The 142,609-nt window shown below is 46.9% G+C and overlaps 5 protein-coding genes across 8 annotated transcripts in view; 2 read left to right on the top strand and 3 right to left on the bottom strand.

The window, feature by feature from the left end:
* The window catches only part of LXN (latexin), a 5,376-nt gene extending 801 nt beyond the window's left edge, over window positions 1-4,575 (top strand). Inside the window, exons 2-6 of one of the 3 annotated variants that reach the window (XM_039713664.1) lie at window positions 897-959; window positions 1,413-1,587; window positions 2,122-2,258; window positions 3,345-3,407; window positions 4,037-4,575. In XM_039713664.1, coding sequence (XP_039569598.1) covers window positions 897-959; window positions 1,413-1,587; window positions 2,122-2,258; window positions 3,345-3,407; window positions 4,037-4,129 — 531 coding nt within the window. In that variant the 3' untranslated portion in view covers window positions 4,130-4,575. The other 2 variants (XM_039713665.1, XM_039713663.1) reach the window with 2 other exon arrangements.
* GFM1 (G elongation factor mitochondrial 1) overlaps window positions 1-13,159 on the bottom strand; it is a 17,325-nt gene extending 4,166 nt beyond the window's left edge. The window contains exons 1-13 of the mRNA XM_039713662.1: window positions 13,003-13,159; window positions 12,190-12,342; window positions 11,777-11,909; window positions 11,147-11,351; window positions 10,356-10,472; window positions 9,693-9,843; window positions 9,117-9,271; window positions 8,271-8,355; window positions 7,055-7,192; window positions 6,294-6,395; window positions 6,148-6,204; window positions 5,689-5,826; window positions 4,947-5,029 (exon numbers count right to left, since the gene is read on the bottom strand). Of these exons, the coding sequence (XP_039569596.1) occupies window positions 4,947-5,029; window positions 5,689-5,826; window positions 6,148-6,204; window positions 6,294-6,395; window positions 7,055-7,192; window positions 8,271-8,355; window positions 9,117-9,271; window positions 9,693-9,843; window positions 10,356-10,472; window positions 11,147-11,351; window positions 11,777-11,909; window positions 12,190-12,342; window positions 13,003-13,056 (1,571 nt within the window). The 5' untranslated portion in view covers window positions 13,057-13,159. The remainder of the gene's footprint in view (window positions 1-4,946; window positions 5,030-5,688; window positions 5,827-6,147; window positions 6,205-6,293; window positions 6,396-7,054; window positions 7,193-8,270; window positions 8,356-9,116; window positions 9,272-9,692; window positions 9,844-10,355; window positions 10,473-11,146; window positions 11,352-11,776; window positions 11,910-12,189; window positions 12,343-13,002) is intronic.
* A 2,735-nt stretch (window positions 13,160-15,894) lies between these two features.
* MLF1 (myeloid leukemia factor 1) lies at window positions 15,895-23,046 on the bottom strand. Of its 2 annotated transcripts, XM_039713419.1 has the most exons (7): window positions 22,838-23,046; window positions 19,913-19,957; window positions 18,985-19,074; window positions 18,556-18,684; window positions 16,905-17,064; window positions 16,516-16,648; window positions 15,895-16,368 (listed from the first exon to the last, which is right to left on the bottom strand). In XM_039713419.1, the coding sequence occupies exons 1-7, from the start codon at window positions 22,982-22,984 to the stop codon at window positions 16,266-16,268; spliced, it is 807 nt and encodes a 268-aa protein (XP_039569353.1). In that variant the 5' UTR covers window positions 22,985-23,046; the 3' UTR covers window positions 15,895-16,265. The 2 variants fall into 2 exon arrangements, with proteins under 2 accessions (XP_039569353.1, XP_039569352.1); XM_039713418.1 differs by lacking the exon at window positions 19,913-19,957 and having other exon boundaries at window positions 22,838-23,012.
* An 11,934-nt stretch (window positions 23,047-34,980) lies between these two features.
* Window positions 34,981-131,886, bottom strand: RSRC1 (arginine and serine rich coiled-coil 1). The gene is made up of 10 exons (XM_039713618.1): window positions 131,516-131,886; window positions 130,909-131,103; window positions 128,284-128,403; window positions 107,633-107,785; window positions 86,229-86,265; window positions 73,847-73,898; window positions 51,483-51,551; window positions 38,447-38,553; window positions 37,476-37,622; window positions 34,981-36,760 (listed from the first exon to the last, which is right to left on the bottom strand). Exons 2-10 carry the CDS (start codon window positions 131,094-131,096, stop codon window positions 36,668-36,670), a joined length of 966 nt encoding a protein of 321 aa, XP_039569552.1. The 5' UTR covers window positions 131,097-131,103; window positions 131,516-131,886; the 3' UTR covers window positions 34,981-36,667.
* A 1,322-nt stretch (window positions 131,887-133,208) lies between these two features.
* On the top strand, window positions 133,209-138,628 carry SHOX2 (short stature homeobox 2). Its single transcript, XM_039713955.1, is given in 6 exon segments — window positions 133,209-133,561; window positions 133,564-133,647; window positions 134,445-134,653; window positions 136,889-136,946; window positions 137,032-137,120; window positions 137,213-138,628. Coding segments are annotated over 6 exon segments (831 nt in total). The 5' UTR covers window positions 133,209-133,422; the 3' UTR covers window positions 137,465-138,628.
* Window positions 138,629-142,609: the final 3,981 nt, after the last annotated feature.

The raw sequence follows: 142,609 nt of genomic DNA, 5'->3' as shown, positions 1-142,609 counted from the left end.
GCGGCATGGGAACCGGCACTGGGAGCCGGCACCGGGCTTTTGCCATGGCGCGGGCAGGACACGGGGACAGCTGCACGGGACGTGTGGAGGGTCCCGCTCTGGGGACACCCCAAAGCCCCCGGGCGCGTCCCGGTGACCCCGCCTGGGCTGGCGATGTGCAAGGTCCTTCCCAGCCGCAGCTGCTCTGGGGCTGTGGCACTGCCACCGCCTGGGTCCGTCTGGGGGTCCTGGCAGAGCTCGGGGTCACCACGGGCGGGTCAGCGCTGTGGGACACACCCGTGTGTCACCTGCGGTGACAGCACCGCCGAGAGAGCCCTGCCCAGGGCACGGCACCGGCACCGCGCCAGGAGGAACCTCCCCGGGAGGAGGAGGAGGGAGCTGGGTGCTCTGTGCCTGCCAGGACACAGCTCAGCCCTGCCCGGGCTCTGCAGGGACAGCTGGCACTGTGGGGACACAGCAAACCCAGTGCTAAAACAAGGGCACAACAAACCCTGCCTGCTCCCTTCTTTACAGCCAGAAAAATACAGGGCACGATCCAATTAATAATAATGGAATTAATGCACTGAAGGCTTTTAGGGGAGTGTTTAAACAAGCAGCAAATTCTTGGATACAACACACAGGAGCCCAAAATTGACAATTCAGGGGTGTTCAAGGATAGAAATGAGTGTGGAGAGGCCCTGGCACAGAGTGCCCATCCCTGGAAGTGCCAAGACCAGGCTGGATAGGATTTGGAGCAACCTGGGATAGTGGGAGGTGTCCCTGCCCCATCCCTGGATGGGATTTAAGGTCCCTTCCAACCCAAACCATCCTGGGATTCTCTGATTTTGTCCAAGATGCAGCCATTCAACATTTGCCAAAACAAATGTTATTAATAATTAATATTTTCCCTTTTTTAGGACATTGATGATGTGGGGCACAAGTACTACCTGGACCTGGAGCTGGAAGATGTCCTGGACAAAGTGAGTCAGACTGCTTTAATTACACACTCTGTGCACACAGCACTTAGTATTTTGAATCATGCTCCTGATTTTTCTGTATTGCCAATCAGGCCCCAAAAAGGCTGAATTTTAACCAAAAGGAACCCCCTGCCCACGTGGTACCTTGCACCACACCACCAGACAATGCTGCAGGGGGACAAGGACATTCCAGCATCACCCAGCTCCAACTAAACAGCACAGGGACATTCTGCACCCAACCACTGCCCCTTCCATCACTGCAGAAAGCAAATCCTACCCTTAAACAGCCACAGAAATGCCAGGAATTTAACCTTGTCTTAAATAATCACAAACCTCTCCGGACCAGACTCAGAGAAAACAGCAACTACATTAAAATGACATTTTCAGAGGTGCAAATGACCCTGGTTATACACATCTTCTATCAGATAATAATGCACATCATTAACTCTGCCACAGGACACGACTGTCCACTGCACTGCTGAGGTTCTGTACCACCTGGGCAGCAAAAGCTCTGCTCCAGATGTGCAGGTCACAGTGCAGGGAGAGCTCAGGAGCACCGAGGGAGCAGACAAGGAATTCTACAGTCGGATCAGGAGCCTGGAAAAGGAGCTGGTGGCTGAGAACATCCCAGGTACAAGCCAGGGCTGGGAGAGGGCTCAGGCCTTCACCTTTCCCTTTTTGGGAGGTCTGCAAGCACAGCCACTGCATTTATTCCTGATTGTGAGTGTTCTGGAAGAGCAGCTGGCACTGTCACTGTCACCTGTCCCTGCCCCCTCTGAGGGTGTCCTGGCACAGCACATCCAACACCCCAAGTGGACAGTGAGGAGCTGCTCTCAGAGCACTGCCCTCAAAACTTGGGATTTCTGTTAAGAGAAAAAGATGGAGGAGAACACCCTGGAAGTGTGCCAGGCCAGGCTGGATGGGGCTTGGAGCAGCCTGGGGCAGAGGGGGGGGTCTCTGCCATGGCAGGGGTGGCACTGGGTGGGATTTAAGGGCCCTTCCAACCCAAAGCACTGCAGGATTGTGTGGAGTGGGAGGAAAACTCTGTGGTGAGGGAGCAGCTCTTGCAAGGCTGTGTGACAGGGAGTTGGGCAGCAAGCCCTGTGTGAGGTGATAATGCTCTGTTGAGGCTCTCTTTAACATGCAGTGTTTATTTTGGTTCCAGACAGCCATGGGAACGTTCCCCCAGAGCTGGAGCCCATCCACCTGCTGGCCTGGGTGGCCTCTGGCTACGTGATCTGGCAGAATTCCACGGAAAACACCAAGTTCCACCTTGCCCAAGTGAAACACGTGAAGCAAGTGGTGAGTTCCCAGCAGGAACAGAATCCCAGCCTGGGCTGGGATGGAGGGACACTAAAGCTCATCCCATTCCCCTTCTCATCCATTCCCATCTCATTCCCATTCCCTGCATGGGCAGGGACACCTTCCACAGCCCAGGGTGCTCCAAGCCCATCAGCCTGGTCTTGGCTTTCCCTGCAAAGTATTCATGAGCTAAGCAGTTGTGGCAAGGACAATAAACTAAATTAACAGAATTCCATAGATCCTCCCAGTTTTGCTGTGTTCTATTAGAGAAAATCGATTCTGAGTTAAAAATAACCCTAAAGTGATCATCAGCTTTAAATTCAATTTTCCACAGGAGCCAGGGAAAAGCAGCAGGATTTAGTGTTTAGAAAATGGAAAACTCCAGAAGTTTTACCCCTCTGAACAGACAGTGAATTCCCAGGAAGTTCTGGGTCTGAAGGAAAGACAGGAATTCCTTGTGGGAGTAGGATTTGTGAATGTTTTGCTCCCTCTGATGGCATTTTAGAGAATTCACAACTGCTGCAGAGCTGTGCACCAGCAAGAGCTTAAAGATTTTTTCTAACCAACTTAAGGATAAAGGAGACAAATAACAATTAACTAACCCAGCTGCCATCTCTCCAGTTGTGTCCCTTTTTCCCTGAAAACACAGGAAAATACATTTCAAGGGCCAGGGTTTATTTTGTCACTCAGAATCCCAGGCTGTCACTCACAGAAAGGCCTCTGGAGTGTCCTTATCCTCTTGCCAATTTTATTTGGGATTGTTTGGGTTAAACTGGCACCTGCTAGAATGAGGTGCTCCCATCCCAAAGAATTCCTGACAGATCTGGTCTCTGTAAGGCAGGAATTAGCAGCTTAAAGCTTTACATTCAGTGTCTCCAGTGCAGTTTTGGAGTGCACAGAAATGCAAACCAGGAGCTTTTAATTTTGTTACAGTGCCTGAGCTCCACCTGCTTCATTTGTGATCAGGAGCTGCCTGTTTTACCTGAAATCCATCAGGGAATTTTTGTGATGACCACAGAGAACTGAACCACATTTTCTGAGCTGGGAGAATCCCCAAATTCAACCCTTTTCATCCTGTCTTTCCAGAAAAGAAGTGATGAAGATCTTCAATTTGACTTTATGGTTCTACTCCATGAAATGGTGTCCCAGGTAAATAATTTTATTCCTAGAAAGCCTTTTTTGGGTGTTTTGAGACTGCAGCTGGGTGAGCTCCAGCTCAGACACAGATCTGATCCTGCAGGGTGAGCTCAGGGTCCCCATCCCTGCCTGTCTCAGCATTCCAGAACAACAGCAGCAACTTCCAGCTTGGGGCTTTGGTGGGAATGGCTGAGGTTCAAAACTGGTCCCTCACAGCTCTCCCTTGGGAGATGCCAGTGCCAGAGTGGGCAGGGATAAAGGGAAGGGGCAGCTGGAGCATCCTGGATGCTCAGCTGAATTCCAGCTGGGCTGTGGATGCCTCCATGGGCCAGGACAGAGACCTCAGCAAGCCCAGTAACCCCAGCAGAAACTGGCTGCCAGAACAGCATTTACATCCTGTGCTACTCTCCAGCAACATTCTGGGATCTGAGCAGGTGTTTTCATAGGAAAACCACAGAAATTGGGAAGGGAAGCTCTTGCCTGTAATAATCCAGGGATCTCCCTCCCAGCTCCAGCTCTGCTGCTCCTGACCCCCTGCACTCCCATTCCCTCGGGTTTAATCCCCAAGTTTCCATTAGGAAGCTCCTGGCTGGCTAGAGGGGGCAGCAGGGGCTGCTGACTGTGCTGTGTGTGCCCCACAGGAGGTGCTGCCCTGGGAGGTGACCCTGCTGTGGCACCCCCAGCGTGGGGCCCGGGTGTCCCAGAGCCGCGCCGCGGGACAGGGGAGCTCCTGAGAACACCTGGGGACACCTGGGAGCTCCTGAGAATGCCTGGGGACACCTGGGAGCTCCTGAGAACGCCTGGGAATACCTGAGCACCTCTGGAAACTCCTGAGAACACCTGAGCACCTCTGGAAACTCCTGAGAACACCTGAGCACCTCTGGAAACACCTGGGAGCTCCTGAGCACCCCTGGGAGCTCCTGAGCACCCCTGGGGACACCTGGGAGCTCCTGAGAACATCTGGGAATACCTGAGCACCTCTGGAAACTCCTGAGAACACCTGGGAACAACCCCAGGGACACCTGAGCACCCCTGGAAACTCCTGAGGAACACCCCTGAGAACACCCGAGCACCCCTGGGAACACCCCTGGGAACTCCTGAGCACCCCTGGGAACACCCCTGGGAACTCTTGAGCACCCCTGGGAACACATGGGAGCTCCTGAGCACCCCTGGGAACTCCTGAGCATGCCTGGGAACACTCCCAGGAACACCCCTGGCAACTCCTGAGCACCCCTCAGAACACCTGGGAGCTCCTGAGCACCCCTGGGAACTCCTGAGCATGCCTGGGAACACTCCCAGGAACACCCCTGGCAACTCCTGAGCACCCCTCAGAACACCTGGGAGCTCCTGAGCACCCCTGGGAACACCTGAGCACCCCTGGGAACACTTCAGAGCTCCCACACCTGGGAGGAGCAGCTGATGGAGTGGGGACCAACCACAGTACAAGACATGAAATGAAACCTTCCTGGGCACTTCTGATCCCAGCATTCCAAAGGGACTTCCCCTGCCTCCAAGGGGATCAATGCAGCAATTCCCAGCAGGAGTACTCACGGCACAGGGGCACAGATGTTCTCCCTGAAGGCAACTTTGGGCTTCCCCATGGTGCAAGGACAGCCATATTCTCTCTCCATTCTCTGCAGGAAAAAACCCACAGTGATTAGGGTTATTCCATTGGGAATTATTTAGTAACTCGATCAGGATTAATCACTTCTTTGGTTGGGGGTTGGGTTGATTTTTGGGACTTTCTGTAATTTTTAAAAAATTAACAAATTATTCCCCATCAACTTCTTTAAGAGTTGCAGCTTCATATGCAGGAAAAGGAAACAGCATTAATTATGTTATTAAAATTCAAGTTTTTTCAAGGCAAAAATAACTTTTTCTTCATTCTGCCAATATTTAAGATACATTTTTTTGTGTTAAGATTAAAATATAGACATCAGCTGGAAAGCAACAAATCCCAACTACTCCTTTTTCCCTGCACCAGCTATTATTAGGGAATGATACATTTAAAACCACAGAATTACAATTAGGCATTATTAATTGTTATAAGCAAAGGCTACTAAAGCAAAGTTAGTGTTTAATAAATTTTATGGGTTGTACCAAATTCTAAAAATATTCCAGGCAAAATTTCCTTTTAGAAGCCTTCAGAATGGAACCACTGGAGAGAAAGAACCTTCAATAGTTGACTTTAAAGTTCACTTTTTCCCTAAGCAGCTGGAAGGAGTAGGGAGGAGGAAGATGAGATGGGAAAAGCGGGCAGAAGTGAATCCATAGGATGTGCTTCCCAAATTACCTGGGCATAGATTTCCAGGTGCAGCTCCCCCATCCCAGAGACAATGGTCTCCTTGCTCTCCTCATCAAAGTGGATCCTGAAGGTGGGATCTTCCCTGGTGAAGCGGCCCAGGCCTTTGGAAAATTTATCCAGGTCATTCTGAAACACAAGCCAAGATTCACTCAACATCCATGAGTCATTCCAAGAAAAAAGCCTCAAGTTTTCCCACCACTTTCCCATTTCTGCTCTTTGGGTTATTTTATGAAGACTTATAACTCTTGATTAAAGTGTTAATTATTTATTTCAAGTTCATGTTTCTGGCTGAGTGACAGCATCCAGCACAGCCCTGGGTTATCCAAGGGATAAAATCTTGGATATTGGGATAAAACACTTCCAAACAGTGCTTAGACTGTTCCATGAAATCACAAAGCAGCAAAGGGAGGGAACCCAGGGAGAAGAGGCTGATCCAACTGCTCCTACCTTGTTGGAAGGCTTCATAGCCACGGAAATGACGGGATCAGGGATGTGGATGGATTCCTGTGTGGCCAAGGAAAAGGGGGTTACAAATTCCAGCAAAATCCTGGTGACTGGCAGTGCCTGAGGCAGCCAGGGCAAGGGGGGCTCACCATGGAGATGTCAGTGCTGGTTTTATCTGTGAACGTGTCCCCGCTGGCACAGTCGATCCCAAACAGGGCACAGATGTCCCCAGCATAAACTTCATTTACATCCTGAGGGAAGGGAAATTCCTCTGCAGACAACACTGGCATAAGAGCAGCTGTGGCTGCCCCTGGATCCCTGCAGGTGCCCAAGGCCAGGCTGGACAGGGCTTGGATCACCCTGGGATAGTGGAAGGTGTCCCGGCCCTTGTGGCTGGATGAGCCTAAAGGACCCTTCCATCCCAAACCACCAATTCCCAGATTGATTCTGTTTCACTCACATCCAAACATTTGTCTTTTAAAGCTTGACACTGAGCGCCTTAAAAACTTCCAGCCTGGATAAAAAGCCCTGCAAATCTCCCTCTTTATTCAAAGGACAAAAGGGAGGGCTCAGCTTGGATTAATTCATGATCAAACAAGAAGCAAAGTTAAGAAGCAAAGACCATCCTGTGCTTCAGGATCATCATCCAGGGTGATCCAGGGCCTCAGGCAGAGCTGATCCACCCAGGGTGATCCATCCAGGGTGATCCAGGGGCTCAGGCAGAGCTGATCCACCCAGGGTGATCCATCCAGGGTGATCCACCCAGGGTGATCCAGGGGCTCAGGCAGAGCTGATCCATCCAGGGTGATCCATCCAGGGTGATCCAGGGGCTCAGGCAGAGCTGATCCACCCAGAGTGACCCACCCAGGGTGATCCAGGGCTGGCAGCCCATCCCCAGGGACCCACTCACCTCCATGTTGTCCGAGTGCATCCGCACCAGTCTCTGCACCCTGACCCTCTTCCCCGTGCGGGTGTTGTAGATGTAATCTGACTTCTTCAGCATCCCCTGGTACACCCTGACGTAGGTTAACTGCCCAAACTTGCCAGCCTGCAAGCACAACCCACCAAAATCTGATCATTCTGGGATCATTCTTCAGTAATACCTCAGATTTGAGCTCTTCTATGTTTCAGATTCTCTGCTGCTTTAGTGTGCAGTTCTGAGCTTCACATCAGGGCATGGGGAGCTCTGTGCACAGCGCAGGGACACAAAACAATTCCTGCTCCAGCTGGGCACCAAGGACAAATGATCCCAATCTCAGGCCAGGAGCACAAAGCCCGTGGGCTGCAGAGAGAAAAACAAGCAGGGTGGGACTGCAGGGGCTGCAGCTGGAACTGGACACTGAACTGCAATGTGCACATGGAGCAGAGCTGAGCCCAGGGAGAGACCCCGGCAGCGCTCGTGCATTTTGGGGCCATTTGGGTTCATCCTGGGGGCAGCCCTGGCTGGGCTCTGGTGCTGCCCAAGGTGGATCCATGGAGGAGATCCTTGAATCAATCCCTGCTTTATTCTTTATCTCTGTCTAGCCACCAGCACCAATTCCAAGCACCAGCTGCACTGACTACATGTGGTGTGAGTTTCCACACTACAAATGTTAATGAAAGATCCTTAACAGCTTTCATTTGGCTCTGCAATGGAATTTGGCAATTTTCTGAACCAATTTTTCACTCCCAAACCTTCCCAAGAGACACATGTTACCATGGAATGTGGCCAGCCATTTTCCATATTCCATAGGAATCCTCAAGTGCTGCTCTCTAAGTAGCAAATAACTTATTTGCTTAAATCTCTGCACTTTTTCCTGACTCTCTCATGTCCCATTGTTTCCAAGTGAAGGATTTTCCCCTGGAAATATTTCAGTTAAGACAACAACCCCCCAGATGTTTAAGTTTTAGCTAAGAAAACCAGGAAATACTTGAGGTCCACAACCCACCCTGAAGTTCCAAATTGGCAGCACTTGTGGCTTTTATGGTTGAAGTCTTTTTTTTTTAAAAATAAGTTAAATATCAATTGAAGTTAAATATAAACTGCTTTTCAGCATAAAGTGATCTAAAAGCCTGCTGTAGGTGAGTTTTGGTAGCACCACCTGGGCTCTCTCCATGGTTGTGGGAAGGAGCAGAGTGAGACTCACCTCCAGCTTGAAGGCAAGGCCGATAAAAGGCTGGGAATCGTCACGAGCAGAGTTCAACAGGAACTTGGTTTGGTCCTGAGAATCCCTGAGAAACAGGGATGAGAGGGAGGAGAGGTTAGGAACCAACACAGGAGTCTCCTCTAAACATTTACAGGCTCTGCTGTTGGGGTTCACACATCTGGGTGGGCTCTGCTCCCAGGGAACAGGGACAGGAGGAGAGGGAACGGCCTCAGGCTGGGCCAGGGCAGGCTCAGAGTGGAATCAGCAGGAATTTCCTCATGGAAAGGGTGGTGAGGCCTTGGAATGGGCTGCCCAGGGAGGTCTGGAGTGCCCATCCCTGAGGGTGTCCCAGGAAGGGCTGGACATGGCACTCAGTGCTCTGGGTTGGTTGACAAAGGGAGAACTGGGCACAGTTGGACTCAAAGATCCTGGAGCTCTTTTCCAGCCCCAGGCATTCTGGGATTCATGTCCATAAGAACAAAACACTATTTACACACTTGGGATGTGCTCCCTCCTCTAGGCAGGCCTGGCTTTAAGGGCTGCCATCAATTGTAAAGAGTTATCTGCCAGTCACTGTCCAAATGCAACACTGAATGTGGTAAAATCCCAGCACAGAGTAACCCTTGAATGAGAGAGGAGCTGTGGGACTTTGTGCCAAATGCTGGTGGCACTGTTTGATACCAATGGTAAAGGATTGTGGATCTTGTTAGGAATGTTTCCTCCTTTGAAACTATTCCATGGAATCCTCGACTGGTTTGGGTGGGAAGGGTTCTCAAAGGCCATCCAGTGCCATGGGCAGGGACACTCTCCACAGCCCTGCCTCCTGCTGCTGCTGCATGCACTCACCCCTGGTTGAGGAGAGCGTAGTTCTCCACCTCAGAAGGATTGGGAAGGTATTCCAGGACAGCATCCAGCAGTGGCTGCACCCCTTTGTTCTTCAGAGCACTTCCCACGAGGACAGGGGTGAAGGATTTCTGCAGCGTTGCCCTTCGGATTGCCAGCTGAAAAACATCCCTGTGAACTCCTCCTGCAGCACAGCCCAATCCCCTGGCTTTCCTGGGCTTCTCCACTCCTGGAGCAAAGAGCTGCTCCCACAGTCCCCTGGACACCCCCCAACACAAGGCTTCCCTTAAAAACTGCTCTCCAGGATTCTTCAACAGATTGGGAACGGGCCCTCCCTGGGGGGAACTTGAGTTCAGCTGAGGTGACACAACTCCAGCGAACAGAACTCCTGATACATTTAGTGAGGAATGAGGGGACAGGGACACAGCTGAGGGGACAGGCAGCACAAGGAAGGTACCTTTAACAGGAACTGGAGTTCAGCTGAGGTGACAACTCCAGCGAACAGAACTCCTGATACATTTAGTGAGGAATGAGGGGACAGGGACACAGCTGAGGGGACAGGCAGCACAAGGAAGGTACCTTTAACTGCGCAGCTGTGGGGATCTTCTCCTCCAGGAACAGCTCCCCCAGGAGCTCGTCGGCGTTGGCCACGCACTCGATGAGCTCCCGGCGCCGCTCCGCAGCCTCCGCGCGCAGCTCGGCCGGGATCTCCTCCACCCTCAGGGTCTCCCTGCACACACAGGGAGCACACTGAGCCCCGGGAATTCCACAGGGAGCAACCAGCCTGCCCACCTGGCGTGACCACCCTGACTGAGAACGATCCACCCTTCACGTGGATCCTGGGAAAAAAATCCCCTGTGAACATCAGATTGTTATCTCTGTGTGGGACACATCCCACTCCTGGCAGGGATCAGGAAAAGCTCCCAACAGCTCAGCCACAGCTGATCTTCATCCCAGAGAGCCACACACGCTGCAGGATTCCGTCATGGAGCAGTCTCCTGCTCCTCCACGTGGGAAGTGTGGCCACCACCCCTTCACAGGGACCAAGTCCTGCTGCAGCCACCCCCACCCAGAGCTCCCTGCAGCCCCAGGCACTGGGAGAGCTGCAGGGGGACCCTCAGCCCCAGCACAAGCCCTTCCCAAACTCCCAGAGAGCTGGGTTTCATCTCTGAAGAGAAACTGCAGGAATTCCTCCTGCAAAGAGCAGCTCCAGCTATAAAAGAAGCAATTTCCAGGACTTACCCAAGTGCCCCATCAAAATAGATTGCTTTTTCTTCAATGAGATCTATAATTCCTTTAAAGTTTCCCTCCAGCCCAATTGGAATCTGAACAAAAGCTGCATTGTGTTTCAGCTTGGATCTAAAAAAGGAAAAATAGGAATTATTGAATAAAAAAGTGATTCCCATGTGTGTGCTCCAGATGGTCTTTGAGCAACATCCCCCTCCCACAAAATCCCTGTGTCTTGTCCTTTGGACAGTGCCCAAATGTGCCAATATGGATAAAAACCACCCAGTTGTGGTTTAGGGCTTTCTATCCCACCTCCTGTATCCCAACAGGCCCAGGGAGCAATTCCCTTGGGAAAGGCAGCAGGGGAAACCAGTTTGAGATTGATTGCTTGATTAAGGGAGTTGCTTTCCCTTAATGAGTATTAATGAATTTATCTTGTGGATCAAATTAGGCAGGGAAAGGTTGGGAGTAAGCAGAACTTCCAGGAATCCAAAGCACCCGTGTCACCTCCCTGCTGGAATTTCAGCAGGATCCAGGGAAAACTAAGAGGCTGCTTTCAGAGTGGGTCCTGATACAGTTCCATCAACAAAATAAACATCAAACCCCAGCCCTTGGGCACTGCAGGTTGTGGCTGACACCAATATTTGGGGGTTTGGGACAACTGAGATTTGTCCTGGGTCAGATCAGGATTTAACCTCGTGTCAGGAATTCTCCAAACTGCAGCTCCCAAGAGAAGCCTTTCCAACATTGTTCCTAATGACCTGCCATGGGGATGGAATTTCAGGAATCACTGTAAATGCCCAAACCTGAGCTGCTGCACTGCTCTGGTCGGGTTGGAGCCCATCCTGTCCAGTTTGTTGATGAAGGTGAGGAAGGGCACGTTGTAACGCTTCATCTGCCTGTTGACAGTGATGGTCTGGCACTGGACACCTCCCACAGCACAGAGAACCAGGATGGCTCCATCCAGCACCCTCAGAGACCTCTCCACTTCAATGGTGAAGTCCACATGGCCTGGATAACAAATACAAATGAAAATTATAAAGGCACTGGAAAGGAGCAACAGCCAAGGGAATCACACCGAGTGACATCAGCTGAAGCCATGGAGCACAGAGTCAGGGAATGGTTTGGGTGGGAAGGGACCTTAAACCCCATTCCACCCCTACCATGGCAGGGACACCTCCCACTGTCCCAGGGGGCTCCAAGCCCCAATGTCCAGCCTGGCCTTGGGCACGGCCAGGGATCCAGGGGCAGCCACAGCTGTGCCAGGGCCTGCCCACCCTCCCAGGGAACAATTCCTTCCCAATACCCCATCCATCCATCCCTCTGCCAGTCTGAACCCATCACTCCATGTTCTATCACAACCAGGACACAAAGGGCACCACATCCCCTGTATCCATGGGGAACAGCAATGCCCAGGTGCTGCCAGCTGCCCTTACCCGGCGTGTCAATGATGTTGATGTTGGTGTCCTTCCACATGGTGTAAGTGGCTGCAGACTGGATGGTGATGCCCCGCTGTCGCTCCAGCTCCATGGAGTCCATGACAGCTCCAACTCCATCCTTACCTTTCACCTTAGGAGAAATAAAAAAATTAATTCACAGTTTGCTAAGAATTCATATCCCAGCCCTGGAAGTGTCCAAGGCCAAGGAGAGGGCTTGGAGCAACCTGATCTGTGGAAGGTGCCCCTGCCCATGGGTGGGATGGGTGAGCTTTAAGCTCTTTTCCCACCCAAACCTTTCCACGATACTGTGAATCCATGTGCAGGAGTGATGCTGCACGGAATGAGCAATGCAGAAAAACACAGTGTGGAAGTGAGTAAGTCCCAGGAAGACCCTGGGAGCTCAGCCCAACCTCGTGCATCTGCGCGATCCTGCCCGTGTAGAACAGGATCCGCTCCGTCAGCGTCGTCTTGCCCGAGTCGATGTGAGCCGAGATCCCGATGTTCCTGATCCTCTCGTTGGGAAGGACCCCCGAGGAGCAGTGCCTGCAGGAGGTCAGCAGGAGCTGCAAGGCAAGAGAAGGGCACTGCCTCAGCCAGGAGTGGATCCAACTGGCTCACGGGACACCAGGAGTGGGACGAGGGGAAAATGCCTCAAGCTGTGCCGGGGAGGCTCAGGTTGGACACCAGGAGGAATTGCGCCATGGAAAGGGTGGTCAGGCTTTGGAAGGGCCTGCCCAGGGAGGTCTGGAGTGCCCATTCCTGGGGTGTCCAAGGAATTCCTGGAGGTGGCACTCAGAGCTCTGGGCTGGGGACAAGGTGGGCATCGGGCACAGCTGGGACTCGATGGTGTGGGAGGGCTTTTCCAATGTCATTTATCCCGGGACTCACTGTGCTCATGGCTAAACTGCCAAACCGCTTCCCCGCGGCTTCCTGTCCCTGTGTGGTCCCCGGTCACCTGGAGCCGAGTGGCCTTTCCAGGGTCACCTCGGAGCTGTCACCGCACCGCGCACCCCGCGCGGCCCCTCCGCGCCCGCCCCGCTGCCCATTCCCGGTTTTCCTGTCCCGATCCATGTGACCGGTGCCTGCTCGTTCCCTGCAGCTGCTGCGGCCCGTCCGGGGCTGTCCCTCCGCCCTCCATCCCTTCTGCTCCCGGCTCCCGGCTCCCTCCCCTCCCTGGGCGGCCGTCCCCTCATGCGGGCGCGGGCCGGTCCCGCCACCGCTACCTGGATGTGCCGCGGGCGGCCGGGGGCCAGCCCGGCCCGTAACACCCTGAGCATGGCCCGGCTGCGGCTGTGACTGCAGCCCCAATCCCGGCTCCGGCCCCGGCTCCAATCCCGGCTAAAGGCCTGGGTCGCTCCCGCCTCTTCCGGGGCCCCGCGCAGGCGCCGCGGTCCCGCCCGGCCCCTCACGGGCACCGCTGGGAGCGGCGGGAGCCGTGAGGGGAGAGTGGAGAGGGGAGGCTCTCACTGCCCTCACGGCCCCCCAGGGGCGGAATGGAGAGGGGAGGCTCTCACAGTGCCCACCCCGGCCCCTCACGGGCCCCTCAGGGAGTGGCGGGAGCCGTGAGGTGAGAGTGGAGGGGGAGGCTCTCACTGCCCTCACGGCCCCTCACGGCCCCTCACGGGATCTGCAGGGAATGGCGGGAGCCGTGAGGGGGGAACGGAGAGGGGAGGCTCGCACGGCCCTCACGGCCCCTCACGGGCCCCTCAGGGAGTGGCGGGAGCCGTGAGGTGAGAGTGGAGGGGGAGGCTCTCACTGCCCTCACGGCCCCCCAGGGGCGGAATGGAGAGGGGAGGCTCTCACAGTGCCCACCCCGGCCCCTCACGGGCCCCTCAGGGAGTGGCGGGAGCCGTGAGGGGAGAGTGGAGAGGGGAGGCTCGCACTGCCCTCACGGCCCCTCACGGGATCTGCAGGGAATGGCGGGAGCCGTGAGGGGAGAGTGGAGAGGAGAGGCTCGCACCGCCCCTCGGCCCCTCACGGGCCCGGCAGGGAGCGGCGGGAGCCGTGAGGGGGGAACGCAGAGGGGAGGCTCGCACCGAGCCCAGCCCGGAGCGGTGAGCGGGAGGGGCTGGTGCCCTCCCGGGGGAGATCCTGAACCAGCCGTGGGGGTACCCAGTGTGTACACGCGGAATTCTCCGACTGCGGCCCGAAAGGAGCGGATTTCAGCCAAAGCATGGAGGCGGACGGAGCCCGGCATCGGCGTCACAGCCCCGGGAGTGGAATTGGGACGAATTGGAAACAACTGGAGAGCGGCGCTCCCTGGCCCGGGGGCTGAAGTGCCGGGAAGGGGAACAGAAGGCTGGGATTGGCAGGAGGGCTGGTGGGGCACAAGGGCCCCTTTAAGAACACGCTGTTAAAATTATTCTCGATACAAAATGACTCCCTGGGAGCTGCCTTTCGTACCTGCAAAGGCCCCAGGAGCTGTTCTGAAACAGAAAGAGGCCCTGTCCGTACTCTGTTTGGTTCCATCGAACTTTATTTTTTGTGCAAAATGCATGGTCACCTCTGGAAACTGAGGGATTTCCAGAGTGGTTCTGCTAAATCCCATCCCATTCCACCCCTCCAGGGGCAGGGATATGGCCCAGAGCCCGGGTTTCCTTCACTGAACTGTTTCAAAGCAGCCCAAACTAATGACACATCCCTGTGCAGTGCAGAATAAACCAACAAACCCCATAAATAATAAATAACTTTATTAAAGAATTGCAGTTTCAGATGCTTTGACAGAGCACAACTTGTGCCTTACATTGAAGAACAGTCTTGGTGTAGCAAAGGGATCAGGAGGGAATATTCACCTCTTCCCACTGTCACTTCAAACCCAGGATGAGCTTGTTTTATTTCACACAAAAATACGAGTTATCAGGTGAATTTTCAATTTAAGAGCAGCAGCTCTCCAAGATTCCTGCTCAAATTCCAACACAGAACACACTGCTGCTGTTAATTACTGAGACTATCTGATAAATTAATTGCAGAATCCACGCTGTCTCCAGTGGATGGAAAACGAGCCCCTGGGTTGAGCCCTGACTTTAAGGGGTGTCCAAGCCCCCCCGACCCCCACTGATCATTAAATAGTTCAATTATTGCCATTAATATTGATCACATCAACTGATTGCTACTGATACTGCTCTAATTCAGGAAGAGACCACAAGCAAACAATTGTCCTTCCCTTTTCAGAGCTCAGCTGAAGTGCTGCTGATTGGGTTTGCACATTAATAAACATTAATTAATTAAAATTAAATAATCTGGGGAAACGGTAGGAATATTAAATATGATTTAGAGGCTTTTTGGCCAAACAAATATTACTCTTAACTTACTAAACCCTATTTTATCATCCAAACAGTACTTTTAAAGGCTACATTATAATGGAGCCTTGAATTTATGTAATGTTTTAATAATTATTAGTATTAAGTATAATATATTACTTAATATAAATTAAATAATATAAATAAATATATTTATTTATATTATTTAATATATTATTATAATATGTAATAGTTTAGTGTTATTTATTTTATTAATTTATTTATATTATTTAATTTACAGAAATTCTGCTACACCACAGGAGTAATTCTGCATGGCACAACAGTACAGGGACTGAATAGCTGGAATCTCAGGTTCTTCCTGCTCTCAGACACTGCTGGCTCTTCTAAACTCCTATCAAACGTAGATTTAGGGTCATTCTCCCCTCAGTAAAACACAAAGAACACAGACAGGAGAGGGGCTCCTGTATCCAGGGCTCTCTGGAACACAAGAAATGGTGAAATCATTCCAGTTAAACTCATTTCTCCCATCTGTTTTTCCTATGAGTAACTCCTAGTTGCAGCTCATCTCAGGACACTGTAACTACTACAGGATAATTAAAGTAATTAAATACTACAGACAATCCTCAAAATGGAAAATGATGGGCTAACTCCACAGGAAACAAAGGGTCAGGAAAACAAAGTTGACAGTTCAGGCACAGGAAATGAGGTGCAAGCACAGCTTATTAACATAAAAACTCTGATAAATTTAAAGTATTGCCATATTTCAGTATTTCCTCTCATTTTATGTTACACCAAGGTGAGTCTGGGGGTTCTGTAATAATTTATAATATGATTTTAAAGTAGTGCTTTACAGTGTATTCAAGTTCTATTAATTAACCTAGAAAATCAGTAATTATTTCAGCAACCCAAAATCAAGGAAATTTGCTTTCTGTACAAGTCAGAGTGGCAAGGAGGAGCTGCTGCAGTACCAGGCTTAGTAAAGCCTGAGATTGGTGCAGCTGGAGCACAACAGCTCTGCAAATCCAAGCTGGTTTTACCAGGCTTGGAGATGTTCCATAAAGTGCTTTTAGGCAGAAAGTTGTTGGGTTGGAATTCATGGAGGAGCAGGAGGAGCAAAGGCACAAAACACAGAGCAGATTGGTCACAAATCCAGGTGTATTTTATGGACTCGAGCACTGAGCACCATCATCTGCTCCAGGGAACCTCCATCCCCGGGGAATGGGGAGTTACTTCCTGGAGCCCTTCAGGGGGACAGGGGTTCCTTTCACACTGAGAGCCTCCAAGGAATCCCTGGGCATTCTGGATCCTGGAGCTCCAAGCGGCTTCTCTCTGCAAAGACAACAACAATGGTCACAACCTCCACGAAAACAGGAGGAATAAAAGCTGCAGTTCCCCTCGGAGCATTGCTCCAAACTGCATTTTCCTTCTGCTGCTGGAATGTCCTTATCCTGCAGAACAGCAGGGAGGTGTTCTTACCTTCTTGATGCACCTTGCCTGGGGCTGTAACGGACACTTCTGGGTCTTGAAGCCTCCACAGCTTCTCTGCTTCGGCAAGGCCTGAACTTCATCACCTCCTTCTGCCACTCCTCATCGAAGGTGCCAGCCTCAGCTGGAAAACAGATACGTTTATTTGAGATGTTAGTAAAGAGAGGAAAAAACATTTAATGAGAATTAGGGGGTTTGGGTAGTGATTTTAAACTTCATAGTCCACAATTCTGCACATGGCCTGCACTTGGGATCTATAAAAGAGAATTTGGATTTGGAGACTTTCAGTCAAAAAGTGCCTTTTAAGATATCTCAAGCTGGAACTTCCAAATCAGAGTGTGAAACAGTGTAAAGCCCATTAGCTGCCTAAAAAGACCTACATTCATCCATGTTGATGAATTCTTGGTTCATCTCCTCATCCCCAGTCCTGGAGTTCCTGGATTTTCTGATGACATGAGCCCGATCCTGGAGGTGGTGACCAACAGCTATTTTCTCCACGCCACTTTCAGAATCCTTCAGTGCTTTTCTTGTTTCTTTAACCTGTTTTTCAAAAAGGGAACTGAGTGTCCTTCCAACTAAAAATGAGACAGAGTTTACAGAATCCCAGGATGGTTTGTGCTGGAAGATTTAAAGCCCATCCAGTGCCACCCCTGCCATGGCAGGGACACCTCCCCCTGTCCCAGGTGCTCCAAACCCCGATGTCCAACCTGGCCTTGGGCACTGCCAGGGATCCAGGGGCAGCCACAGCTTCCCTGGAAGAATTCCCTTCCAATATCTCATCCAACCCTGCTCTCTGCAGTGGGAAGTCATTCCCACTTGTCCTGGCACTCCAGGCTCATGCAAAACGTTAAATCCTCCCCCAACAGTTTTATATCTTTCCTTTACAGAAGTCAGGTTTTCCAGGCTTTTCCAATTCTCTCATTTCCTGTGCTGGCTGCAAACACACCAACAAAACCCAAATCAAGCCTATTTTCCTTCGGCCACCAGAGAGGAAGATGTAACAACACCTCAAGTTTTTTAACTGGGTATTAATTACGGGGGCAAAACCCCTCAGTTTAAAAATGCTACAGAGGCAAGTTTCCAACATTCTCCTTGGCAACAGAAAGAGCAACACTGGATGCCAAATTCCCAGCGTGAGGAACAACCAGTTACTGGGCTGTGGTGTTGGCTGGCTGGGAAGGCAGGCTGGCCCTTATCAGTGTCCTGGGCTATAATTAGCAGCCTTGTGATAACGGGTGTGCTGGAGCTGGGACACATTCCCAGCCAATCCTGCCCACGGCCTTTAGGGATCCTGTCTAGGCTTTCATGGCCCAGGCCAGGTTCACATTCCCACTCCCAGTTCCCAGCAGGATTAGACACAACAGCTGCAAGGGAGCTGCAGCTCAGGGTTATGTAAGTGTCTGGGCCATGGGGTGCTTTGAAGGCAGGGTTACATAAATCAATGTCTCTCCTGGAGTTTAAGTGGACAAGGAAAAGGATTCGTTACAGCAAGGAGAAGGGCATTGGAAAATTGCTGCTCTGTGCTTGGTTTTCCCAGCCTTGGATGGGTCTGTAATTTATTGTGGGGTGTACTTAAAGCACAGAATTACAGGGAGGGAATCAGACCTTGAATACAGAGCAGGCTTTGAGAGCCCTGTGTTTTCCTCAATCCCTGCATTTTATTTGTGCAGTTGGGGGGGTCGTGCTTTGCTCCCAGGAACAGGGACAGGAGGAGAGGGAATGGCCTCAGGCTGAGCCACGGGAGGCTCAGGGTGGAATCAGCAGGAATTTCCTCATGGAAAGGGTGAATAAACATTGGCAGGGGCTGCCCAGGGAGGTTTGGGGTGCCCATCCCTGGAGGTGTCCAAGGAATGCCTGGATGTGGCACACAGTGACAAGGTGGGGACTGGGCACAGACTGGACTCAATCCAAGGGCAGGGATGCCAGGATTCTGTAAATTCCAGGAGTAACTGCAGGAAAAGCAGCTGCAGAGACTGCTTTGGTGTGCCTGCACCTGAGTCCTGGGCAGTGCTGGATCCCAGCATCACTCACCCCTCCTGGAGCCGTGCGGGTCTGGGCTGTGGCTTGGAAAACTTTGGGAGGTTCATCCCCCACTTTGGAATAGGTCATCATGGAGGAGGAGCTGAAGCTGTGTCCCTCAGGCTGGATGGACAGATCATCCTACAAAGCAAGGCACGCTCATTACTGGAACTTAAAACTTGTGGGTAACAGTTATTCCTTATTATTTTTTATGGAAAATATCCCTTCACAAAATTAACCCTCCTGGCACCACATAAAACTTCAGTTTTATCTTCAAAGAAAAATTATAAACACAATATAATCTGGGCAAAACCCCCTTTAATTCTTACTGTCTAATTGAGATTAGTTCCATTTTTCTTGGCATTATTTTCTGAGGAATATTTGAAATAACTGGCACTCTCCAGTGCAATACATTTCAGAATGATTTTTAAAAGAACTCACAAATTTCCTGTGCATTTCCAGCATGCTGTTTCTCATGTCTGACATCATCCTGTCCATTGCAGAAAATGGATCCACAAACTGTGCATCCCACTAAAAAAGGGAAACAAGACTTCAGCTCAAACAGTCTCATCTCTCCCAAACCTGAAGCTGGATTTCACATGCATTTTTAACTCAAGAAGCTTTTCAGACTGCACTTCACACACAGACAAGCCAAAATGCATCTTTTCAAAAGGAACTCGAGGGAGCTGAATTAAGATGGAAATATTGGGAAGATGAAAGTGGAAGATTGTCATTCAGCTGTCAAACTGGCCACAAAATGAGTTTATTTAACAAAACTGTTCCTTGGATATTCAAATATCCAATTCTTTCACAAATGTGAAAGAACCTCACCAGCTTCTGCTCTGAAAGTCCTGTATGACCCTTCAGGGTTTAAATTTCAATAAATTCATTTCCAGACCAACACAGAGTTATGTATTTCAGTGTTGCAAAATTAAAGCTGCATTTGAGCTCAAATGAAGTAAAATTAAAGGACAGAAAATCTTCAAGTTATTTTTTGAGTACAAGAAATTGGAATCCTCAGGGCAAAAGCTATGGATAGATGGTGGATATTGAAGAGGATATTCCAGACCCCCAAAGCAGAGCTGGAAACCACTCCCAGCCCATCTCCAGGGGAGTTCTGCCCTGCTGGGAGCAGTGGGTTTGTGCCACCCCCACAAAAGCATTCTCCAGCTGCACTCAAAGTCTGCAGCTTCCCCAGGGATTATCCCATCCACATCCAGAGGTTACTGCCCCAGGAAGGATTTTTCCCTGGATTTTCTTATTCCCAAACTGCAAACAGCACCAAAAGCAGGATGCAAGCACAGAGCTCAGCTTCTGCCATGCTTTGGTTACACACAGCTTACACAGGAGCCACTCCAGGGATACTAACCCCTCTCCCAAAACCTGCAAAGGGCATGAGGGAGAAGCTGGTGGCCTGGAAAAAAACAGGAGCAACATCTGGAATTATTATCAGGAACAGCAGAAATTACTTTTCTATGAAGCAGATTACATGAAACATTTCCCATCTAATCAAAATCACTCAGGAGGGCCTTGGTAATTAATGAATTAATCCCTGGGTATGTGGAAATAATATATTTATACTGATGACATGAGAAAATGATAAGTGCCACCACATCTAATAAATATTGATAAGAGTGTGTGAAAAGCACTTAGAGGTTGGCAAACATCTGAACCCCACAAGAACCTTTGTGCTGATTTCACACTTCAGGCCCCACCCTGCAGTGCTCCATTCCAGTCAGGCAGCACTGAAAACTGATTAAAATCAACAAATCAACCAATTATCCCATGAATATTGAGGATTCCTGCCTGGCAGGGCAGTGAGATCCTGGGAAGCACAGGGCTGTTTCCAGGAAAGCCAGACTGGAGAGTCAGATAACACGGGGTGCCAGAAGGACCCAACCCCTGGCAGGAACTTTAAAGGAAAAAGAAGGAATTCTCCAGTTCTGGAATGGCTTTAGGAACTCTTCAGTTTTCTGGCAGGACAGATTAGGCAGAGCTACTGTAAATAATAAGTTTTTTTTCTCTCAATATGAAGTCCTCACCAGTAAGAGTTATTAGGCATACAAAGCTTATAAACTCTGTTTTGTAACACTAAAAAGCCACTAAAAGCTGTTAAACATTTGCTTGGTATACAGGAAGATTACTGGATAGGCCAAAACCCAATTAACAGCACCTCTTAATATGTTGTAGCTCACTCCTCCTTCCCTAAAAACTGAACTACAAACCTGCTGGAGAAAGGAAAAGGAGTTTTAAATTTGAATCCTACAGTGGCACTCCTCAAGTTGTCCCAACTACTTTGGTTCCTTTTAAAGCAGTTTTAGGCCTGCTGCAATTTAATTAAACACAGAATTACACCACTACTAATCAGTGTCAGTAATTTGAATGCGGTGTATTTTGACATGGCAGCAAAGCTCCACCTCTTCCGACATAAAAATGTCATTTTAAGGGTTTCAGTCCTTGGTGGAGCAGCAGTTTGAGATGACAAGCAACCAGTGCTGAGTCTGGTGTGACACCTGACAGCTCTTCAGTGAGCAGGAGGAACATCAGAACAGCCTGGGAAGGGTTTGGCTGCTGTGCAGTTCTTTTAACAAGAGCTCCTGTACCTTAACTTTGCTGCAGCCACAGATAAAGGCTTTGGGCCTCACCTCTGTCCCTCACTGCAGAACAGGGACACAACCCCTGAGCTTTGACAGGTTCTTTCTCTGAAGGAAAAGCTCTGATCTGCTTTAGGCACCACTGAGCCAAGGCCTAAGGATCAGCAGAGGGAAGCTGATGCCCTGTTTAGAGGCAGTTTCTATATTTGCCAGGAACTGGATGAGCAGGGCAGGAATGTGCCAGCTGCCCTCTGGAGCTGCAGGTGACAGGCTGTGTGCCAGCTCTGGCCTGGCCACCAGCCCCTGTCACCTGCCTTTTCTCCAACGGCCTCTGAAATCCCCTGGGAAGCACGAAAGGAGCAGGGAGGCAGCTGCTGAGTATCTGCAGGGACAGGAACCAGCTCCCAACGTTCATCCTCTATAAATACAGCTCTAGATAAGGGTTAGATATGATGGTCCTGCATGCCCTGAGCTGCAAAAACACTTCAATTAAACACAGACCATCAGTTTCACTTGGCAACACACAGAAATACTGAATTCCACACCAATTTCCCTGAGCTTTAATTCTTACAGGTTTGTACCTGAGAGAATATTAACAATCAGCCCAAATTCAGAGCATGAAGTGTTTATTCCCAGCTGCAAAGCTGAAACAGGGTTTAAAATCCATGGACGGATATTCCTGAGGTGGTGAAACCCAGGTTTGTGGAAATCAAACTGAAACAGCTGCACACAAGGGACTGAAATGCACAAATATATCATGGAATTATGGAATGGGTTGGGTTGGAAGGGACCTGGAAAGAACCTGGCCTTGAACACGTCCAGGGATAGTGCAGCCACATCCAGGCACCTTTTAAAGTCAAGTTAAACATGAAAAGGAAATACATGTGCAGAGGATATGGGACACTTTTCTCTAACAGAAAAGTGCTTTTCTCTAACAGAAACATTTAGTGTATTATATTTATGAAAGCAAGCACTGGATAAGTGATCAGTTTGTTCATTAAATGCCTGTTCAGTGATCAGTACAACCAGATAAGTGATCAGTTTTTTCATTAAATGAGTGGATAAGTGATCAGTTTGTTCACTACATGTCTGTCCAGTGATCAGTACAACGCAGACAGATGTTCAGCAGAGATAAGGGATGTGCTGTGAGGGAAGCAGCCGAGGAACCCTTCCCGTTCCCAGGCGATGAGCAGCTGAGGAGGCTCCAGGAGCAGAGGCAGCCGTTCCCCAGGAGCTGCCCCTTTCCCAGGGGCTGCCCCCGTTCCCAGGGAGCTGCCCCCATTCCCAGGGACTGCCCCCTTCCCCAGGAGCTGCCCCTTTCCCCAGGGAGCTGCCCCATTCCCCAGGAGCTGCCCCCGTTCCCAGGGAGCTGCCCCCATTCCCAGGGACTGCCCCCTTCCCCAGGAGCTGCCCCTTTCCCCAGGGAGCTGCCCCATTCCCCAGGAGCTGCCCCCGTTCCCAGGGAGCTGCCCCCATTCCCAGGAGCTGCCCCTTTCCCGGGGACTGCCCCCTTGCCCAGGGGCTGCCCCTTTCCCAGGAGCTGCCCCTTCCCCAGGAGCTGCCCCCTTCCCCAGGAGCTGCCCCCGTTCCCCAGGAGCTGCCCCCTTCCCCAGGAGCTGCCCCCCTTCCCCAGGAGCTGCCCCCTTCCCCAGGGAGCTGCCCCCTTCCCCAGGAGCTGCCCCTTCCCCAGGGACACTTACCCTGCGGGTGCCCCTCGTGGCCACCTGCGAGTCCTGCTGGGCTCTGCCGCCCGCTCTCCTCTCCGCCGGTCTCTCCCCTCCCTCCGGGAGGCTCAGGAACGGATCCCGGCCGAAAGGGTCGGGGAAGTTCCTCAGCAGCTGCCTCATGTGCTCATGGTGGGCAGCAAAGGGATCCCTGCACGCCAGAGGCACTGCGTTATTCCAGCCGATGGACAATGGCTCCAGGACACTTCAAACTCGGATTTTTAATATTCCAGAGGGGTTTTTATCCAATTTTTTTACTTTAATAGGACCCAACTGGGCGATCTCCCATTCCAAATAAACTCTGGTTTCCTCTTCCACTCCCATCTCTCAGGTTGGGTGTTTGAGATCTGTTTTCTCTCAGCTGCCCTCACTGCTCTCCTGCACTCCTGGCTGTCCCTATTCCTTTTCCTCTTTCTTCATCTTTAGAGATATCCATCCTTGGCTGCACCTTTCACTCCAGCCTGTGTTCAATACCTGCCAGAACCATAAACTGGCCCATATTTTATTTATCACTATATCCACCTCCAACACCTGACATTAAAATAATTTATTTTACATTTTCCCCCTTCATCTTCCAAAGCTTAGCACAGTCCGGTTCACTGAACTCCTCATGTCCCACTGGATCCCCCCCTCATCCCTCAAATTTCTCCTGCTGGCAGTCCCCATCCTAATTTTCCTTCTCCCTTTTCCTTTTGTCCCACATGCTTAAAAATACCCATTATCCTCTAAATTCAGGCCAGTTCCACCTCCTGTAGTCACCCACTGCAGCACCTGTGCCTTCCCTCTCCACAAATCCCATTCCCACATCCCTCCCCTGTGCTTAGGAAGGAGATTCTCACTGGCTTTTTGTTTTCCTCTTATTTTCCCTCTCCTCTGCCAAAAACCTACAGAACTCCACTGGCATTCCCAAAGCTTGGCTTGCAAGGAAAACCTTGCTCAACTTCCCTAATTCTCTGAACTGGACAAGCACTGATATTCCTAATTAAGGCCAAAAGAGGAGCAAAGCAGGAATTTTTCAGGAGTGCAGGGTATGAGCAGTGCTGCTGCCTGAGGGCCAGGCTGCAAATGAACACGTCCCACACGCATGAACACGTCCCACACGCATGACCCTGCTCCCTTTCCTCCTTCCATCCCATCTCCCCTTTGCTATCCCACTGCAAACACTTCACTACCGTGCACAGTCACTTCCCAGGTACGTTTATTTGGGTTTAATGCACCTCATGCTGCTTCCCTCAATTGCTGGCACTCCCCACACCCTCCAGGACAGCAGAGCCTTTCCTGGGACATCTCAGGAGGAAAGGCTCCAGGCTGCTCCTGACTTTTCCCTGCCCAGTTATCTCCTGCCCAGCTTTGCTGCTCCTCACCCCTTATCTCCAGCCCCACAAAAAGCAGCTCCCACATCACGTGGCTGCTTTGGTCTTGTGCCAAAGTCACACTTAATGTTTATTTTCTCCCCTTTCAAGTGAAAAAGACAAACGTTAGGTTGGATTCATTTTGAAATAAGATTTTTTTTAACACAAAAATATCCCTTTATGCTGTACCCAGACTTAAACTCAGCCCAGAAGAGACTTTGGAAGTGTTTTAGTGATGCCATGGGGGAGCCCCTGCTCTGCTCCTTGGCTCCAGCCCTGGCTGATAAGGAGCTCACCCAAGCCAGGATGAAGAACAGATGGAAAAAGCGCTGGCATGAGCCAAGGGCAGGGAACCACACAGCACCACTCGGGATGTGCACAGCTCCAGCAGATCCCAAACCCCAGAGAGGTTTGGGTATCAACACAAAGAGCTCCTTGGAACCAGGGACAGGGAAATCAGACACAAACTGAGCAATGGCAGGCTCAGGAACAGGAGGGAAGGCCCCAATTCCCAACTTCAGGGAGTCATTAATAAAAAGAATTCATGTCAAGCCTCAAAGGAAACACCCCAATTTTGGTATGATCTGGAGTAGGGTGAAATCAACAGAAAGGGAACAGAAAATCCATGTGGAAGACAAGGTTTCCAAGGAATTAAACCCTGGTGGTTCCAATGACTGAAACTCAAGCCACAATTCCAAGAGGAGGAGCTCACCCTGACAAACAGGGATGTACTGAGCAAGGCAGTCTCTGCAGGGGACCTGCAGGATTTGAAGCTCCTTGCTCCAAGCACAGATTTTATGGGATGGCAGCAGCTGTAGGACACTCCAACTTAACAATTACTGACTTAAATATGACCTTTTTTGGGTGGGAGATACTTTTGATGAGAAGGCTGTGATTTTTGTTATAGCATAGAAGTGATGAAGAGAAATTGAGGGGTGCACAGGGCTTTGCCCACCAAATCTGTCCTTCACATGCTGAACACTAAATTACTTTTAAAATTAAATTCTGGATGGAGACAAACAATTAATACATTTATTCTTCCAGCACTCTGCAGTAACAGAATTTTGTCTGATATAATTAACCTGACCCTCACCTGACATGAAACATGCAAGTATAACATTACTGCTTACTTCAGGGCATGAAAAATCAGTCCTAGAACAATAAATCCCACTTATTTCTTTTGTAAGCTGTACTTGGTAGTAGATGTGTTTCTTTTTATTAGATATTAGATGGAAATATTCTATTTTTTCCCCCACTCAGGAAGTTACGTAAGGCTGCAGCTGCAGATTCCCTCTGGAGAGAGCACCTGGCACAACAAAGCACAGAGAATGAAACGCAGAGTGCAGCTGGCAGGGCACACACAGCTCCTGCACCTGGGCAGGGTTTCAGGGATGGAGCCAGCACCTTTGTGAGTGACTGCTGCTGCCCGGGGACAGCTGCTCCCCCAGGGGCTCCAACCCAGGCACTATTTCCAGTTCAGCACCAAGTCTGTCCTTTTGGGGCAGCTGGAGCCCATTATGACTCTGTTCTGGAGGCTAATCTTATCTGAGGTAATCAGCTCATTTCCTCCACTGTATGCAAAGCAGCCTGACAGGACAGTGCTGAGAAAACCAGTCTCAGTTTCCAGCTCATCTTTCACACACACTCCCTGCCTCCACCTCCTGCAAGCCTCGTGGCTACAATAACAAGCAACAAATTAATAAATAAGCAAATGTTATTTCAAACAAGACATAATTTCTATTATTACTTTAATTTCATGCAGAGGATTTGCATAGGGAAGTTTCCTGCACAGAACTCACAAGCTGTTATAACAGCAGGAATATTCCTAGAAACCAAGAGTGCTAATCTGTGTGGCACAGCTTTGGGAATTCTCCTGGAATGTGCTGTAGCTCAGCAGGAGATTTTCCTTTAAGCAGCCCCAGCCAGAGCTCCCAGTAACCAGGAGATGCAGACAACAAACCACATCACAGGCCTGCTGCTCCCTTCCTCACCCACCCTTATCTTGGCTGCTGATGACATTCCTCAGAGTTTTTTTCAAAAAGATTTAAAATAATTATTGGGGCTTCTCACCGTGCTCTGGTCCCATTTTCATCCACTACAAATCACAGATCTGACCAAAGACATGAAATGGGGCCAGAGCAGGCAATTCAGCAGCTCTGGCTGAGGGGAGAAGCATCTGCATCACTTATATTTATATTCCTGTGGTAAAAGAAGATTCCCACAGGGAATAAACTGGGCTCAGACTTGAAATCACAGGAGCCACCACAGTGCCTATGGTGTGGAACAGAATCACAGAACGGTTTGGGCTGGAAAGGACCTTACAGATGGTCCTGTTCCACCCCTGCCATGGGCAGGGACACCTCCCACCACCCCAGGCTGCTCCAAACCCCGTCCAGGCTTGGAACAATTCCAGGGATGTGGCAGCCACAGCTTCTCTGGACAACCTGTGCCTCACAGGGGACAAAACCCCAATCTGCCAAGGTAAATAAAGCAGCACCGTCCCCTCGGGAAACGAGCACAAGGAGACAATCTGCCACCAGTGCCTCACACACGCGAAGGCAGAGCTTTAACTGCAGGACAGCCGGAGCTCTGAGCAGCGCTGGCACTGAGAGGAGCTCAGGCAGCCTGTGGCTAGGGGATTAATAAAACACAAACCCGGGCGAGTGCACTGCCCAGGACACTGAGCAGCAAACACACTCCAGCACCTCCAGCCACGGGGCTGAACATCTCGGTGTGAAATGCGGATTGAACCCTGCCCTGCTGAGAGGGAGACAAACCCAGCTCTCCGCTACTGAACCGCGCTGGGGGCGTTTAACCCCGCACGGCCTCCGGGGCTGGGGCGGCACCGGGCGGCACCGGGCGGCCCAACGGCCCCGTCACCCTCCCTCACAGCGACACCTGCCCCGGCCCTTTAACGTGCTCCGATCCCGCTCCTTCCACCGGCACCGACCCCCTGAACCCGCACCGATCCTCACACCTGCCCCGATCCCCTCACTGTGCCCGATCCCGGCCCTTCCACCTGCCCCGCTCCCTTTAACCAGCACCGACCCCCGGCTGCCTCAGCCAACGGTCGGTCCCACACACCCACCGCGGGGCCGCCGCGCCGGGAGAGCCCCGGGAATCGGGAAATGCGGGGAAAAATCCCGGGAATCGCGGGAAAGAATCCCGGGAAATGCGGGAAAGAATCCCGGGAAATGCGGGAGTCGCGGCCCCGCTCTGCCGCGGGCTGCGCGCCGCTCCCGGGAGCGCGAGGCGGGGACAGGCCCGGCCTGGCGGGGCTGCGGCGCGTCCCGCTCCTCGCGATTTGAGGGAAAATCCCGTTTTTCCAGTAGATGGCAGTAAAATAAAGCTGCGGCCTCGTGCCGGCGGCTGGAAACTGCGGAACGAGGGAGAGCAGCGAGAGGCTGCGGTGAGGCACCCAGAGCAGCTGCTCCAGGGACCCGGCGTGGGCAGGGACTGGGATGGACTGGGACGGACTGGGAATGGGATGGACTGGGATTTGGGAGATCTCTCCCAGCCTTATCCACAGGACATTTTAAGATGAAGTTCCAGGAGTGGGAGAATTTGCAGAATTTTGTATTTGTGTTAAAGGAAATCCACCTGGCTGGTTTGTGATAAATGAACATTCCAGCCCGGAATGGCTGCCCTAAAACCAACCACAGCATCTCTGTTAATCACAATATTGACAAGTAATTAATAAATGACCACTGTAAATTGTTTCATCACTATGCTAAAAACGCTGCTTGTGGCATTTTTAGTGTGAATAGACTTTACCTTCAGAGCAGGTTTAAATAATTCCAGAATCTTTGAGTAACTGCAGTGCAGAGGTGGAGATCACTAAAATATTTGTAATATTCTGTGTGTGAGCAATAAAACCCATCCCCCTGGCAGGAGATTTGGTGATAAGAAGCCCAGCAGAGGCAGAGCTGCCTCACTGAGCTGCTTTATTTGCTGCTCTCTCATCCCAGAGGTCACCTGGGCTTGGTGCCTTCAGAGGGCACCTGGAGCAGAGGCTGGGAATGACAAAGGAATACAGCAGGGATTTATTCAAAGGCCTTTACAGGACAGTGTAGTGCAAGAGCCTGGCTGAGGCTCTGCCCAAGATGGGCTCTGAGTCACAAGTTCTCACCCTTTTACAAGTTTTGGTCCATTTCCCTGTTGGGTTCACTGTCCAATTCCAGCCCCAGGTTCTGCACTCCCACCCTCCCAGTTTGCTCTCCTCCATCCCCTGCTGTTTGCACTTTTGGGTGTCCTTGGTTCTGGGCTGGAAAAGGATTGTTCTGTGTGCCTGAGCTGAGAGGAGAGCTGCTGGCACTGCGTGTGGAGTTCAGAGTTATACATGTACTGTTATAATGCAGCACAGAACCTGGAAAATACAAAAGTTAAATCCTAAGGCATCAGGGTGACTCTTCCCCTGCAGCATTCCCTGCCACCAGTCACTCCCCAGAAACATTCCAGCCTGGAGTGAATCCCAACCCTGGGATCTGAGGAATTCCAGCAGCTGAGAGCAGAATCACCTGGCTGCAGTGATCTGTGACCTGCAGCCTCAGCTCATTCTCCTCTGATGGCTCCTCTCCCCTTGGGGCCAGATCCCTGCAGCCTGATGGCTCCTGATGGATCCTGGTGGATCCTGATGGAACAAGGATCTCCTCTCCTGGCTGCCATGGAGATACTCCAGGCTCCTCTAATCCCACCTAATTATCTCAGGCATGCTTCCTGTAGGGAATGTGAGGAGGGACGGGACACAGGGAATGAATTCCCAGTGCCAGGGGCAGGGCTGGATGGGGTTTTGGGAAGGAATTGTTCCCTGGGAGGGTGGGCAGGGGCTGGGATGGATTCCCAGACTGGGACTGGGATGGACTGGGATGAGAGGGACTGGGATGAGCAGGGACTGGGATTGGGATGGACTGGGATTGAGATGGACAGGGACTGGGATGGACTGGGACTGGGATGGACTAAGACTAGGACTGGGATGGACTGGGACTGCTTTGCAGTGTTGGAAGGAGCTCATTATGGGCTGCTGGGTGCCAGGGATGCAGGGCTGTGTTTGCACAGGGATCTCTTTAATTGCTCAGCCCTTCTCCAGGTCTGGGGCTGCTGCAGCTGCAGCTCCTTTGTGCAGATTAAAGAGTTCTGCAAGGAACTCCTCGTGCTGCAGCTCTGTCAGGCTGGAGGGCATCTCCAATGAGATTAATGATGTCTGCCTTAATAGAAGAAAACTTTGCATAAATGAGATTATGGCTTCTGCTGAAACCTGCCAACTCTTATTCATTTGCAGTAAATATTATCTTTAATTAAAAGTTTTAAGGTATCTTGTTCCTGAGCTAATGAGATCTACAGTGATTTCCCTTAGGAATTAATTTACCTTCTTAATTCTTACTCATTTGGGTGATAGGACTATTTAAATCTGCTCCAGACTTCAGAGCTTTCTTGAGCACTTTCAGCCAGAACAAAAGGTCATTTTGCCATATTGATGTTCGTTGGTATTTGTAATTCCCTTGTTCTCTCTCCATTCCAAAGATCCCTGTTTAGGTTCCTGCCCCAAACATTTCCTTCCATCCCCTGAGTTCCTCTTCACTCCTCATGCTCAGAGGTTTTCTTCCCACCAATTTGGGTTTGTGTCCTCCAGAGTAAAAATCAGTTCTGGTGATGCTGAAGAAAACTCTGATTGTGATCAACTTTTTATATAATATATATATTATAAATTATAGAAAATATTATATATTTCATATAGAAAATATAAATATAATATGTTAAAAAATATATTATATATAAAATATATAAAATCTGTGGGAAACACTTGGTGCAACTGCTGAAAACCACAGGAATATTTCTGCCTTTCTGGGAAATCATCCACTCCAATTCCTCTAATAATCCAAAGGATTATTTTGAAGCAGCAGGGATGCTTTAACACTTGGAGACTGGGACGAGCAGGCCCCGGGATGCTCCAGTGGCTGCACAGGGCTCCAGGGCACGTCCCCTTCCCCAGGCTCCGTGGCAGCTCCTTGTCCCCTCCCTGCCCTGGGTTACAGTAAAAGGAGTTTGGTTTCAGCAGAAGCAGAGAAAGGAACCCCCAGCAAACCTCCCTCAGAGGGAGGCTGCAGTATCTGTGGGAAACACTTGGTGCAACTGCTGAAAACCACAGGAATATTTCTGCCTTTCTGGGAAATCATCCACTCCAATTCCTCTAATAATCCAAAGGATTATTTTGAAGCAGCAGGGATGCTTTAACACTTGGAGGTGAAAACTGCATTCCTGCACGTGTTTGAATGGGAAAAGTGCCAGACTGGGCTGGGAGAACTGGAGCCAGAGCTGGACACAACTCTGCTGGCCAGACTGAAATTCATTAATTATTCGAACTAAATGACGAGGTTCCCTTCTTTAAAACAGAAATACAGGTGGAAATGAAACAGCAAATTTCAAAGGAAATACCTGGTCAAGAAAGAAAAGAAAAGAAAAGAAAAGAAAAGAAAAGAAAAGAAAAGAAAAGAAAAGAAAAGAAAAGAAAAGAAAAGAAAAGAAAAGAAAAGGAGAAAAGAATGCTCCTTGGTTCATTATCAGCAGATTTTTCTGTTGAAATCCAGTCTGAATCCTGTGAGTCTCCTCTGAAGATGCTACATCTGACAAGGTTTAAAAGTTGGGTAATTAATTATGCTAACGAGGGAAATGGAGCAATCAGAGCCAAGTGTTGACCAGAAGTGGTTTTGTTCTGATGAAATATAAAATACCTGTTCAGGACTGTGCTGTCAGCCTTACCTGGACAAGCTGAACCCTCTATAATATCAGATGCAAACCAGGGAAAGATAATTCCTCCTTTCTATAGAAAAAAATGGAATTTCTTTTACTATTATTCCAATTTTTTTCATTTCCCACCCAACAGAAAACCTCCCCATGTCCTCTCTTTGTGTATAATTAGGAAATATCCCTAAAAAGCTGCCCTTGTGTGTCTGCAGCTGATAAAAGGAGTCACTTAGAGGCTGCAGGAGGAACTCCCAACCCTGAACTTGCAGCACCAAAAAAGGGGAAGAAACACATTTTGGGTGCTGGGCTGGGCTATGAATAGAGCTGTCAGCAGCTCGTGCAGGCTGCTGATGACCTTCCTTTTATAGCTCCCTGCAGCCCAGCTCCCTCCGCACACAAATTAGGGACTGGCAATTAAGGCTGCGCTAATAAACACTGCAGATGCCCTGGGGGAGCAGGGGGGACCCTCGGGGTGTGCCGCGGCTGTCCTGAGCCTTCAGTGCCCATAAAGCCTCAGCAAAGTGGCAAAAAAATGGCATTTTGGGTGAGTTTCCTTGAGGAAGCTGGGAATTGGTACAAAGACCAAGGTAAGACACCAGCGTGAGCACAAAGCACCAATTCCTGCAGGGATTGCAGGCTGGAGTAGCTGGGATGGATCCCTGGAGGCCTCTTCAGGATTTCCCGGGGCTGGCACCAGGTCCAGCCCCTGTTTAAAGCTGTTCAGGCCACGCTGTTTGTTCCAAAGGGCTCTCCTGCCTCAGGCTGCTTGTGGCTGCAGCTAAAAATTCCTCCTGCTACCTCAGCAGATCCCATTAATTCCATGTTCCAATTAGTCCTGGACAAACTGAGCGTATAAGTTATCACAACATCGAGTTCCCAGCTCAGGTTCTGGCTGATTTCTCAGGGAGGGCAAGGATAAATTGTCAGCTCTCATCAGCCAGGAGAGCTTTCACTGCTCACTCGAGAAGAACCCAGCTTTCATTTAAAACACAATGACTTCTAAATTACACTTCTTGCAGCCCCAAACTTCCAAACATTCAGCTCTGCTTACCCAGCTAGTGAGAAACAGCAGAATCAGTAAAAATAGGGGGGGTTCCAACAATTTTGGGAGCACCTGGGGGCCCTGCTGCCTTCTGTGCCCAGCAATGTCAGCAGCAAGGTTGAAGGAAACCCGAGAGGGCTCAGACCAGCAGGGCTCCATCCCCAGCAGCTCCTGTTTCCATTTCCCACGGACTGGCAGAAATGAGGGGTCCTCACTCCTCCAGCTGCTCCTTTCCAGGTGGGCTCAGAGCTGCTCTGCACTTTCCAGAGGTTTAGATGTATTTTTAGTGGGAAAGGCTCTGGACTGTGCTGTTCCACAGCTGATTTCAGTCCATAGGTGACATCAGCTTCTGCCAAGGCAGCTGGTGATTAATTGTTGGTAAATGTCAGATAAAAGCAAGGACTGGAGGGAGATGTGTAAGAACATGGAAATTAATATTTGATTTAACTATCTCTTCAGCTCCCAGTTGCCCAGTTCAGGAATTTGTACAAGTTCTGAAATAAGACAACAAGAATTTATAACAAAATACTGTTAAATTCACTGGGACAGAATCAGAGAATCATGGAATGCTTTGGGTGGGAAGGAACTCAAAGATCATTTAATTCCCATCCCATCCATGGCAGGGACACCTCCCCCTGCCCCAGGTGCTCCAGCCCCAGTGTCCAGCCTGGCCTTGGGCACTGCCAGGGATCCAGGGGCAGCCCCAGCTGCTCTGGCAATCCCAGCCCAGCCAGGAATTCCCAGTTCCCAATCTCCCACCCATCCCTGCCCTCTGGCAGTGGAGCCATTCCCTGGGTCCTGTCCCTCCATCCTTGTCCCCAGTCCCTCTGAGCTCTCCTGGAGCCCCTCCAGGCCCTGGCAGTGCTGCCCTGAGTCCAAACTGGGAGAAACAAACCAGGCAATGCTGCCCCGAGTCCAGACTACAAGAGGGGAGTGTTTTCAATCCTGGCTAGTTGTGGTTTTAGGGTTTTGTGTCATGTTCAAGCTGAGGAGCCTCCCCAGCCCCCTCCAGCCCCAGGTCCCAGCTGATCCCTCCTCACAAAGGTTTCTGGAGTTCAAGGATCCCCACTAAAAATAGCTCCCTCCTTGTAACCTGACAAATGGAAAACTGTCATCATGCAGAGGGCTGGTTTTGGGTTACGGCTGGGACAAGGCCCTGGCATCACCCAGGGCTGCCCTCCTGGAGTGACTGGAGCAGCAGGGGCAACACTTGATCTCCTGGCCAGGAGGGTTTTCTTTGACAGCATCATTTGAGCAGCAAAATCCTCCTAAAATAATGCACCAACAACAATGACAACCACTTAAAACCCACCCCAGGCCCTTCCGGGCAGTTTTCCCTCACCTGCAGTGCTGGAGCTGCTGAGGATGAGGAGCAGGGACCATTCCTGATGGGAATGGAGGGTGGCTGCTCTGCAGGCTCTGGGAACGAGTTTGCTGCTGGAATTCCTGGGGGAGAGGGCTCTGCTGACTCCCAGGGGCCAGAGAAGCTCCAGTTCCAGCTTCATCTTCCACAGCTCAGGCAGTTTGGCATTAACAGGAACTGTGAGCATCACAGAGTCCTGGGTGACAAAGCCATGTCCCTGCAGGCTGCCAAACACAGCCAAAATCCTGAGTTCTACAGGGAAAACTGACACAGCTGCTTCTGTCCCTTCCTCTGCAGGAATCTGCTCCCTTTCACCAGCAGCAAACTGGGAAATACCAGGAAAAATGAACTTTCTATAGGAAAATCCTAAATGTGAGAACATCAGAACTGAAAATGACAGGAACTAAAAACCAGGATTTTTGTCACAGGTTAACATTTAGGAGATTAAGAACAGTGGCATTACTGGATCAGGAGAAGCTGGAGCCAGCAGTGCATTCATCCAGGCTGCTGGAGATGATCTGCCCACATTTAAGGGGTTTTTGGCCAGGTGCTGACATGAATTCATTTGGTTGAGGTCACACATCCTCCCTCTTCCTCAGGGAAAAAGGCCCCACCCATGGAATGTGGAGAGCACATTTCCTTGGACATTTCCTTGGACATTTCCTTGGACATTTCCCTCCTAACGTGCCCCAGGATAAAACAATTCCAGCAGTAACTTCCAGCCCCAGCAGAGCTGACTCCTGCTGCTGCTGCTGTTCCAAGGCAGGGAAATGAGGAGCTGATCCCAAAGCGTGTGCCCAGGGTAAAACAATTCCAGCAGTAACTTCCAACCCCAGCAGAGCCGATTCCTGCTGCTGTTCCAAGGCAGGGAAATGAGGAGCTGATCCCAAAGCGTGTCCCAGCGGGATCTGCTGCAGCTCTGTGTCCCTCCAGGGGCAGAGCAGGAGCCGTGGGAAGAGTCAAACCCACCTGGAGTGCTGGGGCTCTGGAATGCCCCTGCAGGCTGGCACGACCCTGGCACCGCTGCCATCCAGGCACCAGCTCCACACCAGGGATGTGCCAGGGTAGGAAACCAGGAAAATCCCCTTCAGTGAACCCCCTGAGGCAACACCCAAGTTGTTATTCCATGAAAAGTGCACGATCCTGAGGAGTTCATGGATATTCTGATCACTGAGCTGCTACTGGAATGATAAAAATCAACTTTCTCCTGATTTGCTCCATGTTTCCAGTGGTGTTCGGAATATTTCAGTACATTTTCCATTCAGCTAAATTTTCCAAATGTTATTTGAATTACCTAAATGTTATCTAAACATTTTAAAATGTATTAACTTAATTTACTTAATTCAATTTATTGATTTTGATTTATTTAAATTATCTAAATGATCTAAATGTTATTTCCATTTTCTTTCCAGCTCTTGCTCCCAACTCTCCTCCAGCAGATTTAGATGTTGATTAATAAACAACAATAAATAAACGAGCTCTACTTTAAATCTATTTACAGCCTATTGTGAAGTTTTCTAATATTCTACAGGGCTGCAAATAAAAAGGATCATTTTACATCCAAGAAAAGCACCAAACTTATCCAACACAATGCGTGAAAAGAGGAATTTACACCTGGACCTTCCATGGACATCAAACAGTTTTTATTTTCTATGAAAGAAACATAAAAGTTACGATAAAATGCAGCAATGACAAATATTACCATTTAAAATGCTGAAATGAAACAAGGGAAACAAAATTTTTCCCACTTTCTCCTGCAGACAAGGTCTTGGAATATCTTGATGCAGGACAAAGTCAAACTAACACTTCATCAAGGAAGTAAAAATGTGTCAGAATGCAAATTCAATACATTTTCCTTTTCCACCCAGGATCTAAAATAAAAAATAAAACAACCCAAGTCCATTTGCAGAGTCAGCCTCCACTTTTTATCACCACAGATCTGAGAAGCAGGAGAACAACCCCAAGAAGCAGCTTCCCAGGGGAATGCTGATGCAGGGCAGCTCCAGGGAGCACAGCCAGGGGTGGGCTCAGTTTTCCCCTCTCCTGATGTGACATTTCCCCCCAGCTTTGCTGAAGAAACACTTTTGTGTTTTATTGATTTGACTTGGTTGATTTCCTGCACTTAGATGGATGATGGGCAGATTTTTGTGGAAGCTCATCCAGGCTAAATTCAGATGTTCAGACTAAACTTTGATTATTTGAGAGTCCCAGCTGGGCCAAGGGAGCTCCACGGGCTGGGAACAGGCACTGCCCAGAAGCAGGTGTGTGGTCATTCCATCATTTGGCAATTACAGAGGTGATGAGGCTGATACAATTCCCCACTTGGAGGTGCAGTAGTGGCAGATGCTCAAGGAAACGTGGAGCATTTTCCACCAGAGTGGGGCAGTGGGAGCAGAGGGATGAGCACATCCAGGGAGAGGATTCCCTGCCCAGATGTTCAGGGTTGCACAGCAGGAAGGAATAAAGGGATGGATCCTGGATCCTCTCCAGCTGCAGGACATGGGGTGGCCTGGGATGGCTCCTCACTGTCCCAGCCCCCAGGCTCAGTTCCCACTCACCTCCCAGCTCCTACCTGGCTCTACACAATTTTCTGGATTGGGAGAGATAAAATGATATTTCATGTGTTTCCAGGTGCTCTTCACCTGAGGAATTCCCTCCAAAAAAAGGAAATGCCTCTGGCTGTGCTGCCCTGCCCATCTCCAGCACTGAGCCTGGGGAGAACCAGGCCAGCACATCCCTGGTTATCCAGGGGAACCAGGAGAGAACATTCGTGGTTATCCAGGGGGAGCAAGAGAGAACATTCCTGGTTAGCCAGGGGGAGCAGGGCAGCACATCCCTGGTTAGCCAGGGGAACCAGGACAGAACATTCCTGGTTATCCAGGGGAACCAGGAGACAACATTTCTGGTTATTCAGAGGAACCAGGACAGAACGTTCCCAGTTATCCAGGCAGAGCAAGGCAGGACATTCCTGGTTATTCAGAGGAATCAAAGCAGAACACTCCTGGTTATCCAGGGGAACCAGGACAGAACACTCCTGGTTATTCAGAGGAACCAGGACAGAACACTCCTGGTTATTCAGAGGAACCAGAACAGAACACTCCTGGTTATTCAGGGGAACCAGGAGAGAACATTCCCAGTTATCCAGGCAGAGCAGGGCAGGCCATTCTTGATTCTCCAGGTGGAGCAGGACAGAAGATTCCTGGTTATCCAGGTGAAACCCTCCCTGCCTGCCCAGCTCACTCCAATCTCTGAGAGACAAGCAGAGCTGGCAGTGGGAGCTGCAGGGGCAGGGCTGGCCCTGGGAGCTGTCAGGCCACGGGGCTCCCCATCAGCCGCTCCTGGCGCAGAGCAACCAGCCTCTGGAACCACCTGTGCTCAGCCTCTGCCTTCTCCATGAACAGCTGCCACGGGAGGAAGGTTGGCACAGTCAGCAGCCCGGCTCTGTGAGCATCTCAGCAGCACCCACCACTGCCCACAGGAGAAGCTCAGGGGGTCAAAGACAAAGGTGGGCCAAGAACATCAATAAAAGCAGAGACTGCTCAGGGAATCCTAAAATAGTTTGGCTTGGGAGGGGTCTTAAAGATCATAGTCACTGGAGAGGCAAGGCTCCAGTGCAATTCATGTCCTGATCTCTGCTCTCTGTGTCCATTCTACAGAACCCACCCTGATTTCTTCACTGCAAGTCATTTTTAACTTGCTAGTTCTTTAAAAATCTTTTATTTCCCTCTAAAGCTCTTCCAAAGGGATTTGCTCAAGTTTAGCCACAATGATTTAAAATTATCTGAAGTCTGTCCTGTGTTTAAAACTTTGCAAGTTGGCAAAACGGCCAAGTTCTGAGTTTTCAACCAGGTTTCCTACTACAGAAACCAATTTGTCCTGAATTTTTATTTATCTTAACTTCCCCGTGCTACATTAATTATATTTTCTTATGAAATTCATTTATACTCTAAAATTCCTGCTGAACCTCCTGTGGGTTTGCTCTGCTGGGTGGTGGGAGGAGTGGGATCCTCTTTATCCCAGAGCAGGGATTTTGTGAGGAGCTGTGGGGTCACACAACCCTGCTCTAAAGCTAAAGGTGGGATCAATTCTGGCTAAAAAGATGGGACAAACACTCACATTTGGATGTGCTAAGGAATTGTCATCCTGGTACTTGATGGCAGTGGGAATGCTGGCAGCTGGAGGCTCCTTCTCAGCAGCAGCTGCCTCAGGGGCTCCTGCTCCCACATTCACAGGCTCCTGCTGGGGCTCAGCAGGTTCTGCTGACTGAAAAAGAAACAAACACACACAATTTGAGTGTTTTGTCCCAATATTCCCAGCTGTGGCAGTAATTTAACCCAGCACTTGGCTGTTTTCCCTGAAAGGATCCTCATGGATCCTCAGTGGGACACGCTGGATAAAGGACATGAAGTGATAAAAGCAAGGTATAGGGAGAGAGCTGGAAAAACTGCACCACTGGGATTTTGGATCACCTCTTGAGGAAGCTGCACCAGATTCCTGGAGATGTCTAGAAAGGCAAATTGCACATTCCTGGGGAAACAAGCAGGGATAATTCCAAACACTCACTGCCAGGTGGGAAAATGAACACATCCCACACCAGCTCCCTGCAACCTGCTGGCCAAAATTCAGGTAAATTCTGGGATCTGGATGTCTCCTGTTGGTTTCTGGAAAGCTGATTGAAAAGCAAGCTGCTTCTTTTCAGGGAATAAACACAGACCTCAGGTCTGGCTTTAGTTAAGCAGCATTAAAATCATCTCCACTTTAATTACAAAGTAAATGTCTGATTACTTTGGGATTTCAATTCTTCTGCTTCTCCTAACAAAAGTCTTCAAACCAGGTGATTTTTTAAATTCTGCCACATTTAAATTCCCTGAAGCCACCCTGAGACCACCAAGGAGTCTTTGGTGGGATTTCAGGTGGATTTAAAGTTTTCAACATTGACGCTTCTTCATAGAGGGAAAATCTTTAATGGCACAGCTTCCTCCTGGCTCTGAGAGGATAATGCAGCTAAAAAGGAACTGAAAATGCCCCTTGTGGAAGGAAAATGTCCCTTTTGGAAGGAAAATGCCCCTTGTGGAAGGACAATGTACCTTTTTGACTTCTTTGCTGGACCTGAAGGTCTGTGGGACGAAGGCGTCGCTCTCGATGGCCTCGATCTCCTTCACTCGCTTCACCTGGTCCAGGAGGGTGGCTTGGTCTGCACAGCAAGGTGAGATTTGTGGCATTTATGGCATTTGTGGCATTCTGAAGGGGCTCCAGGATGGTGAAATGCTGGCAGCCAGGCCCTGTCCCAGCCATGCCTGAAGGGGATTTTGGGACACAGCAGGAGAAGCTGCTCGTGCAATGCAGCCCCAAATCTTCTGTTACAAGGGAAAGCTCTGAGTAAAAACAGCAGCAGTGAGGGTGGCAACATTCCAAATGCTGACCTAAGGATTTGTGGGATAACTGGGGAGGAGAAGGATCCAGGAGAGCTCAGAGCCTGAAGGGGCTCCAGGAGAGCTGCAGAGGGACTGGGGACAAGGATGGAGGGACAGGACCCAGGGAATGGCTCCACTGCCAGAGGGCAGGGATGGGTGGGAGATTGGGAACTGGGAATTCCTGGCTGGGCTGGGATTGCCAGAGCAGCTGGGGCTGCCCCTGCATCCCTGGCAGTGCCCAAGGCCAGGCTGGACACTGGGGCTGGAGCACCTGGGACAGTGGGAGGTGTCCCTGCTCCTTCCCTGAGAAGGATTTAAGGTCCTTCCAACCCAAACCATCCCTTAATTCTAAGGTGACAGGAGCTGCACTACAGCAAAATCCATAAATACAACTTCAAACCTGATTTTTTGAGGGATTTGGAAGGAAAAAAAGAATTTTCTACATTTAAACTTGTGTTTACAAGTTCTGCCACCTTGGTGCTGAAACCTTCTCCTTTAGAATACATTCCCAAGGATTTTTGGAATAAATCAAAGGAGGGGGAATCAGAATTCACTGAGGTTTTGGATACACCTGGTCTGAGGGTAAATAAAGAATCCTGATTAAAGCCAGGCATAGAAAGGCAGGAAAAGGAGATTTCAAATCCACAGCTCAGCTCCAGTTTCACCAAATCCCAGGCAGCTCCAGATCCCACCCAGATCCTGCACAAAGTGATGGGAATGACAAATTAGGGAAGGGGCAAAAATCACTAAAAGCTGCCAATGACATCAGTGACATTAACGGGGGAAAATGGACTGGAGGAAGCAGAGCCCATTAGTGCAGGGCAGTTTTGACAAACACATTATGGGGAGATAAAACGACTTCCAGCTGTTGTTTGTCAGCTGTCAGGGGCAGGGATATGTATTTCATAGGAAAATCAAAAATAATGGAGTCAGAAAGCTCCGAGGCTTCAGACAAAAAAAAAATCAATACTAACTCAGTGCACCGTGAGTCTTTTCAGCCTGTTAGGGTGGAAATAAAGGAACTAAATCTTGGATTAGGGCTGGTTTTTAATAAAAAGGTGATTCCAGCAGCAGGCACAATTTCCAGCCCTGTCACCTTGGCAGGGGGGAGCTTTCCCAGTTGAACTGGGAATATCATCATGCTTCAGGGATAATTCAGTATTTCACAATTCTCTATTTACACCTACTGCTCTCCTCCCATGTATAAATACACACACCCAGCTTGGTAGCTGTAAATTCCTGTAGAATTAGGCTGGAATGTCACTGGACAATGTGAATTAATTAAATGTGCTGGAATTCTCTCGATGCCACCCCAAAACACCACACACTCAATAATCAGAAACAGCAGAGAATCAGGTAAAAGTAAAAGAAACGGAATTCTATGATTCTACACAGCAGGTGAAAGGAAAACTTCCCTGTGAGCTCTGTCTAAAATATTCCCATTTTTTCCTTAAAGACAAAATTTATTCTACTAAGAGTTTTAAAATCGCTGAAATAGAAGCATTAAATGACCAATAATATCTTGTGAAAGATCCATTAAACAAAAACATGTTTTAAATATTTTTTGGATAATCTCTGAGTGTAAATTTTTATGGATTCATTGCTTATCCATAATCCTGACCATGAACATGAACTTAAAGAGATTTTTTCAAGCAGGTCTAACTCCAGAATCAAAGCAATGACAAAAAAACCTCAAATATTCCTCAGAATCTGTTTCTTCCTATTTTACTAATTAGATTTAAGGGGTTAATTTAATTTAAAAATATAACACATTTTACATAAAAAAGCTTTGAAATACAGAAAAGCTGCTATTTTTTCTTGCTCTTTTGAGTTGAGGATTAAAAGAAGGAAACACCCCCAGATCCCACACTAAACAAACAACTACAGCAGAAAATATTTCCCCTTTGATCCCATTTAATTTGGGGTTATTGGAAGTGATATTTTTATCCAGCTGCCTTACAGAGCTGTGTGTTTTCCACCAGAACTGGCTTTTCACACGTCCCATGGTTTTTAATTGATCCCAGTTTTACCCAAGCTGCACAAGCTGACAAATTAAAGAAAAATGAAGTTTTGCCTGGGTAATTTGCAGTGGATGACACAAAAACTCCCTGGCTGTGGGAGATCCTGGATGCTGCTCTAAGCACCGGGAAAAGGAAAGAAAAGGGGGAAAATCCAGCAGGACAGCTGGGACTCACTGTGCTCTGTCACCTCTGGCCTGCACCAGCACCAGCTCTGCTTCTCAGGAATTCCCCTGCCTCAGATCCTGTCTGTTCGGATCAGGAGGAGCAGCTGTCCCAGGCCTGATCCTGGGGTGTCCCAGAGCCCTGACCCCTTCCCAGCCCGAGTGCTGCAACTCCAGCCAGTGGGAGCTGCCTGGAGACCCTCCCTGGAGACCCTCCCTGGAGAGCTTCCCTGGAGAGACTCCATGGAGATCCTCCCTGGAGAGCTTCCCTGGAGAGACTCCCTGGAGACCCTCCCTGGAGAGCTTCCCTGGAGACCCTCCCTGGAGAACCTCCGTGGAGAGATTCCCTGGAGACCTTCCATGGAGATCCTCCCTGGAGAGATTCCATGGAGACCCTCCCTGGAGAGATTCCATGGAGACCTTCCCTGGAGAGATTCTCTGAAGAACTTTCATGGAGAACCTCCCTGGAGAGATTCCCTGGAGATCACCCCTGGAGAACCTTCTTGGAAAGATTCCCTGGAGAAGATTCCATGGAGACCCTCCCTGGAGAGATTCCCTGGAGAGACTCCATGGAGACCCTCCCTGGAGAGCTTCCCTGGAGAACTTCCATGGAGATCCTCCCTGGAGAGATTCCATGGAGACCCTCCCTGGAGAGCTTCCCTGGAGAGATTCCATGGAGACCCTCCCTGGAGAGCTTCCCTGGAGAACCTCTGTGGAGAGATTCCCTGGAGACCTTCTATGGAGACCCTCCCTGGAGAGATTCCCGCAAGAACTTCCATGGAGACCCTCCCTGGAGAGATTCCATGGAGACCTTCCCTGGAGAGATTCTCTGAAGAACTTTCATGGAGAACCTCCCTGGAGAGATTCCCTGGAGATCACCCCTGGAGACCCTTCTTGGAAAGATTCCCTGGAGAGATTCCTTGGAGAACCTCCTTAGGGATCCCCCCTAGAGAGCTTCCCTGGAGATCCCCACTGGAGAACCTCCTTAGGGATCCCCCCTAGAGAGCTTCCCTGGAGATCCCCACTGGAGAACCTCCTTAGGGATCCCCCCTAGAGAGCTTCCCTGGAGATCCCCACTGGAGAACCTCCTTAGGGATCCCCCCTAGAGAGCTTCCCTGGAGATCCCCACTGGAGAACCTCCCTGCAGATCCCCCGGATGCCCTCCAGCGGTGAGCGCTCCCAGGAGCCGGAGCAGAACCCAGCGGGGATCAGCCCAGAGCTGTCCCAGGGCCACCAGCGCTGCCCGCAGCATTCCCGAGTCCCTCTGGCTCCTGCCCGGCCCGGAGCGGGGTTAGCCCGGGATGTTTCCCGGGATCTCCTGCAGCCGGTGCCGTTTCCCGGCCGGGCTCCGCTGCCGTTAGAGGGAGGCACCGCCCCGCTCAACAGCGCCGGAGCCGCGGGGCGAGCCCGGGGTGCTCCGAGCGGAGAATCCCTGCGGGATCCATCCATCCATCCCTGACCCATCCCTGCGGGATCCATCCATCCCTGCAGGACCCATCCATCCCTGCGGGATCCATCCCTGACCCATCCCCGCGGGATCCATCCATCCCTCCCCGCCCCATCCCCACGGGATCCATCCATCCCTGGGGGACCCATCCATCCCTGTGGGATCCATCCCTCCCTGACCCACCCCTGCGGGATCCATCCCTCCCTGCAGGACCCATCCCCGCGGGATCCATCCATCCATCTCTGACCCATCCCTGCGGGATCCATCCATCCCTCCCTGACCCACCCCTGCGGGATCCATCCCTCCCTGCAGGACCCATCCCCGCGGGATCCATCCATCCATCTCTGACCCATCCCTGCGGGATCCATCCATCCCTCCCTGACCCATCCCTGGGGGATCCATCCATCCCTGCGGGATCCATCCATCCATCCCTGACCCATCCCAACGGGATCCATCCATCCCTGGGGGACCCATCCATCCATCCATCCCTGCAGGATCCATCCATCCATCCCTGACCCATCCCAACGGGATCCATCCATCCCTGCGGGACCCATCCCAGATTTTGGGATCAGCTTCCATCCCCCTCATCCCTCCCACAGCTCATCCCGGATAATTCCCATTCCCACTTCCTGATCCCTGCTCCTCTCTCTTTCCCAGCTGTTGGGATTTCCAGGGAAGGATTTCCCAGCCAGAGTCACATGAACAATAAATACACCCCAAAAAGAGAAACTGGGCATCCTCTCTGCTCCCAACTTCACTGCAAGCACTTGAAAAAATACAGTTAAACTTATTAAAGTAGCAAGTTGGGAGTACTCCAGCATCTATTGATTACAGGGAGCACACAGGATTTGCAAATTTAGCTGGAAAAATGCAAATTAACAAGAAAAACTTTGTCTAGGCTTGTTTTAACATCCTGTGAAAATGAGGTTATCATTAAAATATATTGAAAATAGCATTTTGTGAGCACTGTGGTACTTACTACAGAAAATACTACAGAGAGTACTACAAAGAGTGCCAGACTACTCTAAGTTTGCTAATTTGATACATTATAGTGATAATAATCTTGTTTTTATAGGATTTTCAACCAAGTCTGGACACTAGCAGCTTTTCTTTTAAAAACCTGGGAGCATTAGGTATAAAATGCAGCAGGAGGGGAAAGTTCAGCAAGTGAACTCTGAATTTAGGAACCTCAAATTTAAGAAAACATTTATGAATTGAAGAACTTTGAACTGAAGAAGGTGAAATTTCTGCTGGAGCCCCACTGCCCTCCTCACAGCCCTGCTCCCCCATTTTGGGGCTTTTTGGGGTATTTTTGAGACCATCCTGGGCGAGGGCCCCGCTCTCAGCAGAGGAGGGGTGGGCACAGCCCTGGCACAGGGAATTCTGCTGGTTTGTGGCACCCCGTGTTTGTCACCGAGCCCGCGTGCTCCTTCCTGGGCACACAAAGCCAGGCCTGTAATTCAATGCTCAATTTACCCTTGTCTCAGTGGAGATTTCTCCCCGCTAATTGATAGAAATTAAGCCATTAATCAAGGCACCAGCCATCATTCAACCCGGGGAAGATGAATCCAAACTTTCATCATAACCACCTTCCCCATTTTAGTGTTCATTAGCATTAATTTTTAATGCAATTATGCTCTTCTTTTACGCTGAGCTCATAAATTACTGCTCTTTTGTTGCTCGCTGGCCTTGTAAAATCCAAGGTAATGCTTTGTGCTCTGATCTTAAAGGCAATTACTGCCTGCTTCTATCTTTTCCATACCTCCATCCCAAATAACCTCTGTGCTGGAGGTACACACTCACCAGTGGGGATCCCACACGGATGTTTCCTACAGAGCCATTTGTCCACATTCAAACACACACTGACACAGGCAGGGCCACAATTCCTGCTTCTGCTGCTGGATCCCAGGATCCAACAGCAGAGAAATGACAGGAAAATGGGATTCTGCAATGGATACAGGGAAAAAATTGGTGCAGTGGAAACGAGCTGTGGGAGAGCGTGCAGGACAGCAGGGCTGCAGCTTGGAGGCTCTCCAGCTTTTCCAGGGATCACTTTGCGGATACAGGGAAAAAAATTGGTGCAGTGTCGTGGAAACGAGCTGTGGGAGAGCGTGCAGGACAGCAGGGCTGCAGCTTGGAGGCTCTCCAGCTTTTCCAGGGATCACTTTGTGTTGTCACTTCAAAAAGTGCTGCTGGCACGTGCCCAGGGCTCCTTTCTTTCCCCCTGGCCCGTGCCAGTGTGTGGTAACCCCACAGAGCCCTCCCAAGGGATCCTGTGTCCCGTGGGATCTGTGCTGGCACACAGGGCCCTGAGGCAGGAACTGCCAGCTCCTTATTCCCACTCTGATCCTGAGAACCCCACCGGGGAAAGGCACGGCAGCTCCAGCCCCTCTGGCTGCCCCAGACATCCTGGGCTGGCTGCAAGGGAAAGGAAATGCTCATCGGGAAATGCTCGTGGGGAAATGCTCCTGAGGAAATGCTTGTGAGAAAATGCTCGTTAGGAAATGCACGTGAGGAAATGCTCGTGGGGAAATGCTCATTCATGAGGAAATGCACACGAGGAAATGCTCATGAGGAAATGCTGCTTGGTTTAAATTATTTTTCTGTTTCTTGCCCAGCATTTAGCTGGGACATGGAATAAAGTCACTCACTCCAGTTCAAGGTCTGCCCAGCACCAATAAAATATCATCCACCTCTAATCATGGGGAAATGCTCGTTAGGAAATGCACACGAGGAAATGGTAATTAGGAAATGCACACGAGGAAATGCACATGAGGAAATGCTGCTTGGTTTAAATTATTTTTCTGTTTCTTGCCCAGCCTTTAGCTGGGACATGGAATAAAGTCACTCACTCCAGTTCAAGGTCTGCCCAGCACCAATAAAATATCATCCACCTCTAAATTCCCAACTTGCCTAGGCCTTAGCCAGCCTAAATAAGACAATTCCCATGAAGTCCCATGCTTATCCCACAGATTCCCACTAAAAAACCCCTCTGGAAGTACCTGTGTGATTGGCCCAGATCCACAAAGCCTTAATTTTTATCAAAATAAAATTCCCCACACCAGGGATTGTGGTCTGGAATTTTGTTCCATACACCCCTATTTATTTCCCCATACACCCCTACTTATTTTCCCCATAACCCCCTGTTTATTTCCCATACAACCCTGTTTATTTGCCCTTTAGAAACAGCTTTTCAATATGTAGCCATAAATTTGTGTTTCAACTGACTGAAGTCCAATAAGCAATTCCATGATGGCTTTTACAGCCCCATTCCCTTAAGTGACTTCTCCTTTAGCACAAACAAATGCCATGGAGATGACAGGGAAACACACAACATTAATGAGGTACAGAAATCAGATTTGTTTCTCATCTTGAAACTTGAAGACGATTTCAGGACTTTTAATTTGTAAAAATAAATCATAAATTTTCCTGTTAGGGAGGTCATAAATTTCTGTTTCACTTGTAGAACAGTAAAACTTTAATGACACCAGCTGTGATTGCTAAAATAAAATCACTCAAACATCAGCTTCAAACATACTCTGATATTTTTAAAGATTCATGGAATGCTTTGGGTGGGAAGAACTTACAGATTATTTAATTGCCATCCCATTCCCATGGCAGGGACACTGCCACTGTCCCAGGGACACCTCCCACTGTCCCAGGTGCTCCAGCCCCAGTGTCCAGCCTGGCCTTGGGCACTGCCAGGGATCCAGGGGCAGCTTTACAGATTATTTAATTCCCATCCCATTCCCATGGCAGGGACGCCTCCCACTGCCCCAGGTGCTCCAGCCCCAGTGTCCAGCCTGGCCTTGGGCACTGCCAGGGATCCAGGGGCAGCCCCAGCTGCTCTGGCAGTCCCAGCCCAGGCAGGAATTCCCAATTCCCAATCTCCCACCCATCCCTGCCCTCTGGCAGTGGAGCCATTCCCTGGGTCCTGTCCCTCCATCCTTGTCCCCAGTCCCTCTGCAGCTCTCCTGGAGCCCCTGCAGGCCCTGGAAGGCCACAAGGAGCTCTCCTGGATCCTTCTCCTCTCCAGGGAACATTCCCAGCTCTGCCAGCCTGGCTCCAGCCCTGCAGCAGCTCCAGGACATTGGGATCACACTGGGATCCTCTCCAGGGAAAGCAGGGAAGCCAAAGAGGGAACTTTGCTATACAAAGGGCCAGGAGAGGATGGGCAGGCACAAAGCAGGGCAAAATTTAAGGAACTCATTTAGAAGTGATTATTAATTACAGCAGCTTTAATAAAAAGCCAGGAATTGATTCCTCCAGCAGCCGTTATCCTTGGGGGCCATCGATCCCCTCTCCAATGCCCCTTCCTCAGCTCTGGACACACACAGTGGCCAAGACCCCAAACTCCCCTTCCCTTCTCTCATTTCCTCACGTGGCTGCTCTTCCCAACCAGCCCCACTGCCACTGCACCAAAACTTGGCATTTTTTGTTCTCCCCTTGATTTGTTGCTGCCCCCTTTCAATCCCAGCCCAGCAATGTGAAGATTGAACAGAGATGAAAGCAGATCCCAGCGTGTGCCAGCTGCTGGAACAGCCCCGTGGGAGCAGCAGCACAACACCAGGTGTTGGTGTCAGCCTAATGAGTGACACTGGCACACCAGGGACACCCAGGGCGGGCTCCAGACCTGCCTCTACTGAGGCAAAAACGAGCAATATTGGAAATTCCAGCTTTGGGGAGGCAGGGAAAAACAATCCATGTCTTCATCTAAATGTATTATCTGTATTAAATAATTTGGGGGTTAAACAGATTGAGTTTGGTCTTTGCCACCACAATAAACTCCAGGAAAATTTACTGAAGATAAATGAGGAGCTCGGGCAGTAACTGATGAACTTCAGGGCATCCCAATCTGGGGCTGAGTGAAGCACTTTAACTTATTACAGACTGACCTCACCCCAGCAAATCTTCTCCTGGCACGTCCAACCTGTGGTTTAATATCCATTACACCCAGGGAAGGGCTTTTAACTCCCTCTAAAGGAAGTGGGAAGGGAAATCAGTGGGTTGGGGTGTCCTGGGCACACGATCCCTGTGGGCCTCGTCCAGCTCAGGGTATTCTGTGGTGGCCATGGGTGAGATTCTTCATGTGAGAACTCCTGGCCAGCAGGTTAAAGATGAGTATTTAAAAAAATTAAAACTTTTAATTTGGGTTCATAGAGTTTATAATTCACGGATTTTCTAAAAGTGGAGTCCTACAGGTATTTTGTACATTCTAACTTTGCTTCCGTGACCCCTCCATCACTCAAAATCACAGAACCATGGAGTGGTTTGGGTTGCAGGGACCTGAAGACTTGCAGAATTTCACTTTTGCTGAAGGGAAGTCACGCCAGCAGCACAGAGAGCTCAGCAAAAGCCAGGAATGACCCTCGGGGATGGGGTTTATTCCCTGCTGAAGGGCCAGCTGTCTCCCAGCCACATTCCCGCTCTCGTTTGCATCCCTCCCTCCCTCCCCCTGCCCACGTGGGCCTCATTTCCAAGCCTATTCAAAATGATATTTTCCAAGCATGTGCCACACGACTTGTTCATATAAATGGAACAAATTAAACTGTCTCCACAGATATCCCCTCACATTTGTAGCCCTGATTCGTCTCCCTCACACGTGGCCAAGACACCGAATTATCTCCCTGCAGAGGTTGACCTCAGGATATTGGATTCTGCCACGGAGCTCTCCGGGACTAAACCAACGGGAAACACTTAATCACCCCTGCCTTTGCAGGGAAAAAAATCAACTTTAAATTTGCCCTGATGAAAAATCAATAAACCAGTAATTGCTTGGCTTATCACGGCGTGGAGGGACAAATTGGGCAGCGGAGCTGGGCGCGGATCCCGGGGAAGGCGCGGAGTTTCGGGATCACTAAGCCAGAAAAGGGAAAGGTCTCGGAGCGATAATTAAATCTACTCCTGCTGATTTTCTGCCAAATTTATTTCCCCGGAGTTTATCAAAATGTTGCAGAGCTTACCAGGGGTGGGGGGGAAGAATGAATCAATTCAGCACCGGGCCGGCACGGGAAGGCAAAGCCTGGGATGAAGGGAGCAGGAAATGCAAATCCTGGGATAAAGGGACTGGGAAATGAAAATTCTGGGATAAAGAGTCTGGGAAATGCAAATTCTGGGATAAAGGCACTAGGAAATGCAAATTCTCGGATAAAGAGACTGGGAAATGCAAATTCTGGGATAAAGACAACAGGAAATGCAAATCCCGGGATAAAGGCACCAGGAAATGCAAATCCTGGGATAAAAGGACTGGGAAATGCAAATCCTGAGTTCAAGGCATTTAACTTGGGAAATACAAATCCAAATCCTGGGATAAAGGCACCAGGAAATGCAAATCCTGGGATAAAAGGACTGGGAAATGCAAATCCTGAGTTAAAGGCATTTAACTTGGGAAATACAAATCCAAATCCTGGGATAAAGGCACTGGGAAATGCAAATTCAGGGAAAAAGGCACCAGGATAAAGGCACCAGGAAATGCAAGCTCTGGGATAAAGGCACTGAGAAATGCAATTCTGGAATAAAAGCACCAGGAAATGCAAATGCTAGGATAAAGGCACCAGGAAATGCAAATCCCGAGTTAAAGGCATTTAACTCGAGAAATGCAAATCCAAATTCTGGGATAAAGGCACCAGGATAACACCCACCCCACCCAGCACCACCCTCCTAGCCATCCACCTATGGAATGACTGGTTGCCAAAAATTCATGTTTTCTATTCTGCTGCATTCCAGAACAACTTCTTTTCCTGGTTTTCTGCTCCTCCTCCCCACACGTGGCCCTGCTGTGGTGCTTTTTAAATTCAGTATTTAAAACTACTATTATTTGTGGTAGATTAAGAGAAATGAGCCCATAACCTCTCTCTAATATCATCCAACGTGCTCCAATTTTTCCTTTGCATTTTGTTATTTTGCAATTTTCCTCCTGTCCACTTCACCTATTTGGAAGTTGTCTGGAGTAAAACCCAGCTGGGTGGCAAAATCCCCTTTGGATTTTGTCACTTTTCAGGCAGCCCCAAGGCAAGTAAACAAAAACCAAACGAGGAAAACCCAACCACTGAAAATACTCCTGGAAAAGTAGTGGTTTTGCTAATAGACCTAATTTCATGCAGCAAATTAGCATAGCTCCAATGGAAGTGCAAATGTAATCAAACTGAAAAATTCAAATGAGGCGGGGGGAGCCTTTTTCTTTCTTTCTTTGCTTTTTAGTCACTTTAAAAAAAAAAAATCAGCATTTTGCTGTGTGTCCTTCACCGGGCTGGAGGGACTGTGGTAATTAAAACATTTAAACCAGCACAAGCCCCCAGTCTCTAATCTGGAGCTGGGGTCAGCTGTCTGTAGATTCTAATTTGTCCTCAATTTTTTATTCATGCTGGGGAAATGCTGCATATTTAACAGGAAACCAGCGGGAAGGGGCAGCGCTGGGCTTGGAGGTCAAATAATTTGATTTCTGAGCAGATTACATGGAACACCCAACGTCTAATCTCACACCTGATTTGGCAATAAAATGACAATAAAAGGAATGTTAAGACACCCTCGCTATGGGGTGGGCAATAACCAGGTTTTATGAGTTGGGAAAGGATTGGTTTGTTTGTAGAATTATTTTTATTGCAGCTCCTGAGTAAAAGGGTCACAGGCTGTCTACACAGGATGGAATTTCCTTTTGGAGGGTTCTAGTTAGGGAAATAAAATATGGAATACTAGAGAAATAAAAATTCTTAAAAAAAAAATTCTAAATTACTATTTTTAAGGATCAATTCAATATAATTTTGCTTTATCTTATTTGATTCAATGACTGGATGCAGCACTCAGTGCTCAGTCACAGTTTGGAATCAATGGTGTGGGAAGTTTTTTCCAACCTCAGGGGTCCCATGAGAGATCAAAGAGGGTCAAAAACCACCCAGAGATGTTGTGTGAGGAAGGAAGAACTAAGAAAAAATACAAAATGCTCTTTTTCCAAACTAAAGATGCCACTGGAGCCTGGGACAGGGAAGGGAACACACTCAAAGCACTGGATAAATGCTCCTCAGCAAATGGATGAATTTGAGTTATTCAGAAAAAAATCTTCTCTTCATTTTCCAACACTGTGACATCCTCAGAACCCTCCAAAGCCACCCCAGGACAGTTTTCATGGCTTATGAATAAATTGTAGAGAAGTTTTCCTCCCCATTTCCCTGGAAATTCCATTGTTCCCAAGTCATGAACTGCCCCTTTTTTCTTCCCTCCGCCTTTCCACACTCACCCTTCCCAGTCCCTGCTGGCACAGCCACTGCCAGCACATCTGCCACTCACAATGGGATCTAAGCACAAAAAAATACTGTATTTTTCCAAGCATTCCCTGCAAATTGGTGCTGGTGGGACCCAAGCAGCTCATCCCAAAAGCCCAGTGCCCGTGGGAGCCTGCCTGGGTGACTCCTCCAGGTGGAAAGGCTCCCCCTGGGCCACTGGTTCCAAAACCCAGGAATCACCAAGGGGAGGGGCACAGCTCCTTGGTTTGGTCCCTTTGCCAGTCAGATCTGGAAGTACCCCTTCCCCCTCCTGCCATGTCTGGGCCATCCCAGTTTTCCACCTGAATTCCCTCCTTTGGTATCACAAGAACCTTCTCCAAGCAGGATTAACTGGGAGCACCAATTAATTCCTCTCAGCATCCCCCAGTCCCAAGGAAAAACAAACTAAAGATTAGAACATTTTGATTTTGAGTGAAATCCTCAGCAGCTGCTGTTTCAAAAATGGGGAATTTTCCTGAGCTGCCTCTTGGAAGTAAATCATGGAATCCCAGAATGGTTTGGGTTGGAAGGGACCTTAAAGGCCACCCAGCTCCACAGAGCTCCAGTGAGGATTTGAGGCTCCTGGTTTGATTGGATTGGCTCCCTCATGATGTTGAAATGTCTCTTCCCTGACATTTCAATCCCTGTGGTTTCAATATTCCACCTGCTGGACTGCAAGGAAGCAGCTCAGGGCACCAGATTCCATCAGCAGCAGCCCAGGGAGGAACATCCCACAGCCCCACTGGAGTCTGGACACTTAAAAATATTAATTTCTGACTTCCTGGGCTTTAGTTTGTTGTGAAATAAAATAAAATTCCTCACCTTCTTCCTTCTTCCTCTTGGCTTCTTCTTCACTTCTCTCCTTGGCCTTCAACGCTTCGTCAGCTTTGGCTAAAAAGAAGAAAACAAGAGTTGGAATTAGTTAAATTTATCTTATCCAATCATGGAATCATGGAATGGTTTGGGTTGGAAGGACCTTAAATCCCACCCAGTGCCACCCCTGCCATGGCAGGGACACCTTCCCCTGTCCCAGGCTGCTCCAGCCCCAGTGTCCAGCCTGGCCTGGGCACTGCCAGGGATGGGCTGTCAACAACCACTTCCCAAACAATATTTCCTGGGCTTTAAACCCAGTTTCATGTTCCTTCCTGCAGGCCCCACAATGATATCCATGCACCTGACAGAGCAGAATTTGGTTCTTCATTAATTTTATTTAAAGTCAATCCCACAGTAAAGGAATGGCATAAATGGGATTATGGAGGGTAATATCAGGCCAATAGCAGAGGCAATATGAATTCAATACAAATCCCCACATTCATTTTGGGGTAAGCAAAGCCCTTAAGACACTTTTAAGAGGTTTTCTCTCTTTAAACCCCAACCAGCCCAGCCCAGCTGCCCCCAGACCAAGCTGCACCAGACGTGGTGCCCCCATGAAGGGGCAGATTTGGTGCCACAGTGAGAAATCCAGCAGACCTACTTTGAGGATAAAACAGAAACAAAACAACATTTCCAGGGCTGCAGACTCTGCTCAGAGTGGGAGTCACACAGCTCTTCCTCAGGACTTTATTAGGTAGTACACAATTTTCTCTTCACTCCAAATCACAGCAGCAGTACTTAATCCATGTTACAACAATCTTCTTGAAAAAGAATCTTTTTCCCTCTAGAAACCTCTTCCCTTATTACTTAATTATCTACCAGTTGCTCAACTGCAGGGGTTTTCAAACACTTTCCTACAGATGTTAAAGAAGATTAAAAATATACAGCACAGTAACAAGGGACTATCAATATACTCTGTAAATTAATTAAATTTCTGTTCTAGCACATCATTTATTCCAAAGCATTAATGTCTCAAAGGAGCCATTCTCTTTTATTGCCATCTCACTGCCTGATGAGTGAACTAAGTGAGAATAAGTCTCTAATAACATTATACTTGATGAAATATTAAGTTTTCAAAAGTATCACCAGGCCAGAAAGAGAAGAACCAACAAGGACCAGGAATGCAGCATTTACACCAGGCCTTCTCGGGGAGGAAAATCACTGTAAACTGTGGTCTGAATGGTAAGATCTGAGTCAGATTTACAAATATTTAATCCCAGCACTCCTGAATTAAGCAATAATTTATGAAAACCAAATTCAGCTCAGGAGGGGGGTGAAGGGCTCGTTCCTTCTTGGAGCCACCAGCTCCACCTTAAAGTGCACAACCTGCCCAGGGTGTTACAAAGTGATCCACTCACTGCACTGACAGCTGCTTCCATCTCCACAATTTTATACATATTTACACAACATTTAAAGCCATGAAATATTAAAACTTTTTCTGCCACTGAAGATCATTACAAGAATCTATTAAATCCCATAATAAAACCAAACCACGAGTAACTCTAAAGACTTTTACTTCATTTACACTTTATTCTCCTTGGTAAAAGGACAGGGATAATAGAAATTCCATTTAAATTCAATTTTGGTGATATGTGTAATTGTAGATATACCCCTTGAGTCATGTAAAATGCTCAGCTTATGTTTCTTTCAAATTATCCCGCTCCCATTCCCATTCTGCTCCTTACAACTGTCTTCAATATGTATTAGCAGAGCTCATTAGGCTGGAATTTAATAATGCAAACATCAGGTGGATTTCAAGACCCTCCATTATCAGCACAAGATGGATTGCTCATATAGCTCGTGGGCCAACTGGGCACAATTTAGATTCAATAAACTACCAGGCCTAAATTTGATTTATCTATTCCACTGAGCTACTTTGTTCTTCCTGCCCGATTTGTTGCTGCACAGGAACAATTCATTGGGTACCTCAGTGGCAAAAAGATATTAAAACACACAGGAAAGATGCTGCTGGTCAATGAATAAATTTCTAGCTTGTCTTTGTTAACTTTAAATCACTGATTTCCAGCCTGAGTTAAAACTGCTGCCCAGGCAGAGCTTGGCTTTTCAAGTCCTGGTTAATTAGAGGGACAATGGGGCAATTTAGGAAGTATCACGAGGACAATTCTCCACACAAAATTGCTCATTAACAACAATTTAACTTAGCCCATAAATCTCCAGAGCAGTGCTGGAGCTCACAGGGCTCTGTGCACCACCACCACCAACAGGCACTGAACTCTGAGTTACTTTCAGCATTTACCATCGAAGGTTCTCTTCAAACATTCCCCATTTTCTGTTATTTTTGCACAGAACCCCAGAATGGGCCAGGCTGCGAGGAACCACAGTGGGTCACCCCTGCTCCACCAGGGCCATCCTGGAGAACATGGCACAGGATTGTGTCCACTCTTCTTCTTCCTCTCCTTCTCCTCCTTTTCTTCTCCTTCCTCTTCTTCTTCCTCTCCTCCTTTTCTTCTTCCTCTTCCTCTCCTCCCCCTTTTCTTCTCCTTCTTCTTTTCTTCTCCTTCCTCTTGTTCTTCTTCTCCTCCTTCTCCTTTCTCTTCTTTCCTTCCTCTTCTCCTCCTCCTCAATGCTGGTATTATTATTATTACTGTTATTATTATTATTTAGTGGATATATTATTGTTCACTGCCCAAGTGCCACCAAAAGCTCTAAAAGAAATTCACTTTTCTCAAACCAAGCTGCAATCAAACAACGTTAAAAGCTCTTGACAACGTGAGGGTTGGAACTGACGGTCTGGGAGGGCTTTTCCAACCTAAACAATTCCATGGAACCCCTGGAAGTGCTGAAGTTTGCGAAGCAGTCACTCCCTGATGGATGGGTGATGCTTTCATCCTGACCAGCCTCACAGAACCCCTGGAAGTGCTGAAGTTTGGGAAGCAGTCACTCCCTGATGGATGGGTGATGCCATCATCCTGACCAGCCTCACACCGTGCCAAGGTGAAACCATTCCCAGCAAAGCTGCTAATTAAGAGAAACCAGGAAAACTGAATTATTCCGAGGCAGAAACAGGGCAGGAGATGCTTTGGGGCTGGAAAGGGCATTTTGGAAAGTGTGGCCATGGAGGAGCCCCTGCAGCAGAGCCCTCTCCCAGGGCAGGGGAGACGCAGGGAAGGTGCATGGAAAAGAATCAGCCCCTTGCTAAGGAGATTTCATTTTCCTGTCAAAATTAAGAAGAGAGGAGTGTCAGAACACCCACAACTGCAAACCACAAGAGGCCTGGAAAAATAAATTAATTCAACATAATTGTGGACTTTCCAACTGCTCAAAGTTGAAAATACAAGATGTGTCTGAGGAAAAGAAAGCCCAGAAACTGTAAAAACACATGGACATCGCATTTAAAATGCAGCCAACCATCCACAGTGCTCATCAGGAAGACTTCACCTTTTTTTTTTTTTAACACAAACATTTTTGCACTTATAAAATATTCAGTCAGCTCACATATAAAAATACAAGTGGAATCCATTATTAATTTACAAGGCCCTGTTTAATTTACATGCTATTTTTCTCTGGTATATTAAATGTATCAAGGCTTGTGGAAATCCTCTCTGCTGAATATTCATAGGCTGACGTGTAAAATTACCTGTTATCCATCTGACAAATTGCAGCACAAACTCCAAACAACCACTTGCTCAGAGAATTCCTCTGACAGGAACACCAGCAGCAGCACCCGGGAATTCTCAGTTCCAGAGGAGAAGTGACACCACCACACACATTCTCATCACCCCAGATTTAAGCTGGCTCTCTGTATTTTTGCCTTTGGTAACATTTCACCCAAAATGTAAACACCACCAACATTCTGGGATGCCTCAGAGGGCTTTTCCAGCCTAAATGAGTGCATGATTAATAAATCCACGAGCCCATAAATCCACGGGGTTCTGTGATTCCATAAATCCATGTTTTGGGTGGTCACTGGCCCAGTCCATCGTGTCCATGGCCATGGCCATGGATCTCTCCCTGATTACACCTGAAACACCCAATTCCCAACATGGGAAGTTCTGCCCTTGCTGCCCTGTAATTTAATTACACCAGACTCTAATGATGGATATTGGAGCCCTGAGCATGAGAGCTCAGTGCCCCCTCCCCTCCCCTGCCCTGCCAGCCACACTTCAAAACTCCCCACAAGCCCAAATCTGGTTATTTTGAGCTTCTCTGAGCTCCCAGGGAACACACCCAGGGTTTGGGAGGAGATGTTATCCCACTGATTCCTCCTGCTGTGGGAATGCTGTTCCTTACCTCTTCAGCATCAGCTCCCTTCCCTCAGGCATTTCAGAAAATATTCCTTCTTTTGGGATAAATGTCCTGTTATGGCACAGCTAACCAGCATCTGACACACAGCCATGAGGGTTTTCCCAAATATTAAATGGATTCTTGGTAGAAGATAAATCCAGTCACGTGCAACCCAACTGAAAAAACACAGGCAAAACCCAAACGTTCTCTTATTCCAAAGGATAGCTGAGATATTTGTGGTCATTTGGTGTAACCAAGGTAATAATCAAGATAAACCCTTCCCCTCCAACCAGGCAATTTCCCCCCAGTCTCTTTCATTGTTACCATTTCCAGGAAGCAGTTTGTGGCACCTGGAAACAGCACAGGGCTGGGAGAGAGCCCAGCAGGAAAGGGAGAACATCCAAAACCCCGAGTCCAAAGGGGCTAAACATGAAACCACCTTCTCTGCAGAGAGGGAGGCACCTCATCCCTGCCTGGAACACCAAGGTGCTGGGCAGGAATTCGGGAGGGGAAGGGAAGGGAAGGGCCAGGGGTGTGGGAAGGGAAGGGAAGGGAAGGGAAGGGAAGGGAAGGGAAGGAATCCCATTGTGGTGAGCGGGGCCGAGCTCCCCGCAGACCTCCCGGATCCCGGTGACTGCCTACTGTATTAAGACTGCCTTTCTCATCACTTAATGCTTATTTTCATCACTTTGCTTAAAATATTGATAATCAATTAGGGCTACGTCTGTTTTGCCACAGAATCTGTGTCACAGTCTATCAGCCTGTCAGGGCCAATTCAATCCTCATTCAAAGTTAATTTTTTCTCCATAAATCCGCCTTTGGAGGAGTCATTAGGCGCAGAACATAGCCCGAGGTGCAATCACCTATTCTCTTTCATTAGAGGCAGGCAGGGAAGGTGAGGGAGATTATTAGAACTTTGGAATGATCACAAAGCAGCGTGCTGCCTGTCAGATCCCCCCAACATTTCATTCATCTCGCCAGCTCGCTGCCAAGGCTTCTAAATGGACATTATTCATGAACATCTGTGACACGCTGAATATTCCGAGGCTGGCAGGGATGAAAAAGCCGTGCCCCCCCTCTGGCTGCGAAATTAATTCTGTGGTCAGAACAATTAGGAATATAACAAACTTGCTCCGTGATGTTATTTTTAGGCTTTCTGAGATATTCCCCTTAAAAAGGTGGGTTTTTTGGTTTTTAAGCATAAATGTGGCCGCTCCAAATGGTCAAACACTGGATTTTATGGGAGTGGAGAATGATGAAAATGCTGTGCCCCCCTCTGACTGAGAAATTAATTCCATGGTCGGAACAATTAGGAATATAGAAAGCTTGTTTTGTCTTGTTATTTTTAGTCCTTCCAAGATATTCCACATTTAAAAGTGTTATTTCAGAACTGGGTATTTTTGGAGTCCACTCTAGAGGGTCAAACACTGCATTTTAAGGGATTGTTGAACAACGTGCATTTCCTTTGCTGTGGAAATAGATTGTTGGTTGGGTGTTTTTACAAGCAATTACCAAATCAGCAGCTTTGCAATCTGATTTGTTGATACCTTTCTAAAACAAAGCCAAATGAGACCTCACGTTGGATTTGAAATCACTGCCATCTGAAATTCCAGCCCACTTCTCTCCTGGTGGAAAAGCAGAGTGGGAAACAGATTTCCACAATCATCTCTATTTATTCCTATTTCCTTCCAAGGAACATGTGATGGCCATCCAGGCATTTTTTAGGGAGGAATGGCAGAAAGGCTGGTGCAAGAGACAATCACCCACAAAATTAAATAACCCACCACATTTTCCATGCATATTCCATTTTTAGATGCGGGGGGTTAAGATGTAGCTACCTGGGGAAAAAGTCATTTATAACTAATGAAATCACATCAAGTAGTTCTTGAATCTCATTACAAAATTCAAAAGAACGGTAATTTACATTTTTTTCCTGATATTACCAGGAAAACAGTGTTCTCATCACCAAACTTCCCACAGCCCCCATCATCCTCCTCCCCAAATATCCTCCTTTTCCAGAATTAAGGGCCAGATCCTCATGAGTTCAAGCTGGCACAATTCCACTGACATGGGCTGAGCCAAGCCCATTTACTCCAGCTGAGGATCTGGCACTCCCTATTTATAATAATAATCCTAAAGAAGACTTAATCAGCAGCTCTTGGCTAGGTACATTCATCCCTTATTTAGTGCATCCCTAATTTCTTTCTCCCACAGTTTCCCCCCCAAACACACGTTGGAGGAAAAATCCAACCTAAATAGGGTTTAACACTAAGGATTAATTGGCTTCTGAGTCATTGCAAGGGCTGCTGTTAAATATTCCAAGGATTTGTTTCCACCCCAGAAAAGGCTGTACATTATCCACCTGGACATCTCCTAAGCAAGCAACGTTTCACCTCGGATCTGCAGCCCAGCTCAGGAAATCAGCAGAACTGGATGTGACCCCTGTCACCTCGGCTGTTCAGCCGTGGGGAGGACATCAGCCCTCAGAAGAACTCAGTGATTTCCAGGGAATGGTTCAAATGGCACCTTCCAGGTGAGTTTCGTTAGGGGAGAGGGGTGGGACTCATGGAATCAGGAGATCAGTAAGGTTGGAAAAGCCCTCCAAGATCACCAAGTCCAACTGTTGATCCAGCACTGCCAGGTCCATCACTAACCCTGCCCCCAGGTGCCACATCCACACATTTCCTGAACACTTCCAGGGATGGAGACTCCACCACTTCCCTGGGCAGCTCATTCCAAAGCCAGACCACCTCTTCCAGGAAGAAATTGTTCCTCAAATCTAATCCAGACTTCCCCCAGTGCAGCTTGAGGCCACTTCCTCCAGCTGATGAGAAAGGAAGAGCTTCCTCTTCCTTGCAGAACGAAGAGCTAGGGAAAGTAAAAGGATGGCCTGGAGTTAAACCTGCCCCTAAACTAGAGACAAAAGAAGCAGCAACATTTAGGAGCAAAAAATTAAATTCCATGTATAAAAGTTGATGGAGTAAAGCATGCTCTTATTGCTATATCCTTCAGGAGTAATTCCCAGCTCAACCAGAAAAGCAAGAAACGATCCCTATGAGAAACTCCAATTTGATTCCATTTATTTCAATTGCTCTTCAGCCAGTATTTGCTCCAGAGCTGTTTCTTTCCCCGTGGCACACCACGGGTGGAGAAAGGAGAGGACAATGGACAGGCTGCCATGGATCTGGTGAGCAGGTGAGAGGAGGAAGCCAGGCTGGATGGGGCTTGGAGCCACCTGGGCTAGTGGGAGGTGTCCCTGCCCAGGCACTGCAGGCCAATGGAAATGCTTTCAAAGCCATCACACAAATTCTGAAGGACAAATCCAGGCTGCTTTCTTCCTCCTCAGTGACCTCAGTGCTCCCTTTCCTGCGAGGATCTCAGCCCAAACCACCACCAGGTTCTGCACCCTGCTGGAAGCAGAGCTCAACCAAGCCCTGCAGCTCCACAGACTGTGTCCCACCCCACATCCCACCTCCCAAACTCCCAGGAACCACTCAGTCCTCAGGGGATCTGCCAGCCACCCACTCCATCTGCATGAGAAATCACCTTCACCTTGTACTGCCCACCTGCCTTCACATGAAAACGTACCAGCTCCTCCATTTAATTCTACAAATAAATCATTTTAATTCAAAAAACACTTCCTTGCTTAAAATACAACCACAAAGACAAATTACTTAAATGATTTCTGGGGGAAAAAAATGGCACTGTGCCTCAAATACAATTGTCATTACAGGCTGTAGATTGGCAGTGACAGTCAGCTTTTCTTTCTGGGGTAAGGGCAGAATTCAGCCTGACAGCTTGTCAGCAAACTTGAAAAATTCACTCCCAAAACTTCGATTCCAAACGAGCCCTTCTTTCATCTGCCAATTTCCCAACGTCAGGAATGGCCACGTTAAGTGAAAATCAAGTAGATGACAACTCCTGTGGCTGTGGAAAGGAAGCAATAAAGCACGGAGCACGCAGAGCTGAGTGCACAACAGTCTGAGAGGAGCCCAGGCAGCCCCAGCACCTCGGGAGGGCTCCGGGAATTCCAGCTCCTGTTTCCAACCCAATAAAAACACCAGCAGTGGAAGCATAAGGAATGAAGCTGTGTAAGTGGAGCACACTTAATCAAGAATGGAGCACAATTAATATTCCAACAGTGGTGCAAGGAAGCATTTTTGAGAAGGAAAAAGAAGGAAATTGTCATACATCATACATCACCCTATGTATGATCCTTTCCCACTTTGACCATGACGTTAATAAAAAACCTTCGTGAAGCAACAAGATACAGAAAAGATCAAAAAGCACTTTTTAAAGATTTTTTTTAAAACCCTGTAAGTGCATAAACACCAAGACACAGTTAAAGAAAAATAATATTAGCAGCAAGGAGTGTTAGCTCACAAAGATACTGAACGGGGCACTGGAAAATCAGGAAAGGACGAGGTGGAAAACTCGGAGTTGGAAAACTTCGGGGTGGGGGCGCAGCAAAGCCCCAGGATTTCCCGAGCTGGAACTGCAGAATCATGAGACAGGCAGCCAGAAGAACCTGACATCTGGCACCAAAAGGGGGAGCGTGTGTCAAGGCAAGATTTGTGGGGAGGACTGAGGGGCGATGGCAGCACGCACTCGGTGACAGCCCGGCAGCCTTGGGAACGCCGAGCCCATCCCGGCGGAGGAGAGGATGGGAAGGAAACTGCACGCTCCCAGCTGCACCCTCAACTCCTATAACCATTTACTGTACTCAGCCTCATTAAATACTCCCCCAGGATAAAAGAGGTAAATATATTGCTTAAATATTCAGTGGCTGGCTGTAAAATTTCATTGCAGATTAAGTGATGAAGATGAAGAAATGCTGCTGAAAACAAACAATTTATCTTCACTCGGCGCAGCAGAGCGCTCCTGGAACCCCGCCAGAGGCTCTGTGGGTTGGAATTCAATAACTGCATTAAAAGAAAACTACACCCCTACTACACAGCAGCCTGAACATCCCTGAGTAAACAGCTTGCTGCAGCGGCGCTTAAATAATTCAGGAAGGAATTTGGGGTATCAAACGTTTTTTCTGAAGTATTGTGTCGCTTAATGTATTTCAAAGAAATGCTTGTTTTTAAAAGTTCAAGCAGAGCCCATTAGAGCAAGTGGGAAAACAGACAAATCCAAGAGAGAAAACCACCAAAGCACTGATTTCCAGGAGAGGAGTGCAGGAAGATTTGTCATCAGGGAGGAAGGCACTGCCAAGGGCACGGAGCTGATAATATACACATGCATTTCCACTGCTCATCTGCAACCTTGAGAGATTCCAACTGGCCCTCGTAAGTCTGGACAGCATCATTTTCCCTCAGACACATGTGCATCCATATATTTGTATAAAGCTGTAGCAAAGTAATAAATAAGCAGCCTTATTCAACACCAGAACTTCCATAAACTTCCTCCAATTAGGTCTCATCTCCAGCCAGCTTTAACTTTGGATGGGAGAGCTCTGCCAGGTACTTCTTAGAGAACAGAAATAATTTGAAATATAAAAAGGTGTTTAAGGGTTTTAACCATGAGGAAAGGGAATGCGCACAGCTGTGTGGGGCTGGCAGCAGAGCACCATCCTTCATCCACAGAAGGAACCTGGCTCTGAACTTGCACCCACAGGATGTCTGGGTCCTCTCTATATGGAATTTCTGCTTTTTAATGAAGAGGATTGTTAATCACACTTTTAATCGCACTGCTCAGTCGCCCAAGCACAGAACCATGGATGGTTTGGGTTGGGAGGGACCTTAAATCCCACCCAGTGCCACCCCCTGGAACAGGCCACTGTCCCAGGCTGCTCAGGCTCCAGCCAGCCTGCCCTTGGACGCTTCCAGGGATGGGGTGTCCACCAGAAGGTGGCAGAGGGTGGAACTGCATGGTCCCTAAGGTTCCATCCAACCCAAACCATTCCATAAAAAATTCTCTTTAAAAAAGTCATCCCTTTTTTCAGATAACTTCCATCATAACATTTTTGTTAAGAACATTAACAGATTATTTTTACAATTTGCACAAATGTTGCAAGCAGGGTAATAACTATCTCCAAAAGCCCATCCATTATTTTCACCAAGACTAACAAAAACATTAAGTTAAAATGAATAATGAAGCTGAGCTTTGATTTTAAACTTAATTTAGTAAAAATAAACTAATACAATCATTAAGGTTGGAAAAGACCTTCAAGGCCATCCAGTCCAACTTCCAAGAATTATTTATGTTGTTGTTAAAAGTTTCTTTCCATGGCAGGTGACTAAAACATTTAAATATGAATAATTGCAAACAGAATATGCTGTCAAACAACATTTCATGTCCAGGAGAAAGAAAAATGAGATGCTGCTCCTGAAATTACAACACAAATGACAAATATTTTAAATTTTGGAATTTTTTTCCCTTAGTTTACAGTACAACAGGGATGTTCCTTATTACCAGGCCCAATTCCACATGGATCAAACCATAAAGGACCCTTTAATCCCCCAGCTTTGTCCTTTAAAACTCATTTAGCCCCATCCCAGCCCGTGGCAGGAGCAGGCCCCCAGCTCCCCCCATTCATCCCCTATTCCCCAGGTGCTCTCCCTGCTCGTGCCCAAATGGCACCAACCTGTTGTGCAGCACGTCCCTGAAAAGCCCAGCCTGGACCAGCCCCCAGGGATGAAAACCCTGCAACACTCCAAGCTGTTCCTCTGCCTGTGAGGAAAAGCCCTCCCTGCCAGCCAGGCCAAAGAGGAAACCAAATCAAGCTGATTTGAAGGCAGAAAAAGTCAAAGTGGGGTCCTTTAAAGCAACTCCTCACACGCCACATACATCAGGTGCTGCTGCCTAAAATTTGGGGAAAAAACTGGGAAATACTGGTGATGTTCTAAGGGAACTGGTGTTGAAACACACTGATATTGGTAACAAAACCTGACACTTTCAATAAAAACCACCTTACAGTGGCTGTTCTGCACAGCTCTGGTTCTGGCCCTTGGTATTTTGCCAATATTTGGTGTTTCTGAGGGAACACCTTGGTTCAATCCCATGCTCAGAGGGGAAGGAGCAGGGCTGCTCTGCTGTTCCTGCAGCCACAGCCATGCCCTGATCCCCAGGGATGGGAGGATACAAACCCCACCCAGGACACCCCGGGAAGTTAAAGGCACAAAATCAATGGCATTTGTCACCCTGGGCAGCAGCAGAGCCCAGGGAGGGAAGGGCACATCCCAAATCAGCTCCAGGGCTGCTCCTGAAGGAACACCCGAGCTGGGATCCAGCCCACACAACTCCAAACCTTCTCCATTTTCTTCCTCCACGCTCCCAAGTTTAATAAACAACAAACCCATCATTTTTTAACACTTTAACCAGCGAGAGCAGTGATTCATAACTCTGTCATAATTAAAATTTTATGGCAAATACACACAGCCATCAGTCATCCAGGCAGGAACGTCCGAAAAAAGTGGGATTTCAATTTATAAGCCTGTGCAGGATTGTATGAGTTACACTGTATAAAAGCACATTTCTAGGGAGTTATTGAACTGGGGAAAGCAAAAGTTGGTTGGGTTTATTTTTTTAAAATCAAATACAGAGGAGGTTATGAATTTGTTGGCGCAGTGGCTCCGTACAGTGACTGATGGTTAAAAAAAGGAAGGAAATATTATCCTGTGTCTTCTTCCAGAGCTGCACTAACCAAGTTTGGTGCTGTCCCTGGTGCTCCCTCATGCCACAAACACAGATTTCCTGAAATTATTAAAAATTCCCAAAAAAGAAAGAAAAATCCACATTGCTGCCAGGGGATAAAAGGGGTAAAGCAGTGAAATTGGTAAATTGTGAGATACACACGTACAGAAACATTTGAACATAAGATAATATTAATCCGTTCAATTTCAATTAATTTTATCCCAGCAACAATAGGGAATTCTCCGAATGAATGAAAATAATGGAAGTGGAGGTCTGTTATGGACACACACTCAGGCATTTCCAAAATTTGTATCTGGCTCTCTAAGATCCTTCCTGGATCCAGACATGAAATGAAATACTCTTTAAACAGGGATCAGGGTGATTTTACTTATTTAATATACAGCTGGATTTGAGCTGTAGTAGAGAACAAATAAATGTTTGCAGATCAGTTTCACAAGCTCCTTTTTTGCTCAGAAATACAAGAAACCCAAAAACTTTCAGTAGCTGTTTCTCATACCTGTCCTTAAAAGCAGTTTTTCCTAAATCCCATAAATGTCCCACATCACCTGGGAAATCCCTTCTGCTGGCACACACCCAGCTGTTAAAGCAGCTGTGTTCTACAATGCTTTGAGAGGGAGTCCATGCTCCATGGCCTCACAAGAAATATCCATTTTTAAGACACAACTGACATCCCCATTCCATCTAAAGCCAGATGACAGGAATTCTCTGTAAGAATATTTAGGGATTCCCAACACTTTTTGCCACTAAAACACTGTCAGTACTTGAGATTTTTATCCACTTTTAAGACGAGAAAAATATCATGGGACATGCAGGGAGAAGTTGGATTAAGTTTTCCAGTGAAAATGGAGAATGTGGCAATGCTGGGTTAAGGGCTGGGCTTCATAATCTCAGAGGTTTTTTTAGGTATTTTCCAGCCTTAACGAGTCCAGGAAATAATTTCTACTTGGAAAAATAATTAGTTTGTATTTTCACACACACAAATAAATAAACAAATAAATAAAGAGGAAAGAAAAAAGCTAAACACAAGACTTGGAGCTTCCACAAACTGTTATTACAGGTCTCCCCAGTCCATTAAAGGAAGTAATTGAATCAGTTTGCGTTTTCTCCGTAAAATCTCATTCAGAGAAATTTTATTGCCAGCCATCTAAATAGTAAATACTTATTATCCTCTCCAAATGAGGTTTTGCTTGCCAAGGGCAAAGCCACGGCTGTGATTGTGGCGCTCTGTCAGAGGCAGCAGAAGTGGAAAAGGTTATAAAGACACCATTAATGTCACGGGAGGGCCTCGGCAGGGCCGCGAGTGCTCCCTAATTGGGGCCTTTATTCCCAGGCTCAGGCCCTGCTAATAGGATGCTTTAGGGTTTCTTTGGTGGCAGCCCCACATAATCACCTCCACCAGCTGAATGTGGACGTTTATCTGCTGAGGCTGGGAATGAAATGTCAACAATGGCCAGCTGAAAGGCCCAGAGAGGCACGGCCAGCACCTGCGGGGGACGGCCACGCTGAGGAAGGGCACCAAAATATTGGGAATACGGCTGGAAAATGAACTTTTGGAACTCAGTCCCTCTGTAGAGAAATCTGGGAAAACAGGCCAAAAGGTAATATTGAGATTGATTTGAAATGATGTATTTCTAACTGGACTGGCAGAGAGTGCCCCAGCCCTGGAGGAGGCCAAGGAGCAGCCTGGCCCGTGGAAGGGGCCCTGAACCATGGAAGGGCTGGAATGAGATGGGCTTTAAGGTCCCTTCCAACCCAAACCAGTCTGCAATTCCATTCACTCTTCCACAACTTATTTCCTTTCCCCCTTGGCTCTGCCCACGCTTCAGACCAGAAAATGCAGCCACAAACGCAGTGCTGCTGCAAGGCAGGAATGGACAGGAGCAAAGCAGAGCTGCAGAGAGGAGAACCCCAGGATGGTTTGGGACAGAAGGGACCTCAAAGCCCATCCAGTGCCATCCCCTTCCAGGGGCAGGGACACCTCCCACTGTCCCAGGCTGCTCCAAGCCCTGTCCAATGGAACCACAATTTCCTCTTACTCAAAGAGACTCATCACTATAAAATCATTCACATTTCTCAGAGAAAACCCTCCAAGGGCTTCAGATCAGGAGCACAAAATGCTCAAAACCTTTAAGAAACTACTGATTAAATAGATTGAGTGGGTATTTTAAGAACATAAGGGGATAACGATGGCTTAAAGCAGCTGAGAAATCTTCAATAATAAATCACAGTGCAGCCACAGAGAAGAGCAACAGAACTGGAATTCAAGGGAGGATCTGCAATAAAGGCACCTAATTTGATTTTTCACACAAGCTGTGTTTTGAAACACTTCTTTTTTCCTTGCTGGAGTGATCAATATGAGAGATTGGCAAAGGACACGAGTTTCCATTACTGCTGCCTTGTACTGATGAAGCTGTTCTGCCCTTTCCAATGGATTCTTTCATGGGCTTGTGGCAACAGGGCTCACATCACCTGATGCAGATTTAACTCAGAGTGAACTTGCCTTGCTTCCCCTTTGGAGGAGTGGTAAAACCTACTATTACAGCAGTTTGACATCTGCTTTCCAAGGGCATTATTTCAGCAGAAAATGTATAAAGTCCTGTCCAAGTCACTAAAGTTACCAAACACCCCCAAGAAAATACTTTAGAAAACACAGATATTAAGTATTCATAGAATAAAGGTGCATAAACAACAAAAAGAAAAGAATTTTCTTATCAGCTTCTTAGGTATGAGGAGATATGTTTCACATATATAAATATGTTGGGGATCTTGTTTTTATCAACCTCTATGACCCCTCACATTTGCAAAAGCCTAAGTCTGAGAACCCCCCTTAAAGCACCCAAAAATCCTGCTAGTGACAGGCAGCAGCCTCACAAAAAGCCCAGCACAACTGAAGAGCCCTTGCCAAGCACCCTCTGCTCCACGCTAAGATTTATTCGGCCGACACCTCATAATCATCTCTAAATCTAATGGGACACAAATGCATTTCATCACAGATGAAAATCTTCAGCGGCCCCTCAAATGGAAATCAAGGAATTATTACAATCCCGTGGTCTGGCTTGCAGCAGGCATTAATCAGAAATCATAATAAATCCACACAGCACATTCAGGCAGCACATTAGTCAGGCGCTTTTGCATGATAACGACGTTGACTAATGGGCTCCGAGTTGGAAGGGTCAATCATAAACTCATCAAATGCTTCATTTAATTTCTTAATTTGGACAAACACGATTTGTTTATGGGAAAGATATCAGGTGTTCTTGAATGAATAATGGCTGTGAAACCAAAGTCCATTAATCAGTGCTTGATTACAAATGACTCGGAGATTGTTTGTTCTAATTTCATTCATTTGGGGCAACAAAGAGAACACGAGCGAGCGAAAGCACTTGGCCAAAATGGCACACTTAGTTCTCCATGTTTAATAAAGTTGTGATAAATGGGCTTTCAATAACTAAAACAAGGGGGTTATTACCCATATTAAATACTGTCCCTGAGAAAATTAATACCTAGGAGTTCCAAGGAGATGGAGCAGGCACACAACAAGGTGCTGGAGGAGTGCTGAACTCCTGTGCTGGCATTCCAGCTTTTCCTGAAAGGATGGAGGGGGAAAGCACAAAACCAGCAGGGATTTATTTCTACTTCCTGTGAAATACTTTAAGAAAGTGATGAAATTATTTGGGTTGGGACTCTAAAGCTCAGCCAGTGCCACCCCTGCCATGGCAGGGACACCTTCCACTGTCCCAGGTGCTCCAAGCCCCAGTGTCCCACCTGGCTCTGGGCACTTGCAGGGATCCAAGGGCAGCCCCAGCTTCTCTGGGCAGCCTGGGCCTGCCCACCCTCACTGGGATTTGTAATTAATTTAATTTAATCTAACCCATAGGTTCCTTTCAGCAAGATGATTCCAGCACACTTCCCACGTGGAAGCGAGGGAGGCCCCCAACAGCAGAACAGCACCAGCCAGAGCAGATGGGGCAATTTCAAACCTTTTTCTGGGCATTCAGGCTATAAAATCCACCCCTGGAATTTGGATTGGAGTGGATAAAAACTCTGCACTTCAACTTGTAGAAAATCTGAACATGCAAAGATGTCACAAGGGGAACTGTCAGCACACAGCTCCTGACAGCCATTCCTGGGAATGCCTGGATGGGCAGAGCCCACAGAGGGCAGCTGGACAGAGAGGAGGCTGTGGCAGGCCATGTAAAACACCAGAACTAAATACCTCCCCATCAATGCTAAGAAATAACATTTCCCAAAAGACTTGCTAAAAACAAACCAGCCTCACGACCACATATGGTTTGCACAGCCAAACCAGGGGATAATTAAATTACAGCAAAGTTGCTAAATATGAATTGATATAAAACTTCAGCTAACTGAAAAATTGTCTTTGACTGCAGATCAATAGCAGGCCTGCAAGATTCATCTGCACATAATTAGCACAGAGATTTGCATCAAAATCCTGGATCCCATATGCTGCAATATTACAGAAACCCATTAGGCACCATGTAAGCCTGAGATACTTTTGGTGCCACAAAAAAAAAAAGACCTTGGATAAAAATCTATCAAAAAATAAAAAACCTAAAAGCTTTAGAATGATTTCTGAAGGCAATAAATGTTCATTAACTAATAAAGTTCCTCTAAATTCTACTTACAGGCTCTGGTTTATATTATGGCATCCCTACAACTCCTCATTGGCTTCTTACTCTAAAAACAAATTGATATTCTACAAAAATGGTTCAAAGCAATTTTTTTTTGTAAGAACCTAAAATAGGTCCCTGAAGAGAACAGCTTTTAGAAACCAACAGAATTTTATACATTGCAAAAGTGAATTATTTAATTTCAAACACATTTATTCTCTACCTACACTCAATTAAAATCCTGTATTTTTACAGCAATCCTACAAATTAATTTAAATTATTTAATTATTATCCAAGTGTTTATTTTGCTCACCACAAACCAGCTGCACTTCAGAAATCACAAATTCTGTAAAGACAACACCCTTAATATGTTTAAAAGGCAATTAATTGGAGAAAGACTTTTTTTCTACAGTTGTCATTTGTGTGCAGAAACTCTCTTTTTTTTAGAACTCTAATGAGATTATGAAGCTCTGCCAAGAGCTCAGGGGCAAGGATTGGCTGAAGAAATGTCTCTGTCCAGCTTGGCTGTGAAGCTCATTGGTGAGCTCAAAAACTTCCTGAATTTTCTGAAATTCAGTCTTAAAACATCCGAATTCCCATCAAACACATAATAAAAAAAGTAGCTACTTCTTCTAATGCACCTTCTTGATTTTTAAATTATTGTTTAACTCTTCTACCACTCAGAGCTCTTACAAGTGCTCCTTCTCCTGCTGCTGTCACTGAAATGGGTTTTGACACCAAAATCTGCTGAGTAGGAATCAGCAGTTGACCTAAACACTGGGTTCATTAACTCCATAATTGGACGGATTTCCTAAATTAGCTGGTGTCCAAGAACAGGACAAACGTCCTCCCTGGAGCCAGGAGAGAAAGATCCAGGAGAGCTCAGAGCCTGGAGGGGCTCCAGGAGAGCTCAGAGGGACTGGGGACAAGGATGGAGGGACAGGACCCAGGGAATGGCTCCACTGCCAGAGGGCAGGGATGGATGGGAGATTGGGAATTGGGAATTCCTGGCTGGGCTGGGATTGCCAGAGCAGCTGGGGCTGCCCCTGGATCCCTGGCAGTGCCCAAGGCCAGGCTGGACACTGGGGCTGGAGCACCTGGGACAGTGGGAGGTGTCCCTGCCATGGATGGGATGGGAATGGGATGGGATTTAAGGTCCCTTCCAACCCAAATAATTCCCTAATTCTGGAATCTCAGGTGGCCCTAGAGCAGGACATGAAGAGAAGATGTTTGGGCCATCACTGCTGAGGCTCTTCCCAAGGAAATCCCAGTTTTTTTTGACACAGGGAACAGAACAAACTTCCCAAAGTGGTGAAGACTCACAAAGGATGAAAATTCCTCTCGTTGCTGGGGTTCAGAAAATGCTCCACAAAACACCCTCAAAACCCTTTGTAGCACCTCCACCCACATTTGTGACAAAGGAAAAACATGATTCAAGGAAGAATTTGATGAGTCAAAAAAGAAAACATGATTCAAGATTCCTTTACTCTCCAAATAGGGGTTTTTATATAAATAGAAGCAAAATTCAATTATCTAAAGTGTCAACTGCCACTACTCAAAACAAATATTTGAAATTGATAAAAATTAGTATTTTATATTAAATCAAACCTACACAGCAACTGAATATTTTTTTTCAATATTCAGAACTTTTAAGCTTGTTAGAAGTTCAAATTCTTGCAATTTCGGGGGCAAGAATTATTTTTAAAGTCTGCTTTAAATTTCCACAGAACAAGTAAAATATTTTAAGTATTATTTCATCCTTTGTGCGTATATAGCAGCACATGTTATCCACCCTCCTAAAATTCACTGCATAATTAGAAATTTAAATTAAAGCCAGCGAGTTCTCAGTGGAAAGAACACAAATAAGAAAACTGAAAGAAAGCCATCATCAAAACGAGAAATCCATAAACATTTGATAAATTTGGCAGTTGAAAAGAAGCCCCAATAAAAGGAAATTTCTCATACTTGTTGCCACCTGCCCGCCTCACTGCTTTGCATAGCTAGAAAAGAGCAAAACAGAGGCCAACCTATTTAACTAAACAGTTTTTATTAAAGTAAAAGAAAAGCAAGAATCTATAAAGTAGCAAGTGATCCTATTAGTTCCACCAGACTAAAATCATACAGTCTACGTATGTGGTCCTTTCAGCCACATCTGTTATGAGCCATTTTGATACCCAAAAGCAGAGAATATTTGCCCATATTTATCAGGCACTGAGTGCAAATCAGGCTTTTTCTCCTCAATAACTCCTGGTAGAATGGGTAGATTAATTAAAAAAAAATCAGAATGATAAAACATTTGTATTTGCCACAGTTAAGGCCAAGGTACTCATCGTATTCCATTATTTTCTCTTTGAGGAATATGGAAAATATAATAAAGATGCAGGGTACAAAATTAAAGGCAGCAAACTGATAGCATTGTAATTCAAAGATGAGTTAAATATCCAACATCCAGAACTGGATCTGATAAATGGTAAATGTTGGGGATTTGTACTCCCCATTTTCATCACCTCACATTTAGCGCCTCGGTCCCGAAGTTTCCTTTAAACAAACTCGCCGAATTCTTTGCACAAAACGCCCCATTCTTGACTGCTCTTTCAGCCAGAGATTGAAATGCAGATCCCAAAAATACATCAGTCACTTATTTCAACTCTAGACCTTTGAAAATCCAGATCAATTGCCTTTTGTCATCGTCTTTATATGGAGAGTAAGAAATTTCTGCTTAGCACCATGGAAAAGCTCCCGGAGCCCTTTGGAAGGGGCGGCAGCGTCGATAGTTTGAAACATCCCTGTGCTGTTTCACGGGAATTTATTGACATTTTGGGAATATTCATCCATCCTTTAGCCTTTATGAGAAAGCACAGGTGCCATATCATTTACAGCACGCACTAAGCAGCTTTCAGGTTCTGAGGTTTGCCCTGAGCTCGGGATTTCGGATTTGAAACTTCTCCCTAAAACCAGCGCCGGGAGCCACGCTCAGCTCAAACCCCCGGCTCGCATCCTCTCCGTCCCTCGGTAACGAAGGCTGGGAAAGAAATCACAGACACCCAAGTGGTTTGGCAACTGTAAGTGACAGAAGCCGAGCTAAATCCTCTGTTTACACTGGGGATTATCCGGGTGGATTGCGCGGCGCTCCCGGAGCCGGCGCTGGTCAGGACGCTGCTCCCCGTCCGCCCGCGGGGCAGGGCACAAAGCCCCGGCCTGGTAGGAAGTGACCCAGAAGGAGATGGCGAGCAAGGATTTACACAAAGCCAGTCTGCCTCAGAAAAACTCCATATGACCATTAACTGGCCGGCAGGGCCTGCCAGGAGGCCTAATTACAGCCCTACAGAGCCCGCTAACAAAAGCTGGAGAGCTTTAGCCCAGGGATGATCTGCTTTATACTGACTTGAGAGAGTCCATATAGAGCGGGCAAAAGAAAGAGGTTTAGCTTGGAAATTCTCCCAAGAGACAAAGCATTGTCGCTCAGTCTGGAAGGCCCACATGGAACATACTTCAGATGGGCTTAAACATCCCACCCTCTCCAAATTAACATTCAACTACTGCCTGCTTAACATCTGCTCGGGCACGGCGACTTGGGGGAGGCTGTCAGAGGAGCCTAAAAAGCTCCCTGGCACCTCAATATTAAGAAATCTAATTCAATAAATCGTGAAAATATGAAGTTATAGCTGGTTAGTAATATATATAACTATATATATAGTTATATATAACTATGTACCTATATATATAGTTTTTTATATATATAACTATATAACCATATTAATATAGTTATAACAGCTTCTGAGGAATGAAGGGTTTTATAAAGCAAAACTCAGTTGTCTCAAGAATTAAAGTGTTTGACTACCTCCCAATATTTCCCTGCTTAATGAGAACAAAACACTGACACTAATCTACACTTAAAAAAATAATTAATGGAGTCAGCACAAATGCAGGACTTGGAGAAAAAGTTCCTCGGCACTGTATAACCTAAATATAAAAATGGCCATCTTACCCTCCTCCCCCACAGACAGGTGAATATTTTTTATTTTACCTGCTCTCCTAATGAGAGACCAGAGTCACAATTCCTATCCCCAAATACACCAGGGGAAAAAATATCTCAATAGTAAGAGCCTGTTTTAGTACTTGCTGATTTCTACCTTTCAGAGACGGCAGCTGCTATTCCCTAAAAAAAAATATCTAGGTTAAATTCTAAAAAGAAGGTTTTCTCAAGATCCTAAATATGTCCACAAGGGAAATGTAGACAGAAATACAAACAGGGAATTGAAGAGCATCTGTGCTGCCCCTGGATCCCTGGCAGTGTCCCAGGCCAGGCTGGACACTGGGGCTGGGACAGTGGGAGGTGGCCCTGCATGGCAGGGTGGGATGGATGGGATTTAAAGCCCAAACCATTCCATGATTCCACGATGTCAGCAGGGATGTCCCCAGTGTCCCCACAACCCCGGCAGGTGATTTGGAGCCCCTGCTTTGTCTGTCCAAAGCAGGGAGGAGCAGCATCTCTTCAACTCCAGATCCAGGACAGGCCACTGGGAGCACAGCACAGCCTCCCAGTCCCACCCAGAGGGGCTGGGGCAATCCCTGTAACAAGCACAGATATTCCATGAGCTCATTGCCAAGCTCGGGATGGAGCCCTGTGCACACCAGCAACAGCTCCACTCCCCATTACTGAAGTACAGAATTCATTTCAATTATATTGAAATAGAACATCACCACAGCAGCAACAGCAATGAACCTGCTGAGCCTCAGCTCCTCAAAAAGCTGCTGGGTAATGGCTCAGCAGAAATTTATTTTTAAGTTTGAAGACTAAAAGGTGCTGATTTTGCAAGGAGTAAACACACAAAAATATATTGAAAGAACGTTTATCAACATTTCCAACATCTTCTCACAGCAATTAAATAAAAATTAAATTTAATTGACTGAATGCAGGACTTGGGGAAGAAGGTGGGGGATGATCCCATAAACGCCTGGGATGACCAAGACTTGAATAAGCCAGGAAGGAACTTAATTCTGTATTTTGGATTGTAAGAGACAAAGATATTAAGTCTTTTCTGTTCTTTATGAACAACCTGCAGCTTCAATCTAAGATCCAGCCCTCAGTGGTGGATATTTAAATTTAATAATGTCACAAACCTTTGATAAGCTTTGGAAAATTTTGGAGCCCAGGTCACGATGATATACAACCCCCAGTTATCTTTTGTACATCTCCCAGGTGTGAAATTAAAAAATGAGATGTGATCGATGGCAGCAGAATACACAAATTGTGCTTTTGAGGTCAGGGCTGTCACATCCATTTCATAATTACATGCTTCAAAGATTTATTAAAAGTTCTGGAGAACAAGGAATGTATTGGAAGAAAGACAATGCAAAAGGCTGGGTGGATTTTGGAAAAAGAAGTACATCAGCAATGTGAGGAGATTCTTCTAAACAGAGGGTTTTCAAAAGGGGGGGAAAATATACATGTATATACTTGTACTGATTTAAAACAATGCTAAAAAATAAAGAAAATTGCAAAAAAAAAAAAAAACCAAAATTTTGAGAGCACAGAATAATGTCTCAGTAGCAGCAAGAGCCTGAGGACAAACATGAGGTTTTAGTGTAAAAAAAAGGCTTATTTTTATTTCCTTCAATGGCTTTACTAAGTACCAACAGTAATGCAAACCAATTTAACCTTAACCTGCAATTTAAGAGAGCTACAGAGAACAGGATCAGCCAAGCACAAAGGGATAAAATCCCACCTGAGAGCCCAAAAATGAAGCAAAGTGTTGAAGATGGTCATTTACTCACCAGCTGCCTCCAGCACCAGCTGCAGCCTGGCTTTGGCCTGTTCAGCAGGAGTCTGCAAGAGAGGATGGATCAGCTCACACCTGGTGGGACACGGGACACTCCATGGGACACGGGACACCCCAGAGAGCTCCTGCCTCCTCCAGCCACCCCACACCCCACCAGCCACAGAACGTCCAGACTGGGAACTCTGAGGCAGGAGTTACCAAGGAAATCTTCAGAACTGACCCAAAGCACCATCCCCACGAGGTGGCTGTGGCACCACGACCAGCTCCTCTCCCAGCCCTCCAACCCCAAATCCTGCCTGGCTCCTGGGTGACCCCATTCCACACAAACACACAGCTCCACAAAAAGCCCCAAAACTGGCTTTAACGTGATTAATGCGGCGAGTTTTTCACACTTTGCTCTTATCTGGGGTGATTTTCCCCCTCCTGAAGGTATTGCTGCACATCTGCTGGCTTGAGGAGCACAATGTTGGCTGTGGCCCCACTATGCTAATCACCCCAGTGCTGCTGCACTGTGTCCAATGTCTTTGCCATCCCTCTCAACATGAAGCCACTCAAACGTTGCCACAGTTAAATTGATGCACAAACCCTATTTGTCACGGAGTTCAGAAGTTGATTATTTCTGGGAGTGTCAGAGAAGTTTGGGAGGTTTCTACTCCACACTAAAAACAAAACCTGACAGGAATTTTTGGTGGCGTTTTGCAGATTAAGAAACTCTTCTCAAGAGCCTAAATGGCTGCAAAAGGGAAAATTAAATAGGAAAACACAGATAAGAGAAGCTGTGGCTGCCCCTGGATCCCTGGCAGTGCCCAAGGGCAGGTTAGATTGGCCTTGGAGCACCTGGGACAGTGGAAGGTGTCCCTGCCCACAGCAGGGGATGGGATGGGATTTAAGATCCCTTCCAACCCAAACCATGCCATAATTCCATGATTTTAATTAGGCAGAGCTCTTTGCCATGAATGTCCCAACTGGTGATGCTCTGCAGGGCCTCACCACCCTCATCTACACCCATGAGAGGAGGCTGACATAATTAGGCAGAGCTCCTTGCCATGAATGTCCCAACTGGTGATGCTCTGCACGGCCTCACCACCCTCATCTACACCCATGAGAGGAGGCTGACAATGACAGAACAATTCCATTTCTACTCCAAGAATGTACAGACTGCTCCTTCCAATAGGAGAGATGCTGCATTAAACATAATTTAAATGAAGATCCAGATTTTGGTTGTATAGAGATGAATTATTTTTAGTTCAGATTTTTGCTGTTTTCATAAATCCAGAATTACTGGGCAGAATTTATTATTATAGCTGCAATATGGATCTAGACCTGACCACTAACCCTGGTGGCAGCAAGAAACATTTTGAATTTTATCATAAATTATCTTCCCATTTCTTCTTGTTGCCATGAACTAAACTGTTCTGGCATCTTCAGTATGTCATGGGAGGAGAGGAAGGAGAGCAAGAGAAAGATCTGCTTTTTATCCAGAACCAACTTGCCCAGCTTCAGTTTCAGAGAAGCTTTACTTGGGTTTGTGGTTCCTCCATTCCATGACCACTGTAAATTTAAAAAATCCCACCAGCGTTAGTTGCATTTGGCAAAATTTTGCTGGACAAGCAGAGAAGGAAAAGCATTTGGTGTGAAACACCACCTGTGCTCACGTCTGCACGTGAACAGCCCAGGTCTTTGTGCACCTCGTGCATCAGGTGGGCCCTGGCATCCCAAAACACAATTTCCTACTCCGACAGCAGTTCAGGTATTTAACCAAAAACCTCAAATCCCTGGATCCCTTCTTGCTGGCCACACAACTGTTCAGCACCACTGCTGAGAAGGATGTTCCACTGGCAGTTTAGGATATCTGTGCCCAGCACCACCAGGCCCACAAGAACTCCATGAAAGAGCAAACGCCAAGCAGGCTCCAGAGGAGGAGGAGGAGGAGGAGGAGGAGGAGGGAAGCAACAGCAGCTGCACACATGTCACTCCCAGCCCTAAACACGGAGTTCCACAACTGATCCTGCTGCTCCAAACACTTTTCCCACTCCTCCCATGGAGTTATGGATGTGCCTTCTTGATGTAAGGGAGGGAAGACTCAAAATTCTGATTTTCCTCAGCAGTCTCCCACTGGGAGCAGCCCAGGCAGTTGCTCTGGAGGCATCTTCCCCTTTGCCCTCGCCCCAGGTGTTAATTACTCCATGGGAGAGCTCGCACAGACACCTTCTCATCAATCAATAAGCCCCAGCCAAGGAGTGAAAGGAGGATCCTGAAATAAAGGTGACTGCCTTGGCCCCAGAAAACATCTCTCCAACTGGTGGACGAGGCCAGCACTCGGAGAAAAAAGGACAGAGGGGATTTCAGCTGAAAACCACAATTAGAGCCTCAAACAAGCCGGGAGCAATGTGTGAGAACAAGCAGCTACCCGAGGTCAGTATTGATTTAGGGGACCATTAAGTGAAAAAATTCAGCAAGAGCCTCAGGAAACTTCAAAATGGTGAAATGACTGGTGGAGGAAGCATCACCAAGAGTGATGTCGAGCAAAATAAACCCTTGTACTTTCCTTAGGGTCTTAAGCATAACACAGAAGGAAGAGAATTCAAAGAGAGTAAAAGGAAAAATAAAAGTATTTCTAGTGGGCTCCTTCACCAGCTGCCACAACTGTAAAAGCAGGAGAGGAATTCCCTAAAATTCCTTAGCAAGCACACTGTAAAATGACCCGAGGTCATCCCCAGCAATGAATTTTACACGTGTCCAAAAGTGTCTGGTGAGACACTGGAATCCCAGCTCAGAAGAGGTTGGGATTCCATAGGACACCATCACCCAGGAACACCCCTGTGATTAATAACTGCTTTTAATATTTCAAGCAAAAATTGGATTAGATCTTTCAATTTTTAATGGCAGCTGATTTATGAAGACGCAGCACAACCCTTAACTTGTATTTCTTTGCAGTTCATCCACTGCATTCCATCACTACTCTCCTTTAATAAATAGTTATTTTAATAAAACTACACTAAAAAAGACTCACAACTTTAAATTTGGTAGGTTTTGTGTAAAAATCCCCACAAAAGCTGCTTGTCACTCACAGCTCCAGGAAACAAGTGCCGAGTGTGATGGGCAGGAGAGCCATGGTTGGCTTCCCAAATATTCCACTTGAAGAGAGATTCACCTTCTCAATTAATTAATATATTAAAACACTCTAATTCAGCTTTAGAATGTTTTTTTTTTAATTATTCCTGCTATTTGGGATGAATGGTAAATGTTCTTGACAGAGGAAACAATATTAAAACGAAAACTTGAGAACACTGAGGAAAAAAATTTGAGAAACATGAAGTTTGTGGAGCAGAGCACGTGGCTCTTGGCAGCCCTGGATAAAAGGAAAACTTTTATCCCAGGATTCCAGCAGGTGATGAGGCTGCAGCATTTTGAGTTGCAATGCTGCCTTTCTGAATTTTTACCATTATGGAATTTCCTAAGGAAAATGGCTGAGATGTGCTAAAACTGGACAGGTTCCACTCCTCCTGCTCATCCCTGACACTGCTGGGGAAAAATTTACCTGCAGGACTTTTCTGTCTCAAAACATCTGGATAAAAGCCCAACAAACTTCTGGTGATGGTGATCAATTTGGGGGTTTTTACACAATTATCTTCTCTTTGTATTTGAAAAAGACAAATCCAGCCCTCCCCATTCCCAGGAAAACCTGAAACCATAATTCCACGTTTGGCTTGCAGAGAAATCCCCAGGCTGGGGCTGTGGGCAGCAGAAAGAGACCTCAAGTGTCAGTGAGGGGAAGAAATCAAACAGAGGGGATACACCTAAAATTATATTTGAATTTATCCTGTAAGTCACGGGCCTGCCTCCACCTGCAATGTTATCCATCCCACTTCCAGCAAATCCCAACAGGAGAGAGCAACAAAGGAGCCTAAGCCCAGCCAGCTTTTAAACAGATTTTGATCAAATTATGGAAAAGATTGTGGGACAGGTTTGCCATAGGAATGCTGGAATCCTTTCCTGCCATTTATTCCTCTTTGGGTGATTAAAAAAAATAATTATCAAAGAAACTGAAAATACTTATATAAGAAGACACTTCATAAGAGAATAAAATACTAAAATAAAAATAAAACCAAAGGAGACTGAGAATTTGCAGTTGTCATCTTTTCCTTATATAAGTCTTTGAGGGTGGCAAATTCCAGATTGACAGAGGAACGGTTTTCACATTAAAAACATAAAAATAAAATCCCACAGAAGAATCCCTAATCTGAATTAATAGCACAGAAATATAATAAGCACATCTGGCACTATTTGAATTAAACCCCTGCATTTTCAGACATAAATCTGTTGAAAAGATTGGATGGTAAATTTATATTTCTGTCCGAGTTTTTCCTCTGATACAATTAATCAACAACACTACTCAGGACTAGGCTATGGGAGGAGTGTCCTGACTGGATACAGATTCACCTGCTCCCAAAAAATCATCTTAAGTTTATCAAAATGAACTATAAATGGAGAAAAATCATGTAAAACATGGAATAATGGCAAATTTTGTCCATGGAATTCACAGATGCTCTTGGTATTTCAACAGAAATAAAGAATCCAGCACCAGGGATGGACTAATTAGGAAAGGGAAATCATTAACCAAAACAACGGGCAGAAAACCTGAAATTTTAATTTATGTAAAGGCCACTGAAAATATGACCAAGGATGAAGGGGAAGAGTCCATCTTAATTAGACACCAACACCACAGTGAAGGGAAAGCCTGGGGATGGAATGTGGCTCCTTCAGCCAGAGGCAGGAAAAAACACTGGGACATTGACAGAAAGGACAGAAAACTTGCCCGAGTTCTCCTCCTCCAGGATTGCCAAAACTGGGACGGAGAGAGCCAACAGTGACAAGGCCCAGGCCTGAAATTCAGAGCCCAGTGAGGAACCAAATGAGGCAGAGCTGTAAAATCCCAGCTCTGAGTGGAATGCCCAAATTTCCTGCTAAAACACCACAGGGTATTCGGGCTCTGAGCTTTCCATCCCAGGGAATTTTCCTGCTAAAACACCACAGGGTATTCTGAGTTTTCCATCCCAGGGAATTTTCCTGCTAAAACACCACAGGGTATTCTGAGTTTTCCATCCCAGGGAATTTTCCTGCTAAAACACCACAGGGTATTCTGAGTTTTCCATCCCAGGGAATTTTCCTGCTAAAACACCACAGGATATTCTGAGCTTTCCATCCAAGGGAATTTTCCTGCTAAAACACCACAGGATATTCTGAGTTTTCCATCCCAGAGAATTTTCCTGCTAAAACACCACAGGATATTCTGAGCTTTCCATCCAAGGGAATTTTCACTCACATTTGGGATCAGAGGGCCAACACCTGAAAGTGACCCCAAACAGCAGCAGCACTTCAGCCTGAGAGCTGAGGATTCCCCAAATCCTCTCCTCCCATCCAGGACACACATGGCCACTAAAACATTTGGATTTGTTCACTTTAATTGTGGATTTTTCATTTCACTCCAGCAGGAGTCACTTGGCAAGGTGAGGTGGGTTTAACCCAGGATCTCCAGAGAACCCTGCAACACCAGGTGGGTGGAAAAATCCCATCTTGCTTCCCCTAAAACCAACCCAAAAATGGGAATAAACAACAATGGATTGCTGGAAGCAAATCAAAGGCAGGAGGGAATGGCCGTGGCAAATAGCCCAGGCACAAGGACGGGATTTTTGGGGTTTAAAGCAGTTTTTGCAGCAAGAGCTCCCTTAAAAGGACCAGAAAACAACAATATACTCATTTTAGTGAATATTCCTGAGAAAAAGCAAGGAAAAAGGCCTTCCTACTGGGAGTGGATACAGCAAAATGGATTAAACACTCAGCAGAAAGAGGGAGAGTTGTAAATAAGATTTTAAAAAATTAATCGGTAAATGCAGGTCTGCTTAAAAGGAAAAGTTCCTGAAAGTGTTAAACTTACACAGCCACAAAACTCTGTGTGGGTTCTTCAATAAGAGAGGAAATATGGATACTATTGCACTAAAGGCTAAAAAATTATCTCCCTCTATTTATTTCCTTGCAGTCTGGAATATCATCCCTTTGATTTACATTTGCATGGAAATACAGCACAATCACCAAAAAATTCAACATTCTGATAAAGAGCTGACAGAACAGAGATTTTTGCATCAACATCGTCCAGTCATTATTCCATAAATTATTTCCTACTTGAACCTTTAAAAATTAAAGGTAGAATGATCCCCACAGCTTACAAAAAATATAAAATCATTAATATTTAACTAATAAATATAGATTTTTATATTTTATCACTGTTCCAAATTTTTGCTGCATTATGTTATAACAAAGACATGGGAGAACATTAAAAATTTTCATTTCAGAACCTGCATTTATCTGCTGCTATTTTTATTAACACATCATAAACTGCTTAGGAAACAGCTCCAGCCAAGGCTGGACTGGCTGGAAAAGCAGGAGCACAACCAACAGGTAAAAGGGATTAATTAACAAAAGGAGCAGTTAATACTCGAATTACTGCTTTACTTATTCCACTAAGAGAGGCATTTTCTCTAAATAAATTAGAATTTCTCAGAAAAAGGGAATCCCATCCCCTTTGGAACCTTTGCATTGAAATGCAGCAATTGAAAAATAATAGGAAAAAGCATTTTGAAAATGAAAAGCATTTCAAATTTCACAAGGATCCAGTGGATTCTAAATCAGCACTCAGTTTCAAAATCATCTGATAATCTACCCTAAATTATGCCTAATTACACAGGAATGAACCTGAACGTAATCAAGATTATATACTTTGAAAAAAGTGCATTTTCTCTTTGCTCTCAGGTTCAGTGATCAACTCACCCCCACTGCACCGTTTTTGGGCTGGCACAGATCTGCAGGTTTAACTTTTCCAAAAATGACTTGTGTTTCACACCTTTGGCTCCTTCTTCTGACAAATAAGTACAATATAAAATGTGCAGGGCAAAACATAATTACTCTGAGGAGCACCTGCATAAAACCAAGGTGCAGAGATTTGTACTTTAGGTGCAGACCACAGATAGTTGGGCAAATTTATGCTTCATCTCAGTATTGTGCCAAGATCCCTCTTCAGTACCTGCAATAAAATACATTCAGAGCAAAGATCTCCACGCAAAATCCCCAAAAGAAGAGGAGCAAGAACCCCCCAAAAAGATGAATTTGCTGGTGGCCTCAATAATCAGATTAAAAATCAATTACGCTTCTGCCAAAGTGTTTGTTTGCTGGAGAAAACCCTTAGGAAATGCACTTAAACTTGGGGATAGCAAAGCAGCCACTGCCCTCCATAAAGTTCCTTTATATATTTTTCCACAATATGCACAAAACCAGAATATGAAATCAGAAACACTTTACACATTCTCATACTTCAGAGAGCACTAACAGCATTTTACTCGTCGAAAGCACTTTATCTTCATGTCTCTATAAGGCAGAGTTGGTGCATAATAATGTAATTTATATTGCCTAAATGTTATTTTGGGAGCATTGCATCATTTCTCAAACTTCATGACCTTTACAATTTTCTAAACTTTTATTTCCCTCATTATTCTGAACAGATTTCATTACATATTTTGAATGTAAACAACCCTGAATAATGATGGGCCCCATTACGTATGTACAGCTCTGACAATCGCGCGCGGGGCCGAGATGGAAACCCAGAGCATTAATTTACCTCTCATCCGCCGTAACTGCACTCCCATAAAAAGTTTTATACTCAACTCACATAAATCACGGGGAAGAAAAATGAGAAAATCTGGTGGCTAACTCATCTTCCACCATTCTGCGAAAATGAAATTCACTGAAATACCTATCAAAACTGCAATCATCAAGAGATAATGTCTTCTTAGGTCTATCTGCACTTTCCGATTTAATTTCCTCCATGCCCTTGACATCCACAGATACCATTAAGATTAAGAGCAGCGAGTAACTGAGCAGTTCTCAGATTTTGATATATGGGGCCCAGGCACTAAATGTAATATCATCATTTGAAAATTAATGCAATATTTCTTTTGTTAGTTTTTCCACTCGGAAAGCGGGATGAATACTCGGGGTTCTCGCCAGTAATTTCCCCATCAGAATGCCGTGCAATTATGAGGAGATGTGCACCTGGGCAGAGGTCACCCAAATTACTCCATCATTTAATGAGCACCGAGATCAAACCCCAGCACACTGTTGCTGCCGAGAGACGCCTCGCAGCCTGCTACATCAAATCTGATGGAATCATTAGAGTAATAAGCAGGAAAATCTGTTTGCAGATTAACCTCTGGTTTCATGCTGCTTTCATCTAATGGGGCGCTGTGGAAATCTTGTCAGCTTTTCATCAGCCACGATCAAATTACGGGAATTGCGAACAAACCGCCGGCGCGATTGGAAACAACACCCGCACGTGCCGGGGGTTTTATGCAGATGCCAGGGAAAATCACACTCTTTATATTTTACAGCCTTATTTACTTCAGCTGATCACTGCTCTCCTCCGCCGGCAGAGCGGGAATCGGGGACGCTCCCGCCGGCCTTCCCGAATTTACGGCGGAGAACGGCAGTCAGACGAATTTATGGGGTAAATATGAGCGGGGTGACAAAGGGAAAGCAAAATAAAGGCACAAAGGTCACGGGGATGGAAGGTCACGGGGTCCCCACCGCAGCCAGGGGTGGGGGAGGCACCTCAGCCTCGGCGGTAAACGAGAGTGATCAAAGTTTACTTTTTAATAAAGACACGGAGACATTAAAGTGCTGGTTTATGTGGAGCGCCTCTGGTTTCAGAGCCTGCTGGTAATGGGAAGTGACAGGGTAAAACTCGCTTCTCTTACAAAGTTTCCACAAAATTTGTGGCTGTTGGAACAACAAACCGCTGCAAGCCTTTGAATATTCAGCCACGAAAACGCCCTGCCTCTGATGGTTTGATGGCACTGCTGTTTGATTCACATCTGCAACTAACAGCACAAAACCTAGGAACAGATCAAGTGGTGAGTGCACACGAACTGAACACACTCTGCAGTGAGCTCTCCCAAATCCTGGCACCCACGGAGCCCCTCCGAGGAGCAGCCTGGGCTTCACCCCCGCAGGCACACAGAGCCAGGCAAGCTGCTCTTCCCATGGATATTCATGAGCCATTGATCTTCTGCAGTGTGATTACCTGGTATGAACCTGATCCAGAGCTCCTGAAGGAGCTGGAAGGATTTCCAAGGGCCAGGCTGCTGCTGAGCCAGGGGAATGGTTGGGATGCCCACCCTGGCACAGCCAAAGGCTCCATCAGCCCCACACCTGATGGGCTGGGGACACCGGGGTCCCCTCAGTGGGGGACACAGCCACAGCCAGCACTGCTCCTCAAAAAGCACCTCCCAAGCTGGTGCATCCAGCTGGACACTCAGGGGCTCTCCAGCCTATCCAAAGGGAAATTTGGGATGTCCCTGGACACAAATGTCACTTTGGCCACAGGAGGAAAACCTCTCCACTCCCACCTTCACTCCCTTCCTCCCAGAATGGAACAACAGACACAACTCAAGAGAAACAGAAAAGACAATTCAAGCCTGCAGAGCATAATTGACCAGCATGGAATTTTGCCAGGACAGCAAGATAAACATAATTACTCATATTAAGAGCGTTAATTAATTGTTTGTGAACACAAATAATTGGCTGCTTGGTTTACAGCTCGTTAGGAAGCCAAGGACTCTGCCAGACATCCCTGTATGGTGGCCACCCCAGGGCCAGGGAGCTGGGACAGCACAGGTGAGAAACTCAGAGAGCCACGAGCAGTGAGGGGCCAGCACTGCAACCAAAGTGCCTGGAAAACCCAGGGCCAGCCAGGAAACAAATACTGACACTTCATTAAAATAAATGCTTGATCAAATATTAACACGGAATAAAGGAGAAGGGCTCTTGGTTGGGGTTTGGGGGTTTTTTGGTTGATCAGATCAAAGAAAGATGTGGACCTTAAAGCCCATCCCATCCCACACCTCCCACTGTCCCAGGTGCTCCAGCCCCAGTGCCCAGCCTGGCCTTGGGCACTGCCAGGGATCCAGGGCAGCCCCAGCTGCTCTGGGCACCTGTGCCAGGGCCTGCTCACCCTCCCAGCCAGGAATTCCTTCCCAATATCCAATCCACATCCCTCTTCTTTTAATTTAAAACTATTCCTTCATGTCCTATGTCAACAATTTAGATTATTTTATTTCAGTTTGTCACATTATTTTGTAATTTCAAACAGCATCTAACCCTACTCCTTCCAGTCTGAAGCCATTCCCTGTGCCCTGCCAGTCCAGACTCTTGTAAAGCCCAAATTGTAAAACACCTTTTTTTTTTTTTCACAGAAGGGATCCAATAACAGATTATCAAATCAAGATAAAGACTCTTAAGGTGGGAAAATCCAAGCATTTGGAGCTGCAGGAATTGAAGCAGTAGAGCGGGAATCACATGGCTTAAATCTTTAGAGGAATAACCCTATAATTTACTGGAGTCCAAAAAGTATTTATAAACAAAATATTGAGGTATGGAACAGTTTCCAGCACAAATATTCCTACCTGTGGGTGCCTTGGGAAACAGTTTGTTTCCTTGAGCACCCATTCCCAGGACAGATTTTCTAAGATCAAAGGGAAAACAGAAAAAAAAAAAATCTCAATTCCAGAGGTTTTTGACAAATCTTTCAGGGAAATGTTCCCTGCCCATGGTAGGGGGTGGAATGAGATCTTTAAGATCCCTTCCAAAAGGGAAAGGATCCAATCCCTTCCTGCCCAGTTCTGGGATTTTAAATACAAAGCAGCCAATTAATTTAACAAAGATAATTTTATTCCAAATTATTGTGAGTTAACCCGTAAAGCACTTCAGGCACCATCATTCCACAGGGAATATTTCCAGTACCTTTTGCCCCAGCCCAGAGAAACCCTGAGCACCACTGAACTCTTCCTGCTTCCCACCTCCCCAGGCTACTCCAAGCCCACAGAGCCTCTTTCTTCCCACTTTTTGGGAATATTTGTTGTTATAAATCAGCCCTGCAGCTCCTGCTGTGGCAGAAACCCCAATCAGAACAAGCCCCAGCCATGGTCACTCTGTGAGGAGGGGAGCAGCTTTATAATGCACGAGAAAAATCAGGAATGTGCTGGATTACAGCTCCCTGCCAGCATCAGGGCAACAGCATCTTCCTAAAATTTATTTAAGGGATCCAACCCGCAGGTGAGACACCCCTGGAAGCAGTAACCAAGGTGGATTTCCCAACTGCTCCGAGAACTCTGCTCTTCATTCCATTTGATGATTCCCAACACATTTCACAGGGCACCTTTAGAAAGGAGGAGTTCCTGAGAACTGTGCCAGGATTTCCATCCTAGTAGGATCTCTTTCCTTTCCACCCTACCAGGACCTCCACCCCATTATGACTTCCATCCTTCCCACCCCACCATGACCTCCATCCTTTCCACCGCACCATGACTTCCATCCTTTCCACCCCACCAGGATCTCCAAGGAGATACTGGTGCCCAAGCTCCTCCAAATCCTTCCCCAGTGATTCCCAAAAGAGGAAGGAGCAAGAGGAAAGCAATTCTGTCCAAGGAGACACACGATGTTTTTCACAGCACTATGGAACAGCAGGGATTATTTAGATATTCCATGAAAAAATTAAACCCTTCTCAGGATGGATGTGCCATTAATAGTGAATATTTTCATTTAATGGGATTTAATAATCACTTTACATCAACTATTTAATGTTCCACTGACTGCTGGTAGCAACATGTGAGGCTCAACCAGCTTCTGACTTGTGACAAGATTTTATTTTTCCCAGTTTTGATCAACTGATGAGTTTTTAATGCTAAGCCTGGCTTGCCATCACTTGTGGGTTTAATATGTTTACTTAAACCAGAAATATTTTGCACCTCAATTATTATTTCCTACTGCAGCCCTGAATGGAATTTAAGTCGATCCATTATTCATAAAGCAAAGACAAGAGAAAACACAAAGCTGTGCACTTCTTTCAAAGCCTCCAAATGACTCAAACACACCATATTTATGCATGCAATATTTGATTGTGTCCCTGGCTCTTTTTTTTTTTTTTTACTTTTTTTTTAATCACAAGTTTGTTGTTTTCAGATCAGGATATGCCAAAAATCCAACACCAAACAATTTTTGTTTATAATTAAGGCAATCATCAATCCAAGGATTGTAGTCCAGTTTATTTCATCTCGACATCAAAAAAAAGTAATTTAAAAAAATTAAAATTCCCTTGAAATGGGGAGATAAATGAAAATGTGAGTGCCTTCACATAATAACAGTAGCCTGACCCTCTGGGAAATGGTTGACTTTCTCAATTCAAGGTATTCAAAGCTCATTCAAAAGTGTTCATTTGGAATGCAGATATCAAAGATGATGCAAATGTTCAAGAGAAAATTAAAACTTACCAGATGTTCTAATCCAGCTTTGATGTTTGCAGAGTCCCTGTAAGAGAAGAACAAAAGTTTTAAATAGTTGCTAAACCCTTGTCTGCAACGATTTCTGTTTAACTCTGAAATGGCAAAGCTGGGTAATTTCTCCAGTGTGTCAAATTTTTAATTTTAATACATATATTTACCTGTAACACCTAAAAAAATTGATTAAAACAATTGATTATCCTAATGCTCAATGACAGAATTCAACCCTCAGACACTACCTGCCCTGAAATTGCTACAAACTGTAGCAATGCCACAGGACACACATTTAAATCTACATTTTAAATCTAATTATCCCACTATTTACACTGGAAAGGATCAGCCAGGCCAGGGCACGGGGCTGTTGATCAAATCCACGTTTGGTGCCTCCTGGTTCTGCCCTGCCACCACTCCCACAACGAAATTCCCTGCCCCTTTCCAGGGGGATGGAGAGAAGGAATTGTCATTAATTCCATGGCTCATGGCAGCCATGCTGGAGCTGGGCATCCAGTTCCTGAAAGCTGCAAAAAGAACAAATGTACAGACAGAAAATGGGAAGAATTTTACATAAAGGCAGCTGAAAAAAAATAGACCAAAGTATCCAAGTAAAAAACCCAAAAATTCGGAGGGAAAATTTATCCTTAACATATCCTGCTATGGAAAAAAAAAGATGAAATCCAATGGAAAAAATTAAAAATTCCCCAAATCCCAACTCACTGGACAAGGAGATGATTCCTGCTCCCACCAGCTCCAGGTTCTACCTAATTCCAATTCTACTTACAGGAAGGTGGGTCATTCCCACAGCAAACAAGGAGAAACCAGCCGTGAGGACTGCAGGGAACCAGTTAACACTACAGTAATGCTAATTACTAGTACTAAAATTGCTAATTATTTATCATTTCCTAAAGCTTTTCCAAAAATCTGCTATGCAGTTTTTTTCCTATTTAAATGTCATTAATGAAGTGAGAGGAAAAAAACTGTAGCAGTTTTGACTTTGAAAGAAGAATTTCTTTTTCTCAGCCCCATTAATGAAGTGAGAGGAAAAAAAACATACTTTAGCTGTTTTGACTTTGAAAGAAGAATTTCTTTTTCTCAGCCCTATAGGATTTATCCCAATTTTGGAGACAGGAGGAGGATCCAGGAGAGCTCAGAGCCCTGCCAGGGCCTGGAGGGGCTCCAGGAGAGCTGCAGAGGGACTGGGGACAGGGATGGAGGGACAGGACCCAGGGAATGGCTCCACTGCCAGAGGGCAGGGATGGATGGGAGATTGGGAATTGGGAATTCCTGCCTGGGCTGGGATTGCCAGAGCAGCTGGGGCTGCCCCTGGATCCCTGGCAGTGCCCAAGGCCAGGCTGGACACTGGGGCTGGAGCACCTGGGGCAGTGGGAGGTGTCCCTGCCAGGGCAGGGGTGGATGGATGGGACTGATCTCCCTTCCCCAAAGCATTCCATGTTCCCTGATCCCTTGGGAGGTCCCACCTGGCCCGTGAAGGTGGAGCTGCTTTGGGATGCAGGGCTGGAGGAGCTCCCAGGCCAGCCCCATCCCTGCCATCAATATCCGTGCACCTCCCTCAGCCTGTGCTGAAAGCAGCCCTAATTCAATTCCAGGCCTCAAAACTGATAAAAAAGGTCCTGAAGTGGAAAATGTGAGGAGATTATTGGCAAATGAATAAAGATTTGTATCGAACCAACACACGGGAGCAGAGCAGGGCTTGGTGGGGCTGTTTTTTAATCATGCCCTGTCTCAAACCTTCTGGGAACAGCGAGTTTCCCTTCCCCTCCTGCAGCACATCGATTCCTGAATTAGGCTGCAATATTAAATAATTAATATACTTGCCATGATTGATGTTTTGCATTAGTTGAATATTAGGTTATCAATCAAAATCCACTTGGTTTAATGTAATAATATTGAAAAAGTGTCACGGGCTGTTCAGCCAATTTGTAGTTGAGGCAGCCCAGACAGGAATATTGGTGTAACACAAGGCCCTAACGCAGGAAATGCACTGCTGGAACATCCATAAGGAAAACATTATCAAACTAACCAGGACAAGGCTGAGCTTGTCCTAAATAAACCTTGGGGCACCTGTCACTTCCAATGAAAACCTCTTCCCAGCCTGAGGCTGCTGGGCATCAATCAGCTGGGCTGTGGCAGGGTTTTATCTTTTAGTTAGCCAATAGATTATGTTAGAGATCTTATACAATTATATTCTGCATCCTATTCTATATTACATTATATATACTATAAATTATATCACATAATTACCCTTATATCATTATATATAATAATTATATATTTTAAATACATACTATAAAATACATTACAAAATTTGTTGTATTTGTATGATTACGTGAAATAATCACCTATTTAAATTATATTATTTGTATCATAAATTATACAAATAAGGCTCCCGTTAATACTAGATTTCATGTGTTGTTTTAGGCAAAATCAGACCCATGGCCACAGCTCAGTCTCCCACACAGCCTTGAGTAACTGCAGAATTTTAAACCATTAAACACCACAAATAAAAGCCAGGAGCAGCTTTATGCACACCCAACATTCCAATGCTCACAACACAAAATAAACCACCCAGCTGCATTAATTTGGTATCATTACCAGGTAATTATGTTTTCCTCCTTTTTTTACCCCAGACTTGCCAATATATTGGCTTTTCATGCCATCTCCAGTGCAGCACCTTCATTTCTTTGGTCCATTAGGCAGGTTTGATTTTACTCCTGAGTTTTCCTTTTTCCTACCAGAGAAGCTCTGGAATTTTTCCCTACTGTAGCCAAGGATTTGCAGTAAAACACCACTTGACATGCACATATTTAAAGCCATCCATTAAACCCAGGAAATATCACACTCAGGCTCATCCAAACGTTTCAGCAATGCCAGGGGAAAAAATTCCAGCTCCATCTGAATCCTGGTCACCAGGGACCTCTAGCAAGAAGCTGGGAACTCAATTAAGGAAGTTCCATCCCTGTCCATGGCAGGGGATGGAACTGGAGGAGTTTTAAAGTCCCTTCCAACCCCAACCATTCTGGGTTTGGGATTATTTAAACCCACAGTAACTAACTGAGGTGGTATGAACTTCCTTTGCCAGTAAATTAAAAGCATTTCCTAGAAATTGCTGAAATCATGATTGTGACCTGGAACATATTCATGTTCCTAAAAATACTCCCTGTACCAAATTAATTATTAATCAGGGGAGCTGAAAAATGTGCATTATCCTCAAAACGTGCCATTTAGGTATTATAAAACAGCTTAAGATTTCACATACAATGTACTTTCCAGTGAATTTACAGCAGTTCCACCCAAGAACTGGAGAAATAACACACAGTTAATTAATAGCTAATAATTGTCTTTGCCCTAGATTTTGGGTGAGAAGCCATAGGCTGCAGAATAACCCTATGGGTTATTTATACCTACATGGACATTACAGGAAAATTCAGGTCAAAGGGGCTTTTGGAGGGTGCAGAGTTCCTGAGGAGAGAATTAGATTTCCATGTGATCACACGACTTTATTCTACCTCAGGATATCCCAAGATGAGACATCGCTGAACTTGTCATTTTTTGCTGCTCTTTCCAATCTTTCCTGCACAACAAACTCATCAAGAGGAGCAAATGGTTTGGGAATCTCTCACTCTGATGGGAAAAGCATTCATTATATTTTTTTTTAATGTGTACAATGTTGTTTTGTTCTTACCAAGCACCAACTTCAAATGATCTGGAGCTGATCCTGAAGTGTGAAGACTCCAAATCTGGTGGTCCTGACCCCAGTGGATCACTCCAATCATCCAAATAATTCATCTCAGGAAAAATCAGTAGGAAGTTTGGCCAACTACTAATAAATTTAAATGCAAATACCCCGAGAAGATCCTATGAAGGTCACTTAGCAAAAGCAGGAGGAAAAGCCAAAGTCAGCCCCCACACCAACACTCTGGAATAACTTGGAACTGCCAAGGAACTCCATGGAATATAATGCAAACCAAATTGAATCATGCTAAAACCAGGCTTTAAACAGAACACCAGGTGAAACAATTTCCATAATATGTTATCCTAGAAAGGAGGAAAATCAGTACCCAAGAGAACTTATCAAATATTCAACAGGGGAAAATATATAATAACTCTGGCTCAGAGAGTAAAATGCAAGATTTTATGCAATATCAATACTGAAACTAAACAGAGAGGGAAAACTCCAAAATACAGTGTTGATAAAAGAACTATTTTCAAACAGACCCTACAAAAATATTGCACTTCTTTGCATGTATTTCTCAGGTAAACAAGAGACAAAACAACCACCTAAAATCTCCTGGTTTTGCTTTACAGAGGCTTCAGGTCAGATATGAAAATTCCATAAATCACAGGAGACAAAATAACCACCCAAAATCTCCTGCTTTTGCTTTACAGAGGCTTCAGGCTGGGTATGGCAATTCCAAAAATGACCAAAGCTGATTCCTCTGTCCTGGCTGCCTTGAAGCCACTCCTCAGCTCCACCTGGTGATTCCAAGGACATCACAAGGTGCAAGTCCTTGGAGTTTTCCTACTTGGAGCAGGGTTTGGTTGGTTCTTCCCTGGTTTTGGATGGTTTTGGTTTGGCTGGCTCTTCCCTGGTTTTGGATGGTTTTGGTTTGGCTGGCTCTTCCCTGGTTTTGGATGGTTTTGGTTTGGCTGGCTCTTCCCTGGTTTTGGATGGTTTTGGTTTGGCTGGCTCTTCCCTGGTTTTGGATGGTTTTGGTTTGGTTGGTTGTTCCCTGGTTTTGGTTTGGTTGGTTGTTCCCTGGTTTTGGATGGTTTTGGTTTGGTTGGTTGTTCCCTGGTTTTGGATGGTTTTGGTTTGGCTGGCTCTTCCCTGGTTCTGGCTGGATTTTTTCCTAGTTCTGGCTGGCTGGCGGGGATTTCTCCTCCTGTTCCCTTCACCAGGAATGCAGTCTTGTTCCTCCCTGTCTGCATTCCCAGCAAACACAGGCAATTAAACATCAGGCTCTGGAATGTCACTGTCTCTGTTAACCAGCCTTAAATAAATTAGACAACTTTGGCCTGCTTTACCTTCTCTGTAATATTATTTAGTAGATATTCAATTAAAACACATCCTGTAGGTGAAAGTGTAGGAAAACATTTCCATAATGGACATCAGTGGCAGTCGGAAGTGCTGCTAATTAGCCCCAAAGAACAAACCAGATTACAGAAGGAGCAGCGAGCCCGGCAGTGGAAATGCCCACAAGGCTGGGCTGAATATTAAACAAAGCCCAGCAAGTTCCAGTCCTGGGAAGCACAACTATGGGAAAAACTCTCTGGACTGGTAGAGAGTGTTACAGGTTAATGAGGAACATAGAGGGAGAGCACAATAATTATCATACCCAACACCTCCCCATCTGGGTTGGGATGGCTGCAGAATATCAACACAGTGCCCAGGCTGCCACTAATTACACGTGTGCTGCCATTAGCAGAAATACTGGAAACTGTGGGAGCTTCTCCTCTGCTCCTGGTGCTGAGGAATATTAAATGCAAGTGTAAGTCAGGGAGGAAATTTAAATGTTCTAAGCACTAAAACAATTTGAGTACAATCAATTTTCCATTTGCTGAAAGCTTCTAAATCCCCCTCATTCACCCAATTACTACTGTACTTAACCTAATGAAATTTTATTCTGCGGGAACAATACTATTCTTAAACAAATTCTTGAAAAAAATATAAGATTAAAAACTTCGAGACAAAGAATAAACTCCTAGAGAAAAGATGCAAATAAAATTACTATCATAATCTTTTGTTTTTTATTTGCAAGTAGAAGAGTGAAGAGAAACAAAAGCATGGAACATAGCATCTGTCATATCAGAATATAAAAAGATGATCCTGGCACCAAATGAAAAAGCTCTAATTCATTTGCAAATCAAGCCTGCCAGTTCTATTTCAAGCTGGCGGTAACTGTCAAGAGTTAACAAGATAATCACTTTCAATCCTGCCTTCAATGCTACATTACACTGTTATTCCATTCAATAAGGCCCTTCTTTGGGGCACTGGATGAATGGTTTTCATTTCGAACTCGCACAAAAAGTTGCAGAAAAAAAAAAAATCCATGGGGCTTAAGAAAGAAATCCCTTTATGGGCATTTATCTGCCGGCACTTGCTTTTAGGCAAAATGAGATATTTGGATACATTGGTGTCCATTCACTTCCTCTATTCCTTCAGGCCCTCAGTCTGGTGATAAAAAAAAAAAATCCCACAAGGAAACCTCAAGCCTGTTTAGTTTGGGGTTGGGTTTTTTAAACTCTCTATGCACATTAAACAAGTTCTGCAATAATCTTTGGGAAATGCTTCACACCACGCTGAAATGACATCGTGTTTGAACGGCTCCATCTTGGTCTAAATTCATTATAAACTGCTCAAAAACCAGTAAATGCTCATGAAAATTGTGCTTAGGGAAACATTTGCCAGTTGCTCATTAAATATTCAGGAAAAATAAAGTTACCAATTAAAGGCTCTCTGCCTAGGAAACAAGGCAACCTCCAATTTATCTGAATTAATTATTTGCTAAGTAATTCTTTGCTAAGACTCTGTGCCATGAATTCTTCCCAAGAGGAGAAAATCTTGTAGAAGTTTATTAAGTATTTTAAACTTATTTGCTGGCACACAACTTTCCACTAAGACCTGTGAATAAAACTCTTCAAGCTTTTGCTCACTGCTCAAAATTCACATTACAAGGCACAGCCTTGGTTCCCTTGCACAGATCTCATTCTATTACTGCATATTCATATTTAAAGGTTGGGATTTATGATCCTAGAGATTTTTTCCAAGATCAAGGATTCTACAGTGGCAATTTAAAGCTTCTATACTGACTTTAGAAACAAATTCCTCTTTTTTTCCCAATTTGTTCCTTCCTTCTTTGATCCCCACAGATCTCAGTTCAGAGAACAAAGCTAAATTTATATTGAATATCTGAACTGAGCTCAGCTTATCCAACCTATAACCAATACAGAGCTGTACATACTTTTAATTTATTTTATTAATTTAAAAATCCCTTTCCTCAAACCCAGGGACTCACCTCACCCATCACTTCTTATTCTATCTGCAGAACTCAGATTTTTGATTGTTTTTCTAACCCATCACTAGAAGTCAGACAACTTCTTCCCCACCCTTCTCATGCAAATGTTCCTTTCTATTCAGGCTTTCTTTTATGGAAAACCTAAGCACAAGTTACGGCTTCATTTTTGTTCTTTGCACTTCACAAGTTCTTCAAAGCTCCTAAACACAGAGATGTTCTCATAATCAATAAAATACTTTAATAAACCCAAACCTGAATGCCTCTATCTATGAAGTACAAGCACACAGCTGGTTTTGTCACCCTGCTGCCCCTCTGTCCCAAAGACAGAAACTAAAATAAAAATTAATTTAAAATTCACTCAGTTTTGCAGGACTTTGAAAGAGCACAAGATGTTGCACTTAGAACAGAAATGAAGAGGAAGTGACAGATTCAAACAGCAGGTCAGGACTTTCAGGAAGATTAATAAAGACCCAAAAAAGCCAGGAGAAGTTTGGGATGCGCTCTCTGGCCAGCAGCAGGGTGGCACCAGCACTGCTGAAAAACAAACAAACGATTAAAAACCAACAATGAAGCAACAAGGAACTCCTCTCCACAGCTCAGGGAGGGAGCAGGACCACCAGCAGCCCTTGGGTGCACAGGTCTGACAACCAAGGACTGAAAAACACTTCCAACATCTCTGAAGAGGAGTGCAGCCCTTTGGGAGCCATGCTCAAGGTCAGCTGAGCCCCACAAATTCCCACTTTTCTGGAATTCCAGCTCTTGGGACTGCATCTGGTCCCACTCCAGCAGCCTGACACCTCGTGGGTTTTCGGCATTCCTGTTGGGAGGGATAAAACCAGGCTGGAAATGCTGCTCTGTGATGACTTCTTCTGGTTTAATTCTTCTCCCTCCTTCCCCCCAGCCCAGGCTGATCTCAGAATATCTCAGAATGTCTCAGATAGGTCACACGGCCCAGCTTTTCCTTCCTGCACAAGACAAGAACTTCCCTATTCCTGAACAGAGCAAATCCACCTGATCTGAGAATGTTTCGTCTCCTCACCCAACTCAGCTTCTCTGGTCAGAAGAGATTTGAGTTTCAGGCTTTCCTACACAATTAATTTTATTTTTTTTAATCTCAACTCAACGTAGCTCTAAGGAAAACCTCTGGAAATCTCTTGGTCTCTCCAAGATGGTCATTCCAAGCAGCCCAGAATAACTTCCAGTAAGGAAGGAAGTTGCATCTCCCAACAACTTCCATGCTGGGCTGTGTTGCAAGACAAATTTATAACATTTTAAAAGGGAAAGCTAAAGTTGCTCAAGCTTGAGGGGGAATTCCTCAAGTTCCTTGGCCACAAATGAAGAGGAAGAAATAATATTTCATCAAAATGAAATAAAAACAGAAACTGATTGCAAGTCTCAAACACATCTGACCAAATCCAAGCCTAACAGACAGTGACAAAAATAACCTGGAAATTAATGCTTTGAAATTAATAAATGCATGAGGGGAAAAATTCAAATCAAATTAAAACCAGCTACTTGGAGCTCATAAAGCAGAGGAGATGGACAGGGATCACCAAAGGGATCCCCTTGGTTTTCACAGGATTCAGCCCAAAACAAGGCTGGGCACCTTTGGGGCAGGGCTGAAAACACAGACACAGGCTGGAGTCTGATGTGCAACACAGCGTGGTGAGAACAAGGAAAGATCTGCAAGTTCCCCTAAATCACAATTTGTATTCTTGGTAGAAAATTTGACAGCCTAAAAAACCCCAAAAGCACCAAGCAAAGCTGCCTTGAGTTGCACCAGAACCTCCTTCAGGCTTCCCATTTCACCAATTAATAAATCTAAACTTCTTACACACACATTGGCCTTATTCATTTCACTCTCTTGCTCTCAGTAATTTGCTTTTAACCTTTTCCTGCCATGAAAAACGAACACCAGCTGTTTGCTTTGGCATTTCTCATTGCAGCACTTCCCAGAGAAAGTGGCCAGTGCAAACAGAGCAGGAATGGCTTCGCAGGGTGGAACAAACACCCAAGAAAGTGCCAGCACAGCCAGACCAGGAATCCCAAAATCCCAGAATGGTTTGGGTTGGAAGGGACCTTAAAGCCATCCCCTTCCCGCTCCCCACCACAGGCAGGACACCTTCCCCCAGGATCTCCCAGAAGCATTTCATCTTCTGGCATTTCTTCAGTGAAATCAAAGTAATTAGTGTTGCACATTACTGATTTCCCACCAAATGAGACCAAAAAAAGACAAAAATATAAGACATGTCTCGTTCTGCAGCCAAGATTTCCTTCAAAGATTGGTTTTTTTTAGTATAGAGAGAAGATATTCCTGAAGGAATTGAGCACCACAAACATGGCAGGCCCCAAGGAAACTTGGATCTTAAGGAATTTGGAGGCTGATGGTTAACACCAGCCCCTCCTGTTGTACCTGCTGATCTTGGAAGTGAAGTGAAATATTCTAATTAAAATAAAAGGCCAAGTAAGTGGCCAGATCAGCATTTCCCAGAGGGCTCCCAGCCCATGCAAAAGACCTGGGAATCTGGATGATGCAGCTGACACTGAATCCCAAATCCAAAAGACCAGGGGAATACCCCACAAACATCTCGAGTTCCAAACCCACCCAGTGAACTGTACATGAATTTTTGTGTCACCTGTCCCCTCCAGCTGCTGCTCAGGAGGGACCTCCTGGAATCACTGAGGTTGGAAACGACCTCCAACACCACCAAGTCCAACCTTTGACCAAATCCTGCAATTAAATCAGGTTGTGAAATGCAAGATCCAATTTTCTGACCACTCCAGGCTGAACCAATCCTTCAGGGAGGAAATCCCAACCTGAACCTCCCCTGGCTCTCACTAAGGCTGGCAAATATCTCCAAAAACCACTGAGCCAACCATTCCTGAGCCACTGCTGACTGGTGCTGCAAGACAAGCCCAAAATGATGCTTTACATTAAAATGTTTATTCTTACCTCAAATTTCAAGGTGGTGACCTCAGCCAGCCCAGAGTCAGCTGAGCTCGTGGGTGAATTGAACTTTTATAACTTGTGAAAGCAGGAGCAGCCAAAAACCCCTTTGTCAACTGAAAATTCTGCTTCTCTGTGATGCTGCCAGGATTAAGGATTCTCCCTATTGCAACATCATCATACTTGTCTTATTTCCCTCTCTTTAAGAAATGCATCCAGACAGTCTCCCTGATGTCAATCAGAACAAACTGCATTTTTTGCTAACTGCTGGTGGAAGAAGAATGAGGTAGAGAACATTGCAATACTTGTGGCTGAAAGGGATTAAGAGAAAATAAAAATTTAATAAATCAATTGGGTAATTTAGAATGAACATGCAAAATGAGGGACTGGTCTCCACAAACTTGATACTGTTGAAAAAACCTTCATATATTGGCTTTTCCCCCATTTTCAGTTTGGGCTGAAAGTTGCAATTTCAGTAGACAAAATGATTGTGTTTTGCAAAGAAGTGTCACAAAGGGGTGTCCCCAGAAGGTGGAACTGGAACTGTTCCAAGCAGTCAAACACATCCACGGGCTCAGCACAAAGCTCAGGACTTGCACACAAAGGCAGCACAGGATAAGCCACTGCTTAACTTCCTGTCCAAGCAAGACCTTGCAAAGTTACATCAACATTTTTGATCATTTTCAGGCCTTTCAAACAGGTCAGGATGTTCTAGCAACATAAACACAAAAATAATATATTTAAATTTCTTCAAATATTACTTTAATTTAAATAGATAAAAATATATATATTTTAAAAATACCCTTCCTCTGGTCATCATGGCTTCAGTCAACCAGGTCAGCATTTGGGTGAATAATTTCTACAGTTAATTTTTTTACTGTAAGAGTAAATTTTACAATTTACTTTTCACAAAAAAAAAAATCACAAAAGTAAACTTTTGGTGAGTAAAATTTTACTCACCCAGTATACCAAAAGCAGAGAATGGAAGAAACTGGAAGAATCAACGGAAGAAATGTAAAAATAAAGTTGGAAACTTTGTACCTATGTAGAAGAGGATAAAACAGTTTAGCTGTCTCTAGATGTACATTTTTAGCAGCAGAAATCCAGCACAACCAACAGCTGGAGTGACCAATATTCAAACTGCAGGTGAAATGGGGGATGAACTATGGGGTAAAATTTCAAATTATGGGGTAAAATTTGCAAACTCTGCTTCACGTCTGGGATTCAAGGTGAGCTCTTCCTTGGAAATGTGTAATGACAGAAGCTGCACAAACCAATGGCAGGAACAGCAGAAAAACGTCCAGCATTTGGACATACAACACAGCCTAGTATGTGGCACTTGGTGTACTACAAAAGGGCCAAAAATAATTTTTAAATGAATGAATTTGGTTTTTTTAAACACTTTTTCCCATTCTGCATCTGGCATTTATATCACCAGGTAATGAGGAAGGCTGAAATCAGCACATCCTGGAGCATCTCCAGCACTTGCAGGATGCCACAGACGTGGCTGGGGAGTGACCAAAAGCCAAGTGCTGGGAAGTATGTGAGAAGCTGTAATAGCCCAGCACCAGACAAACATTTTCTAAAAATGAAAAGGCACCCCCAGAGTCAGAGCTGGGGGAATTCGCTATCTCCTGGACGTGGAATTGATCTGAATGCAATTACTTTATTCTTTTCAGCTCTGTTTGACTTTGAACTAAACATCAATTAATGCACAAACAAGATCTGTTAACTCCAATACCGATTTTTCCATAAAAGATGTGAAGCAAATTCATTGGCCTCCACTGAATGGCTTTGAGCAATCGCAGCCATCACCCAGGCAAGCTCAACTTCATTTTCCAGTGGTCACTTAAACCCTTAATTCTCAGGACAAAACTCCCTGAGCCTCAGGTTGAAAGGCCTGAAATCAGCAAACAAGACATCACATAATGTATGCTCCAAAGCTGGGACCTTCCAGAGCTTCAGCTGCGACGCAGCCATTGAGCCACGGCCAATGGAGGCTCATTTGAATAATCAATATGACAACCTTATTTTTCTAATGCAAACAGGATTGCTACAGTAAGGTGTCTCACTGCCACATCACAGTCATGGCCTCTTTTAACCCCTAATTAGATTTAGGCGATTATCCCTGCTCTTCCTTACAAGTGTACAGCCCGGATAAGGGATGACAAAAGCTATCTGCCACTTCCTCAGCCTCTGCAGGCTGCAGGTTATGCAGGGAGATACAGGGGAAGATCAGCAAACAATTGTTATTCATATCATCTCCAGTTTGGAGATAGTCACAGTTTGCCATCCGGGCTGAGGGAAAATAGCCCAGAGCATTAGGTAAATGCAAAACCCCTAAGAACACGGGGGTTACACAGATGGAAATTCAAGGTGATGTTGGGGAATTATGTTTAATTCAAACTGGTTATCACAAAGAGAACTATGGAGCTGTGGTTTTGTGCCTCACGCAGGAAACTCTGCCTTTTCAAAAGATTTCTGTGCATTGTCTGGTGGTGTGTAACATTTTACATGGCTGTTTCTATCAAAATTGAAGAAAAAAAAAAAATGGAAATCAAACTTAGAAACAGCAATCCCAAAAGAATTACATTGCTCAACAAAGTCCGAGCAGACAGAGAAGATCTATTACAGAAATGTAATCACATTTCATTTACAAGAACTCTTATCTCAAGCACTTAAACATAACATTTAAACAGTTTTCCATTTTATTGTGCTCAGTATTGAAGCTAATAAGATAGAAAAGTATAATCACGTTAGCAACATTTCTATTGCATTACATAAACACAGCACGAGATTAAAGGCAGAGCAGGGGGAAGGCAGTGCCTGCAAAACTGAGCCCTGGCTTTCTGCTGGCAGGCAGGAACATCACTGGGACCATGTGTGAGAAGTGCCACGCTGAAATGGGATCGTGGGCTCCCAAAATGGCCCTTCCCAGACTGACTGGAAAAGGGATTTCACCACATATTCTCCATATGGGAAGTGGTTTGGAGCAGAAAGGATCTTCCTGGCTCTTACTGGAAGGACCATTTATCCAAGACAAGCAAAAATTTCAGAATTGCTACAAAAACCATTTGGACAGAGCTTTGTAAAGCATTGGAAGGGAATATATTTTTAAAATACTGCATAAGTGGTGATGAACTCCTTACCAGCAATGCCTGAAGCAGCTCCAATGCAAGCCCTGCATCTCCATGGGGGAATCTCTGCAGCCCTTCCCAGACTGCTGCTCCATGGCCAGCCCAGGGAGGGACCACAGGGCTCCCCTGGTGCCACCCCTGCTCCAGCAGGGCCAGCCCAGGGCAGGCACTGGAATTGTCCCTGGGAGGCTCCACAGCCCCTCTGCTCCAGGGGAATTCCCTGGGATCAGTCCCTGCCCTTCTCTGGTGCCACCACAGGGCCCTGCTCCAAAATTGGCTCCCAAACTTGCAGTACAGAGCAGGAAGAGCACCAACCAACCATGGGGAGGAGCAGCTCCAGGAGAGCTCAGAGCCCTGGCAGGGCCTGAAGGGCTCCAGGAGAGCTGCAGAGGGACTGGGGACAAGGATGGAGGGACAGGACCCAGGGAATGGCTCCACTGCCAGAGGGCAGGGATGGATGGGAGATTGGGAATTGGGAATTCCTGGCTGAGCTGGGATTGCCAGAGCAGCTGGGGCTGCCCCTGGATCCCTAGAAGTGTCCCAGGCCAGGCTGGACATTGCAGCAAATAAATTTTTCAAACCCTAGGAAGCTTTGTCAGAAAAAATTTCCTCTCCCATAACAAGGTGAGAAGCACAACCTAAAAAAAAGGCACGAGTCAGAATATATTACAGTGCAGGGCAGAATTTTAAAAGTTATATCTAAAACCTACAGCATATAAAATGTTGAGCCTGTAACATCAAGACCTAATTATCCACTATCAATTTACTGAGTTATAGCCTGAATGTTTAAAAAAGGAAAAAAGCAGCAGAACTATTAAAATTATCTTTAAAGCTCATGGAAAGACTTTCTAACAAGCTCTGGGGCCTAAAGCTTCCTTTGTTTTTTAAATAAATTAATTGATGGACTTTAATCTTTTGTCCTCCTCAATAAAAAGCACACTGTGACCCTTTAAATCAGATTTAGTGGCTCTCACTCCATATAAACCCCTTCCTTCTCTTCCCTCTTCATGCTCCTGACTCACAGGGGACCTGTAAATTAACTCCCAGCAGAAACTCCCACTGCAGCATCATCCAAAACTTCACCCAGGCTTTTTTTAACACTGCTTAACATGGCCAGGAAATAAAGGCAGAGCAAAGGAGGAAATAAAAAGGAAAAAGGGAGATGGCAGAGGCAGGCACATGAAGCCTTCCCACCCCTGGCCCTGCATTCCCCACTCCTGTGCTGAACACTCTCCCAGAAATCCATTGTCTGGATTTCCCTGACACTTCTCAAAGCACAAGCAATGCCCACCTGACAAGAATCAATGGAAAACCTCCTTTTCCCTCTTGGACACAGCGTGATCCCATTAAGCAGCCTCAAAAGATTCTGATGTGAGCAGCCAAGGCAGACCTGCCTGATCAATTCCTTAATCCATGTGCAGAGAATGGACTGATCCTGCTGCTTCGATTTCAGCCCAGGAAAAATCATTCCCAACATAATTCACCATTACATGGGCCTTGTATTACAAGAACTTCAGCTGCTGGGAGCAGCAGAATCCAAGATGTTCCCTCTGGGTCTCCCCATTCCTACCCTGGAAGGCACCCAAAGCACTTCCCAGCCCTGTTTTCATGGATATTTGAAGGTGTTGGTTTTCACACTGCAAATAATGTAAAAATTGATGGCTGGAGTGGGAGCCATTCCCAGTTTTCCCCCAGAAAAAATGCAATGCATCAGGCTGCCATAATCTCCAAAAAAAAAATCTTACAAAAGGGAATAAACCCAACACGATGCTGAATTATTGTCACAAGGACCACTGCTCCAGGGGCTGATGGGGAACACCACCCCATCCTGCTGGGGAACTGAAGGAGCTTCATGCCAAGAAGGGATCAGGGGATTCTCAAGGAACAGAGAAGGACACAAAGGTCAAGAGCAGCCTCTGCATCTGGAAATCTGCTATGGGAACCAGGCCCAGAATGGAAAATTTGGGTTGGCCAGACTCTTCTCCATGGGAAGATCCAACAGTTTTCCCTCTTCAATGGAAAATCACTCCAATGAAAGGGTGTGGAAGCAGAAAAATGGAAGCACAGGTTATGTGTAGGGTTTCACTCCTACTGAGTAGGAACAACCTGCCCTGCACCTGCCCAGGAGGTGCCAAGGATGAAAGCAGAGCCTGGAAGTGAATCATGGAATCACAGAGAGATTTGGGCTGGAAGGGACAAGAAATTCCACCCAGTGCCACCCCTGGGACACCTCCCACTGTCCCAGGCTGCTCCAAGCCCTGTCCAGCCTGGCCTTGGGCACTGCCAGGGATCCAGGGGCAGCCCCGGCTGCTCTGGGCAACTGTGCAGGGCCTGCCCACCCTCCAAGCCAGGAATTCCTTCCCAATATCCAATCCACATCCCTCTTCTCTAAATTTAAAACTATTCTCTTGTGCCCTATCACTGATCAACAATTTAGATTATTTCATTTCAGTTTGTCACATTATTTTATAATTCCAAACAGCAGAAAGGTCCAAAATTGGACCAGGATTAGAAATGCTTCCTCCAAACAAAGATTCTCCTTCCCTTCCTAATCAAAGCCAGGGATGGTTTATAATCTCCATAGCAGGTAAGCTCATTCCAGAAAAAGCATTCCCAATCCAAAATATGAGGTGCAACAGCAAGTTTAATGTTTTAATGTGAATTTCAATTTCACTTTACCACAGCATTATCTCTCAGATGGGCTGTTTGTGACCTGCCCTCCTCTGCCTGCTCTGAGGAGCACTTTGCTGGTTTGGGGCTGGGTTTTCCCTAAATCCTTGCTGGGGACTGGTGCTTTAGTGCAGGATGCAGGAGCAGGGTGAGGTGATTACTGTATCTCTGCTGTTCAGTATCTGCAGGGTGTCTCAGTGCCACTCCAACTCCTTAAACCCAGTAAAGAGATTACAGCTCACACTAACTGGATTTGCACAGCTCTGGATCATTCCGTTTGGATTCCTCCTGCCCAGATTAAGGGAGGCCATTAAAACAATAGTCAGCTGCTCTCCCAGCACAAGGTGTCCCAGGGAAAAAAAACCCCAAAACTCCATGTTTACATTCAGAGCCTGTGTGTGTTTGGACATGTGGGCAAACAAAACCCTCCTTCAGCAGGAACACGCCACATTCAAGGAATGATTCCACCCAAAACCCAGGATAATGCAAATTATATAGTTATAAAAGGACAATCATGGTGGCTGGCAGTTTTAAGGAGCGGATAGTTTGGAAAATTTTAAACAGCTTAAAAGAATGTGTGTCTTTGAAGATACTGCCTTCAAATGCATTCCAAAACCTATTTCTGGAAACAGGGAGAAATATAATTCCCTCAACATAGTCCATGAATTTAGCAGAGAAGCTCATTTGACAGCCATCACTAACTGACAGTCTGAAGTACAGAATCTGAACACAAAACTTAGATTTTTGTACTTAGCACAGAAAGTACTTAATGAATTAAAATTAAATGGTTACTCTGAACTAAAATGATTCGTTTTCCAGAGCCAGTGGTTCCCCAGCACCTCCTGCACAGTTTTGCTCCACGTGTCCCATCCACACTGACTTTTCCAGCTGTCTGGGAGTGAAAGGAAAAGAAATCATCCCATATGCTGCTGCCCATTAAATAAATGGCCAGTCTTTTGAGTCCTAAAAGGGGATTTTTAACAAACAAAAAGAAAAACAAGGCCAACACAGCTTAGACAACAATAGCAACAAATCTCGGTCAAAGGCAAGTGACCCTCGAGCTGCTCTGGGCATATGGAGGTCTCAGTCCTTTTCAGAAAAAACCTTCCTCTGCTTCCCATTAGCCTTTGGCTGACTTACTGGGAGGAAACTCTCCTGGTTTGGCCCCTCAGCTGCTTCCTTCTGCAGAAGCAGAGCTCTGGGACTCCTCACCCACCACCCCAACGTGCCCACGTGTTCCCTGGGCACTCCCAGGATCCTGATGCAGGGAACCAACCCAAGTGCTCAGCTCCTTTTCCATCAGCAAACATGGATCCTGACAGGACAAGGGATTCAATCTCCCTGCCCTGAGGTCACCCACAGACACACTTCTAATGGCTTCTTCACTACCTGCTCCAGTCACCTCATGCTTGGTTCTGCCTGCAGGCTAGAGGCAGAAAGGAAGGCAAAAGGAGTAAGAATAAATTATTAATTAATCAACAGAAGAGGCATTTTGGTTTTACTGAAGATAAGTGACTCCCTTGCCATGGCAATACATCCTAAAGATCCTGGAAAACCCACTTGGAGTCCAAGCACGTGCCTGGCATTCCCAGGTTGGACAAAGGGGCTCAAGTTGTCAATCAGTTTTAGAACCTGCTCTTCAAGAAGCTACCAAAAGAAATCACTGGGACCAAGAAGTCCTACCAAGCAGCTTAAAACTTTACTACAAGCACTTCTCAAAGTCTTTCTAATTTAGCTCAGACACTGAAAATAAACCCTCTTGGATTAAGGAAAGGGTTTCCCCTCTCACAGAAGGTATTTCTCCTATAAGCATTCAAGCTACTTTCCACCACAGGATGGAGTAGTTTGGTTTCAGTATTTAAAACATAGTTGCTAATTTTAAACAGATTTTAAAGAAGTTCTCCAGCATTTCTAGGAATGTCCATGTTTAAGATGGGTTTTTGGCCAGACTGTACAATTCCCACCAGCCCATTTCTGCTGCTCATTTCCATTTTCCTGGAAGCACCTCCTCCAGGATGCTTACAACTCAACTACAAGAATCTGATCAAGGTTGAGTCATGGCATGCAAGCTTCCAGCCCAGTAGCAACCCTTATTTATTATATTTGGGATCAAAACTTCCAAACTGAATGTATTTTCCTTTTGGACTCCTGAGCTACAAACTAAACACAATGTACTTTGTATTTTCCTCATAAGCCTCTTTGAAATGAGCTCCAAAGAGAATTGAACCAACCAACAAGAGCTCCTGAATGTGAGACCTGAGCAGAGCAAATGAAACAAGCGCTGCAGCACCCTGAACATCACTTGGTGTTTGCACGTTTCTGCTCCTTGAGAAATGGATTTAGGCAGGTCAGATTTTGAGAAGGTCTTGGAGAGACAGAATCAGCCTTCCCACCCTTCAGCTCCTGGTGTAACACAGGCCCCGAACGTGCCAGAGGAATCCTCCCTCCCAATCAAACACTCCCCCTCTGCTGCTGGTGAAAGGCAACGAGATCTCTCTTTGCAACCCTCGTCTTGGCCAATAAATTTTGCATGAAAACATGTCAGCCCAGCCCAGAATTCCTGCTGGCAGGCTGGGAGGGTGATGAATGTTTAATGCAAACACCACCCCCAGCTCGGTGTCAGACAGGAGCTCCCGCACGGCCCCTTTGATCCCAGCACAGCTCCCCAGCAGCTCTGGGTGCTCTGTCCCACACAACTCCATCACCTATATGCAAATCAGGGCCAATTACCATAAATGACTTCCTACTGCACCGGCTGGCAAGAAGGAAGGGAAAAATAATCACGTGCCAAGCTCCAGGAGAGTCTGACTCAGGAAAGTCCAACATTCCCGCTTTACTCCTGATGTTTTCTCCAAACAGCAAAAATCTCATCCACAGGCATCAGTCACCCACGTGCCATCCATGGGGCACTGGGCATGGACCCAACTCCAAGGGATTTGGGGGAATGCCACTGCAAAAGGGTCCCCAGACAGGGGGACCTCAGTGAAAGCTCAAAGTCCTGAAGTGAGGAACTGAAAGGAAAAATGGAGATGGTGTTTGAACAATGAGCTCCTCAGCTCTGCACTACTGACAGGACACAGGGAATGGCATTTGGGGAAGGAATTGTTTGCTGGGAGAGTGGGAAGGGACTGGCACAGGGTGCCCAGAGCAGCTGTGGCTGCCCCTGGATCCCTGGCAGTGCCCAAGGCCACCTGGAGCAATCTGGTCCATGGAAGTGGCCCCGCCATGGCAGAAGTTGGAACGAGATGGGATTTGAGCTCTGTCCAGCCCAAACCATTCCAGGATTCTGGGATCTGTCAAAGTATTTAGGAAGCTGTGAAGCCACTAACGCCCAAATGTATCAATAACCTTATTAAGGATCAGCAATTAAACCACTGGTCAGGTTGATAAATGGTTCACCACTTCTTTTCTCTTAACAACTGAGGAGCTGCTCTTAATTTATTCCATTAAAAATTGTCAAAATCACCTGGAGAAGTAACCCCAAATTCCACTGGTACACAAGCAACGATGAGACCCATAAATCTAGGAAAAGTTATTTAAAACTAACAAGCTTTTAGTAGCTTTCCCCCCAGTTTAACAATGAACAAGGAGCCTTATGAAAAACACATTTCAGAACAACAGAATTTGCATGTTTTGAAGCTGATCGAGACTTGAAACATCAAAATTCAACAGCACACCCAGCCAGGTCAATGAAGACATGCATGCAGGTTGTTTTAAAACAAGCAAATTTCAAAAAGCATAAATAAAAGATGAATGTAATGCTTTGATTAGTACAAAAAATAGTGGGAAAACATTGTAGTACTGCAAAACCCTCACTTCTGCAGACTTGGACAGCTGAAGGCTTCCTGCATGTAGATGTTGTTGGTCTAAACGTGGGATTTGGGGGTGGAGGGAACTCCCTGGAGCTCCCAGCCCACATTCCCAGCAGCTGCTGCAGGATTTCCCTCCATAATGGCTGGCCAAGTGGAACAACCCTTAAACATTTCAGGGTGTAAGAGGAGAAGAGCAGAGATGTTCCACAGCCCATCTCATGGACTGCTGGTGCTTCTCCAGCACTTCAGAAATTCAGTGTTCAGTGTTAGAGAATCAGCACTGAAACTGGGAATGCCAAAGCACAATGCCCAGAATACCCTTTTTTAAAATAATTTCTTTTTTTTTTTTTACTTTTGAAATTTCTCTTGAGACGTTTACTGTGAAAGAATCTAAAGCTGCCCCAAAAATACCCCAAGCACAGACCCATCACATCTACAAACACAGCCAAGCCAAGGACAGAAAATCATCATTAGGGTTCACAGGAGCCACAAATTTGCTGCTTAATTAGTGGGAAAAAATGCATTTTGATTCTGTGCTTTAGAGGAGCAGTAAAGCCCCAAATATACAACATCTCTCAGATAAGCTGCAGTGCTGCCAAGCTGAAATACCTCCTTTTATGCAAAGTTAAACTATAAAGTCAAGCAGCACCTGAGAATTTATGTCCCTTCTTCCCACAATCTGGCTTCAGGCTGATCTTCATTACAGCTCCAAAGCAGCTATTTTGAATAAATACATTGCAAACAGCCATGAATTTAAACTGGGAACCAGACCTGGTGGTCCTTGAGGTGCCTTTGAGGAAGGATCTGCTCAAATACTGAGGCCACAGGATTGGTCCCACTACAGATTCCCTGGTGCTGGAGGTTCTGGAAGGGCTCTGTAGAATAATGAGACTTTCCAGACTCCAGGTCTAGAAATTAATCTGCTTGGAGAGTCCAGACTGGATCCAACTTAACCAGGAATTCTCCTGCTGCTGCAGGGAACAAAGGGAAAATTCCAGAGGCCAACAGAATCCCACGTGTGGGTGAAGATGCTGCTCTAGAAATTCTCCAGGAGCATTTTTCAGTGGGAATCCACCCAAGGGAAGGTCAAGAAGTGACACCTCAGCGGGGTTTTTTTGGGAAAAGATCAGACAAACAGCCCAGGAAAGGCTGCACAGGAGCATGATGTATAAAGCAGAGGGAATTACATAAATGTAAAAAATTACCTTGTCTTTCCTGCAATCTGTCATCAACAACCCAAGTCATTCCAAGCAGAAACTGGACTGACAGCAGGTTCTCAAGGGTTCCCATGGTTAACCCAGAGCAAGGCTTGTGCTGGAACTGCATTTCTGAGCCTCAAGCAAAGCCCAGCAGGAACTCCTGCCACTGGGAGGAGGTGTAGGTGTGTGTGAACAGTGAAACCCATCTTCTCCTAGGAAGAAGCCCTCATGCTTTCCAATATTCCTCATTTTCCCCCTAAATTATGGCTATTACATATGGGAAGAATGTTAATATTAAAAAAGTGCAGAAAGCTCTTTAACTCACCTGAAACCAAGCAGGGAGGGAAAGGGTAGAAAATTAAACCATCACTTAGTGCAAAACACTGCCACGTCGCAGAACAATAAAACCTTACAAACCCCACCCTCCAAATGGTCTGAATAACAGCCCACCCTTCAAATATTCTGAATTCACATAAAGTTAGTTTATAGAAAATACAATTCAAGGTAAAGTAAAATCATTATTATTTTACAGGAGCAGAAGTACCCGCGCTGCTGCCCGGTTGTGCTCCAGCTGCATCATCTGCCATTTCACTCACCCAGCCTTGGTGCCGTGGCTCTCCTTGTCCTTCCCTTTGCCCTTGTCCTTGTCCTTGGCCCTGTCCCTGGCCCTGCGGCGCTCCCGGGAGCCGCTGGGGGTTCTCCTGTGGCCGGACCTCTCGCTGCTGCGGCTGTACGAGCGCTGGCGCGACCTGCGGAACCAGAGCCAGCGTCGGGCACGCGCCACGCCGCCTCTGCCTTCCCTGCTGCAGGACTGCAGGGCTGCAGATGGCATGCCATGCCCACACCCAGGTGGGCATCATTTCTCATCTACAGCACGAGCTGTGAGTTCTGCAGTGTCACTCTTAGGTCAGCTGTGACACACACACACGTGACATACACACACACGATCAGGGTTTTTATTCTGCGTGTTCTCCAGCTTATACACTCTTAACAAAGCGTGCTCTTAAGTCATTCACTACATCAAGTTGTCATTCAATTTTAGAACCTGTTAACTTATTATATTCATTATATATGTTCAATAACTTATTCCATTCATTGGTGCAAAGCAATTAGCGTCAATTAGCAAAAGTTTTACAGAAATTTAGTAGGGTATGTATACACATCTACTAGCTACATAGTCTAGCTCACAAAAATTTTCATGCATCTTTTCTAATCTGTTCCCATGCTACAGTCTTGTTCTTCTTCCTTGCTATGGATACACTCCAAAATCATCAGTTGTTATTTCTTCTATTAACTCAACCTTGCTTACAAGCCTCTCCATACTTCAGCATTCTACTAACGTGCTACAAAATGGCTATCTTACTATACCTTTAAGGCTAAATAATCCAATTAAGAAATGACACCTAAATTATTTTCATTTTTACCCAATAACTGACCACTCAAAGTCCACAATGTGTCCACTTTTCTATCCAATTACAAAATACCACTCAAACCCATAAAGGAGCACCAGCCTCCACCCTAAAGCCTCCATCTTGCTTTGTATGTATCACTAAATTCTAAAAGCTCAAACTCTCAGTTCCCCACCCTGTGATATGACACACATCTAATCTAACTCCACACCCATAATCCCAATATTATAATTCCATTTTGGAAGGTTCTCCATGGCCCCAGGCCAATGCAGCACTCTCTTTCCAAACTCTCAGTTCCCCAGCCTGTGATATGACACACATCTAATCTAACTCCACACCCATAATCCCAATATTATAATTCCATTTTGGAAGCTTCTCCATGGCCCCAGGCCAATGCAGCACTCTCTTGGGGATCAGTGCCTGTCAGCACAGAAAATCTGAAATTCTCAGCAGCCAGGCTTCCAACACTCCAAGATCGAGTTCAACCCAGCCCTAACACCCCAACTAAACCTGGCAGTGAGTGTCACACCCAGTCATCCAGGGATGGTGACTCTGATGCCTTCAGAGGCCACCTGGAGCAGAGGCTGGGAATGATAAAGGAATAAAGTAGGGATTTATTAAAAGGCCTTTACAGGACACACCTCGGGCAGTGCAAGAGCCCAGCCAAGGCTCTGCCCAAGATGAGCCACAAGTGAGAACACTTTTATAAGTTTTGGTCCCTTTCCATATTGGGGTTCACTGTCCAATTCCAGCCCCAGGTTCTGCAGTCCCACCCTCCTCAGCCTTCTCATAGTTATATTTTATTATTTCATTTCAGTACATTTAACAAATACATCTAATAATGTAGCACATGTCACAATTTAATACCTTTAAACTGACAATTTAGCAAAAGAAGTGAAAAAGACAACATGGCTCCTGCTCTGAAAAGAGATGCAAAATAAACCACACAACTGATTAATCCATTAACAAAATGGAAAAAAAGATCCAGAAGTATTAGGGCTGTTTCTTTGTGTGTCCAAAATTATTTCATTACTCCTGAATTTCCTGTATATTTTCTAAGCTTTATTTAATAGTTTATCATGTATCAATGCTACCTGAGTGGACAAGGGATATTTAGGAAAAACCAGGTCAAGTTTTCCTTGGTCTCTCTTGCCTGAGCACCTTGGCCTTTGGAATGTGTCCCCATCCAGGGCAGGGGATGGAATGAGATGGGCTTTAAGGTCCCTCCCTACCCAAACCATCCCATGAATCTACAATTCCATGATTCCCATCAAAATTCCGATGGCACCTCATGGAAAAGTTCCATTAAGTACTGAGGGAAATGGGGAAATTTGAAAAACAGCATTAAAAGTTTCTTTAGCACCTCCTGGGGTGCAAAACCCCCAAGGCCTTTAAAAGCCAAATCACACAGACAAAATCCCTCCTTTTATGAAACAACAACTGCTTAATAAAACCCAACAATAGACTAAGCAAAAGAAAATCCTCCCTCCAGATGAGGCTATAAATTACATTTCTGGAATTTGTCCAGCACATGGGAGTTCAGGTCCCCATTCCTGCCAGGAGCAGCTCCAGAGGTCAGGGCTGGGTTCCTGTTTCAGCAGCTGGTACCTTCCAACAGCAGCTCTCCCATCCTGGTCACTCTATTAACACTAATAAATAGATCAAATTACCACTGCACTGCTGGATTCTTAACTGGAGAGCATTTGCTGGCTCAAAATGGATTTTTAGTGTGTCATCACAAATGTAAAAGCATCCATCCATCTTTACTCCTCAGGTGGAAGAAGTTTTGATTTGAAAGAGCATTCTGGATATTAAATCTATTTTTTGTTTGGCACAGAAACACTGTTTTTACAAACACCATGATGAGGGAGCACAGATTTACAGAGCACTGCCCTAAATCCACTATTCCCAGGTAACCCTGGCTTCTCAGAACTCTGCAGGTAAGTCCAGAACAGAAAATAAACCCCAAACAACAAAACAAGCAAAGCCCTGTAGCAACACAAATCACCCTTAACTGATGCAGGGCCTCTCCTCACTGAATGGCACAGTCCTCCCACCAGGAACAACAGGAATCTAAAATATTTATTGCTAAAGAACTCCAGTTCATCAGCTCAAATCTGAACTGGAGTTCAGTCCCACCTTTTGCAGGTGCAAAAAACAAACTCAGCTCAGGCAGGCTGGATGCTCAGTAACTGAATTTCTGCTCATTCCCATGTCTGTGCAGAATGGGTGGCAGGTGACATTTATATACAGGAAACAGCTTTTAAAAATTAAAGGAGTTATTGCATCAAATTTCCCCATCCCTGGCAGCGTCCAAGGCAGGGACTGGAGCTCCCTGGGACAGTGGAAGGTGTCCCTGCCATGGCACTGAGCCCCCAGTGTCCCACCACCCTCACAGGGATGAATTCCTTCCCAATATCCCATCTACACCTCCCCTCCACCAGCTTCAGGCCATTCCCACTTGTCCCATCACTCCATGGCCTTGGGAAGAGCCTCTCTGTACTCTTCCTTAATTCCTATTAAAGTATCTTGCAAGATCTACAGGACAGGAAATCAAGATAAAACTTCCCGAAATGGAGCTCCCAAAAGTCATCTGCGTCCCCAGCTCATCACCAAACCACAACAAAAGTCCACAGATCTGGCAGAGAAGACAGATTTTCTATTTTATCTGCTGTTGAAAAATAACAAGAATCACAATTAGTCCTATTAAAGCAAGACCCCAAATGTTCAAATTATGGAACTACCAGAGGGGGGGGAAAAAAACCAACCAAGAAATGAAGCTGTAGAGGAGATTTCCAGCATGGATGCCCTTCCCCCCCATGACACCCAAAACACCCACCCACCATGCCAAAGGTTAAGTCATTTAGTCAAGTTCAAAGATCTTCAAAGGCTTCTTAGATCCAGATAAGCCCATATGTTCCCAAAATTCTGTGAAAAGCCATTACTTTCCAATCTGCTTTTCATGTCTAAGTTGCAGAACACACAGATGCTTGGCATCACTCGGGATCCCTAAATTCTCACACCAGATAATCAAGGCTCACCAATAACTTCCCTATCTCCAACCCTAAGAAATGGCTTTATTCCATCAGCACTCGGGCCGCTTGTAAAAATTGAAAGTCTCCATAAAAGCCCATTCAGTTACTGCACAATAAGTGTTAATTTGCTAATTTCTTCACAGGTAATCAATTAAAATGTAAAATATTGGATAAAATTAGTTGCACTAAATTTAACAGCTGCTCCATAAGCATAATTAGTTTCACAAGGGCCATATGTATCCTGAGCAGAGACTGAGTTGAAACAAATAAGCGGATTTTAAAACAAGTTTGAGGAAATCTGCATTTAATTAGCAGGTGGGCACTACAACTGCATAATGTTTTTATACATTTATATTTATGAAGTGACAGAAGATCTAAAGGCTTTTTAAAATGGCGTTTATTGTTTGAATGGGAACTGTTTTGCTGCATGCTAAAGTGATTTAAATCCTTATAGCCCCGCTTTGAAAAAATCATAAATGGTGAAAGAAAACATGTGGAAAACTGTAAAACTAGAAAGAATTTGCGACAAAAAGCAGAGCCACATACCATAACCAAAAGGAAACTACACTTAATTAAATGTACACTACATCTGGAATATCAGCCTAATAAAACGTGCAACTATTAATTCTCATTGTTCTAAAGGAAATGAGGTCAGTGGCGTTTAGTATTTCCCCAATTATATTGCACTAAAGCACTGAACTCTATCTTAGAGGTCCAATCTAATCTCTTCAAAAGGTTACAACTGCAAAAGGGAGACTTTTTTAAATGGAAAGAGGAATTAGAGCCCAAAGCCAAGACAGGGTTTGTTTTCTTCTCTTTGAGCTCTTCCAGGAAAGACCAATTTTTGCAAAAATAATCTGTTTTCTTGGCAAACAGCACCCCCCACTCCACAGAACGGTGCTGAGATGTCAACTTCTCCCCTGGAATTCTTCTCAGCATCTCTCACCTGACACAAGCCTTATTAGATTATTTTTAGCCCAATGGCCACAAACAAAAGCCAACAAATTCAGGGCTCTTTAATACTTGGGCCATAAATCCAAGGGCTGGGCCAGGACAATGGAACGACTGCGCTGCATCAAGCCTGGCTGCTCAGACTGCTAATAAAGCCAGAGTGCAAACACACAAGTCATTGCAGCAAAATGCCATGTTCTCTTTCAAAGCATATTAAGAGAAAGTTCCTTGTTTAACTCAACTTCACCACCAGGAAAAAAAATCGTGGTACGAGTTGCTGGAAAGGTAAAATAATTTCAGGTATCAATTGCAGTCATTCAGACTGCAGAAATTATTAAAGATGTATATATAATGTAAATGTAGCTGCCTCTATAAAACATTGGTCATTATTAGCTTGCAATTTTAAAATGCATGGCTTTGAGGAAGTTAAACACAGATCATATGTATGATAATACTACTTTTTTTTAATTTACTGTTCCATATAAGGCAAGTGATAACAAAAGTAGGCAGCAGCAGAGTCACAGTTTCAGCCTGAAATGAGACTGATGCAAAGAGGAAAAAATTGTTTCAAACCAGCAGTTTGGGCAGTTGGTAAGAGACAAAACATATTTCAGAATAAGGGAATATTTAAGATTTTACAACTTATCATCCACAGTGCCAGAGAAAAGCAGGATGAAATAAAAACAAGAACTGGGACAACCATGAACTTGTTTGCAGATGATGTAAAATGTCTTTCCTCCAGGAATGCAGCATTTCAACTCTCATTCAGCCATTTCTTCCTGGTTCCCTTTTCCTCAGCCTAAGCAGTGACACCTCTGAGATTTGGCTGGGAGAGGAAGAATTCCCTTGCTGGTGTCTTTGTGTGCCAAATTATGCCAGATGCAGAGCTGAGGAAATGCATTCACCAAACACCAGCACCAACCCAGCCCAGCAACTCTGCACTTTTCAATCATGGTAACCACATTATCAAACATCTCAGGAGGTAAAATTCCACAACTGCCATTTTGAAAAAGATGGAAAGGCAGCATGGGGAGGACAGGAATGCAGCTGGAGAGAAGAACCCGGGGATGGGACACTGCTGGAATTCTAAAGCAGCTGGTTTGACACAACTCAAGTTCTCCAGACTCCTGGAGAACCTCCTGCTCGGGATTCCGAGGGGGATGAAGGTGCCTCCTGTGCCACAAAGCCTTGATTATCCTACAAGGAGTCCTTGGGAAGGACATCCAGCATGGCCTGGTCACTGGTGAGGTGCTGGAAAACCCACAGGAGATGAGTTGGGAGGAGGGGAACAACCCCAAACACATTGAGTTCCCTAAATGAACCTTGGGGCCAGAACCTGCATTCCATGGAACCCAGGCACAACTCCCTGCGCATCCCTGGGATCCAGGCACAGCTCCCTGCACATCCCTGGGATCCAGGCACAGCTCCCTGCACATCCCTGGGATCCAGGCACATCCCTGGGATCCAGGCACAGCTCCCTGCCTGAGGAATGGGCCATGGCAGAGGAGCCCACCAGGCCCTGCCAGCTGCAGGAGCTCCTCAATGAACGCTTCATGCCAAATTAAAACCAAAACCAGACTTTACTGGGTGCCATCTGAGAGATAAATCATGGATTAAACTGCTGCTACTCAAGTAGGGAGATAAACCATTTATTTCCCTTGTCAATCTGTTTAAAGACTCCCTCCTAAAATTGAACCTCAAATTAAGACCATCAGATAAGAACCCATCTGGTTTTACCTGACATGAATTTCCCTCACATCTTCTCAGTGTGTCCCAAAGCAGAACATTTTTCCAACCCTGTATTCCTGTAGCCATGTCATGACTGAGCAGAAAAAATCTGTAATCTCATTCTAATAATCTTTAGAGAATAAAATAATAAAGAAATCAAAGTTAATACAGAAGCTGGCACATTGTCCTATTAAATAAACAGGAGGAGGAATGGGAGAGACTTTTGGCTTTCTCATTCAAAGCAATCCTGGAATTCAAGGGCAAAAACCCCACACCCCCACACAAAAAAAAAAAAGGTGCAATACCCAGCTGCAGGTACATTAGATAAAATCTTTCATATAAAACCAAAGTTAATGTTGATAAGGGAAGTAAAAATTATTCCAATAATCTGAAAAAACAACAAAAAAAGGCTCAATTGAGTTGAGAATACCCTACTTGTCTTCTGGTCATACAAAACTTTAAAGCATGAGGTGAGGCAAAAGCACAACAGTTGCTCATTTGCCACACAAAGACACCAGCAGGGAAATTCCTTCTTCTCCCAAGCAAATCCCAGAAATGCCCCTGCTCAGGCTGAGGAAAAGCAACCTGAAAAAATGGGCTGAAGGAAAGTTTAAATGCTGCAATGCTGGAGGAAAGACATTTTATATTTTCTCCAAAAAAAAAAGGAGAACTTGAATTCTACAGGAACAAACAAGCCCCATATTCTATTAGCAAGCAGATCCATCAGCCCCTGCAATTAATTCTTCCAAGCACGTGGAGTTATTCCCTTCTCCAGGCAGCTGGAATCTATTTGAAAAAACAAAGGTGCAGCTTTCCTGCAGGAGCCTGGACAAACAGCCCAGGTTATCCCTCTCTGCCTCTGCATCTGCCCTGGATGGATCCCAGAGCCATGGAAAAGACTCCAATTCATTTTCCAGATGGAACCACGAGCCAGGCAATTATTTGTTGTAAATTTGACAACACCTCTGATATTATGGTAAAATGTTAAGGGACAGACAGGAGAGATTTTCGGGTTGAGATTTTCCACTTCCCCCATGCCTCAGCTCAGATTAATTACAGGTAAACACTGCTCCTCTGTCTGCCTGGGACAAACCCAACAGCTCAGGTTTTGGGATCATAAAACCTCCAAGACTGAGCCCCAGAGATGGGCTGAGCTTAAAGACTCTGCAATATTTGTGTGTCCTTACATCCCCAAAGTGATACCAGACAGCTGAAGGGAATTACCTAAACAGATATTTGAAATCAGCTTACACACCAGGACACCACCTGCTCTCAGAAACTGCAAAAAAACCCAAAAATTCTAATTAAGATCATGCAGCACCAGCACTGGCAACTGAGATCTCAAAGTGCCACCAGCACGGAGCCAAAACTGAAACAACAGGGGAAAAAAACTCAATATTCTTCATTCTTCAACACTGCAACACCATTTAAAAGGCAAAGGAAAAAATCTGCTTAAAGACAGGATTTAGGCATTTCCTAGAAATAAATACCTGCTTTGGAAGACTGGGAATATTGAGAGTGACTGGATTCATAATGACAAACAACACCAATATTAACACCTGGATGAAAAGCTGTGTCTCTACCTTTCCTGAGTAAAACAAATGAACCCATTCTCTGTGCTCACAGCTTTTAAAAAAGGCAATTTTTTTCTTTAATTCAGCAATAACCAGACAGGTTGAGGTTTAAATTTTATGAGATGTAAAAAAATTTAAGGTATTCCACCTGTACTTTTTACCACCATATGTTTGTGAAGAATACAGGAAGATTTTTAGAGTATCTCATTTTCCCAAAATAAAAACAAAATAAACATTTTAAATTAAAATTGCTATAACTGGACTAAAAAAAAAGAAGTCGTGAAAAGGCTTTAGAAACACACAAAGAAAACAAAAGTATTTCATACCATCCACTCAAAATCTTGTGGAGGGACAACAAAACATCAAGAGTTTGGATACTGTGTCTATTTCCCAGTGCACACTCTATAAACACAGAGATAATTTCCCAATTTCTACACAAGCTGGATGCATCTCCCTTTAAATATTTTGCATGTAACAAACAGAGCAGACAGAGGAAGGCAGGGGCTGTTTTTAATATTCCCCTGGATGGAAAGTGAACAGCTCCATTCCTGCAGACTGCTGAAGAGCACAGAGCTGCCACTTCTATCAGCCCCAAAATCTCCTTTTCTGGGAGTTTTCACCTCTAACCCTCTCCTGGCCCTGCCAAAGCCCAATTCTTACGGCAAATTAAAAACTCCAGGGAAGGAACTCTGAATATTTCATTTACTATTCTAAAAATTAGTGTTTTCCTCATGGAATATGCAATAGTTGCAGAAAATATTGTCAAATAAGCCACACCAGAAAAACAACAAATTCTGGATTCTGTAAAAAAAACCCCATTATTATATATTTCAATTATTATATTGTTATATTTCAAAATGTGTTCTGACTGGTCTGATGAGCTGATGATGCTGAGCACAAACTGGCTGGTGTCAGTGCTAATTTAAATGGGGCTAAAGGTGAATTATGATGTGATTTCTACATGGCTAGGCTTTGTTTAAAAAAGGTCTCATGGAACTTTCTCCCAAGCTCTGCTTTTTGTTTAAAACACAAAAGGAGCTCACAAAGCCACAGCTAACCCAGGAAATAGTGACAGGTTCCTGCCTCTGCAGCAGCTCTTATGGACCACACTCACCTGCACTTCCAGACCTCAAGGCAAGAATTAAAATGAAAACCGAATTATTTCCATCACTGAGAATATTACCCAAACCAGGCAGCTGAGGAATTCCAAAAATAAATTCCAAAAATAAACCAGTACCTGCTGTGTGACTCAAAACCTTCCACAATTCTGTCCCCACACCTCCGGGAAGATCCACACCACCAAGGTGTTAATTAACACCATTAACACCATCCTGGGGACGTTGGAGGGGATGGAACAGAAGGGATTTGAGAACTGAAATGTGTAACTTACACTGAGTTACCAATGTGCTAACCAAGGGAAATGTGTCTGACACCCCTCTGGGAGTCACTGGTGTCCCCAGGGGTTACTGCTGTGCACTTTGGGATTTTTTACTGATGTATTTTTCGTGCTTCTCCAGGTTTTTCTCCCTCACTTACTGGTTCCTGCTGCTGCCCAAGCTCCAAGTCTCTGGCATTTCTGTTCTGGATACTCCTGGATACTGCAAAGGGCCAAGAGCTCCATCCCACCAGCCCTTCCCTGTCCCCATGAGGGTCACTGAGTGACCACAGGCCACGGGGTGCCACCATTCCCTGGCTGAGCTGAAGCCATCCCACCACTCCTTCCACCCCAGAGCTGGGACACAGCTCAAACCCCACGGCTTTGTCCCCCAACCTCCAGCTCCACTCACCAGGAGTGATGCTCTGAGCAAGGCCACGACTTCAGTGGATTATTCAGAGAATTCCACATTTTCATTTGGCTGAAGCGAGGGAGCACCCCAGGATTCAGGTATTTTAGAGCCACCAGAATGCTCCAGCTCTGGCTTTACCCTGCTGTCTTACCCACAACATTGACATTTCCACTGCTCCTTTCAGCCAAGAGTGAGGAACAACCCATCCTCCCCCATCACCCTCTGAGGAAGTGGGTACCATTTTCACTGAAAGTCTTATTTCATTTAATTTCCCATTTTCCATATTATATGGATGTAATTAAAATTGTAGTTTCACTCTAAAATGCATTTCCTAGTTCTGATAATCTACTGAGCAATTTCCATCACCACATATTTGATGGGACTCCATAAAATAAAATCCCTAATGAATAAGAAAGGTTATTTATATTTTACATCATTTTTCTGTACTGAATATTTGCTTACAGAGTAATCAAAATATTACCCTTAGAGAAGTCTCACAATTAAACCAGTTTTTAAAAAAATAAATAATCCTGCAGTTTTCCTTAAGGATTTGTTTTTACTTTTGTTTACATTGCCACAATTCATTTGCTTTAATCCTTTATCTGTTATTTGAACCAATATCTCATGAATAAATGACATTTTGGTTGTTTTCTAATTCATAACTGTTTTTAATCAACCTTACACTTAAACCATAATAATTTTTTGGGTTCTGCATTAATACTAGCTTCCTCAAAGCCCATTTTCTGTGGCCCAAGTGGCACAGCTGACCTTTCTTGTCTCAGGCTGCCGTGTGCTGCCAGTGCTCCCCTGGGCTGCACGAGTGGCTCCTGTAGCTCACAGAGCCCTGCAGATGGTTGTGATTACACCCAGGACCTTCCCAGGCACTCTCCTAACAGGATCTCAAGTTCAGCCCAACGGAGCTGGGGAGATAAAACCCCTCCAGACTGATTCCACCCTCTCCAAACAGGAGAGGTTTTCGAGCCACGGCATTTCCCATGGAATTACTGCTGCACTGACCCAACACAGATCTGGGATTATTCCTGCTGCTGGGAGATGTCCTTGGATAGCAGAGCTGTCAGCAGCTTGGGGATGGATGCCCCAAACTCCCAAATCCTGGCAAACAGCAGGGTTTGCCTGCTCCTCCCTCCCAACGCTCAGCCCTGGATCCTCGCGGATTCCCTGCGCTGGCCCGGGGTACAAACTTCCACCTGGGAATCAGGAGCTGCTGGGAGCTGCTTCAGGGAACACCCGACTGCAGAAAGGTGCAGCTGAACACATGGCCCTGCACTGAGGCTGCTGAAAGGGGCTCTGGGAAGCAGGTTTGGATTCCTGGGAATCTAATGCGCCGTGAGAAGGGCCGGCGATGAAAGCCCACCCGGCCCCGCAGAAATCCAAACACAGCCACAGACACAATTATTTTACTAATTGCTAATGAATACAGTCAAGTGGCTTCAAAAAGACAAACTTTGCTTGGACTACTTCAGGTTTTGACCTCTGCAGGAGCAAATGCATTTCAAACTGGAGCCCACCAAAACTGATTAACGGCGCCAGCCAAGGCCAGCGCGGAGCAGGAGCTTTTTTCCATCTATCACATGGCCCCAAGGATAGTTAAATGAACCTTAAAATGGCTACAAACAGCTCAATGACTACACAGAGTCCTGCCAATTAGAAATAATTAGGCAGTCATTTTGGTGGTAAGTCTTTTTAAGTGCATACATAATGATGCAATGATGCTTATTAGCGAGCTCATACGAGCTCTGCTCAAACAGCCTGGAATAATTATGCAACTATCACAAAGCCTTGCACATCTCTGTACTTCACCTTAATGCATTTAAAAATCCACTTCATTACCTCCAGTAATTAATCCTCCATTAATTGCAGGAAAAGCCCAGTTTACCGTGCTTCGTTTCTAATTATCTTATAAATAGTTATGGTTCTAATTAATGTGTTCATTAAGCTGAATATCTTTCTCAAAGCCATGCTCAGAGCAAAGGTTCTGCTTTTGAGAGAAAAAGCCTAACTAGCCATAAGGTGAGGCCATTTTGGTTGTATTTGCTTTTATTTTAGTATATTCAACCTCCTAATTGGCATTTAAAATCTAATTTGGAAGAACTTCAAGAAGACTATATAGGAGAAAAATAGGAAAAGGCTTTGCTTTTTTTCCACCCATTCTCCAATCAAGAAGCTCAGAGCTTTAACAGGAAAACTTTTAGCATCTCTTTTTGATATAGACTGGGAACAGCTTTTCAGTGCTGTGCCACAGATTAATTTAAATTCAATCACAATTCAGTTTATCCCTGCATGTTTCCATAGAGGAGGACCAAAAACCATGGAAGAAAAATAGATACCTAAGAGTTTATACAGAATTACAAATAATAAACCCATACTGCTGGCCTTGCCTTCATTTCTAAAATATAAATCCATGGCACAGAATTTACCTCAGTTATTTGAGCTGAGCAGGACCTGACCCTTTAAATTCATTGACAGGTTGCCTTCCTAAGAGATGTGGATATGATCCAATAAAAAACACAACTGGACAATATCTTACAGTAATACCCATGGATAAAGAAACTCCCCATTGAAACACATTTCCCAGGATTTTGGGGCTTTGCATGTAAGAATTTTGCAGAAAATTTGGACTCAAAATAAAATTCTGCAGGAGTACAATCAAAATATTTTAGTTATAGTTACCATTATGGTATAGATACCAAATTCCCATATCTTTCTAGATTTTCATTTTCAAATATACTTTATATAACTAATACCCTGTCTTCAGTTACAGTATGCAAAAACAAATCCAAGTTTTCCCATCTTTTTATTACCCTCACCACATATTTAAGATTAAATGTTTTGTTCAGAAAATTGTTCATACTTTGTTTTAACAGCAAAAGGACAAAAGCTCTGCACATGCCTACAATTACCCCACTTCTTTTGGGAACCTTTTCTTCCTAGAATGTCCCAGCTCAGGAAAATCTGGAACCCCTCAAGCCAGGTGCAGCTTTGCCATGGCTCTGCCAGGGCTGAGGTCTGATGCCAATAAAGCTGCCCTAGGAGCAGATCAATTATCAGCTCTACAGCTTGCTCTGGAATTTTTGGGAGCCTCAGTGTTGGAAAGTGGGAAAATGTAAAGCTCAGGAGCTCAGGTGTGGGAGGAGAAGCAGCAGCACAAAGGATGAAAGGACAGCCAGGGAGTGGCAGGATAGCAGTTTTAATCAAATGAATCACGGACTCGCTCCCAGAGCACACTTTGGGAACGGCACCAGCCTGGATCCCACAGGAAAATGGATTTTTGTGGGATAAGGTTTGTTCCAAAGGTCCCCAAACCCTGCAGTGACTGCCCTGCCCACACAGAGCCATGTCCTGCTAAGGAGAAATGCCTGGAATCCCAGAAAAAACTGACAGCAAAGGATTCCAGGGCATGGATGCTGGTTTACAGACAATCATGGGGTGTTCTGGGTTGGGAGGGACCCCAAAGCTCACCCACACCCGTGGCAGGGACACCTCCCACTGCCCCAGGTGCTCCAGCCCCAGTGTCCAGCCTGGTCCTGGGCACTGCCAGGGATCCAGGGGCAGCCCCAGCTGATCTAGGAATCCATCCCAGCCCCTGTCCACCCTCCCAGGGAACAATTCCTTCCCAAAACCCCATCCAGCCCTGCCCCTGGCACTGGGAATTCATCCCCCCTTGCTCCATCACTCCACACCCAACACCACCTCTCCATATCACTTTTTTTTTTTGACAGAAATCCACATTTTTGCCTTCATCATTTTAACCAGATTCTGTTCCTGCTATAAATTACCAGAATTAGAAAGAGTGAGAAAGGAGAATAAAGAGTTAAATTTACTACTAAATTCTACTGTTTTGCGTTTCACAGTGGGGAAAATCACTCCTAGAAATAGACCCCTGGAAAGAGCAACAATTTACAGAGCAAAGAGGGTCTTGGATTACCAGGGCATCCTCAAGACATCTGCTTTTGCAGGGCTGCCTCGAGAAACACGAGCTCTGCAGCAAAGAAAAAAACAGATTCTATTTCATGGCCAGAGCTTTGGTAGCAGAGAAAAAAAAAGAGAAATAAAAAAAATAAAAAATAAAAAAAGTTAAAATACATAGTGGTTTAGAATGCAGACACAGTGAAATCAAAAAGGCAATTCCCCACTAAGGGCAGTCCCTTTTCCAAACAGAAAACTGAAGCACTAAAAAAACCCAACAACCTGCAAAAACACCTTTTTCCAAAGGGAGGAATGAGGGGTTCTAGAGCAATGGTGAGCTCTGCTTTAAACACTGTGTGCACCCAACACCTGGGCTGCACAAAAACCAACTTTCCCTGGAATCACACTCGAGCCTGAGCTCCCAATGAACAGCACTTTTGCATTCTGAGCTTTTTAAGGCTCCTTTTTTTGGTTTTATACCAATGAAAAGCATCAAAGCAGCTGTCACTCGCAGCCCTGTGCCTTTATTGATAACTGGAGGGCCCTTGGCATTGCCTGTGAAGTTTAATTTCCCAAAGTGGTCAATTAAGGGTGGGCAATGAGCTCGGCAGTGCCTGCTGCTCCAGGACATCCCCACTGCTCCTGCTCCACCTCTGGGCCTTTCCTGGACAGCCACGGACACAAACTGATCATTCCTCTTGAAAAAGTCATTTATTGCAAGAAAAAAAAATAATTTTAAAGGCTGGTACAGATACAGCCTGGAATGCAACAAGATCCTAAATAAAAACTGCAGGGTTGGATTTCTTGGGGGAAAAATAAACATGAGCTGACATTACCATCAGCAGGATCACACTCAGTAATGTCCATTCCACCCTCCTGCCCCAAGCTTTTATTTGAAGTTTCATGAAAGAAACGCTGCAATATCTTAATTAAATCTATTTGCTAATTGACCAAAGGCTTAAAACTTTCCCAGCAGTAAAAAAAGAGAGGAACATGTAATATTTACACTGATTGCTCACATAATTGCACCTGAGTGGTTTAACTTGAGGAGCAAGGACAGGGGGAAAAATAACCTAAGCTGCAGATCAATACTTGAAAGGAACAGTAACTCCAGTGGCTACAACCAGGCAAAAATTAAGCAATCCTAAGAACTAATGACAAGAATAAAATTACAGAAGCATGGAATGGCTTGGAATTTCAAAAGCAATGTTCTAATTAAACAGCACTGCTTGATTCCTGCCAGGACTCCTGCGTGCTTCTCTTTGGAAAGCTCCTCCCAAGGGGGCATTTCCAAAGGGTTCTGCCAGCTGAAGGGGGCACAGCTCTGTCCCTGTGTGCCCAGCCCTGCTGGGGACAGCTCTGCTCACTCCTGGGGTCCTGCAGCAGGAGCAGGGCCCTGTCCCATCCCTGCTGCTGCCACCCCAGCCCCAGGGCCACCCCAGCCCCAGGGCCACCCCTGCAGCAGACACAGCTGCTCCGTGGCCAGCCCAACAACCTTCCCTCTGTCCCCAACTCCCTGAACAGCCACCATCAGCTGTGCCAGCGCTCAGTCCCACGGCCAGACCTCAGCTCTCACCTGGGACATCAGCACTTGAATCCCCCAGCTGAAATTCACACCTCAACACCCCTAAAAATCAGCCTTTAACTCCACACCCCTACAGGGGATCTTTGCCACCACTGGAGACATTCCATTCTTTTATTTTAATCAATCTCTCCTCTGCATCCTCCTGTTCAAACTCTCCAGGCCCATCACAATTTTACTCTTTATTTATCTGCTGTCCACTCAAAACCTCCATCCCTTTTAATTTCCTCTCTCCTAAAAAGCTTGATTTTCCTTTTAGGCCAATGCTGGTTGAGGAAATCCCTCCTGAAGTTTTCATAATGAAGGCCCTGCTCTGTAATCCATGAAAAGCTCTCCACCAGCATGTGCTGAGCAGGACAGACAGACACAAAACTACTACAAATTGTGTCTTGATCCACTAGTTCTTATCAGCTCTGAGGTCTGATAGGCCAGGTTTTAATGTGGAAAGACTCCAGCACTTCAATCCCACACTAAAATAATTGCATGGCAAAAAGGAGATTAACTGAAGACAAGTACCAGTAACACAAACACAAAAACATTCAGTGATACCATCTTTAAAAAGTCTTACAAAGTGTGCAGTATCAACCCCTCAATAAAGTATATAACAACAATTTTTAAAGAAAATATTTTAAAAAATCTCAAAGACCCCAAAAAACCATAACCAGTGGGGTTTTACTCTCGGTTATTTAATGCCCCTTTTCACACTGCACTTGAGGACCCTGGTTTTAAAGAGCACAAATTAACTGCTAAACACAAAGAACCCTGCCAGGCTGAGGCCAGGTTAATTCCAGTCCACACTGCTGGGATAATGGCAGCTGCTTCTGCATCCCCAAACCCAGCCCTGTGCCAAAGCCAGCCCCAAGCTGCAGCTCCCCTGCCCTGCACGCAATAACCTGCACACTCTGCAACATGAAATTAATTAGACTGGAGGAATGGTAAAGAAACAAGATGTAAAACCTGATCCAGCACCTCCTTCAGCCACGCTGCCAAGGATCAGCTCTCCAGGCAGGGTTACTTCCCATATAATATTTTTCCCTTCTTCAATATGTACAGATGCACTTCTGGTTTTGTGTTGATTTTTAAAGATATTTTAAGGCAGCAGTTTGCAGCTTAACATAATGGGAGAAGCCAAAGACATTTGGCAGACAATAAAGCAAACTTGCATATTCACAGGCAGTTCCAGGATTGGCTGAAATCAGGGAATAAAGGTCAACATTTTTTGGTTAATTCTATTTAAAGCTCCGTGAATTAGAAGATTTGTGCAGCAAGTTCTGCTGCAGAGTATTTTCTATGTGATTAACTAGCAGAACAATCACAGTGGAAAGTCTCCCAGTATTCCCAGGGCTCCATCCAGCCCAGAATCCTGCAGGAGCCACAGCAGCAGAATATTCTAATAAGAACTCTCCTAATCTTCACCCAGCAATAATTTCAAGATGATATTATTATTCTCATTTCCTTGAATAATATCCATACTCCAGGGCCATTTTCCTTCTCATATTCAATATGGGGCATGCTCCTATCAAGATTCCTTTCTTCATATCCTGTCACGGTATCAATCACTGCCTGCTGTCCACTCAATCCACTTTTGATTTATCAGCCGCCGTCTTCCTGGACTCCATAACTCGACCCAAACCATTTTAGCAAGACAGTGACAAATAACACCCAGGATCACATCAACCTGTTCCACTTAGTAAACTAAGGAACAGGAACTGTGACATCCCTCCATAAGTATTCCCTGCTATTCCCCAGCCTGATGTATATTAATGAGGAGCTGCTATTTGAAATGCTCCTTCCACATCAGCATCTAATATGATCAAATTAGGAAATGGGATGATTTATTAAATTCCGTGCAGCTGAAATATTCCTTCCCAGCTCTGGATGCCTGGCTGCAGAGAGGGAGCTGTTGCTTCCAATTTTTCCACAGGAGGATGTGCCTGCGCTTCGCAGACGAATTATTGGCTTTAAAAAGATTGTGAGGAGGCGAAATGTTATTAAGCAAATGCTCAGTAAAACAAACTAAATCGGTTTTAAAATTCCTAATTTAATGTAAATCTTGGTTGTTTCTGCTGAAATTCAGTTTGTGATCTTATTAAGTCGTATTTGCATTGTACTCCCTCACTGTAGGACAGCTTGGAATTTATGGCATTACTGGGAAGCTACACTTTTTTGACTTTAAAAATGCATCTAAAATAGAATAATTATAATATGCACAAGTTTTCTTATCTTCTCAAATGAAACACAACCACTACTGGGAAGCTCCACTTTTTTCACCCTAAAAACTGCATCTAAAATGAAATAGCCAACACACACACAGGTCTCTTATCTTCTCAAATAAAACACAACTATTATTAGGAAGCTCCACTTTCTTTAACTCTAAGAATGTATCTAAAATAGAATAATTATGATATGCACAAGTTTTCTTATACTGTCAAAAAAGTACAAGCAATACTGGGAAGTCCCACTTTTTCACCCTAAAAATGCATCTAAAATAAAATAATCACAATATGCACAAATTTTCTTTTCCAATAAAGCACAAGAAATCAGTTCAGGTTGCAAACAACACCTATTTAAAATATCTTACACATCTCATTATCAAACCCCAACTTTTCAAAGTAAAACTTGATCTAGCTCAGTGCTCTGCACTGCTGGAGATCTGTAAATCACCTGCTCAAATAAAACACCTGTGTTAGAGAAGTTATTAAAAAACACATTACTTTTAACACCACCTTCACTACCTTGAAAACCACATTAAAAGAGGATTGTGGGGAGAAAAGACATTACAGGATACAGAATCTGTGCCACCTGCATGATTTACAGCAAAAACAATTCCAGGCATTTAAAGAGACCATGTGAGAGACCCGAACTTCCAACGGGAAGGGAATTTTCCAGAGGCAGACTCCTAATAAATAAAATAAAATTTACAAATGGCACTTGCTGGGCTCCTAAAGGGGATAATCCTGTGAGGGTACAAACGCAGGGCTCATCTCCCCTTTGCAGGTGGGAGCAGCTTTGCCTGCCTCCCTGGCAATGCAGAAGCTGGAGATCCCCAGGAATATTCCCCTGGATAAGCCATTCCTCGCCACAGGAACACGAGGGGCTGCCTGAGCTCCTCTGGATCCTTTCATTAATTATTTACAAGTGGTTTCTTCAGGATTTCCCTTGAAAAACCAGAGGAAAATAAGTTGTGCCACCAGGAACAAATAAAAACCCGGAATTACAGCTGGAATTCCTGAGAATTCCAGGCCAGCACTACAAACACACACATTTCCCAGGACATTGTCACACCTGCCCCAGGTGGGCAGAGATGGGAACCCTCAGTCCTGAGCCACCTTTTCCCACCATTTTATTTTTAGGTTTATTTTTTCTACCCCTCCATCACATTCCCTCTCTCCCCCACAATCTCTTTCCCAGCCTGGGGAATCCCAAACCCCTTGGAAAGCTGGTGAGCCCCTGGGCTGAGTGATTTCGAGGCAGAAAAGGGATTATTTGGCACCACTGACAAGCAGGGCAAGCACAGGCCTGGAGTAGCAGCTTTGTGCTAAACCAAGATTTAACTCTCCAAAAATCAGATTCATCCAGAGCTGCTCAGTGCCACACTACAGCAGACTTGGATTAAATTACAATAAAGGATGGGATGTGTCCTGTTGGGTTTAACTGAAGCTTTTGGGCTCTTGTGGGATCATTTGGGATGTTATTTAGCAGTATTTTCCCTCTGTGGGTGTGAATAGGACCAGCAGTTAAAGGAATGTGCAGCTCTAGTGCTGCACACTCAATACATGAAATGTTTGATACATAAAATATTTAATACATAAAATATCTGATACATCAAATATTTGATACATCAAATACATCAACTATTTAATACACAGTATTTGCCAGCACTAGCCAGGTTTCTCAAGTTTTTAGGTGCCTCATATCCATATATTGTAACCATGATTAAAATCAAATCCCTTGGAAAAGATGACCACTGAACCACAGCTAGTGAGAGCTGCAATTTGTATTTATTATATATTATTGTATGACCATTAAACCATAGTTAATGAGGTCTGTAATTTATTACATATTGTTTTATTATAATAAAAAAAAATTAAATCAGTTTATCACACTTCCTAACACTGAGTATGTGAAAAGCCTTCCCTTTCACCTCATTCTTCTGACATTTCTGTGGGTTCAAACTGATTTTCTTAGCAAAGAAAAATGGGTATTCACTGCACAGGAACAGCTGCACAGCTCTGATGGGGAGGATACTCCAGGAGAGGTCAGGCAGTTTAATTTCTAAATTTATTTCTAACTCTAAATAATCAAATTTCTACTACAAAGGCACTGCAGCAATAAAGGGTCCAAGGAACTCTTCCAAGGAACAGCTGGGATAAGTCATAGCACAGCACAAAGGAGGGAAAGGGGAATATTCACAGCTTTCAACAACAATTTTTCAACATTTAGAGGCAACAGCTCTGGTTTGGACATGGAAAGCAAAGGTTTAACAATTCCTTAGTGCAGGCACATGAAATGACCTGGCTGAAGATTTTAAATATGGACCCAAACAGCTCTGATCTGCCTGATCCACTCAATAATTAATTTAAAATCAATATGAAATGCTAATGGGAAACCTGGTAGCCAGGATAAACTTCAGTTAAACCTCTTAATTGAAAAATACACACAAGCACAACCTGAGCATCTTCTAATTAAAGAAGAAAAGCAGATTTTATAATACCTTTTGCAACTACTGGTTAAGATTTAAATATTTTAATTCTGAAATACTTGTTTGTCACAAACCAATCCATGCAAACTTTCACTCCAGACAACCTTAAATATTAATAAAAGACTGCATAACTAAAGACTCACCCTTTTCCAAGAGGAACACAGGTGAGAAAATCAGTTTATTCTGAACCTCAGGGAGCCAGTGTTATGTGTGGGAATTATGGAAAGCAGGAACAAAAGGAAAAAATCCACAAGACATTTCCAAATAATTGTATGACACCAAGAGACCCTATTTATGGTTTTCTTTGCTTGAATCAAATGCAAGATAAGTATCTTATCTTCAAAACTGTTTCACCAGGGTAACTGAAAGATTTAGTGTGTGGTAAGCACTCCAGAGACCCCACATCAGGAATTTCCAGGCACGTGTGGTTCAAACCATCACCTGCAGCCATTATTCCCATTTATCCCAAGCTCAGTAATTATGGCAGGATTTTCCAGCAATGTTTTTCCAGCAGAAATACCACTGTGGTTTTTTCCTAGGGGAGACTCTTACCTCCTGGTCCTGCTCTTGGACCTGGACCTTTGGGACCTGTAGGATTTGCCTCTGCCCCGGGAGCGGCTGCGCTTCCTCCTGGAGCCGTAGGAAGAGCTGCTGCTGGATCTGTGTCTGCGCCTGCAACAGAGCAGGGGTGAGCCTGGCCCTGCCAGAACCCCAAACAGGAACAGACCTCCAGGATTCCCCAGGAAACACAGCCAGGGGTGAGCCTGGCCCTGCCAGAACCCCAAACAGGAACAAACCCGTAGGATTCCCCAGAAAACACAGCCAGGGGTGAGCCTGGCCCAGCCAGAACCCCAAAAACAGGGACAAACCCAAGGACTGCTCAGAAAACACAGCCAGGGGTGAGGCTGGCCCTGCCAAAAACCCAAAAACAGCAACAGACCTCCAGGATTCCCCAGGAAACACAGCCAGGGTGGCCCTAACAAAAACCCTAAAAACAGGGACAAACCCTCAGGAGTCCTCAGAAAACACAGCCAGGGGTGAGGCTGGCACTGCCCCAAACACCCCTAAAAACAGGGACAAACCCTCAGGAGTCCTCAGAAAACACAGCCAGGGGTGAGGCTGGCACTGCCCCAAACACCCCTAAAAACAGGGACAAACCCCCAAGGATTCCCGAGAAAACACACACAGACTTGGGGGGTTTTAGGGTGCCCCAGAAGCCTCAAACCCCACTGTTCCCCCATAAAAGTAACTCACACACACAGGGACACTGCAGCCTAAAGAGCTGATCCTCCAAAATCCACATGCCGGGTAAAAAATGAAATTTGGGTGGGGACCCTAACTACTATTAGTAGTACTAAGTTAATCAGGGTTAATTTACTTCCTTTGAGTTCATTTAAGGGCAGTTCCCTCCTGAGTCCAATCAGAAATCAGAAATCAAAAGGGTCTCTTCCTTTGCAAATCCCTCCCACTTCTGTCTGTTCAAAGAAGAAATTCTTCTACCACGGAGAAAGGTGAAAGAAAAGACATTAAACCCAACATCTAAATGAAATCCAAATCTTAACACTTCTTCTCCATCTCCCCAATTGTTAACTAATTAACAATTACAATCCTCCCTATTTTTGGCCTTTTTGCATGATTCATAAAAAAACAGAATATATTATGTAGTATTATATTATGTAATATTACATTATATTATATTAAAACAGTATGTTTAACATATTTTTATATATTATATTACATATATTATCATATACTATATATTATATTCCATATATTATAATTTTTATTATAATTTATATTATATTACATTATGATACATTGTACTACATTATATTATACAGACTGTATGTATAAAATATGAAGAAGGACGGTATTCAGGATGTGCTCAGTGATTATCCAGCATGAGGGAAAGGAGCAGCAGGAGCTGGAATGCTGGCCAGGATGCAGAGGTTAATGCTGAAGAACAGGGCTCACCAGGAAAGGGAAGGTGATGTTCCTGCTGGATGAGGGACAGGAATTCCAGAAGCTGCTGCTTTGATTCCTGGGGGTCAGGGATAAACCCAGCATGGAGCAGGGCCTGAACTGCCAGGAGCAGATGCCCTGCCCCAGGGGCAAAGGCAGGATCCCAAAAACAGAGCCCTGGATCACTCCTGGATGCCCTGGGCTCCCTGCAGCCCCTCTGGGCTCCCTGGAGCTGGAACAGATCCGAGGCTCCCAGGGCTGGGCTCACAGCCCAGCACCCTGCCCTGGCCCTGGGGAGCACGGAGACCCAGCAGGAGAAAGGGCTGGGATGACCCTGAGCACACCCTGCAGCCACTCCAGAAAGGCCTGGCAGAGATTTCCTCCTGGATTCCCAGGGCAGCTGGACACCACTGAGTTCTCCAGCTCCTCCTCCCTGTAAATTCACCAGCACAGGCCAGAGTGAGCCAGCCAGGATGGAGCACAGAAATGCTGCAGGGCCTGTACCCCCTGAGCCAGGCTGGGAGAGGAGCAGCTCCAGGAGAGCTCAGAGCCCTGGCAGGGCCTGGAGGGGCTGCAGGAGAGCTCAGAGGGACTGGGGACAAGGATGGAGGGACAGGAGCCAGGGAATGGCTCCACTGCCAGAGGGCAGGGCTGGATGGGAGATTGGGAATTGGGAATTCCTGCCTGGGCTGGGATTGCCAGAGCAGCTGGGGCTGCCCCTGGATCCCTGGCAGTGCCCAAGGCCAGGCTGGACACTGGGGCTGGAGCACCTGGGACAGTGGGACATGTCGCTGCTGGGGAAGAAAGGAAGAGTTATTTTACCTCCTGGGGTTTCCCTGCTTTAAAGCAGAATTTCTCTTTGGATCAGCACATTCCCTGCTCTGTTCTGCTGGGGGAAGGATGTATGGGTATTTCTGGTCACGGTGGTGGGTTTGGAGTTTTATTTGTCTGAAAACAGTTTCACATCACTTAAGGTTCAGAACAATCTGTGCCATTGTTTGGATCTGCACATTCCCTGCTCTGTTCTCCTGGGGTGAAAGTGGTGTGGGCATTTCTGGTCACGGTGGTGGGTTTGGAGTTTTATTTGTCTGAAAACAGTTTCACATCACTTAAGGTTCAGAACAATCTGTGCCATTAAATCCCAACCTGTGGGATCCAAACCCTTCCTGCTGTAACACCAAAGAGCTCAGCTTCCAAAACCTCCCAGAAATGCACCTTTTCTCATAGGAATGGGACCAGGACGGGAGGTCCCGAGAGCGCGACCTGGACCTGGATTTCCTGCCCGACTTTTTGCGGCTGTAGGCGCGGCTGTCCGAGGAGCTGCTGGAGGAGGAGCGCCGCCGGTGCTTCTTCTTCCTCCTGCTCCTGCCCTCCTCCTCCGTGTCCGAGGAGCGCCGGCCCATCTCCGACCTGCGGACACAAACACCGCCCGCTGTCACAAGGGCTGCCGGCTGCCCTGCCTCGCTTTGTATTTATAGAAAATCAAAATACGCCGTTCCCTCTGCTCATGTTCCCTGGAGCACAGCCTGACTCCCCGGCTGTCCCCTCCTGGCAGGAGCTGTGCAGAGCCACAAGGTCTCTCCTTATTCCCCTTTTCCCCAGGCTGAGCCCCTTCCCGGCTCTCTCAGGCCCTCCTGGGCTCCATTCCCTTCCCAGCCTCTCCCGGGGCTCCATTCCCTTCCCAGCCTCTCCTGGGCTCCATTCCCTCCCCAGCTCCCTCATCCCCTTCCCAGCTCCATTCCCTCCCCAGCTCCATTCCCCTCCCAGCACAGACGGGTCCAACTCGCTCAATTCCTCCCTCCAAACTCCGGCCCATCCTCACACCTCGGTCACCGGGGCAGCAGCTCCAGATCCACCGGGGAGCGCCTGCAGCGAAGGGAAATTCCCCGTTAAGGCCAGCGAGCCTGCCCCGAGCGCCGCCGGGCTGCAGCAGCCCCTCCGGGAGAGCGGCCCGGTCGGGGCACGGCCCGGCCCCAGGGCAGCCCCGGGCTCCCGCAGCCGCTCCCGGCCACCAGCGGCTCCGGGGACTCCTTTCCAGGGCCCTTCCCGGCACAGCCGGATCCCCGTGCGGGCCCCGCCGGGGCCGTGCCCCCTCACCGGCGGCCGCCGCGCACAGCGGGCCCTGCAGCGGCCGCCGAGCGCCCTGCCGTGCCCTGGGGGGCGGTGCGGCTGTATCCCGTGTCCCTCCCGTGTCCCCCCGTGTCCCCCCGTGTCCCTCCCGTGTCGGGCCGGGGTCCCGCCGGGGTCCCGCTGCCCTCCGGGGTGCAGCGCCCACCGAGCGCTGTCCGCACCGTGCCCGACGCGGCGACCCCCGGGCGCGACACGCCGCGGGTGACGCGCAGGAGGGGAGCGTGGGTGGTCCCGGGGTCGGGTCCCGCTGCCCGCGGGGGGTGCAGAGCGCACGGAGCTCTGTCCGCACCGTGCCCGGCACGGCGACAACCGCGGCGACCCACGGGCGCACGGCGTGTCCCGGCCGCGGGGACGGGACCGCGGGGACAGCGGCGCGGGGCGGTTTTCGTTCCGTCCCGGACAGTTCAAGGCGAGCCGGGGTTTGCGGCACCGAGAGCCGCCCCGCGGGCGCGGGACACGCTCCACGCGCGGCGTGGGCACCGCGGCCGTGCCCGCGGGTGGGCACGGACCGAGCCGGGACCCACGGGGCCGGGCGGAGCCTCCGCCGGGCGAGGACCAGAGACGCCCCAGAACGACGGAATCGCTTCCCTTAATTCGATTCTCGCACCCGGTTTGGTTCGTTTAGCTCCCGGGAGCGCGCTCCCCGCCACGGGAACGGCGTGGGGTAAACGAAATGTCGGGGCGGAGGGGCCGGGGGGGCTCACCCGCGCCGGGACACCGAATGCCGCGGTGCCCGGTGCCCCGGGGACCGAAAACACCCCGCGGGAGCGGCTCCCGGGCGCGGGGACACCGGACACGCTGCGTGTCGCGACAGGGTCAGTGTGAACAAACCCCGGAATAACTCGGGATAAGCCCGGGCCAGCCCCGGTACCGAACCCGCCCCGCTGAACGAGCGCTCCGCTCCGTGCGGCCGTCGCCCCGCAGGTCAATGCAAAATCGATAGGCAGCAAGAGTTAAACAATTCTGAATAATTTATTGGAATTTAGCGAAGGTGGGAAAGCGGCGCGTTCCCCGGGCCAAAGCGCTCCGCCGTGGGGTGCGGAAACACAAAGGGAAACCAATACCAGCGACAGCGGCTCTCATCTGCCGCCGCGTCCCTCGCTGCCACTTGTCCCCGGCGTTTTCCGGGAACTTTGGCGCTGGCCGTGCCGGGCTGGCCGTGCCGGGTTAGCCGTGCCGTGCCGGGGCAGTGCGCTGGGCTGGCCGTGCGGGGCTGTGCCGTGCTGGCCGTGCCGTGCCGTGCCGTGCCGTGCCGTGCCGTGCCGTGCTCCCGCGCCTAATTAAATTAATTAGGGCGCAGCGCGCGGCGGGCGGGCGGTGCCGTGGCCGCAGTGCCCCGCGGCGGGCGGGCGAGCGGCGAGGACGGGAGGAAGGAAGGGGTCCATTCAGAGCTCCGAGGGGAGGTAATTCGCCGGGAACAAGGGGCCGGCTTTGCAAAGTATAAATAGTGCCACTTCAATCGCGGCGTCGCTATCAGACCCCGGGAGCCCTGCACGTCGGGCGGCACGGCCCGGCCCGGCTCGGCACGGCCCGGGGCGCCGCCGCCTCCCCGCCCCGTGGATGCCCGCCCGGGGAGCCGGGGCAGCGCGCCCCTGAGCCATGGAGGAGCTGACGGCGTTTGTCTCCAAGTCGTTTGATCCCAAAGCCAAGGAGAAGAAGGAGCTGATCACCTACCGCGAGGTGCTGGAGAGCGGGCCCCTGCGCGGCCCGCGGGAGCCCGGCGGGGCGGCGGCGGAGCCGGCGCGGGAGGACGCTCCCCGCCGCGGGAGCCCGACGCCGCCGCCGAGAGAGCGGCCGAGGCGGCCACCCCCAAGCTCAGCGACGGTAACGGCGGCACCGCGGGCTCCCCCTTCCCCCGTCCCCTTTCCCCTTCCCCCGTCGGGGTCGGCGGGCGCGGGGCGGCCCGGGGGCTGGCGGTGATGGGCGGCTGCCCGGGCTCTCCCGGCCGCGGGAGATGGGCGGCCGGCCTCGAAGTTTTTAGATTAAAATATTTAAGCCCGGGTTTAACTTGCTCAGAACGCGATCTTGTTGCCGCTCGGCATCCCACGGGAAGCCGCGCCGCCAACGAAAGCCCGGCCCCGCTGGTCCCTTCGTTCCCCCGCGGACTCGCGTGGGGCCGGGCCGCGCTGCCCACGCTCCGACCCGCCGCGGGTGTTCCGCGCGGTACCGCGGGGCCGCCCGCCGCTCTCGGGGCTGCGGGAAGCGGCCGGGCCCGTGTCCGTGGCCGCGGGGACCCGCGGGTCGCTGCCGCCCTTTTGTTTGGAGCGCCGGGAGCATCCCCGGTGGGATGCCCGCAGTGAGGGATCGGTGCGGCGGGGCCGGGCCGGGCGGCCCCGGGGGGCGAGAATTGACCAAGCAGGAACGGATGTGGGGCGCGGAGGGGCCGCGGCGGCCGGCGGACGCTGCGGGGACCTGTTGCTGCGCATCCCCGGGGGCCGCAGGGGAGGGCTCGGTGCGGACCCCGCTCCCCCGGCAGCGGTTACCGGAGGCGGCGGCGGAGCCCGGAACGGCCGCGGCCGGGCGGCCTAGCGCGGCCCGGGCGCACAGGCCCCGCAGCGGCGGGAGCCGGGCGAGCCCCGGCGCCCCCGGCCCCGCCGCTCTGACTGCTGTGTCGTGCCCAGTGTCCCCAGAGCTGAAGGAGCGCAAGGAGGATGCGAAAGCCATGGAAGACGAAGGGCAGACGAAAATCAAGCAGAGGAGGAGCCGGACGAATTTCACCCTGGAGCAGCTGAACGAGCTGGAAAGGCTTTTCGACGAGACGCACTACCCGGACGCGTTCATGCGGGAGGAGCTGAGCCAGCGGCTGGGGCTCTCCGAGGCCAGGGTGCAGGTAGCCGGGGCCGCGTGGGTGCGTGTGCTCGGGAAGAGCCGCGGAGGTGATGGGGACGAGCCCCATCCTTGTGTCAGGGAGAGGAGGCAGCTCCGCAGCTCCCCGGCTCCCGACTCCCTCCGGCAAATCTGCCGGCGGCCTCGCAGGGTTTTGCCTGCCCGGGATTTGTGTCCCCGTCCCCTGGTTCTGCCCGGGATTTGTGTCCCCGTCCCCGCGGTTTATCCCAGCTCCGCCGTGGTTCCATCCCTGCCTCGGCAGCCGCTCCCGGCTCATCCATGGACACGATTCCCGTCATGGATGTCGCGACCGCGAACTGAATTAGACACAAACAATGATAGGTGTATTGTCAGCCCGTTTCGCCTCGTAGTTCTTAAATGTTGAAACGGCACGAAAATTGAGCGAGGTGCTTTGTTCGGGTTTATGAAATGCAGAAAGTCCGGGATTAACCCGAGATGTTTTGAGCTTTCTGTCCCCCCGGGAAGCCGCGGCTTCTCCGGGTTTGCCCTGCGCTTTGCACCCTCCCAAAGTTTATTCCAAACGGGTCCCTGGGCTGCTTCCTGCGAGTTCTGTCGGGATGAGCTGAGGAGCGGGCAGGAAGGGCATCCCTCAAATGAGAACAAATGTAGCTGCTCCGGTGGATTTCCGTTCTGAAAATAAAAGAAGAGCAAATGATGGTCATTATTTGCTGGAACACATGGAGAAGTTTTAGGCCCCGAACATCTGCAGCTGGTGGAAAGTATCGCTGTAACAGATACTCCCCCTCGATCTTTGTGCTCGCAGGCACCATCTGCACCCAAGTATGCGCTCGGTCCTCGGGGGTTTCCCTGCATCGGGTAGGGTTGTGAGGACAGAGGCAGAGCCGGCACGGGGGACCGAAAAACTCAAAACGAGCAGCTTTTGTCAGAGCCTGAGCCACTAAAAAAAAAAATTGAAATAAAAAAATAAAAGTCTTCATTTTCCCCCTCTTCTCCCCCTCTTTTTTTTTGGTTTTGTTTTTTGGTTGCCTTTTTTTTTTTCGTGGCTGCTCCGTTGGTTTTTGGTTGGTTGGTTTTTAATTCTGTTTGCTCGTGGTTTTGAAATTTATTTTTTATTTCTGTTCACCAAACCCTAACAAAACCAAGGCAAAAAGTTGTTGGCTGTGGAAAATGGAGCAGGGAGGTGCTCGACAAAGGAGGCGGCGGCGGCGCATAATCCGCGCTCCCATGATGCCAAATCGCAGGGTGCATAATAACTTTTGGAGATTTACATAGATTAAACCCATTCCCTCGAAATCCTCCCGGAAAAAAACCGCTTTTCAATAATATTTTGCCTCGTATCTGCTCTAATTTGTAAATGACGGAAGGCGCGCTTGTTTCCACGGGAGGCTGAGGGCGAGCGTGGCTTTGGGCAGGTTTTCCTTGCCTGGAGAAAATGACAGGGCGGGAGGAATTCCCGTTTATATTTGTTTCTTAAAGTAAGGCCTCAAAAATTTGATTTTTTTTTTTCTCTTTTTTTTCTGGCGCGGGGAAAGGATTCCTCGGCCGATGTGGCTGCAGAGCCCTGGGTTAAAACGGGGATGTTTTAAGACCGGCTCTCCCCCTGTCCCTTCCTCCTTTCCTAAAGCCAGCAGAACTTCAGGCTGGGAATTTATTTTAACGATTCCATTTCCAATATTAAAAGTACGTTCTTGTCCAACGGGGCAGCCTCTTCGGTGCAAGCAAATTAGATTATTATGATAATGAGATAATTATTCCGCTTCTGTGCTACACTCCAGTGAACAGAGAAATTCGAAACTTCTTTGTAGCGAAGCTTTTAGGACTGTAATTCTCCTCCAGCCCCCGCAAAAAAAAAAAAAGAAAAAAAAGAAGATAAAAAGTCAGAAACCCCTGTTGTTGTTGAGTTTTTCTGTGAGATAAAGCTAATTAATTTATGTATTAATGAGCGCGATCTTCTCAGGCCATGACCACATTAGCAGAGGGTATGGAGGGCGATTCCAGCCTTTGGGAGTCTGGTGCGGAGAGGGGAGCCCGGGGCTGGGGCGATCATTTCCCTGGGGCTGCGCTTGGCCATTTTCGGGGCGTTTGGCCCCTTTCCCTTGTGCCTGTGGGAGCGGGGCGCGGGGGCAGCCCGGGCGGGGGGAGCGCAGCGCACCCTCCTCTCTTTGTCCGCGGGCTTGGGGGGCATCTTTAATGTCCATTCTCATTATTCTCGCTATCGCCGCCGTGACGCCGCGCCCCGCCGGGCCTCCCCCCGCAGGTGTGGTTCCAGAACCGGCGGGCCAAGTGCCGCAAGCAGGAGAACCAGCTGCACAAAGGTAGCGGGCCGGGGGCGCGGCGCGGGCGGGCGCGGCGCGGGCGGGCGGCGGGCGCTGCTGACCGCCGCCGCGCTCCCCCGCGCAGGGGTGCTCATCGGAGCCGCCACGCAGTTCGAGGCCTGCCGCGTGGCCCCCTACGTGAACGTGGGCGCGCTGAGGATGCCCTTCCAGCAGGCAAGTGCGCTCGGGAGGGTGGCGGGGTGGCCCCGCCGGGCCCCCCGCGGGTGACACGGGGCCGCCCCTCCGCTTGTCCCCCCGCTCCGCAGGTGCAGGCGCAGCTGCAGCTGGACAGCGCCGTGGCCCACGCTCACCATCACCTGCACCCGCACCTGGCCCACGCCCCCTACATGATGTTCCCCGCGCCCCCCTTCGGGCTGCCGCTGGCCACCCTGGCCGAGTCCGCCTCCGCCGCCTCCGTGGTGGCCGCCGCCGCCGCCGCCAAGACCACCAGCAAGAACTCCAGCATCGCCGACCTCCGCCTGAAGGCCAAGAAGCACGCCGCCGCCCTGGGGCTGTGACCGCGCTGCTGCTGCTTTATTTTTTATTTTTTTTTTCAAAAAAAAAAGGGGGAAAAATAGGGAAAAAAAAGTTAAAAAAAAGGAAAAAGGAAAGAAATGAGGGAGAGGAGAAACGGAGATATATACTTATTTAAGGAATTAGAGGACGCGCAGCTGGGAAGTTCACAGGTTTTGAAACTGACCTTTTTCTGCGAAGTTCACTTTAATACAAGAAATTTGATAAGAGAGGCGGGCCTCCTTTCACGTTGCATCAGGTACTTGAGTTTAACAACCACGTCTGGAATAGCGACAAAAAAAAAAAAAAAAGAAAAAAAAAGAAAAAAGAAAGACTACGACGAACAGAAAAAAATAGGGGAAAAAAAAGACAATGATTTCTCTGCGAATTTCTAATGGAAGACTGTCCGGGATACTTCCTCCAGCAGCATTCCGGGTTGCATGTATTTGTATTTCATTGATGGAGTCCTTTGATTCACTTGCACTTCACCCTCATCTTTAGTAGAAAAAAAAACCGAGACAACCACAAAAGCAAACAAACAAACGTGGCTGGGTTCTTTCTCCTTTAATCTTGGAGGGAAGCAGGCAGAGAGAGGCAGATCAAGCGCTGCCTTTTCCACTCTCAAATCTTTGTTGGTCGTTTGCTGTCCCACCTCTGAAATAAAAGGGAGCGGAAAGCGCCAGGAGAGCGGAGTTTGCCTCCCTTTGCCGGGTCTCTCCTGTCCTGAGGGCAAAAAATAAATGAAAAAAAGAAAAAGAAAAAAAAAAAAAGAGAGTATTTAATTCCCAACCACCACTTGACACCACGGCAAATTCCAATAAGAGGTACTGGGTACATGTAAAATATGTTGATACACACGAACAAAGTTTATTTTGGCTATAACTTGTGAATTGATAGTTGACTGTCAAACATTTACATTTTATCTCATAAAGGTGTATCTATTCACGTAACCTTGTGATTTTTTTGGTTATTATTATTATTATTTGAGAGACGTATAGCTATTTAACCTGGGGTACCCTGCAGTCAGTGATTGTTATCCCAGATTTTGCCATCTGACCCTCAAGCTTATTGCCAAGACAGAGGGAAAGCTCTTCTACGCGAACTTTGGTATGGACGGGCTTTGTATCTATTTGTTCTCCATGAAAACAAAATTATTTATATTGACCATATTTTTTCTAGTGTATTTTAAGTTATTTAAAAAAAAAAAAAAGAAAAAAAAAAAAAAAAAAAAAAAAAAAAAAAGAAAGCAAGATGCTGTTATCTCATTGCATTTGTTGTCAGTACAATATATTTTGTTTCACTCAGGTTTGCTTCACCTTTTTTAATCCATTTTCGACGTCACGAATTTTCAATAAGTGCCAAGTAATGAATTTAAGACACTTTGCCTACGGAGTGCCGGGGGCCGGTGCCAGCTCCCTGTCGGTGCCAGCCAGCGGTGATGTTCTTTCTGTCCCGTCTCCTCACCTCCTGTAGATCTCGCTCGTTTCTTTCCGCCCCGCAGATGTCGCGACACGCCGATAGCGCTCAGCACGACGAGGAAGCGCCGCTCGCCTCCGCGCAGCTTTTTTTAAATATTGTTTTTCCTCCGCTTTCCGTGAGTTTCCCCCGAGTTTCGGCTGCACACACCGGGCCGTTCGCGTTGGGTGTTCTGCGGCGGCCGAGCCGGCCGGCGGATGCTCTTACAGCAATTGTGTCTTTGCGAGTTCTGTCAGGTTCCCTCAGGTAATAAAAGCGAGCAAAGCGGAACGGCTCGGAATCTTTTCCAGGGAGGGATCGGGGGGACCGGGAACCCCTGAGCCCGGGCAGAGCCCGAACCGAGCCCGGGCAGAGCCCGAACCGAGCTCGGGTAAAGTCCGCACCGAGCCCGGGTAGAACCCGCACCCATCCGGGTAAAGAGAGCCCGAACCGAGCTCGGGTAAAGCCCGAACCGAGCTCGGATAGAATCCGCACCCATCCGGGCAGAACCCGCACCGAGCCCGGCTAAAGCCCGCACCCGCACCGCTCCCACCGAGCGCTCCCGGGGGCTCCGGGCCGGGCGCTCCCCCCACGCCGGGATTCTCCCCCCGGGGCGCTGGGAAGCTCCGGGAATTCCCGGCGGGAGGAGCCGTTCCGGGGCCGGCGGGGGATGCGCAGCCCCCGAGCCCCCGCCGGGGAAGGGCTGGGAAATGTTGGGAAGGGTCGCGAAAGGTTGGGAAGGGTCCCTCGGGCCGGCTGCGGCACCGCGGGCAGCGATGGGAGAGCCCGAGGTGTCCCCGCGGGATGGGCAGGGACAAGGACCGGGACAAGGACAGGCACAGCCCGAGCCCTCCCGAAGAGGCCCCAACCATTCCTGTGCTAATAACGGGCTGGAAATGATAGATTTTACATTAGGTAAAACGGCTTTATTCCAGCAAAAGTAAGATGCTGCTAATTATAAAGTCAATAAAAGTACCGGTGCTGTCGATTGATCCCGAATAGAGCAGTTCATTAACATGTGCATGGGAGCACGGCAGGCTCAGCCCGGCCTCAGACACCCTCTGCCTCCTCCAAATAAACCTGCCAGGTCCTACCTGCTCTGCTTAAAGCACCACAGGTTGAGGTGGAGCTGCCCAGCAGCCTTGTGCAGGTTTTTGGGGGTGGAACTCAAACATAGTGGGAATCTCAAACCTTCCCCCAGCTCCTGGCATGTCTGTCTTCAAGATGGTTGTAATAAAAAATCAGGGAAAATGGGCTTTCATCCTATCAGGGAAGGTGATTGGATGGTGTGAGAGAACTGTGTGGTTTTTAGCACAGCTGTGATTAAAATAAAATAGCCTTAACGGGATGGTTTTGGACAGGAATACTCACATTCCTGGTTTCCTTGGACTGGAATCCCTAATAAGTCTACAGGCCAACAGAAGTTGGCCAGGACTCTTCTGTTTCTATTTTACTTCTTAGAGTGTCTGAACCTCTATAAAACCCCGTAATTCCCCCAAATTCAATTATGGATATTTCAGAACGAGCCAGCTCTCACAATCTGTGCTTCCTGCAGATAAAACTTTGGTGTGGGAGTGACAGGGAGGCGTGCTGGCCTGAGCAGGGGGCTGGAGAGGGGATCCAGAAATGCTGCAGGAAGGAGCAGCCACCTGCTCCTGCCCTGGCAGAGCCCGTGGGGCTCCCAGCAGGGCCCAGTTTGGGTTCTGCGGGGCTGAAGGAGCAGCTCCCACCTTTTGTTGTCTCTCTGCAGCCAGAGCCCTGGCAGGGAGCTCCAGCCCCACAGGTCCTGCCTGGATCTCAGCCCCGCACCACAATTTTGGGAAGGAGATGGCATGTGTGCAAACGTGCTGAGCCCTGGGCACAAACCTGCCGTGTCCGTGGTGTCTCTCAGCCCAGCTGCCTTCCAGGCCAGGCTCTCAGAGCTGCCTTTGGGGGAGCAGCCTGGGAAAAGCCCCCGAGCCTGTGTGGGATCCAGCCCTCGGATCCCTGGGCAGCCGCGGGATGAATGATGTGCTGTGCTAGCAGGACAGCCTGTGCTCTTTCCTGCCCAGTAAATATTGATACTCGTTCAATTTTGTGGCTGTTCCCGTTTTGCTTGCCCTTGAATCCTCAGTGCCTGGCTATTTCCGAGCCTGCTTCCCTCGCTGTGAGGTGCCAGCAGGTGGAAGGGCACCTTGAAGCTCACCTCCTGCGTGGCTTTGAGGAATAAAAGCAGACCTGGATCCCTTTGGTGGGCAGCAAAGTTCTGCAGGGACCTGGAAAAGTTGTGCTCATTTTCAAATTCCACTTCCCTGCGTTCAAGCAGTGACTGGCCCTGGTTTTCCTGGAGGATCCAGTGAGTGTTCCCAGCCACGGGAGCTGTCACTACTCACACTTTACACCAGCGCTCAGCCTTCTCTCCAGGTGTTCTTTGGGCAATTAAGTTGGTGTGAGTGAAGGAAATGCTCAGAATTTTCGACACCCCGAGTGTCCCTGCTCTGCTGGCAGACCCCGGGGGCTGGGATGTGTCTGTGCTGCTTTGCCAGCTCCTCCTGCCCCAATTCCCGAGGCAGAACCAGCCGAGCCACCAGTGCCCATCAGCCCTGTGCTGTGACAGGGGCAGAGCCCAGGAACCCTCCCTTCCCCGTGTGAGGCTGGTTTTGGGCGCTGCTGCCTGCAGGAGCTGCGGGAATCTGCCGAATCATCCGTGTGCATCCCGGGCTGTGCCCACAGCCCGCTCCTGCTGCACGGGCAGCCTCGCCTCCAGCAGGGCTGCTCTGTGCTCACCACAGCCTCAGCTTTTCCTAGAGAGGGAAGGGGAGCTTTTCTCTGCTCAGGGAGAGAGGTTTGGGAATGTTTTCCTCCATAACAAAAGGTTTATGGCCTTTGCAGGGCGGGCACACTGCTCCTTTTCCACAGGGAAAAATCACCCAGGGAAAGATTCTGGGAGAGGGCTCCAAAACGAGGAGGTAAAAATGCACAAAAGGATCCAGGGGCACTTTGGCTTTCTCAGCAGCTACAGCCAGCCTGAAAGCTCCGAGGATACAGAGCTGGGGCTGGTAAAACACAGTGCCATGGACACCTTCCTCCAGCTCACTCAGGGAGCACAGCACAGTTGGAGCAATGCTTCCAGGAGTGCAGCTGCAGCTCCCTTCAGGCTGGGATCCCCTTGTGGAGGGTGACACCACGCTGGTGCTCTGTGGGGTCACCCATGGTCCTGCAGGGCACCCCAGGTGTGTGCAGCCCCAGCACATCCCCTCCCTCTGGCAGCTCTTTGCAGCTCCCACCCTGGACCAGGCAGGCAGCCCCCCCAGCTCTGACCTGCCCAGCAGCTGTGCACATCCAGCTGTGGGGTTTGGGATGCCCAGCTCAATGTGTGCCCTGCAGCAGGGCTGTCACTCGAGCCTTTTGGCGTCCTGGGTGTGCACGAGGTGCTCTCCTGTCACCATGGAATGGGAGCTGTGCTCAGGACTCGGTGGCTGTGGGGCGCACTGACCCCTCAGCTCCTGTTCTGTGTGAAATCAGCTGTTTCACACCTCCCGTCGCTCTCCCTCCCCAGCCCTGCAGAGCCCCGGGGAGAGGCTGACAAGCTGCACACTCTCTGTACCAGGGAAACATTTTGTCACTCCCACGTCAGGCAGCCACTGCCACCACTCCTGCTTCCACAGCAATCCAAACCCAGTGTGCTCTGCTCCTTCCCGGGGACAGAGCTCCAG

Source organism: Passer montanus, unplaced genomic scaffold (assembly GCF_014805655.1).
Source record: "Passer montanus isolate IOZ18808 unplaced genomic scaffold, ASM1480565v1 scaffold29, whole genome shotgun sequence".
Classification (NCBI taxonomy): Eukaryota; Metazoa; Chordata; class Aves; order Passeriformes; family Passeridae; genus Passer; species Passer montanus.
The sequence above is the reverse complement of the archived record's forward strand: the minus strand, read 5'-3'. Positions and strand labels throughout refer to the sequence as shown.

What these genes read in the sequence shown, in the direction of transcription:
- MLF1 (XM_039713419.1), bottom strand. Translation starts at nt 22,984, where the DNA reads ATGAGGCAGCTGCTGAGGAACTTCCCCGACCCTTTCGGCCGGGATCCG. An exon ending in CCACGAGGGGCACCCGCAGG is followed by an intron (nt 19,958 to 22,837) that starts GTAAGTGTCCCT and finishes GTTTTTTTCCAG; the next exon opens with GCCACCAGCTTCTCCCTCAT. An exon ending in AGGCAAGGTGCATCAAGAAG is followed by an intron (nt 16,369 to 16,515) that starts GTAAGAACACCT and finishes TTGTCTTTGCAG; the next exon opens with AGAGAAGCCGCTTGGAGCTC.
- RSRC1 (XM_039713618.1), bottom strand. Translation starts at nt 131,096, where the DNA reads ATGGGCCGGCGCTCCTCGGACACGGAGGAGGAGGGCAGGAGCAGGAGG. An exon ending in AGCCACGGCACCAAGGCTGG is followed by an intron (nt 86,266 to 107,632) that starts GTGAGTGAAATG and finishes CTTCTCTTACAG; the next exon opens with GGACTCTGCAAACATCAAAG. An exon ending in CAAGAGGAAGAAGGAAGAAG is followed by an intron (nt 38,554 to 51,482) that starts GTGAGGAATTTT and finishes CTTGCTGTGCAG; the next exon opens with ACCAAGCCACCCTCCTGGAC.